This window comes from Muntiacus reevesi, chromosome 1 (genome assembly GCF_963930625.1).
Source record: "Muntiacus reevesi chromosome 1, mMunRee1.1, whole genome shotgun sequence".
NCBI classification, from domain to species: Eukaryota; Metazoa; Chordata; class Mammalia; order Artiodactyla; family Cervidae; genus Muntiacus; species Muntiacus reevesi.
The window spans coordinates 196,136,563-196,280,741 of NC_089249.1; the positions used below are offsets into that span (position 1 = coordinate 196,136,563).

At 44.0% G+C, this 144,179-nt stretch overlaps 4 protein-coding genes and 4 pseudogenes across 4 annotated transcripts; 5 read left to right on the forward strand and 3 right to left on the reverse strand.

The window, feature by feature from the left end:
- Positions 1-14,272: 14,272 nt before the first annotated feature.
- NFILZ (NFIL3 like basic leucine zipper) lies at positions 14,273-15,562 on the forward strand. Its single transcript, XM_065933264.1, has 2 exons — positions 14,273-14,362; positions 14,690-15,562. Exon 2 carries the CDS (start codon positions 14,705-14,707, stop codon positions 15,560-15,562), a length of 858 nt encoding a protein of 285 aa, XP_065789336.1. The 5' UTR covers positions 14,273-14,362; positions 14,690-14,704.
- Positions 15,563-37,930: 22,368 nt separating this feature from the next.
- Positions 37,931-39,181, reverse strand: ACTL9 (actin like 9). Its single transcript, XM_065933272.1, has one exon. The coding sequence runs from the start codon at positions 39,179-39,181 to the stop codon at positions 37,931-37,933; it is 1,251 nt and encodes a 416-aa protein (XP_065789344.1).
- A 12,317-nt stretch (positions 39,182-51,498) lies between these two features.
- Positions 51,499-52,440, forward strand: OR2Z1 (olfactory receptor family 2 subfamily Z member 1). Its single transcript, XM_065919115.1, has one exon. It carries the CDS (start codon positions 51,499-51,501, stop codon positions 52,438-52,440), a length of 942 nt encoding a protein of 313 aa, XP_065775187.1.
- An 11,375-nt stretch (positions 52,441-63,815) lies between these two features.
- Positions 63,816-64,841, forward strand: LOC136166684 (heterogeneous nuclear ribonucleoproteins A2/B1 pseudogene; annotated as a pseudogene).
- Positions 64,842-79,324: 14,483 nt separating this feature from the next.
- LOC136166688 (RNA-binding protein with serine-rich domain 1-like) lies at positions 79,325-81,631 on the reverse strand (annotated as a pseudogene).
- A 7,502-nt stretch (positions 81,632-89,133) lies between these two features.
- LOC136166678 (heterogeneous nuclear ribonucleoproteins A2/B1 pseudogene) lies at positions 89,134-90,159 on the forward strand (annotated as a pseudogene).
- A 15,806-nt stretch (positions 90,160-105,965) lies between these two features.
- LOC136156840 (putative adhesion G protein-coupled receptor E4P) lies at positions 105,966-121,437 on the reverse strand. The gene is made up of 8 exons (XM_065919116.1): positions 121,279-121,437; positions 119,167-119,361; positions 115,852-116,087; positions 114,219-114,285; positions 109,376-109,467; positions 107,929-108,109; positions 106,055-106,150; positions 105,966-105,989 (listed from the first exon to the last, which is right to left on the reverse strand). The coding sequence occupies exons 1-8, from the start codon at positions 121,435-121,437 to the stop codon at positions 105,966-105,968; spliced, it is 1,050 nt and encodes a 349-aa protein (XP_065775188.1).
- On the forward strand, positions 116,129-118,920 carry LOC136156177 (elongin-B-like; annotated as a pseudogene).
- Positions 121,438-144,179: the final 22,742 nt, after the last annotated feature.

A 144,179-nucleotide genomic window follows, 5' to 3' on the forward strand; every position in this document is an offset into this window, starting at 1 on the left:
AGTGCCTACTACGTGCCTGGCCCAGGGGTGGGAAAACACTGGGGAGAAGAAACCCAGGCCCTGGTCTCAAAGGAGAAAGAGAGATGTGAGCCAATGAATTATACAAGTGAATGTGATAAATGCTAAGCGGCAGAAACACCTTGTTTTAGTAGGTGCAGAGCAGGGGCACATGAACTATCCTGGGAGGTCAGCAAGGGCTTCTCAGAGAGGCTGTAATCCTAGGATGAGAGCAGGGCAAGCAGGGGAACCAAGGAAGAGTGGTCTAGGCATAGGGCCGCATGTGCAAAGACCCTGTGGTGGGTTGGAGAGGTCAGAAGGCCAGTGTGGTGGGAGCTTGGAGGGGACCAGCTCCATCTGGACTGCACAGGGTCCCCTGGGTGGGGCGTGGGAGCTTTGGTCTTGATCTGTTGAGGGTTTTTCACTGGAAAGTGGCATAATCTGATTTGTGTGATGAAAGAGATTGCTCCAACAGATAGTGACTGTAAGATGCTTAGCACAGGCAGGGTTGAGCACCCAAATAGGGCCCCCGATGATGCCAGTGAGGGTTTGGGGAACCCAGAGAAGTCACAGGGTCCAGTCACTGCTTGTGTCGAGGTCCCCAGGGACAGCTCCAGCCTGTCCCTGGGAACCACAGAGTATCCAGCTCTGGGTGAGGGCTGGGTAAGTGAGGTGTCTCTGCTTTGAGGGCACTTGCAGAGATGGCGGAGGAGCGGTACCCCTGACCTGGAGGGCAGGCCTCCCAGGGCCGGAAGCTGCTGCTCTCATTACACTCCTGGGCCTGGCTCAGTAGGGAGACCGAGGCCCTGGGGCTCCAGAGACACTGAATCCTGAGCCAGGAGCCGTGTAACAGCCTCAAGGTGTCTCGAGACTTCCCATGCCCCACCCCCAGCTGTCTCTTAGGCTCCAGAGAGTGGGCTCCAGGGTCCAGATCACCCATGACTTGCTGGGTGACTCTGGGCAAGACGCTGTACCTCTCTGAGCCTCTGTGGAAAAAACGGGAGAACCTGACTTCCAGGAAAGCTATGAGAAATGAAGCAAGATTGTTCACGTTGGTTCATTCACTCAATAAATAGTTATATGAATAGTTATTTGGCACATACTGCATGCCAGGTGCTGTGGTAGGCCCTGGGGACAGAGAAGGGTGCCCAGGGGCTGGCATTCTAGAAATCGAAAGACACTAAGCAAATCAGTCGGTAATGAAAAAGTAAGGGAGATACTTCCTGGGTGATCCAGTGGCTGAGACTCCATGCTTCCAAGGCAAGATGCAGGGGCCACAGGTTTGATCCCTGGTAGGGGAACTAAGATCTCACATGCTGCATGGCATGGCCAAAAAAAAAAAAAAGCTATAATAAGGGAGTGGTTAAAGACCCTGATGCTGGGAAAGATTGAAGGCAGTAGAAGGGGACGACAGAGGACGAGATGGTTGGAAGGCATCACCGACTCAGTGGACATGAGTTTGAGCAAGCTCTGGGAGATGAAGGACAGGGAACCCTGGTGTGCTGCAGTTCATGGGGTCGCAAAGAGTTGGACACGACTGAGTGACTGAACAACAACGAAAGGAGTGATAAGTTCATCCAATAAATGCAAAGCAAGAGAGAAAATGAATGGGGGTGTGGGTGGCAGTTTAACCTGGGGGGGGGGGTCAGGGCAGATCTTGCTGAGGAACTGAGGAGCTATTAGGAGGTGAGAGAGGGGCCACGTGTGTATCTGGAGGAACAGCATTTCAGACAGAGGGAACAGCCTGTGCAAAGGCCCTGAGGCAGGACCGGGCCTGGTGTGTTGGGGGAACAAGTGAGGAGGCCTGTGCGGCTAGAGCAGGGTGAGCCGGGGAGTCAGAGCTACTAGGCTTGGTGTAGGTGTGTGTAGGCCCGAGTGGGCCTGGATGGGGACTGGCCACCTGCAGAGTCATTTGCAGACTTGGCTGCCTGGAAGAGAGACCCTCCTGGCAGGAGGCTGAGTGGGACCAGCGGCTGGCTGGGTCCTGGCGTTGGCTGGACATGGTGTGAGTGGTGACTGAGGCCAGGTGCCTTCAGCCCCTCCCAGGGACACCACCTCCGGGCCGGGGAGGGAGCCTGGAGCTTCTTCCCGGCAGCCAGACCCCAGCCTGCCAGGCACCGGGATGCTGGGGTTCCTCTTGTTTTGGGGATTGCTCTGGTTTGGGCTGGACAGATGGGGAGGCAGAGCCTGAGGGATTTGTCTGGCCAGGGGCGGAAGGCTTTAGGTACCGGAGGTGGATTTTTTCCATGTGACTTGCAGGAGGTGAATTTCCATTGGGCCGTCACTCACAGGCAGCCAACCTGCCCTTGGATCAGACACCCTCCCTGCCCTCCTCACACCCCTCCGTGGGACCTGGGTGCCTCCCTGAAGCTCTTGGCGTTGACAAACAACACCCACTACCTTTTGGGACTAAGTGTGTACGTGGGTTATTTACCAACCCAGGCACCAACCTTGCACCCATTTGACAGGTGGAAAAGACAGGCTTGGCGAAGACCAGGAATTTGTGTCAAGTCAGGATATGTGCCTTGCCGCCTGAAGGATCGAACCCGTGGCCTGGCTCCTGACACCCCTCCCCCATCCTCCCCGCCCCTTTCCTGCCGGGTCCGGCTCCGGGGTCTCCAGCTGGGCTTGTGGGCTGGGCGCAGAGGTACCAACGGCTTCCGGCCACTCCCTGCGGCCCGGGAGGGGAGCGGGGACGGCCGCCCGCAGACCAGAGTGCCTTGCTTGTTTCGCCTTGAAATCTGAGTTCCCGCACAGGGTTCTCGGTTTTAGAGGTAGGTTTCGCTGGAGCTTCTGTGAAATAGGGTTCTCAGAGCGAGAGTGCGCGGCCCGGAGGCGCCATTCGCCGCCTTGAACCCTCTGAGGATGTAGCCTCTTGCGACTCTTTGGGTGGAATGGGTTGGGCTGCGCTAGGGCCGTGGGAACAGCCCCTGTGAATCCTCTCCTCCCTGGGTCACCTTCTGAGTCAGAGGAGAGCCGCATGAACAGCCTGGGGAGGAAGGCATCCCTGGGCCCTGAATCTGGCCTTCTTGATCCCCAGGCCCTGAATCTGGGAAGGGAAGGGTGGAGAAGTCAGAGAGAGGGACTGAGAGAAGCAGTTTCTGACCGCCCCCCCCTTGCATAGCTCTTGTGACAGGCAGCTCATTACCACTCGAGATAGTCTCTGCTGGAATTTTTAGAAAAATTTCTCCCTCTCTGTGGTCCTTTCTCTGCCTTCTGGGACTACACAGGGCACACCCCTTCTCCACATATTTCATCCTCCTGCATTTACTGAACATCTATTCTGGAGATTGGGTTTTCCCTGGTGGCTCAGTGATAAAGAATCCGCCTGCCAATGCAGGAGATACAGGTTCAATCCCTGGGTAGGGAAGATCCCTGGAGAAGGGAAATGGCAACCCACTCCAGTATTCTTGCCTGGGAAATCCCATGGACAGAGGAGCCTGGTGGGCTACAGTCCATGGGGTCACAAAAGAGTCAGACAGAACTTAGCAACTGAAGGGCGACAAGTTCTGGAGATCTGTGGACACGGGGAAGCAGACTCAAGAGTGATCCCTGTGGAGGTGATGGTGAAAGCCCCTGGGTACGGGGAGCCAGAAGATGCTCCTGGTCTAGATAGAGGGATCAGTCTGGTGGGCTTCCTGTATGAGGTAACAGCTAGGCTCAGTTCCGAAGGATGAATAAGATTTGGCCAGGGAATTGGTGAGGGAAGAGAAAGAATGCTTCAGGCAGAAGGAACAGCATGTAGAGATGAGAGAACATCTTTTCAGTAAATGAAAGAAGTTGTAACTGGCTGGAATGGTGTATTTGAGGAGGGATATTGGGGCTACTGAGGGCAAAATAGGGAGATGCTTGAAGCAGTGGTCCAGGTGGAAAGAAAGGGGCACTTTTACTCCTCAGATAGGGTTTAAGCCTAACTGTGTTTCATATTGCCTAACTGTTTTGCCAGGAAGCAATTGACACCTCCGCCTTCTAGATATAGAAGTGCCTATGTCACCGCATCCTTGCTAGCATCGGGTTTTATCGTTTTTTTAAATCTTTGCCAATTTCAGTTGGAAAAAAACAGTATCTCATTGTGTAAATGAAAACAAATGAGTATTCCTCTTATAAGGGATGGGGGCAAACCATTTTTCCGGAGATGCATCACCCACATGAATGCCACCTCTTGCCACTAAGTATTAAGAAGTATTACACCCACTGGAGAGTTTGTGGTCATTTGTAGCTCTCCACTTAGCACGGAACAAGGGAAAAGCTTGTGGGCTCCTTTTGGCCACATGGGTGGGGAATTTATGGGCTTACTCTCTCTTCTTTGATTAATCTTTTTTTTTTTTCTCACCTTTAAAATTTTCCTTTCAAACTTTTTTCTCTCTTCTGTCTTAGTGGTTGAAACCCCAAGTGACTGTAGTTTGTTCTTACCTGGGGTGTCTTTGGGCTCAAAGAAGGAGTTTGCTCAGCTTCAGGAAGGTGTTCTGTGTGAGACCATCTGGACATGCCAGGTGTCTTGTACACACAACTAACTATTTAATTCTCAAAACATCTGCATGTGATAGGGTCCCTTGAACCCATTTTTATTGTTGTTGTTAAGTTGCTAAGTCCTGGTCAACTCTTTGAGACCCCAAGGACCGCAGGATGCCAGCCTTCCCTGTCCTACATCATCCCCTGGAGTTTCCTCAAATTCATGTCCATCGAGTCAATGATACCATCCAACCATCTCATCCTCTGTCACCCTCTTCTCCTCCTGTGCTCAATTTTTCCCAGCATCAGAGTCTTTTCCAATGAGTCAGCTCATCGCATCAGGTGGCCAAAGTACTGGAGCTTTAGCTTCAGCATCAGTCCTTCCAATGAGTGTTCAGGGTTGATTTCCTTTAGGATTGGCTGGTTTGATCTCCTTGCAGTCCATGGGACTCTCAAGAGTCTTCTTCAGCACCACAATATGAAACAATCAATGCTTTGGTGATCAGCCTTCTTTGTGGTCCAACTCGCACATCCATACGTGACTACTGGAAAAATCATAGCTTTGATTAGACGGATCTTTGTCAGCAAAGTGAACCCATTTTATGGATGAAGAATCAGAGGCTCAGAGACCAGCATCCCATGGCCAATACTGGCTATTCCTCTTCTGACATTCAGATTCTGTTTAATTAAATTCTAATTTGGGAGGAGAGGGCTGTGCTTTGCTCCATACCTCTCGTTCCCACCCTGCCCAGTCAGAGAGTGGAAGCCCTGCTTCTCATCAGGAAGGAACTTTGAGTTCAGCTCAGCAGCAACCTTATAACACAAGGAAAGGAAAGAAAAACAGAAAAGAGAGAGGGGGGAGCCATAGAACACTCTTGGAGAGTCATAGATGGCCTCAGGGCTCATGTCCTGAGCTAGAGCGCAGTTCTGGGCTTTTCAAAGCTGAGCTCTGAGTACTAGTTCCATTTTGGCCACTAAAATTCCATCTGACCTTGGTAAGTCTGTTCCCAAATCTGGATCTCAGTTTCTGCTTCTACTAGGCAACCCATGTCTTGAGTTTTTTTTTTTTTCTTAGTAACTATATTTTTCATAGCTGAGCAATTCATTCTTTTAAAATATCTACTTCCTTTTGTTTTATAACCTCCTGTTCTGGTCTTATGGTTAGTATTCCGTCCTTTATCTTTTTGAATCGCTTTATCTATTCATTGTAAAACTCTTTGAAGATTGCCCTGATTATCTCTGTTTCTGCAGATGTAAATTATTCCAGTTGGGGAGTTTGTGGCAACTTCATGAAGTGGTTGTGAATTCCTCATCTCTTCAGGATCTCTTCCCCCGTCCTCTGTGTCTTCTGAGAATGTGTGTCCTTGACGTCATATATTAGGGGGCCCTACATGTCCGTGGGTGGGGGCATCCTTGTCACTGGGCATCTCTGCTTTGATCTCTGGTTCACATTGGCGCTTCTCTGTCCTAGTGTTTGGAGGAGGAACGGGGGAGGTCTCTGTGTGTACTTGGTCTGCCGTCTTGAATGGAAGTCCAATTTCATCATCTATAAATCGATACCATTGTGTTGGATGGACTGTAAGAGTTTATCCTTTCCATATATAATAGTTTGCATCTGCTAATCCCAAACTCTCAATCCTTCCTTCCCCCACTTCCTCCTCCTTGGCAACCAGAGTCTGTCTTCTAGGTCTGTGAATCTTTCCGTTTTGTGTGGGTATTTTCAACTCAGATAACCATTAGGGTCTGGCAGCAGAAGCTTAGTGGGAGAGGATTCTAACCCTACCACCACCATCAAATAAAAAACAGCTCTGTGACTCATTTTGTACTGTTATTATGTACTGACTGTTCACACATATGATTTCATTCTTTGTAGAACTAATGAAGTAGGTACCACTATTACCTTCATTTTAAATGAGGCATTGGAAGCTCAGAGGGGTGACAGGACTTGCCCCCACACACTCAGCTGGGAGGGAGAATCTGAACCCAGGGAGAACTGGCTGAAGCTCTTTCCTCTGTCCATCCTGTGCATCATTCTGACAGCCTGGATGTTCATCTCAGCCCTGCCCGTTGCCTGCTGTTTGGTACTTGGACCCCTTTTTCCTCCGTGGACACCGACCTCTATTCTTCAGAGGTGCTAAACAAACTCAAAACTCTGTCCTCAGTGGAAGAAGTAGGGGAAAAGCCAGAAAGACTCAGCTGATGTGTTCAAGGGTGGGCTTTAGTGTCTGTTGCACCTGGAGGCAGGTGACTGACTCAGGTAAGTCCCTGGGTCTCTCAGCTGTTTTCATCTTTCAAATGACGATAATAACTGAGTGTTTCTCTTTGAGTGGTGGTGAGTGCAGAGTAAGACATTGCATATGCCTGGCATGCAGTAGGTGCTCAGCAAACATTATCACTTTCCTTAGAGACTGGAATAGGGGTAGAGGAATGTGAATGTCAATTCATCAAATCCTTAGGGGCCGGAGAGAGAAGCTTCTCGAACACTCACACAGAGAACACATTCTAACAGGGAAAAAGTCTAGTGAAGGTGGATTTTGCTCTGTACCAGGAAGACCTCCCCCTCCTCCTTCTCATTCTCCCGCTTCTCCTTCCTCCCCTTCCTCCTCTTCTTCCCCTTCTCCTTCTTTATCTTCTTTTTTTTTAAACAAAATTGATTGAAGTATAATTGATTTACAGTGTTGTGTTTAATTTATGGTGCCGGTTTCGTCGCTCAGTCATGTCCAGCTCTTGTGAACCCATGCACTGTAGCCTGATAGGCTCTTTTGTCCATGGGATTCTCCAGGCAAGAACACTGGAGTGTGTTGCCATTTCCTTCTCCAGTGTTTAATTTATCCTCTACAGCAAAACGACTCAGTTATACACATATATTTTTCATATTCTTTTCCATTATGATTTTTTTACAGGATATTGAATATAGTTCCCTATGGTATGCAGTGAAAAGTGAAAGTGATAGTCACTCAGTCATATCTGACTCTATGCAACCCCATGGACTATAGTGCACCAGGCTCCTCTGTCCATGGAATTCTCCAGGCAAGAATACTGGAGTGGATTGCCTTGCCCTCCTCCAGGGGACCTTTCTGACTCAGGAATTGAACCCAGGTTTCCTGCACTGCAGGCAGGATAATAACTTTCCCATCTGAGCCACCAGGCAAGCATAGTAGGATCTTTAAAAATTATCTTTTTGTTAATCTATTTTTATTTTTGGCTGTGCTGGGTCTTTGTTGCTGCATGGGCTTTTATCCAGTTGAGGCAAGCAGGGGCTACTCTAGTTCTGTGTAAAGGCTTCTCGTTTGCCGTGGCTTCTCTTGTTGCAGAGCACATGCTCTAAGGTGAATGGGCTCAGTAGCTGTGGCTCCCAGACTCTAGAGACCTGGGATTGAACCCATATTTACCACTGAACCACCAGGGAAGCCCCTAGAGTAGGATCTTGTTTATCCATCCCGTATTTAATAATTTGCAACTGGCGATCCCAAACTCTCAATCCTTCCGTCCCCCACGCCCCTGCCTCGGCAGCCACAGTCTGTTCTCCATGTCTGTGAGTCTGTTTCCATTGCGCAGATAAGTTCATTGGGGTCGTATCTTAGATTCCACATGTAAGTGATACCCTGTGGTATTTGTCAGAAAGACCTTGACTATGAGACGTCACCCAGCCTCGCAGCGGCTGACTTTAGTGAATGAGTTCCTCGTCACTTCGGGGAACCGAGAAGAGCCTTGACTGCCACCAGTCAGGGAGTCAGTGGAGGGTGGTGGGGCTGGGGTGGAGTTGCGCTGGGCCATCTCCGAGGGAGATTTTCCGGTTTCCTCGTCCCCTCACTGGCCGATTCATGGGAAGTGTCCCCTGACTTGCCCGCCCCCACCAGCGCCTCCTCCACGACCACAGGAAGGCCCAACCCAGCGCTTGCTGTGTCTTCTCTAAATAAACTCAGGCAGCTGAGCTATCTACTGCCCCATCTCCCCCTGGGTTCCTGTGGAGGTGTCGGGGTGGTGGTTAGGGGGGCCTCTGGCCAAGCCACAGGGAGGAGGGGACTCCGCACAGTGAGGCTGAACCCTGTCGGCCTCACGGGCTTAGCGTGAGAGCCTCCGGTTCCTCCTCTAGCTGACCACCAGCCCACGCACCACCTTCTTCCCCGGGCATCTGCTGGCTTTGACTTGGGCTTAGATGGCCCTTAGGCTGTCCTCCTCCATTTCCAGTCCAGCTGGCCCCATCCTCTCTCCCAGAGCCAGAAGAGTGCCCTCCAGACGCTGGTCCCAGGGTTCTGGGATATGCCTTTGACACCCGTCATCTCCTGCCTTTGTGAGGGCAGGGAGACTGTTCAGTTTTCCTCTGCTGTCCCAGTAACCACCTTAGAACCTGGCACAGTGTTGTATGAGTGAATGAATATATATCCCAAGGTGTTCTGTGAAGTTAATATTTCATGGCCAAATACATTTGAGAACTTCCAAGTCAAACACAAGTTAAACTTTTTTGCAGGACTTGTCAGAGCCTTTAATGATTCTCATGTCTTTGTGATTTTCATATAAGAACAAAGAATGCAATATTTTTCAAATATATTTGTATTTTTTTTTTTTTTTTTGGCAGAACACTGTTGCCACTGGGGTTCTTTCTTTCTTTTTTTTTTTTTAAATAGTTTCATTTATTTATTTGTGGCTGTGCTGGATCTTGGTTGCTGCCCGGGGTTTGCTCTATTTGTGGTGAGTGGAGTCTGCTGTCTAGTTGCAGTGCTTGGTCTGCGCATTTCAGTGGCTTCTCTTGTTGCAGAGTATGGGCTCTAGGGCGAGTGGGCTTAGTAGTTGCATCTCGGCTCCCAGGCTCTATAGCACAGGCTCAATAGTTGTGATGCATGGGCTCAATTACTCTGTGACATGTGGGATCTTCTTGGACCAGGGGTTAAACCCATTGTCTCCTGCACTGGCAGGCTGATTCTTTACCCATGAGCCATCAGGGAAGCTGGGCCACTGGGATTCTTTTTTTTTAAACATTTATTTTTATTTATTGGCTGCATAGAGTCTTAGCTGTGGCATGTGGGATCTAGTTCCCTAACCAGGGATCGAACCCAGCCCCCCTGTATCAGGAGCGCAGAGTCTTAGCCACTGGACCACCAGGGAATTCCCATGGGCCACTGGGATTCTTGAGAATATACTTTTGCAAAATGTGGGTCTAGGATTATGGTCAGAATTCCTAGGACTGTTGTTATTTGACTGTTTTTGCCGCCATGCTTTTTCAAACACGGCCAAGAGCACAGAATAAAAGACTTAACTTCAAACAATAACATTAGAGGAGAAAAACTGCATTCCCAACTCAAGAAAGCCACTAGAGTTCATCTCAAAACCCAGTGCTGAGTTTCCTGGTGGCCAAAGCAAGGAGGCTGATGAAGTGGGTTTCACAGTTTTAGACTGGTGGTTCAGCAGGAGGGCCAAACATTCTCTATGTGTGAACAAGATTCTGTTTTTATTCATTTATGTGTCTATTCACTCATTCAACAAATATTTATTTACCCACTACTATCTATGAGCCCTAAAGGAGATCAGTCCTGGGTGTTCATCGGAAGGACTGATGCTGAGGCTGAAACTCCAATACTTTGGACACCTCATGCGAAGAATTGACTCATTTGAAAAGACCCTGATGCTGGGAGGGATTGGGGGCAGGAGGAGAAGGGGACGACAGAGGATGAGATGGCTGGATGGCATCACCGACTCGATGGACATGAGTTTGAGTCAACTCCGGGAGTTGGTGATGGACAGGGAGGCCTGGTGTGCTGTGATTCATGGTGTCGCAAAGAGTCGGACACGACTGAGCGACTGAACTGAATTATGAACCAAATGTCAGGCACAGGAATACAATGGTAAACCAAAAAAAAAAAAAAAAAAGTCACATGCTGTCCTCATGGAGGTTATTCAGTGGTTTTTTAGAACAAAATTGTCAGTCCTCAATGTCCACTTTTACCTTGAGCCCATTCTGAGTCAGAACGTTCATACCTTGCTCTGGTTTTCCTCTCATCCTGTTTTGCATCAGAATCATAGAAAGTGATGACATTCTAGGTGCAGGGAACCCAGGGGTTCAGTAGAGACCAGATCTTTGTATCAGAATTTTCAGGAAAACCAACATGGGAAAATGGGCTATGGTAAAGCAGGTGGTTCCCCATCCTTGGGGTGTCCCCGGGGCGTCTTTTCTGAGTTCCACTCTGGGGGTTGGGAATCTAACGACTTTGCTGCTTCTGTCTGCTCCTTGTGCTCAGTCCCTTAGTTGTGTCTGACACTCCATGGACTGTAGCCCGCCAGGCTCCTCCATCCATGGGATTCTCCAGGCAAGAATGCTGGAGGGGGTTGCCATTTCCTCCTCCAGGGGATCTTCCTGGCCCAGGGATCGAACTTGCACTGTAGGTGGATTCTTTACTGCTGAGCTACTGGGGAAGTCCCCATTTGCTCCTCTTCTTTAATTTTTTTTATTTGATTGCATCTGGCCTCTATTGTGACACTTGGGACCTTTGTTGAGTCATGCAGGATCTCCAGCTGTGGTGCGGGGCTCCAGAGCACGGAGGCTCTTGAGTTGTGGCACTCCGGCTTCAGAGCGTATGGGCTCAGTAGTTGCTCCAGGGGATGTGAGATCTTAGTTCCCTGACCAGGGATCCAACTTGCATTTCCTGCATTGCAAGGTGGATTCTAAACCACTGGACCACCAGGGAAGTCTCCTGCTCCTATTCTTAACATCCTAGTTCTTCAACACTGGTCATGTGGGAAGTTCTTATCAATTGCTTTCTTATTAGTTGGATGGATGGGTGGACTCATGGAGGGATATATAGATGAATACATGGATTTGTGGAAGGATGACTGGCACATAGGAAGGACGTGTTAGATGAATGAGAGAATGGAGGAACAGAAGGTGGGTGAGTGGGACCAGTAAATGGATATATGGATGGAAGGGCACCTGGCCCTTAGTAAAGGCACAAAATTATTATTATGAAAATATTCTTAGTGTGGTAAAATACACATATCATAAAATTTATCACCTTAACCATTTTTAAGCATACAATTCAGTGGTATTAAATACATTCACTTGACATGGATTGTGCAGCCATCACCACCATCCTTCTTCATAACTCTTCTCATCTTCTAAAACTGAAATTCTATATCCGTTAAACACTAACTCACTTCTTTCCCTCAGCCCCAGCAACCACAATTTTATCAATACTTTCTGTCTTTACGGCTTTGACTATTCAGGGCTTCCCTGGTGGCTCAGATGGTAAAGAATCTGCCTGCCGTGAGAGAGACCCAAGTTCAATCCCTAGGTTGGGAAAATCCCCTGGAGGAGGGCATGGCGCCCCACAGCAGTATTCTTGCCTGGAGAATCCCATGGACAGAGGAGCCTGGTGGGCTACAGTTCTTGACTACCTTAAGTCCCTCCAATAAGTGGAACCATACGAAAGGAGCATTTATTCTTTAGTCATTGGGTTATTTCAGTGAGCATAATGCCTTTAAGTTGCATCCACATTGAAGCATGTGTCAGAATTTTCTTCCTTTTTTTAAAAAAAAATTCTTTCTATTGTAGTATAGTTTATTTTCAATGTTGTGTCCGTTTCAGGTGTACAACTAAGTGAACTGGTTATACTTATGTGTGTGTATGTTACTGCAGCCGTGTCCTACTCTTTGTGACCTTGTGGACTGTAGCCCTCCAGGCTCCTCTGTCTATGGGATTCTCCAGGCAAGAATACTGGAGTGGGTTGCCAAGCCACTCCCAGGGACGGAAAATACATCTCTTATGTCTCCTGCGTTGGCAGACAGGGTCTTTACCACTGGCATCACTTGGGAAGCCTTATACACTGGATATATACCCAAAAGAATTGAAAGCAGGGTCTCCTTTTAAGAATTTCCTTCCTTTTAAAGGCTGGACAATATTCTGCAGTTTGGATGAACTGCCTATCCATTCATCTGTTGATGGACACTTGGGTTACTTCCACTGTTTGGCTATTATGAATAACGCTGTTACAAACATGGGTGTACAAATGTTTCTTTGAGACCCTGCTTTCAATTCTTTTAGGTATATATCCAGTGGGCTTCCCAGGTGGTGCTAGTGGTAAAGAACCCACCTGCCAATGTAGGAGATGTAAGAGATGAGGGTGGTTCGATACCTGGGATTGGGAAGATCCCCTGGAGAAGGGTATGGCAACCCACTTCAGTATTCTTGCCTGGAGAATCCCATGGACTGAGGAGCCTGGCAGGCTACAGTTCATGGGGTCACAAGAAGTCAGACACGACTGAAATGACTTAGCAGGTATAACCAGAAGTGGAATTGCTGGATCATGTGGTAATTCTATTTTTAATTTTTTTTTTTTGAGGAGTCATCATACTGTTTTCCACCATGGCTATACCATTTTACATTCCCACAAGCAGTTCATAAAAGTTCCCGTTTCTCCACATCCTGGCCAACCCTTGCTACTTTCTGCTGTTTTGATAGTAGTCATCTGAGGAGGTGTGAGGTGGTATCTCATTGTGGTTTTGATTTTCATTTCCCTAATGATTAGTGATACTGAGTATCTTTTCATGTGCCTTTTGGCCATTTATATAGCTTCTTTGGAGAAATGTCTACTCAAGTCCTTTGTTCATTTTTGAATCGAGTTGTTTGGTGTTTGTTGTTGTTGAGTTTTAAGAGTTTCCTATATATTCTGGATACAAATACCTATGTAATCTGCAAATTATATCAGCTTTATGATTTGCAAATATATTCTCCTATTCTGTGGGTAGCCTTTTTATTCTGCGGATGGTGTCCTTTGTTTTGCAAAATTTAAACATTCGTGAGGTCCAGTTTGTCTATTTTTTGTTTTTCCTGTAGGCACAATATTACTTTAAAAATAAAGCTAACAGTGAATGAATTGACAGGTGGATGAGTGAGTGGGCAGGAAATAGAGGATTGTACAGTCAAATGGGGGATGGATGGGTGTCCTTCACTATCTCCAGGAGTTTGCTCAAATTCATATCCATGAAGATGGAATTCATGTCCATGGTGTCAGTGATGCTATCTAACCATCTCATCCTCTACCACCTCCTTCTTCTTTTGCCTTCGATCTTTCCTAGCATAGGGTCTTTTTCAATGAATTGGCTCTTCTCATCAGGTGACCAAAGTATTGGAGCTCCAGCCTCAGTATCAGTCCTTCCAATGAATATTCAGGACTGATTTCCTTCAGGATTGACTGGTTTGATCTCCCTGCAGTCCAAGGGACTCTCATCTTCTCCAGCACCACAATTTGAAAGCATCAGTTCTTTGGCACTCAGTCTCCTTTATGGTCCAACTCTCACATCTGTACATGACTACTGGGAAAACCATAGCTCTGATTATACAGACTTTTGCTGGCAAAGTGATGTCTCTGCGTTTTAACACACTGTGAAGTTTTGTCCTAGCTTTCCTTCCAAGGAGCAAGCATTTTTTAATTTCATAACTGCAGTTACCATCCGCAGTGATTTTGGAGCCCAAGAAAATAAAAATCTGTCACTGTTTTCACTCCCTGCCCCCCACTTCTATTTGCCATGAGGTGATGGGACCGGGATGGATGGATAAATAGATGGTGGTTGGTGGATGAAGGGATGAATGGATGGAATAGGAGTTGGCTAGGTAGGTCGGTGAAGGGTGTATGACTGAGTGAGTGGGTGAATAGAAGACCTTATGAATATATATAAGCAGGGTGGATGGGCAGGTGGAAACCTCTGGCTGCAGATAGAGATCTTGGTGTACAACCTTAGCACTTTTCAGGTGAGTAGTGGCTTATCTTCTGACCCTACCTTGGCTCAGTTTAACTCCACGGACACACATTCTCTTTTTCTAGGTTTGGCTTTCCTCCTATGTCTCTCTGGGTCTCCAAGAATCCTACCCTGGAGCTCAGATTGAACTGAGCCCTCGGCTTGTGTGCTGACCTCCTCAGTGGTAAGAACTCCTGGGAAGGAGCCTCCGTCTTCCTGAGGATATGGGACCCAACCTACTCCCCCTGACTTCAGGGGCTTCCTTTTAAGCCTGAAATCTCTGCTCTCTGGCAGCCTCACCCACTTCTCCCTCAGACATCAAACCATCCCATCAGCTCCCCACTCTTTCTGTTAAACTCCTTTCTGCCTCCACCCAGCTCTCCAGCCCAATTTCCACTCTATCCTGGGCCCCTCCCCCGGGGGTGGTGGAGATACGGGATAAATTAGAGGAAGGAGTCATTCAGGGCAGGTTCCTGCTTCCAGTCCCAAGAATTCGTCTTTCCTCCCCCAGGGCTCCCAGGCGACCATGGATGTGGGTCTCTTGGTCCTCCCGGACGTACCCCAGGGTCACCGCAAAACTCTGCCGGGAGCGCGGGTCCGAGGTCCGGCAGTGCGCCGGCAGCGGGAGTTCATGCCGGAAGAGAAGAAGGACACGGTTTACTGGGAGAAGCGCCGGAAGAACAACGAGGCGGCCAAGAGATCCCGCGAGAAGCGCCGTCTCAATGACGCGGCCCTGGAGGGCCGGCTGGCCGCCCTGCTCGAGGAGAACGCTTTGCTCAGGGCTGAGCTGCGGGCGCTGAAGCATCGCTTTGGCCTCCTGCCCGCCACGGGTGGGACCCGGACCCTGCCTACTCTGCTATGGGACTCCCCCTGGCCTGGGGACCCCAGTCCTAGGGCTGATCAGACCCCGACTCTACCTGGCTCCCACGGCTGCCTCTTGAGACCGTGTTCCCTAGACGCCGGGGTTCCAGGATGCTGGCGCTGCCTAGTGGCTCACAGGTGGACTAGCCTGGCCACTGCCCCCAGGTCCTTCCAGGACCCTGCCTCCAAAAGAGTGGACATGGCCTTGCAGGCTGCCCTGCCAGCTGCGTTCTTCAGCTGTCACCTCCTGGATAGGCATGGGGGCCCCAGACCAGAGCTCAGGCCCTGCTGGGGGCTGTGGTCACCCATACCCACCGCGTGCCCGGCCTCAGGGTCCTCGGAGGTGTTGCTGACACCTGGTGTTGATCCCATGGGGTTGCCTCCCAGAGTGGCCTGCCCGGTCCCGGAGAACCATCCCCGGGAGGATCTGGCTCAGGCCTCCCTGCCCCACAAATTGCGAATCAAGTCCCGAGCTTCCAGCAGAGAACCTTGGGGCTGGGAGGGTGATGGGAGCCCCATCTGAAAGCTTCCCCTGGGCAAGGCCAGACCTGCAAAGGTGTAGTGGGGACTGATCATGGGTTTGTCTGGGAGTATGAGTGGCTTGGCTTTGACCCAGCTCCAAATACTGGGCAAGGCTGGGAGGAGAATCCACTTTTTAGTGTCCAGACCAGATTTTTAAGAGGCGAGTCTGTGGGACCTTGGGTCATACCATGATTCCTATTCTGCCTGAATTATGTTTTGGGTAGTCACTTTTTCTTCCTCTTTCCATTTATCCATCCATCCATCCATCCATCCATCCATCCATCCATCCATCCATCAATCCATCCACCCATCTATCTACTTGTCTACCCTCCCATCCATTTGCTGATCCTTGCGTGTGTCCATCTGTCCACTCATCCATCCACCCGTCTATGCATTTGTCCATCCATCCATCCACCCACCCATCCATCCTACCTTTCATTCATGCATCAATCTATCCATATACCCACCCACCCATTCATCTATCCACCCATCTATGCATTTGTCCATCCATCTATCCATCCATCCATCTTCCTGTCTATTCATTCATCTAAACACTCAGCCATCTAATCACATCAACTCACCCACCCATCCTCCCTTTCTCCCTCCCTTCCTCCCATCTATCCATCCTTAGATCTATTGATCCATCCACCCAACCACTTTGCTCTGAATCTACACACCTATCCATTCATCCATTCATCTACCTACCCAAATGTCTATCCATTCATCGATTCTTTTATACATTTAATCACTTGTTCATGTGCTCAGTTGATCATTCATTCATTCTCTCACTCATTTATTTATAATTCATAGTGCCCAGCTTAGTAACAAGCATGGGAACACCTTCCTGGCTTTGGGGTTCCTATTCTAGGGGGATGGTGGGTACTGGGAACAGACACACTGAGGGCCATACTGAAGGAGAAGGTAACATCTTAGGATGTCTGACCCCTCACTTCTTGCAGGGGCGGTTGTGTGTACTTACCACCTGGTGTGGATGTCAGACTTACCCAGTTCAGGTGGCTTCCTCTGTTCATTGAGTCACAGCCTGAGCCTCTGGAACAGACCCTCAGTGTCTAAGGGTGTGTATGTTAGTCTTCTCTCTCTCTTTGGCTACTTGTACCCTAGAAGACCTCTCAGCCCCAGTACACATCCAGGGCTTGGAGACTTACATCTCCCAAGAAGATCCTGAGGAGGCAGGAAGGAGGGCTGCCTGGAAGTGACAGCGCCAGCCTGTTCCCTTCTTAGCCAGAGCCCACTGTTAGAAAGGGGTAGACTGGGGGTGCAGAGAAGTTGGCTCTCAACACAAAGATGCCACATAGTTGTGGCTGATCATGCATAGAGGCCTTAAATGCAGGCTTGGCCCTAGAAATGTTAAAAAATGCTAACAAGCAGACAGAAGAAGGAAGTCAGGTCATAGCATACCACCTCTGGGAGATGTGGGTAGTTTGGAGCTTCCTCTTGGTGAGTCCACTCACCTGGTGTGTCTGAAGTGTCTGAGTCCAGCTCACTCACACCTCGTGTACTCAGGGGAATGGGGGTTGGCGGCCCTTGGATCATTCAAGTCCCTTTTAACCTTCCAGCTCCAGTTGGAAAAGCCCAGAGAAGGATCTGTCTAAAACAGGTCATAGAATTTCAACATCAGGAGGTGTTCCAAGAATCTAGTGATGAGTGGTTATCCAGTCTCTACCTGAATTCCTCTAGGGATGGAGAACTCACTCCCTTCAGACCCCATTACCATTCCTTCTCTAGAGCCAGAACCCACTGCTTGCAAACTTCTACCTCTGATCCTATTCTTACCCCAGGGGACCACTCAGACCTCCACCCCCACCCCTCCCTCTACTTGGAGGTGGCCTGTGGAGCCTCTGGTTCCTCTTCTCCAAAGTAGAGACCACCACACCTACCTCAGATGGTTTGAGAAGATTAAATCTCACTTACTGTGTGCATAGCACTTCATACACAAGTGTTTGACAGATGTTAACTCCTCTCTCTTCTTTTCCTTTTCAGAAAGCACTCATGCTCCCAACCCCAGAGTAGGGCTGTCTTAAGGGGAAATGTCCTCTCATTCTTCAAAATTGTTTCCCTTCACCCTAACCTGGCTCTTTACTATTTTTTTTTTGTCAATGCCATTTATATATGATGGCTGTTAGAACTGAATATGAATCATTTCTTCATTCATCAAATACATTTTTTTTTCAATAAATATTTTTTTGATCTACTGTGTGTCAAACAGGAACTGGATGAGGGAAGAAGTATTCCACACTGAAGTGTTTGCAAGTGGAAACTTGCACAAATGTCTAAACTGTTCACCCAAGACATGTCACTTACTCATTTGATGGGCTCTGGGTCCATAGGTGTGGCCTCTACCCTCTGACAGCCAGTGGGCAGCTGCGGCCTTCCGTGTGGCTGCCTGGGAGTTGCTGCTGTAGGAACTATCCAGTGCCATGTTCCACCCTGGGGCATCCATGGGCCCCTTGGGTCATGTCTGCAACAACGGGATCGAATTGAGGACCAGATTTTAGGACACTGTGCAGCCACATGTTATGTTTCCTCTTCCACCCATCCTTGTAGGCTGGGGAGATGTCTTCAGCTATCAATGCATGACATTCCCTTCCTGCTTCGGGTGTGCCTGGCTCATATTGAATGTGCAGCAGATATTGAATGAAAGTTTCTGCCCACCTGATTGGTGAATGCTGGGGGCAGAGATAAAATGAGTTGAAGATGTTGATGAGGCTGCATTTCTCTGCTTTGTCTGCAAGGGTTAACAGACACATCTTGACGGAACACTGTGCCACCTGGATCCTTGACACTCAAGTCATGATCCATGAGCCAGCATCATCAGGATCACTGGGAGCTTGTTAGAAATGCGGAGTCCCAGGCTCCTCCCTGAACTGCTGAGTCAGAAGCTGTGTTTTAACAAGATTCCCAGGAGACCCGTATGCACATTGAAGTTTGAGAAGCAGTGACCCAGAGCAGAGGTTGGCAAACTTCCTGTACGAAGCAGTCACAGAGTGAATATTTTTGACTTTGTGGGATGGCTGCTGTTGCATCTACTCCATCTTTTCATTGTAGCATGAAAGCAGCCATAGACAGTATGTAAATAAGTGGACATAGCTGTGTTCCAATAAAAGTTTATTTCCCTAAACAGGTGTAGCCAGAAGTGGCCCAAGGGCCATAGTTTATTGTTGGTATATACCCAGGAGAGAAATTGCAGACCTGCATGGTGTTTGCCTTCAACCTTGACATTGTCAAAGTGTTCCATTGAGTGGTATTACCAATCTATACTCCTTTGCATGCAGAGGATGTCCATGTTGTGCCGACATATGATGATTTTTCTGAACTGTTTGGTTTTTGCCAATCTGGTGAGTGTAAAATGAATTTAACCTGCATTCATATGCTGAACATCTTTGCCAAAATCTGTTGGCCACTTGGGTTTCCTCTTCTATGAATTGCCTGTTCTGCTGGGATATTTACCTTTTTCTTGTTGACTTCTCAGAGCTCTTTATATATTCCAGATATACATCCTCTGTTACATGTGAACATCGCAGCGTTCTTGCCTGATTTGTCTTTTCATCTTTTTTCTGGCAAATTTTGTTGAAGACAAGTTCTATGTTGCCAAATGTATCCTTCTTTTCTATTGCAGTTGTACATCTCTCTCTTGTTTAAGAATCCTTCCATACCTCAAAGTCTTGAAGATAGTCTCCTAAATGTTCCCATAAATGCTTACAAGTTTTGCTAAATCCATCTCTTTGTGTATGTGTGTGTGTGTCATCTTGTGGTGGGTTGTGGTTTAGTCCCTAAGTCATGTCCGACTCTTGCAACCTCATGGACCGTAACCTTCCAGGCTTCTCTGTCTATGGGATTTTCCAGGCAAGAATACTGGAGTGGCTTGCCATCTCCTTCTCCAGGAGATCTTCCCGACCCAGGGATCCAACCCCGGGTCTCCTGCATTTCAGGCAGATTCTTTACCTCTGAGCCACCAGGAAAGCCCTTCATCCTCACAGAGAATGTAACTGATCTTGTTTCCCTTTCTGCTTTGGCCAGCAGGGGGCTTGGGGCTAAACTTACAGCTCAGTCATCATAACTGTTCATTCATTCATTCACTTAGAAAATTCCTTTACTCATTTAGGAAATATTTATTGATTGGATACCATGTTCCAGGCGCTGAGGAAAGAGCAATGAACAATCTTGACTCTGTAGTGCCAGCAGCCTGGTGAGGGAGACATATAAAAGAAATAAACAAGAAAAAATATATAGTAGGGTCAGTGGTGATAAATGTCATGGAGAACAAAGAGGTAAGGGAATTGGGAGAGGTAGCATTGGGTGAGTTATAAAAATTGAAATTGAGGGATCAGGAAAGGCCCTACTGAGAAGGTGACATTTGAACAGACACTTGAGGGAGCTATATATGTACTGGGGGAAGACCCCCTCCTTCGGTGAAAAGAACTGTCTGCGCCAAGGTCTGGAGATGGGACCATGCCGGGAGAGTTGGTGAAACATAGAGGAAGCTCATGTGGCTGAGGCTGTGATGGAGGGGGAGAGTGGGAGGAGGTGGGGACAGGGAGGTGATGGGGGGCAGGTCATGCAGGGCCTGTGGGTCGAGGTGAGGACTCTGGTTTCCTCTCTGAGTGAGGTGGGGGTGCCGGGGGAGTTTCTGAGTGTATTTCTGCTATAACTGTCCTTCTTTCCCACCCCACTCCATCCTGTGGTGTGTGAGACTGAGTGAAAATAAATAAAGCCACCATACAAGCACAGGAGAGCTGGCTGGCTCATCATCTTGAGAAAGGGGGAGACTGACCACAGCCTTGCTGTGACTCATCTTCCCACGGGTGGCCACAGGCTGCCCCCCCTGGCCCCCCGCCAAGTTGCTCATCTATCCCTGTTTCCAACACTCTCTGAGCTGTGAGGGGGTGAAGCAGGTAAAGCTGCTCCATGAGGAGGATTCATGGAAGGGAAATGCACGTGGTTTTCTTTTCTGCTTTGTAAAACTGCCTTCCACAAAAACCCGTTGAGGTCAAGTGTGAGGTGTGTGTGTGTGTTGGCGTGGGTGGAGGGGTGCAATGCCAGAAAGCTGAAGGACCTGCTGAGGCTGGGGAAAGGTCAGCAAGGTGGTGAGCAGGAATAGCTGAGGTGGAGGGGGCTCAAGGGTTGGAAGGGTTGGAGATAAGCTGAAGATAATTGGCTCCAGCTAGCAACAGTGGGAGGCTGGCTCTGCAAGACCAAAGGGTGGAGCAGGCAGAGGTTTACACCTACCCTCCAACGGCTGTGACCTCCCTGGAGTGTGTCACCCAGGACAAGTAGGCTCATCTCTTGGCTGCCTGTTCTGAGCTGCTCCCGGTGCACTGGATTTTGTTTCATCTTCTGCAAAAGGCTTCATTGTTATATCCTCATGAACAGAGAGAGAAACTGAGGCTTGGGGCAGTTATCTGTATGCTGCCTAACCTCAAACAGCCAGCAGCAAATGGGCCATTTTGCCCCCTCATCAGTACAGTGGTGTCATAGACAACTTTCTCCTCCTTGAAATCCTCAGGTCCCTGTCCTTTCTATTACTTCTCCCTATAATGCTTTACTTATCTTCAATCTTTAAATGACTTTCTCTTGGTTCAAACACTACTTTTTTGAAAAAAATTTTATTTATCTGTTTACTTAGGCTTGTCCATATCTTGGTTGCAGCATGTGGGATCTTTAGTTGGAGCATGCAAACTCTTAGTTGTGGCATGAGAGATCTAGTTCCCTGACTAGGGATTGAACCTCCACCCCCTGCACTGGGAGTGCAGCATCTCAGACGCTAGGGAAGTCTACTAGACCACCAGGGAAGTCCCAAACACTGCCCTCTTAGGAAGGACTATCCCTCAACACCCACTGTAAAATACACGATATTAATATTTATGTCAATCCTACACACAGTAAGTTTTCCATAAATATCTGTTGAATGTATAAGCAAGTTGGATAGGAACAGTTGATCCTCCTAGTAACAACTTTGATTGCAGCTAAATCCTGTGTTGGCAGTGAGAAATGGAATATTTTATGCCATATCAGTAAACAAGGATGCCACAGTTCATTAGTGATTGCAGCCCTCCAAGGCGAGCCAGTGAGCCCTAACAGCACTCAGGAAGGAGAAGAATACTGCAATCTAGCAGCCATCCCTGAGTTGGGAAGATCCCCTGGAGAAGCAAATTGCTACCCACTCCAATATTCTTGCCTGGAGAATTCCATGGACAGAGGAGCGTGGTGGGCTACAGCCCATGGGGTCTCAGAGAGTTGGACGTGACTGAGCAACTAACATGTTCAGCAGCCATCAGTGACTGCAGCCACTCCCTACAGTGAGCACCAAGGAAGCTCAAGACCTGAAAACAAAGGATATGGCCCCGGAGAGCTGAGATACATAAGAAAGGAATGATTTCAGTGACCCCAGGCTCTTGCATCTTCCCATACATAGAGACGTGCTAAATTCCTTAGCTTGGGGTATCTGGTTTTCCTTAATTAACAATCATCTTTTGATGTTCAGACCACTTACCTTTTATTGTAAAACTTTTAAATAACCTGTCTCCTCCCCTGCCTCCTCAGAGGAGCAGTTCTCTCAGGGTCATTTGAGATGCTGTCTCCTGGATTTAAAGTCTTAAAAATTTCCACTGAATAAAACATAACTCTCAACTTTTAGGTTGTGAATAGTTTTTAAGGTGACACCAGGTGGACTGCCTCCACCTGGACGATGAAGGCGATGTGGGGAAGGGGACCCCATCTGTTTTTTCCCCTGTGGGAGCCCAGTATCTGGGACAGGAACTCTCAAGCAGTAGGTACATGATTAAATACTGTTGTACTGAATCTGAGGATTGAACGGGAAGCTGAGGCTATGTTACCGGGCAGAGAGAGACAGGAAAGGACACCGTCACACGGGTCATTCATTCAGTCACTGACAACTTTCCAGAGAGGATGAAACCCATCCTTGTCCTTTAGAGCCTGTGGCTTTGAGGAGAAGGACCACCACTGAGAGAACTAGAAGGTCAAGATTATGTCAGATGCTGCTGAGGGTTGTGGGCCGAGGTGTCTGGGGACAGGGGAGGGCAGGGAAGGTCCCTTGGAGGAGGTGACATTTGATCTGAGATCTAGAAAGCATAAGTGTAAGAAGCCAGTCCCTGAAGGCCAACTGTTGTATGACTCCATTATATGAAATATTCAAAATAGACCAATCCACAGAGGCAGATAGTGGTTGATGGTTGTCAGAGGCTGGGGGGTGGGGAGGGGGGAGTCAGGAGTGATGACTTCTTGAGCAGGGGGTTTCCATTGGAGGTGATGAAAATGTTTTGGACTGAGATAGAGGTGGTGGTGAATGCATTAAATTCCTCAGAATCATTCACTTTAAAATGTTAATTTTTCTTGTTTTGTGAATTGCACCTCAAGTTAAAAAAAAATGCCATGGAGTCTGCCCTGCACAGAGGACTGGTGGTCGGTTGAGGGATGGAAAGGAAGAGATTGGCCAGAGAACTGGGTTCAACCTGCAGGGGGGTTGTGGAAGGAAGGACATGGTCCTGGGTCTGGTCCCAGGGAGATGGGGGCGGGGGCGATCTCCGGTGACCTTATCCAGCAGCAGTTCGAAACAGGGTTTTGGTTCCCGGCTGGAGACTGAAGTCAGGCCAGGGCAGTGAGAGCACTGAATCCAAACCACTAAACCACCAGGAACCACTGGCCAGTGACCAGGCCCCTGGCCCGTCAGCTGTGCAGAAATGAATTTCCACACCAAGACAGAAAGTAGTGAAACAAGCAAAGTGTTTATTAGGAGGAAAAAGGGTGCGTGTTGATAGACACACGGGTGGGCGTGGAGAGAAGAGTCGCACCCTGCTGGTAGTCTGCATCACTTTTATGGGGCATGTCTTCCGGGTTTCCTCTGGCCTCCCACCTTGCTTTTCCTGGCTCTGAGCCCGTATTGGGTGATCTCAGGGTCCTCCTGTGCGCCTGCGCATCTCTTAGCCAAGGTGGATTCCAGCAAAGCGGCCTATGAGTAGGCTGACATCACTCCATTTCTGACCTCCAAGGCGCCTTTCTGCACTTGTGTGATCAGGAAGGTCTCCTTGACTTCCAGAATGAGAAATCTGTGGTCTCCGTCTCTTATCTGGGCAAGGCTCAACTCTGCTCTAGCTTCTGCTATTTTGGAGTTTCTGTCTGTAGGGGACGAACTCCAGCTGCGCAGCTTGGGAGCTTATCTATCTTGGGTTCTGTGGTGTGCCTGGGTGACTGGGGGTGAAACGCCTGGGTCTACCTGAGTTGACTCGCTGAGCAGGTGCGCGCTCGCGTGTGCGTGCGTGCAAACACACACACACCCACCTACATACTCTGACCTGGGTGTGCATGTGTGACATGACATGCGTGTATACCTGTGTACCGCGGCCACTGTGGAGACATGAACCATACATGCACACACAGGCTAATGCCTAGTGTAAAGGGGGCCCCACAAGTCTCCTCATTATGTGGGGGGTGAGGTGGAGGGATGGAGGCGAGAGGAGGCCCTTTTCATAAGGCCTGAGCTGGGCCTCCCCACCCCCATCACTCCTCTCTCCAGCACCCACTCTCCCTGTGGTTGCGCAGGCCCCGGGGGGGCAGCCCCAGCGTCCCCTCCCCCCATCCTACTGTAAATTCTGAGAAATCCTGTCCGCGGTTTGGCGCGGCCCCTCCCCCGCCCTCTAGCAGGGCTGCCCTGGCCACTGTCTTCCTGTCTTGGGGCCTGGGTGGGGGGCTCTAAAGGGGGGTCAGGGGGAACGGCCGGGAGCCACGCCCTCCTAGCCCCGGGGTCCCAGGCCGAGAGGAGGCGGCTCTCTGGACTGCTTCCGGAACCTTGGCATCCCCTCCTGGGGGCCCTAGTCTTCTCTTCTGTAGAACGGAGATAATATCAGTTAGTCCCAACCTCAGAGGGACAGGTGGAGGCGGTGACTCGCACTGGGTGGTAAGCGCAGCAGTCTGGCAGGTAGGAAGGGCTAGAGGCTATTATTATCCACTTCCTGCCCCTAGCTCCGCCCCCTTCCCCGCCACCTCCGGCTTCCACACCGAAGCTTGGTGGTCCCCTACCCAGAATGTCTCCTGGCTCCCTGGTGAAACCTAGGAATCATTCAAATTTCAGATTCTCCGGAAATAAGCGCGAGCTGTGGGACCAGCCGGATCCGGGAGACAGGAAGCCCGGGTTCGAATCCCGGCTCTAACAAGGGCGCTCTGGCAGCCTGTTTTCCTCGTGCGCTCTGATGCTCTGTGGTTCTAAGCCTCCTTGATGAACAGTCTTGGTGGGCACCCTTACCCTGTACTCTCCTGCCTCAGGGTTACTCTTATCTTCTGATGCTAAGCCACCTTCCTGGGCTGTTCTTGCCACAAATAGTGGAACTCCTGGAGTTCCACTTGCTGGAGGTTTGGGGACCTCCAGAGACTTGCCTCTAATTCTCTTAGTTCTGCCCACTCGCCCTCCAAAATGCAGCTTAAATCTGTCCACTCTCCAGCTAGACCTACAGCTTGAGCATTTTCATGGTTTCCCTGAATCCACTTGGTTGTCCCAAGGGCGCCACGTCTCTGCTCTCAAGCCTTCTGTGGGGCCCTATTGCTCCTAGAAGAAAAAATCTGAAGTCTTCCCTGCAGCTGTCAATAAAAAAAAAAAACAAGTCTGGACTCAGTAAGTTAGTTAGTGTTAGTTGCTCAGTTGTGTCCAACTCTTTACGACCCAATGGACCATAGCCCACAATGTTCCTCTGTCCATGGGATTCTTCAGGCAAGAATACTGTTGTGGATTGCCATTTCCTTCTCTTGGGGATCTTTTCGAACCAGGGATTGAACCCGGGTCTCCTGCATTGCAGACAGATTCTTTACTGTCTGAGCCACCAGGAAAGCCCAGACTTAGTAAGGAGAGCCTTCATTCAAAAGGATTATGGCAAGGGGAGAGGAGAAAGATGATGCCCTGGGGAGAAGGCTCTGACTGTGGAGTCTGCAAGCCTCCCAAGAGTGAGGCCAGAGGGTGCTCTTTTCATGAAGACAATGAACAAGGCAGAGAGAACCAGCTGTAGGGAGGGTGTCAGGATGAAATACCAGATGAGAGGATGCTTTGCGCTGGGACCAGCCTGTTCTCAGTGGGCTGTCTGCTGGTGGTTAAGTTCAGGGACCTGAAGGAAGGAGAGGAGTTAATCAAAGTTTGGTTGGCAAGCATTTTGTTCTAGTTGGTCAGTGGGGACACCCAGTCTAGCTACACACTTAGGAGGCAAAGAATGGGAATTTGGAGGGTTGGCATCTGGTCTTGTTACAGGCACACAAGAAAATCTGTATTGGGATTATTCATAGAACCGATAGAGTGGATCAGTCTATCTATCTGTCTATCAATCATCTGTCTATCATCTATTTATCATCTTTCTATCAATTTACAGTTTCATCTGTCTCTCTTTATCTGCTATATATATCTCTATCTATCTGTCTATTTCTACACCGCTAGAACAGTTTCTCTGGTGGCTCGGAGGGTGAAGAATCTGCCTGCAACGTGGGAGGCCCATGTTTGATTCTTGGGTTGGGAAGATCCCCTGGAGAAGGGAATGGTAACCCACTCCAGTATTCTTGCTTGGAGAATTCCATGAACAGAGGAGCCTGGCAGGCTACAGTCCATGGGGCCACAGAGAGTTGGACACAACTGAGTGACTAACACTTTCACTTCACTTTTCATATAGCTATAAATATATAGATAATTATATAATATAAACATCTATAGATCTTAGAGATATCTAGAGATCTGTCTAAATCTTAATATAGACATCTATATATACCTATACATTCTAGCCAGGCTCCTCTGTTCATGGGAATTCCCAGGCAAGAATACTGGATTGGGTTGCCATTTCCTTCTCCAGAGGATCTTCCTGACCCAGGAATCAAACTCAAGTCTCCTGCATTGCTGACATCTCCTGCATTGCAGGCAGATACTTTCCTGATGGAGCCCCCAGGGAAGCCCATATCCTTAATATATCCATATATTACATATCAGGCTTCCCTGAGGGCTCACAGTAAAGAATCTGCCTGCTGTGTGGGAGATCCAGGTTCAATCCTTGGGTCGAGAAGATCCCATGGAGAAGGGAATGGCTACCCACTCCAGTATTCTTGCCTGAAAAATCCCAGGGACAAAGGAGCCTGGTGGGTTAAAGTTCATGGGGTTGGAAAGAGTCAGACATGACTGAGTGACTAACACTTTCACTTTCACTTCATACTACATATATATGTCTGTATCTATTTAGGTATCTATCCACTTTGATAAAATATCTGTCTATAGATCTACCTATAGCTCTGGCTATATGTCTGTAGCCTGGAATATCTATTTATTATAAGGAGTTGGCTTGGGTGATTATGGAGATGAGCACATCTCAAGATCTACAGGCTCAAACTGAGATCAACAGGAGGAAGGGAGGTTTCGGATCAGGTCTCAAGGCCAGAAAACAGATGGTCTTTCAGGCAGGTGGAATTCTGTCTTAGTAGGAGGACCATCAGCTTTCTGGTCTTGTCAGCCTTCAACTGATTGGACAAGTCCCACCCTCACCAGGAAGGGCAATCTGCTTTACCCAGTCTACAGATTTAAATGTTAGTTCATGCACAAACACCCTCCCAGATGCACCCACAATAATGTTTGACCAAATATCTGGGCCCTGTGGCCCAGTCAAGTTGAGACATAAAATTAACCATCAGAGCATGTTATCTGTTGGGACTCCTCCAAGTCATATGGGAGGGTGGTTCCTTAGAGTAACCATGAAAGGTGGAACATGAGAAGTTGGGGAGGGGATTCTTAATCTTCAGCATTTCCCAAGATCACAAAGCTTTGGTAACATTTATTTTTTTAAAAATATTTTACATGTTTTGGAGTATGTTCTATTCCACATACAGCCAAGTATGTTTTTTAAGATTAATTATTTGTATTGCAGTATTGTTGACTTACAATGTGTGAATATTGTTTTAAAACATGTTTTTAATTTAACTTTGACTGTACTGAGTCTTTGTTGTGGTGCCTGGGCTTCTCTCTAGTTCTCTCCCACTGTGTGGGCTTACTTGCCCTGCAGCATGTGGGATCTTCGTTCCTTGACCAGGGGTCGAACCCATGTCCCCTGCGTTGGAAGGAAGATTGTCAACCACTGTACTGTCAGAGCAGTTTAATATTGTTAATATTGAAGCCTCAGTCAAGTTTAATATTGTTGTGCTTCATAAGGGCCTGCATGACCTGCCCTCACCCCTCCCTTACTCCCTCCCACCCACTCCACTGTGATCTCCAAACCCATCAAGCTGGTCCTTGTGGGTCCCTCAGTCTGGAATGCTCTTCCCTCATCTTCTTGGTTCTTCTCCTATCACCCATCCCATCACCCTGTTTAATTTCCTTTTTTTCTTATTTATTTATATGTATTTAGTTGGTTGTGGCGAGTCTTTGCTGCAGCATGTGGGATCTAGTTTCCTGACCAGGGATTGAACCTGGGCCCCCTGCATTGATAGTGAGGAGTCTTAACTGCTGGCCCACCAGGGAGGTCCTACATCACCTTGTTTAATTTTCTTCAGGGCATTTTCTACCATGCGTCTTATTTCTTTCCATGTTTATTATCTGTTCCTTCTACTGGGCAGAAAGCTCTCAAACTGTTAAGTAAGTGTTGGCTGAAGACCTACTATGTATCGGTGTCCAGACCTCCCAGAAGCCACAGTTCACTGGGGGAGGCTGAAGTGAGTTGTGTCACCTGTGCAGACAGACATAATGTATAATCCTGATACATGTTAGACTGGGCTGAAGCCTGGTGCTTGGTGGACCTGACCTGCCTGGGTGGTCACAAAGGACTTCCCAGAGCTGAGATCTGAAGCAGGGGCATAGCATTAACTTGGGAAAGACAGGAGAAAATAAAGTGCTCTGGATGGAGGGAACATCTTGTGCAAAGGTCCTGGGGTGGAGGGAAAGTCCCCCTGACCTTGAACCCTGTCACCTGGCCCAGTACCCCCCCACCTCCCCATCCCCACCTGGCAGCCGTGTCTGTCCATGCAAAGTTTCAAGAGACCCCAGGTAATTGGGGTGAGAATACATGTGTGATTGTGTGAACAGTCCTGCTAAAACCAGAATTTAATTACACTGTGCTTGGATGGGGTGGGTGTTGGCTGTGTCCCTCTAATCCTGGGACAGTGAGCTGAACGGGGGCCAAGAAGCAGCTGCAGGTGTCCCACCGTGGGTAGGGGCGGTGGTGTCGATGATTTCCTGGTTTCCATGGAAATCACATCCTGTGGCCAGCGTCTCCAAGCAGCCTGATCTTCCAGTCTCTCCTTCTTGGGCCAGCCTCATGCAAACTGTCTCAGTGCCTCACCGCCTCCCCTGTCTTCATCCACACAGCTGAGATTAGGGTGAGGTGAGTGAGGCGTTCTGCCTGACAGCTCAGTAGTCAAAGTGAATAAACCTTGAAATGCTTTTACATATAACACTGTGTAAATTTAAGGTGTACCACATGGTAATTGGACATATTGCTATATTGTAACGTGATAGGCATTGTAGTAATATGTATACCTCTATCATTATTACTGGGGCTTCCCAGTTAGCACTAGTGGTAAAGAACCTGTCTGCCAATGCAGGAGACTTAAGAGATGCAGGTTTGATCCCTGGGTGGGGAAGAGTCCCTGGAGGACGATATGGCAACCCACTCCAATATACTTGCCTGGAGAATTCCACGGACAGAGGAGCTTGGTGGGCTACAATCCATGGGGTCCAAAGAGTTGGACACGACTGAAGTGACTTAGCACGAACACACATCACTACCATTATCACCTCTGTTCCATTATTATCATTTCTCTTTAGTGATTAGAATAATAAAGTTCCAGTCTCAGCAAATTTAATGATTACAGTATTGTTGTCTATATGCTCTAGACTGTGCATTAAATCTCTAGAGCTTATCAAGTAAATAATATTTCAGTGCAATGTTTTTTGTTGTTTGTTTTGGGTTTTTTTTGGTCACATCATGTGGCAGGTGGGATCTTAGTTCTTTGACCAGGGATTGAACCCACTCCCCCTGCAGTGAAAGCAGGGTCCTAACTGTCAGGGAAGTCCCAGTGCAATGATTTTAATTAAGAGTGTTTTCTGTACCATACTATTCACCCTTTAGAAGTGTATAGTTCGGAGGCTGTTAGTATATTCATGAGGTTGTACAGCCATCACCCCTGTCTCCTGCAGAATTGTTTCATCATCCCAGAAAGAAACCCCATAGACATCACTCTGTATCCCTCGCTACCCTCAGCTCCTGGCATCAATGCATGTAAAAAAATCAACATTAATGCAAAAAATTCCATGATAGACCAGGTGTCAAATTTTAAGATGCGATTTTTCAGTTGTTCAGACTGTTGTTCAGTCAGTACGTTGGGTCTGACTCTTTGCAACCCCATGAACTTTAGCCTGCCAGGCTCCTCTCTCTGTGGGATTATCCTGGCAAGAAGAGTGAAGTGGGTTGCCATTTCCTCCTCTAGTGGATCTTCCAGACCCGGGGATCAAATCCAGGTGTCCTGTGGCTCCTTCTCTGGCCCGTGAAATGCTGAGTCACTTTAGTCGTGTCTGACTCTTTGGAACTCAGGGACTGGAGCCCGCCAGTCTCCTCTGTCCATGGGATTCTCCAGGCAAGAGTACTATAGTTGGTTGCCATACCCTCCTCCAGGGGATCTTCCTGACCCGGAGATCGAACCTGCATCTCTTATGTCTCCTGCATTGGCAGGTGGGTTCTCTACCACTGAGCCACCTGAGCAGCCTGATATTATCCTCAAAGGAATGAAAAGTGGTTTGGGGATATGTGCACAGACATACATAGACTGTTTATGTTTAGATCTAGTAGATACATACTGGTTCTGAGGCATTAAACTTTTATACAGGGAAATTAAAAAATGTCTAAAAAAGATTGCTCCTTAACGTGTAATAATGAAATAAAGTTTGAGCACCTCTGATCTAGTAGCAGCCACTACTCAGATTTTTTTCTGAGAACTTCCAGAGATATTCTAGGCATTTTCAAGCAAATACCTACATTTCCATTTATTCATTTTTTAAAAAAAGATTGATTGATTGATTGATGGCCACGCTGGGTCTTTGTTCTGCACACGGCCTTCCTCTAGTTGCGGCGAGTGGGGGCTCCTCTTCATTGGGGTGTGCAGGCTTCTCGTGGCAATCGCTGCTCTTGTATGGCGCAGGCTCTTGGTGCTCGGGCATCAGTAGTTGCGGCTCATGGAGGCATGTGGGAATCTTCCTGGACCCGGGATTGAACCTGTGACCCCTGCACCGGCAGGTGGATTCTTAACTACTGGACCACCAGGAAAGCCCCTTCTTTACTGATTTATTTTTCTAGCATAAATGGTCACAAACCATCCTGCAGCCTTCTTTTTTTTTTTCCACTTAGAGTATATCTTGGTGAACACTCCATGTCAGGGAACAGTGCTTGCTGGTCCCTTTCTTAGACTACTGTAGTATTCCTCCATGTTTGAAAGAAATTTATGTTCTCATGGATGTGTTCTCATGGATGCTCACATAATGTTGGCAACACATGATGTTGTTTCCAATGGTTTGCCACAATAAAGTGCTGCAGTGTATGATGGACAAGTGCATTTGCATCATTTCACATACAAGTGATTCTATCTGAAGGAGAAATTCCTAGAAACGTGATAACTGGCTTGGAAGGTGTGTGCATTTGTCATTTAGGTAGATATTACCAGTTGTTCTGCATAGAGTCTGTACCAGTTTCCTTCTTCATCATCAGAATAAGAGTGCCAGTTTCCTCAGAATTTCACCAACAGGAGGTGTTATCAAACCCCTTGATCTTTGCCAGTCTGATGGGTTAAGCATTGTATTGTGGTGTAGTTTTAATGTTCACTTCCCTTATGAAGTTGAGAATCTTCTCTTGTGACTGAGAACCATTTGTTTCTCTTCCTCTGTGAACTCAAAGTTCATATTCTTTGTTAACATTTTTGTGGACTGTTGTAATATTTTTCTTATTGTTTCTAAGAGTTCTTTATATATTAAGAACATTATCCCTTTGTGTTATGTCCCTTTGTTTATTGTTTGTCATTTGCCTTTTAAGATTTTATTATTTTTGAATTGTCCTTTGTCTTAACATTGTTCAGGGTGATTTTTACCAGATTTTTTTTTTTTGATGTTTACATGAGATAACTGTTTTAGTTATTCCTTTTATGGCATTGGAGCTTTGTGTTATACTGATAAGGGGGGCCTTCCTTTGATAAGATAGGAAGTGGAAAAGAGCATTCTGAGTAGAGGGAATGGCAGGTGCAAAGATCCTGAGGTATGTAAGTCAGGGTTCTCCAGAGAAGCAGAACCAATAGGATGTGTGCGTAGAGACGGAGCATCATTTTAAGGAATTGACCCATGTGGTTGTTCAGTTCAGTTGCTCAGCCATGTCTGACTCTTTGTGACCCCATGAACCATAGCACACCAGGCCTCCCTGTCCATCACAAACTCCCAGAGTTTACTCAAACTCATGTCCATCAAGTTGGTGATGCCATCCAACCATCTCATCCTCTGTCATCCCCTTCTCCTCTGCCCACCGTCCCTTTCAGCATCAGGGTCTTTTCCACTGAGTCAACTCTTCGCATCAGGTGGCCAAAGTATTGGAGTTTCAGCTTCAACATCAGTTCTTCCAGTGAACACCCAGGAATGATCTCCTTTAGGATGGACTGGTTCGATCTCCTTGCAGTCCAAGGGACTCTCAAGAGTCTTCTCCAACACCACAGTTCAAAAGCATCAATTTTTCAGTGCTCAGCTTTCCTCACAGGCCAACTCTCACATCCATACATGACCACTGGAAAAACCATAGCCTTGACTAGACAGACCTTTGTTGGCAAAGTGATGTCTCTGCTTTTTAATATGCTATCTAGGTTGGTCATAACTTTCCTTCCGAGAGTAAGTGTCTTTTAATTTCATGGCTGCAATCACCATCTGCAGTGATTTTGGAGCCCAAAAAAGTAAAGTCTGACACTGCTTCCACTGTTTCCCCATCTATTTGCCATGAAGTGATGGGACCAGATGCCATGATCTTAGTTTTCTGAATGTTGAGCTTTAAGCCAACTTTTTCACTCTCCCCTTTCATCATGTGGTTGTGGAGGCCGACAAATCCAAAATCTGCATGATGGGCCAGCAGACTAATGACCCTGGAAGAGCTGCAATTTGATCTGAAGGCAGTCTGCTGAAGAATTCCTCCTTTCTTGGGGGCAGTCAGTCTTTGTTTCCTTAGACCTTCAACTGATTAGATGAGACTCACCCACATTATTGGGGGGGATAATCTGTTTTACTCAAAGTCCGCTGATTTAAATGATAATCTTATCTAAAAAAACAACCTTCACAGCAACATTTTGACTGGTCTTTGAAAACCTCTGGGCATCATGGCCTCGCCAAGTTGACATAAAATAAGCTATCACAAATCTACCCAATGTCAACCTGATACACACAAACTCCTTAAACCATACTTAATCTGCAAAAAAAGGCAGTAACAAGATGATACTTCCACCTAGATTGATAAAACTGTCCCGCAAATGACTGAAAACACGCTAACCCTTGCCTCAGAAGAGGAGATAAAGTCCTTGAGTGATGTTTATCCTTCTCTTTGATTTCCTAATTTAAAACTATGATGTAGGGGCTTCCCTGGTGGCTCATTGGTAAAGGATTCACCAGCCAAGACAGGAGACATAGGTTCAATCCCTGGTTTGGAAATATCCCACATGACATGTAGAAAGTAAGCCCATGGACCACTACTACTGAGCCTGTGCTCTGGAGCCTGGAAGCTGCAATTACTGAAGCCCGCAGGCCCTGGAGCCCGTCTGCAGCGAGAGAAGCCGCCGCAATGAGAAGCCTGTATACCACCGCTAGAGCAGCCCCTGCTCTACACCACTGGAGAGAAGTTCGTGCGTAGCGACGAAGCCACAGCACAGCCAAAAATAAATGAATAAGTAAAAAATGCTACCATGTGAAATTAATGACACTTAAAACACTATGTTATAAAGTCAACACATCTACGTTGCATGATACGGAAATAAAAAAGGGAGGAAAACAAAGGTATTTGCTTGGTTTGTATACCCGTGTCCCCCACAGCTCCTGTATTGCAGTTGGATTCTTTGTCATCTGAGCCACCTGGGAAGCAATTATATGTGTAAATGTGTTCTATCCACACATATTCATACCAAAACAGGGGAGAAATTCTCATGACAATCATAGTCATTTCTTGTGTAACTCGTCATGTGGTTGTAGCTGATATTTATAGCTACCTTCCGAGCCACCCTTGGTACCGAATTTCTCTTAGTCACCTGGCGTTGCCGTAACAAAACACTTAACAGATTATGTGGCCTAAACCTCAGACCTTTATTTTCTCACAATTCCGGAGGCTAGGAATTCAAGATTGAGACGTTGGCAGGGCTGCTTTCTTCTGAGGCCTCTCCTTGGCTTATAAGACGGCTGTCTTCTCGTGTCCTCACAGGCTCATTTCTCCAAGTGGTATAATAATTTCTCCCTCTTTTTAAGGACTCTAGCCATATTGGACTAAGGCCCACCCTAATGGCTTTATCTTAATTATATCTTTAAAGGTCATATCTCCAAACACAGTCATATTCTGGGGTGCTGGGGTTAGGTCCAACATATGACTTTGCCGGGGGCGGGGGCGGTGTCACATTGCAGGCCACGAAAGTACCACCTTTGAAGAACAAAAATGTGACTGGTGTGGTAACGATGAAGATGTGCTCAGTCATGTATGACTCTTTGCAACCCCATGGACTGTAGCCCGCCAGGCTCCTCTGTCCATGGAATTCTCCAGGCAAGAATACTAGAGTGGGTTGCCTCCTCCAGGGGAGCATCCTGACCCAGGGATAGAACCCGTGTCTCTTGCATTGGCAGGCAGGTTCTTTACCACTAGTGCCAACTGGAAGCCCAGAAGGAGAAGTTGGTGGGAAAGAAAGCCAAGGAAAAGTTTGGAGAGGTTGGCAGAGGGTTCAGAGCTGTCGTGAGAACTTAGTTTTTTGTTTTCCACCAGAGTGTTTTAAGTTGCATTTTGCAAAATTCCTCTGCAAGGTCTTCTGGAAGGTGAGAGGGGTGAGCGAGGCACCAGTGAGAGGCTCCCCTGATCTTCCAAGTGAGCAATGAAGGGACCTGGGCTGGGGTGCGAAGGAAGGAAGTGGGTGGTTTTGAAGCCACAAGAAGGAAAGGACTGGAACTTTCCTGGTGGTCCAGTGGTTAGGAATCCACCCACTAATGCAGGGGGCAGGGGTTTGATCCCTGGTTGGGGAAGATCCCACATGCCTTGGAGCAACGAAGCCTGTGTGCTGCAACTACTGAGCCCTGCACTAGAGCCTGTGCTCCGTAGCAAGAGACGTCACTGTGGTGAGACGCCCATGTGCTGCAACCTGAGAGCAGCCTCAGCTCGCTGCAACTGGAGAAAGCCCACGCGGAGCAACGAAGACCCATAAATAAATAAATTACTTAAAAAAAAAAAAAGAAGGGAAGGATTTGTGGGACAGATATCAGCCAGTGGGAAACTGATGGACAGTGATCAACCCACCTTCTCTGGTAGGACCTTCCAAGGAGGGTTTGGTAGGCTGAGACTGCATTTGTTGTTCATTCACCACAGTGAAATTCTGCTTAGATTTGAGCAGAATGCCAGACATGTAGTGGGTGGCCACTGAATGTTTTTGGACTGGATGCATGAGTGACTTAAAACCAGAAGTGGGAAAATTTGATGATGTTGGGTTTGGGAGAGAGTAGGCTTCAGGGGTGCTCGTGCGCCTGAGGTGGAGGGAACTCAGAGTCTCTGTTGCCCTCAGTGCTCTGGATCGAGGGTGGCAAGCAGAGTGCAGAGGTTTACCTAAGACTCCTGGGAGGAATTGTGATTTCTAACAGATTTGAAGTAATGAGTTCCCCGTTCACAGGAGTATGCAAATGGGAGGGGCACATTTCCAGAGGGTTGTAGAGCAAATCTCTGTCCCAGGGAAGATTTGGAGCTGGGAGAAGCTTAGTCTGGTCTAAATCAAAGTCCTTTGGGTTTCCCAGCAGCCCAAGGGTCGTGGGGATTTCTGCATCATCACTTTCTGTGGTTTCTGAGACTCAGCCTGTCCCACACCCCTTCTCTCTCTGTGTGTGTGCCTGGCAGTGCTCTGATATTGTGGTGTGGGTGGATCTAAGGTGCCAGGTTTGCTGCAGTCATTGTGGTTCTAAATTCCGTGCAGCGCTCCCCAGCAGCCTTGTGTTTGGACGTGCTGCCCCCTGGTGGGAAGAATGAGCAGTTCCCCTCACCACTTCCTAACCTCTTGGGAGTTCCCCGGTGGTCAGGTGGCTAAGACTCTGCCTGTAGTCCCAAAGCAGAGGGCCACAGGTTCGATCCCTGGTCAGGGAATTAGGCCCCACACGCTGCAACTAAGACCAGGTGCAGCCAAATAAGTAAAAAAAAAATTTTTTTTAAGCTGTTAAAAAGAAAAGAAGTAGTGCTGGGCGGTGAGTCAGAGGGACACATCCAGTTTGCAAATAAAAATCCAAAACAAAGAGACTCATAGAAAGACTCAGGGAGAGACAAAGACAGGCAGTGATGCTCAGTAAGTAATGATTGGTTGAAGGAATGAATGAAGGATTGCTTGGAACCAAAGTAAACATGGACAAAGCTCTGGCAGCTCAGGCCTAATTCTGTTGATACACTGGGAGGGTGTGTCCAGGGGTCCTGATATTCACCAGGCTGGATGGCATAAAGGCAAAGGGTCTTGCCTCCAGCAGGGGCCCGGGTGTCTGAGGATGAGGGTGGCAGGGTGGAGTGAGGGAACTGGGGAGAATGTATGGCCCCTCCCCAGCAGCTGGGGTACGAGAGACCACCTAGGGTGTCCTCAGGTAGGCCCCTGGGAAAGTCCCTGGGATGGCATAATAGGAATGGGTTGAAAGAGGTTTGGCGAGATGGAGTTAATTTGGAATGAATTACTAGTGGAATGGAAGGAATGGGGAATGGACAGCCTAGGATGATAGGCCCCTGCAGACTTGTATGGGGGTGGCAGGAGGGAGCCAGGGTCCAGGGGGAGGCCCCCCTCCAAGCATCTGCCTCAGGGTTACATTGTCCTGGGAAGCTCTTGTGAATGTCAGTGGCCACTGGTATCTCAGTTAAAGGGATGGGACCTTGCGGGGGTGGTCCTGGGGGTGAGTTCTGGGGAGCCTGAGAACCCCAGGGTGGGTGTTCTGGGGCTCACCATGGGGCAGCTCTGGAAAAGTGTCTTTGGGGATGCAGTTGGAGAGTCAGAACACAGGGGTCAGCCTAGGGTGTTAGTGGGATCATCACAGGATGGTCCTGGAGACCGGAGTTTTTCTGGAATCATTCCAGGGGCTGAAGAATGGGGTCCGGAAGTACACTGGGAAACCATGTGGGAGGATTTCTGGGGGAGTTGCACAGCAAAGAGGAGGGCTGAGAGCAGAGGGCACCATCCTTGGGGGGGGATGGGGTGGTCTCAGAGCATGGTGTCCTTTGGGAGTACAGATGGGAGTGGGATGGTGGGAGCATCTGGATGGAAGAAGTTTGGGAAAACAGATCATGCAGATTGGGCAGAGGTGGATCTTAGGGGATGAGCTTTAAACATCCTTTAGTGAGTCACTGTAGGGAGAGACCCTGAGGGTCAGAATTGGGATCTTTGTAATGGGTGTGGGGGTTCAGCACTTGGGGGGATGTTCAGGATGTCAGGGTGTCAGAAAAAATTGGATAATGAGACTTAAGAGACCAATGAGAGGGTGAATTTGAGGTGTCCAGAACCAGATATGTCTTTGTGGGTGGGCCTGGGAAGCGGACCCCAATCTGAATGTTGTAGGAGACTAGGATCGTGGAAGCTGGGTTTGACAGAGTTAAGACATGATGGTATGTGTGTGTGCAGTGTGGATTGATTGTGGGGCAGGGGGGTTCTGGGAGTCAAAATTGGGGTGTCTCATGGGGCTTCCCTGGTGGCTGAGACCAGAATCTCAGCCTGCAATGCGGGAGACATGGGTTTGATCCCTGGGTCAGGAAGATCCCCTGGAGAAGGGAATGGTTATTCACTCCAGTATTCTTGCCCGGAGAATCCCACAGACAGAGAAGAGCCTGGAAAGATACAGTCCATAGGGTCGCAAAGAATTGGACACGACTGAACGATTAAAAACTTTCACTTTCATAGGAGGTGAGTGCAGGCAGGGCAGAACCAGAGACATCTTGGGAGGCAGACCACCCCGGGTAGGGGAAGGTGGGTCTGTGGGGTGGGAACCAGGTGCCTCGGGATGGGTCCAGCAGTGGACCTGGGCGAAGGCAGGACAGAACCAGCTTGGGTAGCAGAAACTTTACTGCTCAGGACTGCCTCCCCGCCACCCCACCTCGCCCACACCCACCCCCGCCCCGGGTCAGTAGCATTTGCGGTACACGATGTGGGGCCCCTGCTCCTCGTACTGCTCCCGCAGGACCCAGCAGGACTGGAAGGTGCGCAGGGAGGCCAGGATGGAGCCCCCGATCCACACGGAGAAATTCCTGCTGGGCTGGGCCATCACCATCACGTGTGCCTCTGGCGGCAGATTGCGGAGTAGTTCCGTTTGGAAGCGCGCCTGGAACCCGGTGAAGAGCGAAGAGCCCCCGCACAGGAGCACGTTCTGGGCCAAGTCGGTCCGCAGCTCCGCGGCCACCTTGCAGAGGCTCTGCTGGGCCATGGTGGGGACGCCCACGGGGGACAGCCCTGGGATCTCCGGGGGGCTGAAGAGCAACTCGGGGCACTGGAACAGCTCTTTGCCCAGCGTGACCGTCCGTCCGTCCGGCAGCTTCAGGGTCTGGCGGCATTCCAGCTCTGGCCGGGCCTGTTCCTTCGGGAAGTCCGGGGCCACGTAGCAGTATCTGTGCTTGATGTTCTCCACCGCGTCCAGGTCCTGCTGCCCCAGGGGTAGCCCGGAGCCGAGCAGCATCTCCGCCAGGAAGGCGGTCAGGTGGGTGCCCGCCAGGTCCAGGCGCTGTGTGGCGTGGGGCAGGTTGTAGCCTTGGAAGACGGGCACGGTGTAGGTGACTCCGTGGCCCGTGTCCACCACCAGCCCGCTGACCCGCCCGTGCGCGTAGACCGACAGTACGGACTGTGAAGCCACGTACATGGCCGGGGAGCTCAGCGACTCAAACACCACCTCCACCAGCTTCTCGCGGTTGGTGGGGGGGCTGAAGGGCGGGTCGGAGAACAGCAGCGGGTGGTCGCGGGTGGCCACGCGGAGGTCATGCTCCAGCAGGTGGCGCCAGATGAGCTCGGTCGCATCCCAGTCCACCACGATGCCGCTGTGCACGGGTTGCACCAGCGTCAGCTCCGGGCGTTTGCGGGCTGCTTCGCCGATGAAGGTTTCCATCGCCGGCTGCCCTGAGGGGGCCGGTTTCTGGGGCTGGCAGCCGACGATGGTGGCCACGGTATAGGTGGGCCGGGCCTGCCCGGCGAAGCCCACCTTACACGTGCCCGTGCCCATGTCGATGACCACCGCCCCGGTCTTTGGGGGCAGTCTGTCGCCCACCATGCTGGGGGGTTGCTGAGGGAGGGTGCTATTTGCCAGGGTTGAGGTGAGGTTCAGGCTAGGCTTGGGGATCTCCAGGGAGGCTTGGGGCTCCGAGCGGTTGCCTTGATTTGGATCCATGGCTGTGAGTAGTTGCCTGGGCTGCTTGGCAAAGCTGACTACTTTCCTCTGGGGCGTGGGTGGGGGTGGGGGTGGGAGTGGAGAGCCTGGGCCTGGGGCAGGCACAGGTGGAGAGAGGGAGGAGGGGCTGGGCGGGGGTCTGTGACATCATTCTGCTGCTCACAATGCAGAAGTGGGGGGTGGGGGTAGGGTGGACCCTTCCTTTCTGTGGAAAACCCCCAGAGTATTCATCTATTCTGAATTCTCCCCACCCTCACCCACCCACCCCAGTGCCAAATTTGGAGAATAGGCTAGAAGGCGTCCAAAGAGGGACCTCTGACCCAGCACCCTGATTCAGTAAGACCCAGGAATCCTTCTCTTGATGCCTTGTCTTGAAGTTATTATAGTGTGATCTCTAAGAGCTGGTCACAGTTCTCCTTAGAATATTAAAATATCAATCCTTAGAATATTAATCAGAAAGTGGTTGGTGATGGGGTGACTTTTTGATTTAAGTACTTTAAAATACATAGCTATTTATTTAGCTTTGTGGGGTCTTTTGTTGCAGCATGTGGGATCTAGTTCCCTGACCAGGGATTGAACCTGGGCCCTGGGCATTGGGAACTGGACCAATTCTTTAGCCACTGGACTACCAGGGAAGTCCCAGCTTTTTGTTTTCCCAGGGGAAACAGAAACCGGCCTGGGATAGGAGGCAAAGAGAGACACAGACACCCCTTATACTGGATTCTTTGACATTTCTGCTCTTCTTGCTGCCTGAAACAGCCTCCCTTTCCATTCCTGCAGGGCAGGAATTTGCTCTTCAAATCACAGCAGGAAAACACCTCCTCCTGTAAGTCTTCCTTGATTTCCTCTCCCTCTCTCTACTACCTAGTGATGGTAGGAGCTGTTTGCCTTCACTGCAGGGACTTTATCTGCTTTCTCTTGGTGGAAGGGAGTGTCTGGGGGATACAGAAGGGAGCTTTCAGAATAGATAGGGCTTCCCAGGTGGCACAATAGTAAAGAATCCACCTGCCAATGCAGGGCTGTTAGTTTGATTCCTGGGTCAGGAAGATCCCCTGGAGTAGGAAATGGCAACCCACTTTAGAATTCTTCCCTGGATAATCCTATGGACAGAGGAGCCTGGCAGGCTATAGTCCATGGGGTCACAAAGAGTTAGACACAGCTAAACAAGTGAAAAACATCAACAATAAAATAGATCCAGGTGGCTCAGTGGTAAAGAATTTGCCTATCAATGCAGGAGACACAGGAGAGGTACATTCAATCTCTGGGTTGAGAAGATTCCCTAGAGGAGGGCATGGCAACCCGCTACAGTATCCTTACCTGGAGAACCCCCGTGGACAGAGGAGCCTGGCTGGCTCAGTCCATAGGGTTGCATAGAGTCAAACACGACTGAAGTGACTTAGCACTCATGCTGGTGTTTCACCTCAAAAAAGAAATGATAATTATGCAAGATAGAGATGGTGATAAGCATTTTGTGATATGTAATTGTATCAAGTCAATATATACACTTAAACTGACAGTGTTATATGTCAATTATATCTCAATAAAGCTGGGGGGAAAAAGCACCTCCCATCTCCCCCCCCCCCACCTCCGATGTGGATCTCAAACCCATTGCTTCTTGGGGGAGAACCTCTCTGCAAGTGTATTTATTCTCCCGTTTGTGGGTCATCTATCCAGGGGTATGGGTCTTGACTATACCACATCTTTGCCCTTCCTACTCATTTCGTTCTGGTTCCTTCCTTTTAAAAAAAAAAAAATTATGATGATGATATCGGCTTCCGTTTTTTTTTGTTTTTTTTTTTTTTGCCACGCGGCGCATGGGATCTTAGTTCCCTGACCAGGGACGGAATCTGCCTCCCCTGTGTCAAAAGTGTGGAATCTTAACCACTGGACCACCAGGGAATTCCCCTGTGGTTCCTTCTTTATATCTTTAGATGTAGAGGATCTTCTCTGTTGGTCTTCAGGCCTTCCTCATTTATAGCTGCTCTGTAAATAGTTGCAATTTTAGTATGCCTTTGGGAAGAGGCAAACTCAGGTCTTCCTACTCTGTCATCTTGGTCATTCCCCCATCCATCCATCTTTGATGCAAATCAGCGTGATAGCTGTTGAGAATCCGAGACCCACCAGCCACTTCCCCATATCTCATTTTCTCTTTCCAAACTCCTGTCTGCATCAATAACTATTGATGTGTCCATGTGCTTGGGTATCAGCTACACAGAAATGGCTAATAGCAGGCACCTTGCCAGCATGTGTCTGTGGTCTATGACAGTTTTACTCAAATTGTGGTCCATGAACTGTTACCGTTTCTTGAGGAGAAAGGAACTTTGGAAGAAACCATAAATCAATATCACAAAGCTTTCATTCAACTGATATTTCTTCCACAGCAAGCATTTCTCAATGAATGAAGCAATGTATTATATAACTTTCTGGTGCAAGTTCTTTATCTCCATGTGGACTGTCACCACTACTTTGAGTACTGGTCTAGAGTTTGAAAAGATCGTTTCATGATGAATGTCAAATCCAGTTCGTAAAATTTTGTTGTACCTTGTGCTGAATTGTGAAGCTTTATCCAGACTTAGGTAGAAAGCAACGAGATCAATTGCTAAAGTATGCCATGGAATAAGGCGGTATGGGCTTCCCCGATGGCTCAGCAGTAAAGAAATATGCCTGCAGGAGTTGCAGGAGACCTGGGTTCGGTCCCTGGGTTGGGAAGATCCCCTGGAGGAGGGCATGGCAACCCACTCCAGTATTCTTGCTTGGAGAATCCTTACAGACAAAGCTTGGAAGGCTACAGTCCAGAGGGTTGCAAAGAGTCAGACACGACTGAAGCGATTTAGCATGCACGTATGTGAGGTGGTGCAGGGTACAAGAAATTTGCTGGTAGTTAACCAATTATGTATCAAGCTCTTAACACCTGCCACTTATTCTTACTTCCATTCTGGTTCCATCTTGGTTTTTTGTTTTGTTAAATGTATATTGGAGTATAGTTGCTATACAAGGTTGTATTTTTTGCTTTGTATCAACAAAGTGTATCAGCTACACATGTATGTATATCCCCTCTTTTTTGGATTTCCTTCCCATTTAGGTCACCGTGGTCTGGTTGCATCTTGTTGCCACTTGTCTGACACATGATTAAAAAAAATTACTTAATTATATTGAGGTATAATCAACATACATCATTATACTAACTTGTTAGGGAAATTAAATGAATAGTCTTGTTTTGGCTTCAGAGACAAAGCAGAGCAGGCCTCCAACCTTCCTTCTAACCTGCCCGGACACTACCCAGACTGGGAGTGACTGTGACTGCCTGCTCTGAGTACAAGGCTGGCAGCATCATAGATAAGATGCGGGAGGAATCTTGCGATTGTTGAGACCCTGGAGGGGGCCTGGCCAACCAAGAGTTTTACACAACAAAACAAACAGCATTGACAGGAAACCAGTCTCGAAGTTTGGTCACAGATTGATGATGCTATCAGCTTGCTTCCATGCTGGGATGATTAAGTGGGAACCCCGAACTACAATCTTTCAAGTCTCATCTGAGCAGATGCACTGCTTGGGATCCTTTCCCAACTGGGACTCCAGAGGTGCTGTGACACAGAATTTCCCAGCATTATTTAAGACTGGATGTTGGTCAAAACCCAATCTGGTGATGTATTCTCTGCTTTTTCTATTTATCTTTTCTTTTAATGTTAGTATGTTGAAAGTAAGCTAGATAATTCACTAATAAATACCTGTATTATTTATTTGTATATAATGAGTGACTTATTTTGTTAACAAATCCTTTGAACCTGAGACAAAAGTGAAAACTTTTGGTAAAACACTGCTTCAGGTGTTCAATATAATGATTCATTATTTGTATATATTGCAAAATGCTCACCACAATGAATCTAATTCACAACTGTCCCCATACATAGTTACAAATTTTTTTTCCCTCATGATGAGAACTTTTAAGATACACTCTCTTAGGGACTTCCCTGGTGGTCTAGTGGCTAAGACTGTGCTTCCAAGCAGGGCAGCTAGATCCCTCGTCAGGGAGCTAGATCCCACTTGCTGCAAGTAAGACCCAGCACAGCCAAATAAATAAAAAAAAAATGAAAAGATCTACTCTCTAAGCAACTTTCAAATATGCAATACAATATTATTAACCATAGTCACCACTCTGTACATTGCACCCCCCTGACGTGTTTATTTTGTTACTGGAAGAATGAACCTTCTGATCCCTTTCAACTTTGTTTCGAGCAGGACTCTTGGTAATGTTGCAGGAAGGGGACCACTTCCAGAGCCTGAAACTGGGCTCTTGTTTAACACTCAGAAATGAATTGTCCGAGGAGACACATGTGCTGACAAAGCAAGAGATTTTATTGGGAAAGAGCACCCAGGTGGAGAGCAGTAGGTAAGGGAACCCAGGAGAACTGTTCTGCCATGTGGCTCGCAGTCTTGGGTTTTATGGTGATGGAATTCGTTTCCAGGTTGTCTTCAGCCAATCATTCTGACTCAGGGTCCTTCCTGGTGGTGCACGCCTTGTTCAGCCAAGATGGATGCCAGAGAGAAGGATTCTGGGAGGTGGTTGGACATGTGGTGTCTCCTTTTGACATTTCCTGAACTCTTCCAATTGGTGGTGGCTTATTAGTTCTGTGTTCCTTACCAGGACCTCCTGTCGTAAAACAACTCATGCAAATGGTTACTACGGTGCCTGGCCAGGGAGGGCGGTTGCAGTCAGTGTGCATTCTGTCTTGGCCGCTCCTGTGAATTCTTGCAGTGAGCATCCGTGATTGTGGTAGCCTGGCTCTCTGATCTCTGTCCTTACCCTAAGCTCTGGCCATGGGCACACAATAAACTCTCAACACTAGAACCATCTGTCTCTAGACCATTGTATCTCCTGAGTCTTAAAGGCCCCTCAAGAATGGAGTTTAGAGTGGCTGGTGCACTGGGAAGACCCAGAGGGATCGGGTGGAGAGGGAGGTGGGAGGGGGGATCAGGATGGGGAATACATGTAAATCCATGGCTGATTCATGTCAGTGTATGGCAAAAACCACTACAATATTGTAAAGTAATTAGCCTCCAACTAATAAAAGTAAATGGAAAAAAAAAAAAAAGAAAAAGAATGGAGTTTAGAGGAAGGAATTTCCTGACCCAGGAAAACTGTCTCTTGACTATTCCCCTACTATCATTGTCTCATTATTTATTGCAGAGGAAATATCCTAGACTTCAGAATTTTTTTTTTCCTTTGAGCATGGGGTCCATTGGCAGTAATGCATTGCCACATCCCCTCCTCCTAATTAGATGCCCAAAGAAGGGCTTGGATATCTGTCACATGCAAAGATTCATGTCAGTGATGCCCATCCTGCCTTTGGTTGAGATGAATGAATGTTTTTCCATTATCCTCCAGGGACAATCCAAATAGCCAGGGTTCCTGGCTTCCACTGCAACTCATTTTCCCTCTAGCAGAAAGACCCAGAGGGATTGCTGATGCAACAGTGCTCTCTGGAGCCTCTGTTCCTAGATGATGACATCTAAGTCTACAGAGACAGAGGAAGCCCTGTGAAACCCATGGCACTGGAATCCAGAGAGGTTTTATCAGGGACAATCCTGGAATAAGGGTGTTGACATGCAAATGGGGTGTTGAGAAAGATTCTTCGGTCTACACACAGACCTTGGTAAGTGGGGCAGAGGACTTGGAACTCAGTCAGCCTTCTGGGATTCTTGGGGATGCAGGCTTGATTTAGAAGTTAGGCATCAGTGGTGGGATGGAGCCAAAGAACTGATGAAGTTTTTCATGGGTATGCTGGCTTGAGTCAATACAGGTATTTGAATGGAAAGATGGGTTCTTGTCTATTTCTTTGATATTCACCAACTGGAATGCAGCTATCTTAGTATATTGAATACTAATTAATTCCCTGTCTGTCTTTGTTGTTATGAACCCAATAAGGTCAGTCCTCCAGACAGCAGAAAGTCATCTTTCTTGATGTGCAACCCGTGTTGAATGCCTATCCATGTTGACCTTCTAGAGAAGCTCTTGGAAGCTGCCAAGCACTGGTACCTGACCGTGGTCTCGGAGCCAGTACCAGAACAACTTGTCTGGCATGGATTGGGGGCACATTTAGCACACTTTCTGAGGACTGGCCATCCACAGGGTGCTTCATCTGAGGAATTCTCAGTTCTGAGCTCCTGGGCAGAAGAGTAGAGACTTTTCTCTAAGAAAGAGGCAGCATGCAGTCGAGAGTGCTCAGAATTTGGACTCCTTTAGACAGATTCCAAATCCTAGCCTGCTTTCTTAACAGCTGTGTGACATTAGTTAAGTCACTCACCCTCTCTCAACCCATTTGTCAATAACATTAGTTCCGACACAATAGGTTTTCCCTCCCAGAATGTGTTCATTCACCTACTATTTATTGAACAAGATCTGCTGTGGATCGTTGAGCAGGGGTAATTGAATGTGGGGATTAAATCAACAATGTCAGTGACAGGGTTCTGATTATTAAGAGGATGAAGAGTCCAGATCTTATCTGGTCATGGTGGAGAGATATGAGTGTTTTAAGGGCAACCAGAAAGTGAATAATGCCAGCCCCTTTCCCCAGGTCACTCAGCATCAGCAGACGGCCCCCCAGATCCAAATTTTGGCATCATGCAGGAAAATGGGGAAAGGAAGAGGTAATATACAATTTGGAAATTTGCCAAAGGGGATCCTTTTCGCCCCAAATGAGAAGCAATGTTGTGAGTCACAGTGAGATAATCCAGCCCAGATTTGAATGAATCCTGGCTAGCTATGCCCAATTCTTGGAGGAGATTGGAAATATTTTTTTTCCAAGAGAGATTTTGCAGGAGAACAAGTTTATCAAAAGCTTAGGACACAAGGGAATCACAATCAGAGTCTCTAGCCACCAAAGAACTTCAGGCTAGAGATTCCAAAAACCCAGAGGTTTAGAACCCATCCCTTTAAAGATGCATCAACAGTGGGACCACCTGGGAATCCCGGAAGGAAAGATAAGTTTATAGGCACACAGGACTGAGTGTGTGAGTGTGTGTAACAAATCCAAAATGTATAACTACAGCGCTTGGGAGGAGTGTGTAGAATGCAAGGGGGAAAATGGGAACTTTGGAATATGATCCCTACTTTGTTCAAATCTTGATTCGGTTACTTCTTGCTGAACAAGTCACCAGACTTCTCTGAATATCTGCTTCTCATCCAAAAATACAGAAAAACAGCAAGAGCTATAGCCAGTGTTTCTTTTTTTATTGTTATAAAATATATATTGTTGTTCAGTTGCTCAGTTGTGTCTGATTCTTTGAGGCCCTGTGGACTGCAGCACACCAGGCTTCCTTCCTTGTCTTTCACAATCCTCTGGAGTTAGCTCCAATTCATACCTGTTGAGTCCGTGATGCCATCTAACCATCTCATCTGCTGTTGTCCCCTCCTCCTGCATTTAATCTTTCCCAGCATCAGGATTTTTCCAATACATAATTTTAATACATAAAAATTACTGTTTAGACCACTGTAGTGTACTGTTAATAGCGTTAAGTATATTCAAATTTTTGTGTACCCACCCACACTATCCCTCACCAGGACTTGAGGGTTGAAGTGTTGTTTTTGTTCAGTTGCTAAACCATGTCTATTGCTTTCCTCTATTTCTTTGCATTGATCTCTGAGGAAGGTTTTCTTATCTCTCCTGGCTATTCTTTGGAACTCTGCATTCAAATGGGTATATCTTTTCTTTTCTCCTTTACTTTTCACTTCTCTTCTTTTCACAGCTATTTGTAAGGCCTCCTCAGACAGCCATCTTGCTTTTTTGCATTTCTTTTTCTTGGGGATGGTCTTGATTCCTGTCTCCTGTACAATGTCACGAACTTCTGTCTATAGTTCATCAGGCACTCTGTCTATCAGATCTAGTCCCTTAAATCTATTTCTCACTTCCACTGTATAGTCAAAAGGGATTTGATTTCATACCTGAATGGTCTAGTGGTTTTCCCCACTTTCTTCAATTTCAGTCTGAATTTGGCAATAAGGAATTCATGATCTGAGCCACAGTCAGCTCCTGGTCTTGTTTTTGCTGACTGTGCAGAGCTTCTCCATCTTTGGCTGCAAAGAATGTAATCAATCTGATTTTGGTGTTGACGATCTAGATGGTCATGTCCATGTGTAGAGTCTCTTGGGTTGTTGGAAGAGGGTGTTTTCTATGACCGGTGCATTCTCTTGGCAGAACTCTATTAGCTTTTGCCCTGCTTTATTCTGTACTCCAAGGCCAGATTTACCTGTTACTCCAGGTGTTCCTTGACTTCCTACTCTTACATTCTAGTCCCCTATAATGAAAAGGAAATCTTTTTTGGGTGTTAGTTCTATAAGGTCTTGTAGGTCTTCATAGAACCACTCAACTTCAGCATCTTCAGCGTTACTGGTTGGGGCATAGACTTGGATTACCATGATAATGAATGGTTTGCCTTAGAAATAAACAGAGATCATTCTGTCATTTTTGAGATTGCATCCAAATACTGCATTTGGGACTCTTTTGTTGACTATGATGGCTACTCTATTTCTTCTAAGGGATTCCTGCTCACAATAGTAGATATAATGGTCATCTGAGTTAAATTCACCCTTTCCAGTTCATCTTAGTTTGATGATTCCTAGAATGTCTATGTTCACTCTTGCCATCTCCTGTTTGACCACTTCCAATTTATCTTGATTCATGGACCTAACATTTCAGGTTCCTATGCAATATTGCTCTTTACAGCATCAGACCTTGCTTCTATCACCAGTCCCATCCACAGCTGGGTGTTGTTTTTGCTTTGGCTCCATCCCTTCATTCTTTCTGGAGTTATTTCTCCACTGATCTCCAGTAGCATATTGGGCACCTACCAACCTGGGGAGTTCATCTTTCAGTGTCCTATCTTTTTGCCTTTTCATAATGTTCATGGGATTCTCAAAGCAAGAATATTGAAGTTGTTTGCCATTCCTTCTCCAGTGGACCACATTCTGTCAGACCTCTCCCCCATGACCCAACTCACATGGCATGGCTTAGTTTCATTGAGGTAGACAAGTCTGTGGTTTGTGTGATCAGATTGGCTAGCTGTCTGTGATTGTGGTTTCAGTCTGTCTGCCCTCTGATGCCCTCTCTCAGCGCCTACCATCTTACTTGGGTTTCTCTTACCTTGGACGTGGGCTATCTCTTCATGGCTGCTCCAGCAAAGCACAAGAAAATTAGAGATACCAAGGGAACATTTTATGCAAAGATGGGCTGAATAAAGGACAGAAATGGTATGGACCTAACATAAGTAGAAGATATTAAGAGATGGCAAGAATACACGGAAGAACTGTACAAGAAAGATCTTAATGACCCAAATAATCACGATGGGTGATCACTCACCTAGAGCCAGACATCCTGGGATGTGAAGTCAAGTGGGCCTTAGGAAGCATCACTATGAACAAAACTAGTGGAGGTGATGGAATTCCTGTTGAGCTATCTCAAATCCTGAAAGATGATGCTGTGAACGTGCTGCATTCAATATGTCAGCAAATTTGGAAAACTCAGCAGTGACCACAAGACTGGAAAATGTCAGTTTTCATTCCAATCCCAAAGAAAGGCAATGCCAAAGAATTCTCAAACTACTGCACAATTGTACTCATCTCACATGCTAGTAAAGTAATGATCAAAATTCTCCAAGCCAGGCTTCAGCAATATGTGAACTGTGAACTTCCAGATGTTCAAGCTGGTTTTAGAAAAGGCAGAGGAACCAGAGATCAAATTGCCAACATCTGCTGGATCATCGAAAAAGCAAGAGAGTTCCAGAAAAACATCTACTTCAGCTTTAATGACTATGCCAAAGTCCTTGACTGTGTGGAGTACAATAAACTGTGGAAAATTCTTAAAGAGATGGGAATACCAGACCACCTGACCTGCCTCTTGAGAAACCTGTATGCAGGTCAGGAAGCGACAGTTTGAACTGGACATGGAACAACAGACTGGTTCCAAATAGGAAAAGGAGTACATCAAAGCTGTATATTGTCACCCTGCTTATTTAACTTATATGCAGAGTACATCATGAGAAACCCTGGGCTGGAAGAAGCACAGGCTGGAATCAAGACTTCCAGGAGAAATATCAATAACCTCAGATATGCAGATGACACCACCCTTATGGCAGAAAGTGAAGAAGAACTAAAGAGGCTGTTGATGAAAGTGAAAGAGGAGAGTGAAAAAGTTGGCTTAAAGCTCAACATTTAGAAATCTAAGATCATGGCATCTGGTCCCATCACTTCATGGCAAATAGATGGGGAAACAGGGGAAACAGTGGCTGACTTTATTTTTCTGGCCTCCAAAATCACTGCAGATGGTGATTGCAGCCATGAAATTAAAAGATGCTTACTCCTTGGAAGGAAAGTTACAACCAACCTAGACAGCATATTAAAAAGCAGGGACATTATTTTGCCAGCAAAGGTCCATCTAGTCAAGGCTATGGTTTTTCCAGTGGTTATGTATGGATGTGAGAGTTGGACTGTGAAGAAAGCTGAGAGCTGAAGAATTGATGCTTTTGAATTGTGGTGTTGGAGAAGACTCTTGAGAGTCCCTTGGACTGCAAGGAGATCCAACCAGTCCATCCTAAAGGAGATCAGTCCTGCCTGGGTGTTCACTGGAAGGACGGATGCTGAAGCTGAAACTCCAGTACTTTGGCCACCTGATGTGAAGAGCTGACTCATTTGAAAAGACCCTGATGCTGGGAAAGATTGAGGGCAGGAGGAGAAGGGGACGACAGAGGATGAGATGGTTGGATGGCATCACCAACTCAATGGACATGGGTTTGGGTGGACTGTGGGAGTTGGTGATGGACATGGAGGCCTGGCGTGCTGCAGTTCATGGGGTCACAAAGAGTCGGACATGACTGAGTGGCTGAACCGAACTGAACTGAAGCCATGTCTGACTCTTTGAGACCCCATGGGCTGCAGCACGCCAGGCTCCCCTGTCCTTCACTGTCTCCTGGAGTTTGATCAGATTCACAACCATTGAGTCGGTAATGCTATCTAACCATCTCATCTCATCCTCTGCCACCCTCTTCTCCTTTTGCCTTTGATCTTTCCCAGCATCAGAGTCTTTTCCAATGAGTCAGCTCTTTGAATTAGCTGGCCAAAGTATTGGAGTATTGAAGTGTTAAGTGTGAAATAGCCAGATACCCACTATACTGTCAGTGCTCAGTTGGTGTCAGCTCCTCTCAAGATGAGCATAGTGAGTGAGCAGAGCAAGAGTAGGTTCCTTTTCACTCTTAAATAGCCCTTGACACGAGTGTGCACTAAAAGCTATTTTACCAGCTGGGAAATTTGGTAACTGAGGTAATTGATTGGTTCCAAATTGGCAGAAAATTGTTAAGAATTAGTGTTTAAGTTTTTCTTTATGAAGCCATGGAAATAGTGAGATATTCCCAGGATTTATTTAATACAATTTTAGACTGGACTACCAGGGAAGTCCCCAGACCATCAACCAGGGAAGTCCCCAGACCATCAATTTGATGCCAGTGCTTGCTCATCAGATTTCTCTTTGATCCAGAATCTCATCCAGGCTACTGGACCCAGATCTTTCTCTGTTTTCTTGCTTGGTTTGTTGATTCAACTCCATCTATTTACCAGTTCTTTTGGAATATCACTTCTGCTTTGGCCCCAGCACCCCTGGGATGAGGGGTATTGGAATGTTCTACTGGGGTTGTGTTTCTGTCTTTGACTTGGACCGTGAAACTGGGACTGCAAGAGTCAGTGGGAATACAACTTTGTAAAGCAACTATGTGTGTGTGTGTTAGTCACTCAGTCATGTTCAACTCTTTTTGATCCCATGGACCATAGCCCACCAGGCTCCTCAGTCCATGAATACTCCAGGCTAGAATACTGGAGAGGGTTTCCATTTCCTTCTCTAGGGAATCTTCCCAACCCAGGAGTTGAACCCAGGTCTTCTACATGTCTCCTGTGAGGCAGACTGCTGAAAGCAACTATAGTCCAGTAAAAATTAATGTTTAAAAAAGGGAAAAGCTAAATATTGCTATTATATATTAAAAAAACGAGTAGGTGGGTAGCTCTTGACTAGCGTGTGGCCAAGTATCTCATTCAGAGGTGCCAGTTACGGTTTTCCCATCCCATGCCTGTGACAGACATCACTAATCAATCATGGCTTTTTCCACCTATTAATCTTAGCTGTGACCTCATAGCTCTTCTCCAGATGGCACTCCAGGCAGCCATTACCAATCAGTAGCCGCTGGCACGTGGGATGAGACATATATACCAGTCCCCACTCAGGCTTTTTGCCATGGTTCTCCAGTTCTTCTTGCAGCAAAGGTATGTTGTGTAAACTATGACAGATGTGAATCAGTCAGTGGCCTCTGACTTCATTCTGGTGGGCCTCTTCAGCCGCTCAGGGTCACCTCAGCTACTGTTCTTCCTGGTGGCTGTCATGTTTATCATGGGGCTTCTGGGCAACACCACTCTGCTCTTCCTGATCTGCGTGGACTCCCGGCTGCACACACCGATGTATTTTCTGCTCGGTCAGCTCTCCCTGTTTGATGTTGGCTTCCCCCTGGTCACCATCCCCAAGATGGCCTCAGACTTTCTGCAGGGAGAAGGCTCCATCTCCTTTGGGGGTTGTGCAGCTCAGATATTCTTCCTCACGCTGATGGGTGTGGCTGAGGGCGTCCTGTTGGCCCTCATGTCCTATGACCGTTATGTGGCTGTGTGCCGCCCGCTGCAGTATTCTCTGCTCATGAGGCGCCGGGTGTGTCTGCTCATGGTGATCTCCTCCTGGCTGGCGGGTGTGCTCAATGCCTGCATCCAGACCTCCATCACTCTGCACTTCCCCTACTGTGCCTCGCACACCGTGGACCACTTCTTTTGTGAGGTGCCCGCGCTGCTGAAGCTCTCGTGTGCGGACACGGCCGCCTATGAACTGGCGCTGTCCACCTCGGGAGTGCTGATCCTGGTGCTTCCCCTTTCCCTCATTGCCACCTCCTATGGCCACGTGTTGGGGGCTGTTCTACGTATGCGCTCAGAGGAGGCCCGCCACAAGGCCTTCACCACCTGCTCCTCACACATCACAGCAGTGGGACTCTTCTATGGCTCAGCCGTGTTCATGTACATGGTCCCGGGTGCCTACCACAGCCCACGCCAGGACAACATGGTCTCCCTGTTCTACAGTCTTATCACCCCCACACTCAACCCCCTCATATACAGCCTGAGGAACCGGGAAGTGTGGGCGGCTTTGGTCAAAGTTCTCCGCAGAGCTGGGCGCAAGGCAAAGTGATAATCACAGAGGGAGCTGCGGGTGTGACCTTAGTGGTCCTCCATTCCACCCATCTCACCGAAGAACCAATTTATGGTGCAGCTGCTAAGGCCTTAGATCCAAGTCTAAGTGTCTGCCCAGCTTCCTCCCATCCCTTGAGGAGTTGGGTTCATGTTTTCTCCCATGGACTTGTGGAAAGCAATAGTAGCAGTCCTGTATTAAAAAGAAATATACTTTTAGTGTATTCTTGCCGTATTTTTAGCACTATTTACATGAATGGAAGGGGGTCTCCCCTGGTGGCTCAGATGGTAAAGAAATTGCCTGCAATGCAGGAGACTCAGGTCCCATCCCTGGGTCGGGAAGACCCCTTGGAGAAGAGAATGGTTACATACTCCAGTATTCTTGCCTGCAGACTTCCATGGACAGAGAAGCCTGGCAGGCTATAGTTCATGGGGTCACAAAGTGTCTGACATGACTGAGTGACTAACACACATGCATGAATGGAAGACCCTACTTTGTAAACTTGAGATTTCCTTGTTATTGAATTGATGATTATACTAGTAATAATTAACGCTTTTGACCAATTGATCTACTGAGTAAATGTTATTTTGTCCTCATGACAGCTTTTGAGATGTAGTGACTATCATGTGTTATGTGTAAGAAAAAAGACTGAAAAAGGGAAAATAAGTCATCAGTGGTCACACTTCCAGAAAGTGGCACAGCTGGGACTTGAACCCATGATGTTCTGATGCCAAACTATTGTGCTATTTGACTGCTAAGCAGTGATCTGTTACCTGCCATAGGTGTGTATGTGTGTGTGTTTGTATAAAGATGGGAAACCATGCATGTCTCCTTAAAAAATGAAATACAGAGGTCTCATTTGGAAGCTTAAAAAGAAACTCCATCTTTGCTTTTAAGCCCAGCCTTGAAAACAGTTGTAACCAAGAGCAACTGAAACAAAAAAAGCCAAAGTGTAAATATTGAACATAAATCATTAGTCTGCTTCATGTTCATTAGACATTCAAACTTTATTTTGTCCTTGGTTATATAACTAAAATAAGTGCTTGATTTTTAAAAATAGATTTAAAACTATATATTTCCTAAAGAAATAATATTTGCTTTTCTCTTTATTCCTTCCTGTTTTCCTTGATATTCTTTTGTTCTTTTAAAAAGTTTCTTCATTTTAAAAATTAAGTTAAATACTTTTCATGAGTTAAAAAATGTTTTTGGTGAAATATTCCTTCTCAATTATTGTATTATGTATTTTCCAGGGATTTCAATAAGATAATTCAATGTATTTGCTGGGCCATTTTTTTCAGAGTGTTTAAGAAGCATTAAAAGACTTGTTGGTGAAAACTGGTTTCTTGTTTTAATATCCTTTATTTATTTGTTTGATGTGGACCATCTTTAAAGTCTTTATTGAATTTGTTACAATACTGCTTCTGTTTTATGTTTTGCTTTTTCGGGCCATGCAGCATGCAGTATCTTAGCTTTCCAGCCAAGATATCTGGGCTGGATATCGATATCAGCCAAGATATCGAATCTGAGCCCTTGCATTGGAAAGCAAAGTCTTAACCACTGGACTGCCAGGGAAGTCCATTGATGTATTTTTTTTAAAAAATTACTTTCAATTGGAGGATAATTGCTTTATAATACCGTACTGGTTTCTGCCCTACATCAACATGAATCAGCCATAGGTATAAACATGTCCTCTCCCTCTGGAAGGTCCCTCCCATCTCCTACCCCATCCCACCCCTCTAGGTAGTCACAGAGCACTGGCTTGAACTCCCTGCAGCACATAGAAAATTCCCACTAGCTATCTATTTTACATATGGCAATGCATATGTTTCCATGCTCCTCTCTCAATTTTTCCCATCCTTTCCTTCCCCCACTGGGTCCATAAGCCTGTTCTCTATGTCTGTGTCTCCACTGCTGCCCTGAAAATGGAAAAATGGATTCAATACCATCTTTCTAGATTCCATATATATGCATACTCTTAAATTTGAACTATAGGTCATGTATAATATTATGTTAGCTTTAGGTGTACAATATAATGATCCGACAAATACACTGCAAAATGATCACTGTGAGAAGTTCAGTAAGTTATCTCAGTCTAAAAAGTTATTAGTGTTGTTGACTGTATCTCTTGTGCTACATATTATATCTTCATGACTTATTTGTTTTATAAACAGAAGTTTGTATTTCTTAATCCCCTTTACCTAGCTTGCCCAACCCCCAGCCCCCTCCCTCTGGCAACCACCAGTTTGCTCTGTTTCGTTTTGTTTTTAGATTCCTCATATCAGTCAGATTATACAGTATTTGTCTTTCTCTGTCTGACTTATTTCACTTAGCATAATACTCTCCTGATTCATCTGCATTGTTGCAAATGGCAAGATTTCATTTCTTTTTGTTGCTGAGTAATATTCCATTTTATGTACATACCACATTCTCTTTATCCATTCATCCATTTAAAAAATATTTTTAGACTTTTAATCGCTTTACAATGTTGTGTTGGTTTCTGCCATACAACAGCCATCAGTTCAGTTCTGTCGCTCAGTTGTGTCTGACTCTTTGTGACCCCATGTACCGCAGCACGCCAGGCCTCCATGTCCATCACCAACTCCCGCAGTCCACCCAAACCCATGTCCATTGAGTCAGTGATGTCATCCAACCATCTCATCCTCTGTCGTCCCCTTCTCCTCCTGCCCTTAACCTTTCCCAGCATCAGGGTCTTTTCAAATGAGTCAGCCCTTCGCATCAGGTGGCCAAAGTACTGAAGTTTCAGCTTCAGCATCAGTCCTTCCAGTGAACACCCAGGACTGATCTCCTTTAGGATGGACTGGTTGGATCTCCTTGCAGTCCAAGGGACTCTCAAGAGTCTTCTCCAACACCACAGTTCAAAAGCATCAATTCTTCAGCTCTCAGCTTTCTTTATAGTCCAACTCTAACATCCATACGTGACCACTGGAGAAACCATAGCCTTGACTAGACGGACCTTTGTCGACAAAGTAATGTCTCTGCTTTTTAATATGCTGTCTAGGTTGGTTGTAACTTTCCTTCCAAGGAGTAAGCGTCTTTTAATTTCAGGGCTGCAATCACCATCTGCAGTGATTTTGGAGCCCAGAAAAATAAAGTCAGCCACTGTTTCCACTGTTTCCCCATCTATTTGCCATGAAGTGATGGGACCAGATGCCATGATCTTAGTTTTCTAAATGTTGAGCTTTAAGCCAAATTTTTCACTCTCCTCTTTCACTTCCATCAAGAGGCTCTTTAGTTCTTCTTCACTTTCTGCCATAAGGGTGGTGTCATCTGCATATCTGAGGTTATTGATATTTCTCCCAGCAATCTTGATTCCAGCTTGTGCTTCCTCCAGTCCAACCTTTCTCATGATGTACTCTGCATATAAGTTAAATAAGCAGGGTGACAATATACAGCCTTGATGTACTCCTTTTCCTATTTGAAGCCAGTCTGTTGTTTCGTGTCCAGATCTAACTGTTGCTTCCTGACCTGCATACAGGTTTCTCAAGAGGCAGGTCAGGTGGTCTGGTATTCCCATCTCATTCAGAATTTCCCACAGTTTATTGTGATTCACACAGTCAAAGGCTTTGGCATAGTCAATAAAGCAGAAATAGATGTCTTTCTGGAACTGTCTTGCTTTTTTGATGATCCAGCAGATGTTGGCAATTTGATCTCTGGTTCCTCTGCCTTTTCTAAAACCAGCTTGAACAACAACCATAAGCATACATATATCCCCTCCCTCTTGAGCCTCCCTCCCATTCTCCCTCCATTTGCCTATTGATAAGACATTTAGAATGTAAGTTCAAAAAATCTAAGTAATTCCTGAATCTAATTATCCTGTAGACTTTAATATAAAATGAAGAAATATTATGGTAAATAAATATTGAGATTTACCATGAAAAGAAAGATCGTGATAGATGTTGTAAATAGATGTGGGTGAAAGTTAAGTCTGTCTTTCTCAAGTACCACCCACTCTCCTTTTCTTTGGCACCAGTGTAGCGTGTCTCACTGTGTTTTCAGGGCTCTTTCTTGGTTCCTCTCTTTGCCTCCCTGGCAATCCTATTGGCCCTCAGGGCCAGAGTCAGTCTCTCCTCTTACTTCTTCACCATATGTATCTGACTCTTGCTATCTCCAGAGGTTACCTGTTTCTTGCAGACAGGCTGTGAGAGATCCCAGCCGGTTCCTGGACTCCTCTATAGCTGATATGGACACCACCAGGGGTGTCAGGGCTAGTGTGCACACGCCTACCCATCCTTAGGTTGGTCCAGACTTTCAGCTGAACTTCTTGGTGGAATTGTTGTTAAGGCATTTGTAAAATCCAAAGGACTTTCACCTTCTTCATGGCTGCAAGTAGGAGTCCCTGTGTTCTCTTGTTTTCCAAGGTCTCCTCCCTTTAGCTGTCACCTGAATTGTCAGCCTGGAAAGCTATTCTAGTCACTGACCTTTGGAATATGCAGCTGATCAGTATTCTTCTTTTTTAAAAAATAATTTTACTTATTTACTTTTGGCTGTACTGGGTCTTTGTTGCTGCTCAGGCTTTTCTCCAGTTTGAAGAGCCGGGGCTACTCTCTAGCTGCAGTACTTGGATTTCTCATCGAGTTGGTCTCTCTTGTGGAGCACAGGCTCCAGAGCACAGGTTCAGTAGTTGTGGTGCATGGGCTTAGCTGCTCTAAGGTATGTGAGATCTTCCTGGACCAGGGATTGAACCCACGTCTTATGCATTGGCAGACGGATTCGCAACTACTGGACCACCAGGGAAGCTCCGGTCAGTCTTCTTGCTAGAGCTTCCTCCAGTTTTCTTCTTGGCCTGTTTCATGGTCTCGTTGCTTCCTCTGTGAAGTTGGTGTGGAGCCCTATACCACGGTCACAGGTGTGGAACTTTGTACCAAGGTCACAGCACGAAAATCTTTGCAATTAACCAAGCCCCATAGCAAATGTTGTCATGAACATCCTGATCTAAACCAGCCAGTTCTCTGACCTTCATATTGCAGGTTTCACAGATGGCGCTAGTGGTAAAGAATCTGCCTGCCAATGCAGGAGACATAAGAGACTCGGATTCCGTGCCTGGGTTGAGAACATCCTCTGGAGAAGGAAATGGCAACCCACTCCAGTATTCTTACCCAGAGAATCCCAAGGACAGAGGAGCCTGGGGGGCCATAGTCCATGAGGTCGCAGAGTCTGACACTGCTGAGCTTTTGAACACACCATTACCCACCTGCAGCATCCTAAAGCGAAAATGTTAGTCACTCAGTCATGTCTCTTTGTGACCATCTGGACTATAGTCCTTCAGGCTCCTCTGTCCATGGGATTCTCCAGGCAAGAATACTGGAGTGGGTTGCTATGCCCTCCTCCAGGGGATCTTCCCAACCCAGGGATGGAACCCACGTTTCCTGTGTCTCCTGCATTGGCAAGTGGATTCTTTACCAGCTGAGACATAATACAGCATACACTTAGGTAAAGATATCACATTTTGAATGATATACTGCAATAAACTAGGAATTACAGCTTAGATTTCAAATACTTTCTCTACATAATCCAATTTTGAGATTCTAATCACAGTGATCTATTTTAAATGCAAACCTGGTCATTTACTTGAACTTTTCGGTCCTTTTCATTTTTGTCTTTGGCAGATATTTATCCTGTTGTCCTGCCCTAATAACTGCCTTCTTTATTCCCCAATGTGTCTAAAGTTGGAGAAAAAAATTTGGTTACCCTTTTTGCAAAGCATCTACTATGTGCGAAGTGCTGGTATAGAACTTGTGATCCAGAATTAAACTGCACTGCTCCCATTTCCTTAGTGAGAGGGAATGATAAGTAGAGCAAAGAGTTCATAACCCATCATATAGAAATAAATGCTATGATCAACAGTAAGGCAGAGAGAGATAGAGGGAGGGAGGGAGATAGTTTGAGTATGAGCATTTATTCACATTTAAGTGTTTTTTCATGTATTCGTGTACATAAACTCTTGTGGGGGAGTGGATTGTCTCCTTCTGGGGTTTGAGGGAGGCTCCTATGCATTGTCAATTTCTTCCAGGTGCACTTTTTTGCACTTTATCTTGTTTTCTTAATTTATTTGGCTGTACTGGGTCTTAGTTGTGGCACAGGGGTTCTTGGTTGCAGCATGTGGGATCTAGTTCCCTGACCAGAGATTGAACCCAGGTCCCCTGCATTGGGAGCGTGGACTCTTAGCCACCGGACCACCGATAGGATATAAAGTATATTGAGATTTATTTAGGAACTCACTCACATAGTTATGAAAGTGAGAAACCTTGCAGTCTGATTTCTGAGTCTGATACTGAGCAGGGGTCTATGGGACTCCAGGGCACACAGACTTTCCATGTCCCCCATTTCTTCAGTTATAGGAAACGGCCTTCATTTAGCCCCCATGACCTTCCCTGAGCTCCAGTGGGCAGATTCAAGCAGTTGTTAATTAGAGAAGGGTGGGAATGCAAGACCAGGGAGAAATGGTCAAGAGCAACCTTGGAGCAAGGTCTTGTTGTTGTTGTTCAGTGGCTAAGTCATGTCCAACTCTTTGCCACACCATGGACTGTAGCATGCCAGTCTCTGTCCTCCATTACTTTCCAGAGTTTGCTCCAGTTCATACCCACTGAGTCTGTGATGCTATCTAACCATCTCATCCTCTGCTGCCCCCTTCTTTTGCCTTCAGCCTTTCCCAGCATCAGGGTCTTTTCCAATGAGTCAACTCTTTGCATCAGGTAGCCAAAGTATTGGAGCTTCAGCTTCAGCATCAGTCCTTCCACTGAATATTCATGGTTAATTTCCTTGAGGATTGACTGATTTGATCTTGCAGTCCAAAGGACTCTGAACAGTCTTCTCGAGCACCACAGACTCCTACTTACCTCACCACCAACCCATCAGAATGCAAGCCTGTCACTGCTTTGATCCTTATCACCTAACCCCAACCAAGAGCCCAGACTATAAGACCTCTCCCTATTCCCCATCGAGGAGGGCACAGTTTTTGAGGTGCTAGCCTACCTTGGTCCCTCTTTGCCTGGCAAAGGGATAAAGCCACTCTTTCTTTCTCCTTCACAACTGTCTTCATCTTTCCACTTGGCATCAGTGCATAGAAAGGCAAGGTTTTGGCAGCACTGTCTGCAAGCTGGAGAAGCAGAAAACCAGTGGTAAAATTCAGTTCAAGTCTGAAGGCCTGAGCTCTGAGTCCAAGGGAAGGAAAATGTGGACATCCCAGTTCAAGAGGAGAGAATGGATTCACCCTTCCTTCACTTTTTTGATCCATTTGGCCCTCAGCAGAACGGATGACACCCCCCCTCCCCCACTACCCTCTGCCACACTGGGGAGGGTGGGGTCTCTTAATTTAGTCTATGGAATCAAATGCTAATCTCTTCTAGAAACATCTTCAGGAACACACTCAGAGTTAATACACAGCCTGCTAACTGGGCATTCCTTAGCCCAGTCATGTTGCTCCCTACAATTAAACATCAGATGTTGTATTATACACCCAACACCAATAGAAACAGAACAAGGTAACCTAGGTGATTTTATTTTTTAAACTCTTTTGGGCTTCCCTGGTGGCTCAGATGGTAAAGAACCTGTCTGCAATGCAGAAGACCTGGGTTTCATCCCGGAGTTGGTAAGATCCCCTGGAGAAGAAAATGGCAATCTACTCTAGTTTTCTTCTCGGGAAATCCTAATGGACAGAGGAATCTGGCAGGCTACAGTCCATGGAGTGGCAGAAGAGCCGGACACAGCTTAGCAACAAAACAACAAAATACATGGTTTTGGAAGGACTGATACATGGCTGCAGCTTAATGTTCACTCATGATTACTTTCTGCCCATCATTGGGGGTATAACTGATTATATAATTTTAAATTACAAACATTTTATAGGTGTATAACTGCTTTACAATTTTGTATTAGTTTCTGCTGTACAACAGCATGAATCAGCCTTAAGCAGACATGTATCCCTTGCTTCTTGAGCCTCCCTCCCACTCCTTTCACCCCAGCCCTCTAGGCCAGCACGGAGCACCGGGCTGAGCTCCCTGTGCTATAGAGCAACTTCCCACTGGCTAGCTATCTTACACATGGTAGTGTACACAGGTCTGTAATGTTAAGTATTTAAAAGCACACATTAAAGAAAGTAAACACAGAGGAAATGGGTTTCTATAATATTTCTATTTACCAAAGAAATTGAAATTATTTCAAAATGTAGCCCACCTCAGAATGAAGAAAAAGTTAAATCACAATCAGCAAAATAAAGATAGTTAACAGACTATTTAGAGGGCTTCCCAGGTAGTGGGAAAGAACCTGCCTTTCAGGAAATGTAAGAGAGGTGGGTTCGATCCCTGGGTGGGGTAAATTCCCCAGAGGAGGGCATGGCAATCCACTCCAGTGTTCTTGTCTGGAGAATCCCATGGACGGAGGAGCCTGGCGGGCTGCAGTCCATAGGGTCCCAAAGAGTCAGACATGACTGATGCGACTTAACAAATGCACAAAACACTGATTTCTTTGGAATGGCTATTGGCATAGACTTTATAGATTTTTAATAAAGATTTGGACTTTTACTGATAAACATTTAAACAGCCTCTACTTCATTGTGTTAAAACATAAGCTTTATGGATACTTCTGTGTATAGAAATAATTTTTTTTGTAGAATGTATCCTGAGTGGCAGTAACCATTAAAATGTTGAAACTGCCAACACCACTCCCAGACACAAATGTATTAAATTTTTTCATTTACAAGAGTATCTGACAGTGTCAATAGCCTCAAATTCTCAACTTTGTGGATAAAGTTTCATAAATCTCTTCAAAGCCTTTGATCTGAGGGAGGGGTGTGTCCTCTGGATTGGGTTGTCCCCTGATTGGGTTGTCCACTCTCTTCCTCTATAAAAGGAGAATCAGAGGCAGAAGTTCCTGTACTTTCCAGCAAGTCACAGGCTGTCTGCATCTCCAGAGCGGTCAGAGGACAGCACTTGGAAGATAGGGAATCCTGCATAGACCAGAGTTCCAAGCAGGCCTCTTCTGGTGAGTGTGGAATCTCTCTTGATTGCAAGACAGTGTTCATTTATATGCTTTTTTTTTTTTGAAAGTCTTTTTAAGTTGGCAGATGATAGCTGTTAAAGAGGTCACCTTATTGAAAGTTATTTCCTTGGTGCTAGTATTAAGAAATACTGACGATTTTGTATATTTTGAGTCTGAAGCTTTCTTGGGATAGTAGCCCAGACTTTTTCTTGGCATGCGGGATCTTAGTTCCTAGACCAGGGATCAAACCCCACGCAGTGGAAGCTTGGAGTCTTAACCACTGGACCACCAGAGAAATCCCAGGTTCTACATATATATATATATATATATATATATATATATATATTTTTTTTTTTTTTTTTTTTTTAAAACAAAATCACTATGAAGTAGAAGTATTTGGAAGTGTTCTTTAAATAGTTCTCTCTGAGAAGTTGTTTTACACACTATGTGTTTGGTTTTCCTTCCTTTCTTTAAAAAATTCAATTCTTTGCTTCAAGAACTATTTGAACCTATTGCTTCAAATAGGTCATCAGTTTGGCCTTCTGCAATTTCTTCATCAACAATTGTCATTAATTTTTTCTCCCTCCTTATTTCTCTTCCTCCATATCTCCTTCTTTCTCTGTCTCTCTGTTGGCCTTATTGATGATCACAATACTTAATTATACCTGAAACTATAGCAGATATGGGCTTCTCAGTTAGCCCAGCTGGTAAAGAATCTGCCTGTAATGCGGGAGACCACTGTTCGACTCCTGGGTCAGGAGATTCCCCTGGTGAAGGGATAGGCTACCCACTCCAGTATTCTTGGGCTTCCTTGGTGGCTCAGACTATAAAGAGCCTGCCTGCAATGTGGGAGACCTGGTTCTGATCCCTGGTTTGGGAAGATGCCCTGGAGGAGAGCATGGCAACCCACTCCAGTATTCTTGCCTGGAGAACCCCCACGGACAGACTAAGCACAATAGTAGATATTCTTTAGTCTATAACCATTTTTACTCATTAGGATTCAAATAAACTGGGGCAGTGACTTTAAGTTAAACTCAAGGGTTTTTAGTACAATGTGGCACATAATTGTTGTTCAGTTGCTAAGTCGTGTCCGACTCTTTGCCACCCCATGGACTGCAGCATGCCAGGCTCCCCTGTCCCTCACTATCTTCCAGAGTTTGCTCTAATTCATGTCCACTGAGTTGGTGATGCCATCCAACCATCTCATGCTCTGTCACCCCCTTCCTCTCCTGCCTTCAATCTTTTCCAGCATCAGGGTCTTTTCAATCTTTACTTCAGATCAGGTGGCCAAAGGATTGGAGCTTCAGTTTCAGCATTAATCCTCCCAATAAGTGCTCTGTAAGTGGGATGATCAAGTAATTTTCCCTCCAAACTTGGACTTCTAGATCAATGTTCAGGGATAGTGTTAATAATTATGGCAGGACAACAGAAATAAAATAAAAATTTTAGTTTCTCCCTTTAAAAATATCTTCTGAAGACAGAAATGATAGATTTAAATGAAAGGATGTACTGATTAGGTTTACATGTTAACCAGATTATTGTGATTAGAGGTTAAATGGATTACATAGAGAAAGGATTTGAAGCCCTAGTGCCAATTAGACAGTCTACCACAAAAGAGATTTTTATCATTGTATATAACTGGAGTTGAGTGAATTTATTAGAAAAGTTTAGAAAGTATTTTTTTTGAGTTTGAACAGCCTTTAAAAAAATATATATATGAGCCCAGCATATGTATTCACTAAGGGCAAAGTGAATGAGTCTGTCAGTGTAAATCTCTAAAGTCCACATTACTCTTCCCTTCATTGGGCATCCAACTTAGTGAGAAAATCAAGATAAAAAGATGATGTGCCTGCGTGCTAAGTTGCTTCAGTCGTGTCTGACTATTTGTGAACCCATGGACTGCAGCCTGCCAGGTTCCTCTGCCCATGGGATTCTCCAGGCAAAAAAATGGATTGCCATTCCCTGCTCCAGGGGATCTTCCCGACCCAGGGATCGAACCTGTGTCTCTCACATCTAACCTGCACTGGCAGTCAGGTTCTTGACCACTAGCACCACCTGGGAAGTCTGGATAGCACATATACAATTCAAAATGGGAAACATTAATAGGGAAAGTGCAATATTAATCTTAATGACTGGATCAGGAAAAGTCACAGTGTTAAATGGTGTTTTGCAGGAACATTGCAGGCACATTGAAAGAGGCAGCGGCTCTGGAGGTCTGAGCCGCATCACCGACTCCCTGTTAAGGTTCCTAGACCGGCCGTTCCTGGGGCAGTAGAGGCCTCACCCCGCAGTAGAGACCTGCCGGGTCTCTGTTCATCCCGCGAGATCTCGCGTTAACCTCGGCTCCTGGAAATATGACTGCAGCAAGTGAACCCGCGATGGATAAAACTGTGACATCTGTTCCTGTGAAGAGGAAAAAGAAAGAAAATGAACAAATCCGTAAACTCTTCATTGGTGGCTTGAGCTCTGAAACCACAGAAGAAAGTCTGAAGAACTACTACCAGCAGTGGGGAGAACTCACAGACTGTGTGGTCATAAGGGGCCTTGCCAGTCAAAAATCAAGAGGGTTTGGTTTTGTTACTTTCTCCTCCGTGGCTGAGGTGGATGCAGCCATGGCGGCCAGACCTCATTCCATTGATGGGAGAGTGGTTGACCCCAAACGTGCTGTTGCGAGAGAGAAATCTGAAAAACAGGGGTCGCTTGTCACTGTGAAGAAGCTGTTCGTTGGTGGAATTAAGGAAGATACCGAGGAGCATCATCTTAGAGAGTACTTTGAGAAATATGGAAAAATCGATGCCATTGAGATCATTACTGATAGGCAGTCGGGCAAGAAAAGAGGCTTTGGATTTGTGACTTTTGATGACTATGATCCCGTGGATAAGATAGTGTTGCAGAAATACCATGCCATCAATGGTCATCGTGCAGAAGTCGGGAAGGCTTTGTCGAGACAGGAAATGAAGGAAACTCAAGGTCCTAGAAGTAGAAAAGGAGGCACCTTTGGTTTTAGTGTTTCTTCTAGTGGGGGTGAAAATTTTGGACGAGGGCCAGGAACTAAATTTAGAGGAGAAGCTGATGGATATGGAAATGGTCCTGGATCTAGGGGTGGCTACCATGGGTATGGAGGAGGACCTGGAGGTGGTAATTTTGGAGGTTACCCTTGTTATGGAGGAGGAGGTGGAGAATATGGTGGTCGAGGTCCTGGGTATGGCAACCAGTGGGAGTCCTCTGGAGGTGGTCATGGCAATAATTTTGGAAATTACAACCAGCAACCGTCTAATTACGGTCCAATGAGGAATGGTATCTTTGATGTTGGCAGGAACATAGCGGCCCCATACGGTGGAGAAAATTATGGCCCAGGAGGCAGTGGAGGAAGTTGGGGTTATGGAGGGGGAAGTGGATATTGAGCGTTTTCCTCTTTGCCCTGGGCTTCACTGTCTGAATAGCAGAGGATGAGAGCCCAGACATAACAGAACAGTTCCAGGTTATTGAAATAAGGACATTAAGAAAATTCTTATCTCAGCCATGAATAAATATTTAGCGATGTGTCAGAAGAACTCAGAGCAGGTTCAAAGAGTCATTTTTGTGAATGGACTGGATTATTTAAGAACATTACCTTCCTGTGGAGGAAAAATTGTGAAAAAAACTGACTTTGATACAGTTTCCTAGCTTCTTAATTGTTTCTTTCTAGTGAGAGTGTAGAAGTATTCCTTCTTTGATAATGTTAAATGTGTAAGTTTCAGGTGACATGTGAAACCTTTTAAATGGTTTTTCGCAAAGTTTTGAAGCTATTAGCCAGAATCAACACAATAGACAGAATGTTGTTCATTTAAAACTTTGTGTCTGTAGAGTTAATGTACTTTTATGATTTAATAAAATAATTCTAAAAGAAAAGCAGATCCATGTTCATTAAAAAGAAAATATTAAAAACATTAAAAAAAAGGAAATATAAAGATAGGAGCATAGATTAATGAAGCAAAAAGCAGAGAAACAAGTGGAAGGGTTTAAAAACGGTTTTTTGACAAATGTCTTAGAAACGTTTAGCAAAATTGTGGCAGAGACCACCAGCCGTCATTTAACCTCTGTCCTCTTTTCCTTCCATATCTGGTTCTTAGCAGGCTGGAAAAAGACAAGATTTCCTGATCGCTCTTGTCACTAGGAGCAGCCATGTGATTATATTCTGGTCCATAGCCTGTTAGGAGGGAGCCTTTTGGAAAATAGGAATTCTTTATTTTCTAGACTATAGCTACTAACGTCTGGCCAGTATGATGTACACTAAATATATTATTTGAGTTTGTATCTTAAAAAAAAAAAGAAAAGAAAAGCAATTGTAATTTGTCCTTTTTCATTTATAACTTTTTCACTTTAAAATTTTTATCTTTTAAGTAATTTTTTCTACTTTTATCAGGTATTATTGATATATACTATTTAATTTACTGTTTATTTTTAGCAGCTTCCCAGGTGACATTGTGGTAAAAAAATCCACCTGCCAATGCAGTAGATGTGGATTCAATCCCTGGCTGGGAAGGATCCCCTGCAGAGGGAAATGGCAACACACTCCAGTATTGTCAACTGGGAAATCCCATGGACAGAGGAGCCTGGGGGCTTTAGTCTGTGGGGTCCCAAGAGTTGGACATGACTTAGGGACTAAACCACCAGACCACTACCACCCATTTATTTAGGCTGCACTGGGTCTTCATTGCAGTGAGTGGATGCTTCTCTTGTTGTAAAGCACCGACTCTAAGGTGCATGGGCTTTTTACTTGAGGCACACAGGCGCAGTAGTTGCAACAGGTGGGCTTAGTTGTCCTGCAGTATATGGGACAAAAAACAAGTGTTAACTATAGTCATTATGTTGTGCATTACATCCCATGTTGTTCATTCGCTGAGTCATGTCTGACTCTTTGCAACCCTATAAACTGCAGCATGCCAGGTTTCTCTATCACTATCTCCCTGAGTTTCCTCAAATAACATGTCCATTGAGTCAGTGATACCATCCAACCATCTCATCCTCTGTTGCCCCCTCCTCCTCTTGCCCTCAATTTTCCCAGCATCATGGTCTTTTCCAATGAGTCAGCTCTTTGCATCAGGTAGCCGAAGTATTGGAGCTTCAGGTTTAGCATCTGTCCCTCCAATGAATATTTAGGGTTGATTTCCTTTAGGATTGACTGGTTTAATCTCCTTGCACTCTAAGGGACTCTCAAGAGTATTCTCCAGCAACACAGTTCAAAAGCATCAATTCTTCAGCATTCAGGCTTCTTTATGATCCAGCTCTTACATCCATACATGACTACTGGAAAAAGCATAACTTTGATTAGATGGACCTTTGTTGGCAAAGTCATGTCTCTGCTTCTAAAAACTGTCAAGGCTTGACACTGCTATTCTTCCAAGGAATAATTGTCTTTTAATTCTGTGGCTGCAGTCACCATCAGAAGTGATTTTGGAACCCCCCCCCCCCCCCCCGTAAATAAAGTCTCTCACTGTTTCCATTGTTTCCCTATCTATTTGCCATGAAGTGATGGGACCAGATACCATGATCTTTGTTTTTTGAGTGTTGAGTGTTAAGCCAGCTTTCCCCCTCTCCTCTTTCACCTTCTTCAAGAGGCTCTTTAGTTCCTCTTCACTTTCTGACATTAAAGTGGTATCATCTGCATATCTGAGGTCCTTGATATTTCTCCTGGCAATCTTGATTCTAACTTGTGCTTCATCCAGCTAGGCATTTCTCATGGCATTTCTCCATATACTCTGCATTGAAGTTAAATAAGCAGGGTGACAATATACAGCCTCGATGTACTTCTTTCTCAATTTTGAAACAGACCATTGTTCTGTGTCTGGTTCTAACTGTTGCTTCTTGTCCTGCATACAGGTTTCTCAGGAGGAAGGTAAGGTGGTCTGTTATTTCCATCTCTTTAAGAATATTACACAGTTTGTCATGATCCACACAGTCAAATGCTTTAGCATAGTCAATGAAGCAGAAGCAGATGTTTTTTGGGAATTCTCTTGCTTTTTTCTATGATCCAGGGTATGTTGGAAATCTGATCTCTGGTTCCTCTGCCTTTTCTAAATCCAATTTGACATCTCAAAGTTTTTGGTCCACATACTGCTGAAGGCTAGCTTGAAGGATTTTGAGCAAAATCTTGTTGGCATGTGAAATGAGTGTAATTGTACAGTAATTTGAACATCTTTTAGCACTGCTTTTCTTTGGGATTGGAATGAAAACTGACCTTCTCCTGTCCTGTGGCCACTGCTGAGTTTTCCAAATTTGCTGGCATAATGAGTGCAGCACTTTCACAGCATCACATTTTAGGATTTGAATTAGCTCATCTAGAATTCCATCACCTCCACTAGCTTTGTTCAGAGCAATGCTTTCTAATCCTTTGTTTAATGCAATGCTTTCTACTCCAGGATGTCTGGCTCTAGGTGAGTGATCACACCATCGTGGTTAATTGGGTCATTAAGATCTTTTTTGTATAGCTCTTCTGTGTACTCTTCTGTACTCTTGCCACATTTTCTTAATCTGTTCTGCTGCTGTTAGGTCCTTGCCATTTTTGTCCTTTATTGTGACCATCTTTGTATGAAATGTTCCCTTGGTATCTCCAATTTTCTTAGAGATCTCTAGTCTTTCCCATTCTATTGTTTTCATCTATTTCTTTGCATTGGTCATTTAAGAAGGTTTTCTTTTTTTTTTTCCCATTTATTTTTATTAGTTGGAGGCTAATTACTTTACAATATTGTAGTGGGTTTTGTCATACATTGACATGAATCAGCCATGAAACTACATGTATTCCCCATCCCAATCCCCCCTCCCACCTCACTCTCCACCCGATTCCCCTGGGTCGTCCCAGTGCACCAGGCCCGAGCACTTGTCTCATGCATCCCACCTGGGCTGGTGATCTGTTTCACTATAGATAATATACGTGCTGTTCTCTCGTAACATCCCACCCTTGCCTTCTCCCACAGAGTCCAAAAGTCTGTTCTGTACATCTGTGTCTCTTTTTCTGTTTTGCATATAGGGTTATCATTACCATCTTTCTAAATTCCATATATATGTGTTAGTATGTTGTAATGTTCTTTATCTTTCTGGCTTACTTCTCTCTGTATAATGGGCTCCAGTTTCATCCATCTCATTAGAACTGATTCAAATGAATTCTTTTTAACGGCTGAGTAATATTCCATGGTGTACATGTACCACAGCTTCCTTATTCATTCATCTGCTGATGGGCATCTAGGTTGCTTCCATGTCCTGGCTATTATAAACAGTGCTGCGATGAACATTGGGGTGCATGTGTCTCTTTCACATCTGGTTTCCTCGGTGTGTATGCCCAGAAGTGGGATTGCTGGGTCATATGGCAGTTCTATTTCCAGTTTTTAAAGAAATCTCCACACTGTTCTCCATAGTGGCTGTACTAGTTTGCATTCCCACCAACAGTGTAAGAGGGTTCCCTTTTCTCCACACCCTCTCCAGCATTTATTGCTTGTAGACTTTTGGATAGCAGCCATCCTGACTGGCGTGTAATGGTACCTCATTGTGGTTTTGATTTGCATTTCTCTGATAATGAGTGATGTTGAGCATCTTTTCATGTGTTTGTTAGCCATCTGTATGTTAAGAAGGCTTTCTTATCTCTCCTTGCTATTCTCTGGGACTCCGCATTCAGTTGAGTATATCTTTCCCTTTCTCCTTTGCCTTTTGCTTTTCTTCTTTTTTTTTTTTCCATTTATTTTTATTAGTTGGAGGCTAATTACTTTACAGTATTGTAGTAGTTTTTGCCATACATTGACATGAATCAGCCATGGATTTACATGTGTTCCCCATCCTGATCCCCCCTCCCACCTCCCTCCCCATTTATCCCTCTGGATCTTCCCAGTGCACCAGCCCTGAGCACTTGTCTCATGCATCCAACCTGGGCTGGTGATCTGTTTCACCCTTGATAGTATACTTGTTTCATGCTATTCTCTCAGAACATCCCACCCTCACCTTCTCCCACAGAGTCCCAAAGTCTGTTCTCTACATCTGTGTCTCTTTTTCTGTTTTGCATATAGGGTTATCATTACCATCTTTCTAAATTCCATATATATGTGTTAGTATACTGTATTGGTCTTTATCTTTCTGGCTTACTTCACTCTGTATAATGGGCTCCAGTTTCATCCATCTCATTAGAACTGATTCAAATGTATTATTTTTAATGGCTGAGTAATATTCCGCTGTGTATATGTACCATAGCTTCCTTATCGATTCGTCTGCTGATGGGCATCTAGGTTGCTTCCATGTCCTGGCTATTATAAACACTGCTGCAATGAACACTGAGGTGCACGTTTCTCTTTCAGATCTAGTTTCCTCGGTGTGTATGCCCAGGAGTGGGATTGCTGGGTCATATGGCAGTTCTATTTCCAGTTTTTAAAGAAATCTCCACACTGTTCTCCATAGTGGCTGTACTAGTTTGCATTCCCACCAACGGTGTAAGAGGGTTCCCTTTTCTTCACACCCTCTCCAGCATTTATTGCTTGTAGACTTTTGGATAGCAGCCATCCTGACTGGCGTGTAATGGTACCTCATTGTGGTTTTGATTTGCATTTCTCTGATAATGAGTGATATTGAGCATCTTTTCATGTGTTTGTTAGCCATCTGTATGTCTTCTTTGGAGAAATGTCTGTTTAGTTCTTTGGCCCATTTTTTGATTGGGTTATTTATTTTTCTGGCATTGATCTGCAGGAGTTGCTTGTATATTTTTGAGATTAATCCTTTGTCTGTTGCTTCATTTGCTATTATTTTCTCCCAATCTGAGGGCTGTCTTTTCACCTTGCTTATAGTCTCCTTTGTTGTGCAAAAGCTTTTAAGTTTCATTGTTTATTTTTGCTTTTATTTCCAATATTCTGGGAGGTGGGTCATAGAGGATCCTGCTGTGATTTATGTTGGAGAGTGTTTTGCCTATGTTCTGAGACTTTAATACCCCACTCACACCTATGGACAGATCAACTAAACAGAAAATTAACAAGGAAACATAAACTTTAAATGACACAATGGTCCAGCTAGACCTAACTGATATCTGTAGGACATTTCACCCCAAAACAATCAATTTCACCTTTTTCTCAAGTGCACACGGAACCTTCTCCAGAATAGGTCACATCCTAGGCCATAAATCTAGCCTTGGTAAATTCAAAAAAATTGAAATCATTCCAGTCATCTTTTCTGACCACAATGCAGTAAGATTAGATCTCAATTACAAGAAAAAAACTATTAGAAATTCCAACATATGGAGGCTAAATAACACACTTCTGAATAATCAACAAATCATAGAAGAAATCAAAAAAGAAATCAAAATATGCATAGAAACAAATGAAAATGAAAACACAACAACCCAAACCCTATGGGACACTGTAGAAGCAGTGCTAAGGGGAAGGTTTTTTAGCAAAACAGGCTTACCTCAAGAAACAAGAAAAAAGTCAAACAAATAACCTAACTCTACACCTAAAGCAACTAGAGAAGGAAGACATGAAGAACCCCAGGGTTAGTAGAAGGAAAGAAATCTTAAAAATTAGGGCAGAAATAAATGCAAAAGAAACTAAAGAGACCATAGCAAAAATCAACAAAGCCAAAGGCTGGTTTTTTGAAAAGGTAAATAAATTGACAAACTGTTAGCCAGACTCATCAAGAAACAAAGGGAGAAGAACCAAATCAACATAATTAGAAATGAAAATGGAGAGATCACAAGAGACAACTCTGAAATACAAAGGATCATAAGAGACTACTACCAGCAGCTCTATGCCAATAAAATGGACAACTTGGAAGAAATGGACAAATTCTTAGAAAAGTATAACTTTCCAAAACTGAACCAGGAAGAAATAGAAGATCTTAACAGACCCATCACAAGCACAGAAATCAAAACTGTAATCAGAAATCTTCCAGCAAACAAAAGCCCAGGACCAGATGGCTTCACAGTTGAATTCTACAAAAAATTTATAGAAGAGCTAACACCTATCTTACTCAAACTCTTCCAGAAAATTGCAGAAGAAGGCAAACTTCCAAACTCATTCTATGAGGCCACCATCACCCTAATACCAAAACCAGACAAAGATGCCACAAAAAAAGAAAACTACAGGCCAATATCACTGATGAACATAGATGCAAAAATCTTTAACAAAATTCTAGCCAGCAGAATCCAACAACATATTAAAAAGATCATACATCATGACCAAGTGGGCTTTATCCCAGGAATGCAAGGATTCTTTAATATCCACAAATCAATCAATGTAATACACCACATTAACAAATTGAAAGATAAAAACCATATGATTATGTCAATAGATGCAGAAAAAGCCTTTGACAAAATTCAACATCCATTTATGACAAAAACTCTCCAGAAAGCAGGCATAGAAGGAACATACCGCAACATAATAAAAGCTATATATGACAAACCCACTGCAAACATTATCCTCAACGGTGAAAAATTAAAAGCATTTCCCTTAAAGTCGGGAACATGTGCCCACTCTCACCAGTACTATTCAACATAGTTTTGGAAATGTTGGCCACAGCAATCAGAGCAGAAAAAGAAATAAAAGGAATCCAGATAGGAAAAGAAGAAGTAAAACTCTCACTGTTTGCAGATGACATGATCCTCTACATAGAAAACCCTAAAGACTCTACCAGAAAATTCCTAGAGCTAATCAATGAATACAGTAATGATGCAAGATATAAAATTAACACACAGAAATCCCTTGCATTCCTATACACTAACAATGAGAAAACAGAGAGAAAAATTAAGGAAACAATACCATTCACCATTGCAACAAAAAGAATAAAACACTTAGGAGTATATCTACCTAAAGAAATGAAAGACCTATACATAGAAAACTATAAAACACTGATGAAAGAAATCAAAGGGGACACAAATAGATGGAGAAATATACCGTGTTCATGGATTGGAAGAATCCACATTGTGAAAATGACTATACTACCCAAAGCAATCTATAGATTCAATGCAATCCCTATCAAGCTACCAACAGTATTTTTCACAGAACTAGAACAAATAACTTCACAATTTGTATGGAAATACAAAACACCTCGAATAGCCAAAGCAATCTTGAGAAAGAAGAACGGAACTGGAGGAATCAACCTGCCTGACTTCAGGCTCTACTACAAAGCCACAGTCATCAAGACAGTATGGTACTGGCACAAAGACAGAAATATAGATCAATGGAACAGAATAGAAAGCCCAGAGATAAATCCACGTACCCATGGACACCTTATCTTCGACAAAGGAGGCAAGAATATACAATGGAAAAAAGACAACCTCTTTAACAAGTGATGCTGGGAAAACTGGTCAACCACTTGTAAAAGAATGAAGCTAGAACACTTTCTAACACCATACACAAAAATAAGCTTTTCTTCTTTTCTCAGCTATTTGAAAGACCTCCTCAGACAACCATTTTGCCTAGCTGCATTTCTTTTTCTTGGGGATGGTTTTGGTCACCACCTCCTGTACAATGTTAGGAACCTCGTCCATAGCTTTTTAGGCACTCTATCAGATCTAATCCCTAGAATCTGTTCGTCACTTCCATTGTATAATCATAAGGGATTTGATTTAGGTCATAACAGAATGGCCTAGTGTTTTCCTCTACTTTCTTCAATTTAAGCCTGAATTTTGCAGTAAGGAGCTGATAATCTGAGCCACAGTCAGCTTCAGGTTTTGTTTTTGCTGACCGTATAGAGCCTCTTCATCTTTGGCTGCAAAAAATGTAATCAATATAATTTTGGTACTGACCATCTGGTGAGGTCCATGTTTAGCATCATCTCTTGTGTTGTTGGAAGAGGATGTTTGCTATGACCAGTGCATTCTCTTGGCAAAACTCTGTTAACATTTTCCCTGCTTCATTTTATACTCCTCTAAGGCCAAACTTGCCTGTTACTCCAGGTATCTCTTGACTTCCCACTTTTACATTCCACTCCCCTATGGTGAAGAGGACATCTGTTTTGGTTTTAGTTATAGGAGATCTTATAGGTCTTCATAGAATAGTTCAGCTTCTTCAGCATTAGAGGTTGGGGCATAGATTTGGATTACTGTGATGTTGAATGGTTTGCCTTGAAAAATAACAGAGATCATTCTGTTATTTTTGAGATTGCACCCAAGAACTGCATTTCAGACTCTTTTGTTGACTATGAGGGCTACTCCATTTCTTCTAAAGGATTCTTGCCCTTTAGTAGTAGATAGGTCATATATATTAAATTTGCCCATTCCCACCCATTTTAGTTCACTGATTTCTAAAATGTCAATATTCACTCTTGCCATCTCCTGTTTGACCACATCCAATTTACCTTGTTTCATGGACCTAACATTCCAGGTTCCCATGCAATATTGTTCTTTATGTCATTGGACTTTACTTTCACCAACAGACACAATCACATCTGGGTGTCATTTTCACTTTGACTCAGCCTCTTCATTCTTTCTGTAGCTATTTCTCCACTCTACCCCAGTGGAATATTGGGCACCTACTGACCTGGGGGGTTCATCTTTCAGTGTTATATCTTTTTGCCTTTTCAAACTGTTCATGGGGTTCTCAAGGCAAGAATGCTGAAGTGGTCTGCCTTCCCCTTCTACAGTGTACCACACTTTTAGCAGGGACATGCCCTTCAGTTGCTCAGCGTAGCTGGATGAAATGTCTGTGCTTTCGCTTTCCCACTGCTGGTGCTCAGTGAGCATTTAAACCTTTACTGGCCATCAGGAGTCAGTCAAGATGTGGCCAGGGTTTGAGGCAAAGGCCCTGTTGGAGTGGTTGAAAAGGGGGTCTGGGGATGGCTGGAACTGATGTTGGAGGATGCCCAGGAGTGGAGGGCACCGCACCTCACTGATGCTGCTGGTTATCCTGCAGTCATTCCGCCGCCTGGGAGTTGCTGTCCACCAGTGGAGCTGATAAGCTGCCCAGGAGCTGACTGTACCCTGGCTTTTCCACTGCTGCTGGTTGCCCTAGTACTTTATTTATCTTCTTAACCAGAAATTTGTACCTTTTGCCATCCTTCATTCTATTTCTCTGCTCACAAATTCCCCACCTCTGGTGGTATCTTTTCCTTTGAGATTATAAAGGAAATTTTAAGTTCATCATATAAATGAGATGCTATAGTCTTTGTCTTTCTCTGACTTATTTCACTTAGCATAGTGCCCTCAAGAGATTATCCATGTTGTTGGAAATGGCACGATTTCCTTAGTTTCTTATGGTTGAACAGTCTATCATTATATGTGTATATACATGTGTGTATGTATATATATATATGAACTTGTGTTGTATATGTGCATAAAATGTAAAATCACATTTTCTTCATTCATTCATCTTTTGATAGGTATTTAGGGTCATTTCCATGTTTTGGCTATTGTAAGTAATGCTGCAATGAACATGGACTATTCAAGATAATGACTTTTGTTTTGTTCAGATATATACCCAGAAGTGGAGTTGAAATAGAGCAAGTTCCTATAGTCCTTCCCACCCCCCTACCCCATGTCCTCAACCTGCCTATTATCTGTGGAAAAAAAAAAAAAACTTAGCCAGAAGAATAAGTTTAATCATAGAAGTGAGAAAATGCAGAAGCAAAGAAAAGCAGTCAAATAGGACAAAACAGTAATAGTTTAGTCGTTAAACATAGTCAAGAAACGTTAGTTTCTTCTCAAGGGCTATAGATTTTGAGCAATATCCTGATCTGTCTTGTAGATACTGAAATTCCCACCAAGTGGAATAGGTTAACTGCCTGATGACCAGACTGGAGCCATGACAGAAGCTGCCACAATTGTGAGCATTGGCCTTAAGGAAATGGGAAAAAACTGACCCTGGAACTTAAAATTAACTGCACTTAAAACAATCAAGATGATGCTGGTCAGACCACTGGTGACCAATTTCAAGATTACTGTCAGAGCTGACTGCTGTTTCCACATATAGTCCCATTGTTCTGCCTATACACTCTCTTGCCCCATGATTGTCAAGGGGGGAGTTGCCCTTTGGACAGGAATCTGCCCTCCCCTCTGGCCCCAGTCACTGGCATCCAAAATAAAGCAAACTTTCCTTTCCATCAACCTTGCCTCTTTATTGGCTTTTGAGCAGTGGGCATCTGGACCCCACTTTCAGTTTCAGTTTGATGAATTCTGACTCCAATTATATCTTAATATGATCCAAATTACAATGTTCTCCTATCTATTTGACTTTTATTGTATCAGAAGGAATAAACTCTCCTCATCACAAAACTTTTTTAAATTAAACCTGTTGAAGGCATTTAAATTATAACTGATATTAAGGAATTAAGTAACTAAGAAGGTTTTGATTCCAAGAAAAGGCTGATATAGTAAGCTGCAAGACAGTTCAAGAGCAAATATTCAAACAAAAGCACAGAGTGAAAAATAGACAAGACAGAGTTAAAACATAAGTGGGAAGTGATGAAGAGTGGAGCAGAGAGAAGGTGGGGAGGAATTGATATCACAGGTGAAAATATACACAAGCATGTTCCAAATGGACGAAAGACATCAACCCACAGATGTAAGTAACTCAACGTTCTTTGAGCAAAAAACAAAACAAAACAAAAACAAAAACACAGATGCAAGAATGAGATACACTATGGGCTCAATGCCAAAGTTAATGTAAAAAGATTTTAGAGATTTTAGAGAATACAGAGGCTAATTGGTGATGCCTAGACATAAATAAAAACTAAGATAGATAGCAACATGAATCTTTTATTTTAGAAAATATTTTAATCTCTCTCTCTTTTTTCATTTTTGGCTGTGCTGGGTCTCCACACGGGCTTACCTCCAGGGGAAGCACGTGGGCTTCTCTTGCTGCAGTCCATTGGCTTTTTGTTGAAGTGCAATGGGCTTCTCTTGTTACAGATCATGGGCTCTAGACTGCAAGAGCAGTAGTTGCAGCCCAAAGGCTTAGTTGACCTGTGGCATAGGGGATCTTAGTTCCCTGACCAGGGATCTAACCTGTGTTGGAGGGTGGATTCTTTTTCTTACATAATTTTATTTACTTATCTTTGGTTATGCTGGGTCTTCATTGCTGTGTAGGCTTTTCTCTAGATGCAATGAATGGGGGCTACCCTCTAGCTGTGGTGCTTGGGCTTCTCACTGCGGTAGCTTCTCGTTTCGGAGCATAGGCTCTAGAGCACAGGCTCAATAGATGTGGTGCACCAGCTTAGTTCCTCTGAGGCATGTAGCATCTTCCTAGATCATGGATCAAACTCATGTCTCTTGCATTGGCAGGAGGATTCTTTACTGCTGAGCCACCAGGGAAGTCCCTGGAAAATGGATACTTAACCAGTGGACCACCAGGGAAGTCCCGAGAGCTTTTTAAAGTGCTAAAATAAATCTCATGTCAAGACAAAATTCTATACCCAGCATCAAAATGGTCCCAAATAAAGATGTCTGAAAAACTCAAAGTGAAGCATTTCATTGTTAGTAGCCTTGAATTAGACAAAATACTAGATAATGTTATTAAGTCCAAAGGACAATATTTCCAAATTGAAAACAAGCGATGCAGGAAAGAATAGAGTTAATAAAAGAGAATTTAAAATAAATATCAATGAATTTTGCTTTATAAACAGTTCAAGAAATATGTCATGGAGATTAAAATATATGTAGAATTAAAATGCATGACAGCACTAAGAGAAAAGCCAGGAAAGTTAAAATGAAATTGAAAGTATTCTAAGATTTTAGCTTTGAGAAAAGTGGTAAAAATGATTATCTGTATTTGTTGTTTAGTCACTAAATTTTGTCCAACTCTTTTGTGACCTCAGGGACTGTAACCCACCAGGCTCCTCTGTTTATGGGATTTCCCAGGCAAGAATACTGGAGTGGGTTGCCATTTCTTTCTCTGGGGGATCTTCCCCATCCAGGAACCAAACCTGCTTGACAGGCGGATTCTTTACCACTGAGCCAGCAGGGAAGCTCAATTATCTGTATCAGGCTACATTAAATGAAGGAATCATAATTTAATCATAATTCACAATACTCATTAATTCATAATTTAATGTAACCACAAATATTTGTATATGAAAATAAGTTTATACAGGGAACAGTGTGATAATGAAAGAGTTAAGTCATAGTCAGTGAAGTAAAGAGAGTTTAGGGCAAAGGGCCGGGAAAGAGTCAGATGGTTGAAGTAATTTCGTATTTATTAGTAATTTTCCCAGGTGGTGCTAGTAAGGAACCAGCCTGCTAATGCATGAGACATAAGAGACTCAGGTTTGATTTGGGTCGGGAAGATCCCCTGGAGGAGGGCATGGCAACCCACTCCAGTATTCTTGACTGGAGAATCCCGTGGACAGAGGAACCTGTCAGGCTACAGTCCATGGGGTCGCTAAGAGTCAGACATGACTGAACCGACTGAGCATGCATGCATGCAGGTGAAACACAAATGAACAAAACTAATTTCTCTGGCGTGACTGTGGGATTCAGACATTCCAGGTTTGTTAATACAATTTGGGCATTAATTACTGATAATCATGTGAACAGTCTCTATTTTATTGTGTTAATACATGAGTTTACAGATAGTTAAAAAAAATAAAGCTTTTAACACTTAAACTTTAAACATATATAGTACTGTACCTCAATGAGATAATGGATGTCAAAGCTATTGTGGTGATCATTTCCTGATATAGATGTCATAACATTATTCTATTATATCCCCTTTAAACATCTATACTGTGTGCGTGTGTGCTAAGTTGCTTCAGACTCTTTGTGGCCCTATGGACTGTAGCTCGTCAGGCTCCTCTGTCCATGGGATTCTCCAGGCAAGAATACTGGAGTGGGTTGCCCTGCCCTCCTCCAGGGGATCTTCCTGATTTAGGATGGAACCAGCGTCTCCTGCAACTCCTGCATTGCAGGCACATTCTTTACTGCTGAGCCATGGGGGAAGCCCAAACATATATAGTACTGTATGTCAATTGTGGTCAATGATATCTCATGAAATCAGAAAAAAAATTGTTACAAAATATTAAAAGTACAAAAAAGTATAAATCAAAGACGACAAACAACTGTGTTTTTCTTCAGAACTGTTGTATTGAATCATAAATGTACACCTGCTTCATAACTACACTCTAAAATTTAAGGAACAATGTTATGCCTCATTACAACATACTCTTGGCTAACAGCTTTTCCATATCTGAGAAAAATCTTGCAAAAGTTTTCACATGATCAAAATAAGGATGCTTCTACACTCTGACAAAGACCACTAGAAAAAAATAATTAAGTTAAGAAAGTGTCTCAAAGGCATTTTCTATATAGTTTTTCCTCTGCAGGCAGGGCAGGTAATGTTTTTAAAAAATCCACTCCATTCACCAATGGCTCTCTGCAGCTGCTCTGGTGTCTTCTGCCACATCACTGCATGTTTACTCATGACTGAGATGAGTTTCCATCACCTGAAGCTGTCCTGTTGCCTCTGGGCTCTCATCCTCTGCTATTTAGACAGTGAGTGAAAGTTGCTCAGTCATGTCTGACTCTTTTTGACCCCATGGACTATACCGTCCATGGAATTCTCCAGGCCAGAATACTGGAGTGGGTAGCCTTTCCCTTCTCCAGGGGATCTTCCCAACCCAGGGATTGAACCCAGGTCTCCCAAATTGCAGGCAGATTCTTTACCAGATGAGCCACAAGGGAAGCCCAAGGCAAATAGGAAGAAGTTCAATATCAGCTTTGCCCTCCTGACCCCCACTTCCTCCACTGCCTCCTGGGTCAGAGTTTCAGTCTGTAAATTTTCCCCACTGCTGGAAGTAGTTCCTCAGACTTTCTTCTGTGGTTTCAGACTCAGTTGCTTCAGCTTGATTCCCCATAGCTGAAGGAGAAGAGAGAGGTCTCAGCGAAGAATGTGGGTCTGAACTGTCCTGGCTCTGTGGTGAGAACCTAAGGTGCTCCAGAAAAATACCTCTAGGAGCATCTCCACGAAGACCCAGTGATGCTGCTATGGCCTCCCAGCTCCTGTCTCCCTTGAATCAATCCTGAGCAATTTTTCATCTTCTTGCAAAACATACCAGTTGAAGAGAGTGACCTTTCCAGACTCAGTCATCAAAATTAATATTCCATTTTCTCTATTAGTTTTCAAATTGTGAATTGCATATGTATTATCATCTCTTCCTTTTATGTTGATTTTCTCACCTAGTTGAATACCCAATGAAGGGAAGAGTAATGTGGACTTTAATGGTTCACACTGACATACTTCATACTTACTTATTCACTTTGCCTTTAGAAGGGGATCAGATATATTTTGTTGAAAGAAAGTATTCAATCTCCAGAAACATATTCTAAAGTTTTCTCTGAAAGTCACTCAACCTCAGTTGTACCATGATACCACCTCTTTGGTGGGAGACTGCAGTCAACTCTCACTATGATTTTAACATCCTTTGTCTCTTAATCCATTTAAGACTCTAATCATAATAATCTACTTAAAATGTAAACCTAATCAGTGCACCCTTTCTTTTACAACCCATCACTTCTGTCTTCAGAGGATGTTTGTAGAGGGAGAAAATAAAAATATTTTAATCCTGTTGTCCTGCCATAATTATTAACAAAATCCCTTTCAACACCCAGTATTTCCCAGCTTGGAAAGAAAATCACGTGATCCTCATGTTTACAGAATTTACACCTATTACATGCCAAGTTGTGGACTAAGATCCACGATTCAAAATTTCACTGAATGAAGTCGTTGCCCCAATTTATTTGAATCTTCATGACAGAAAATATTTTTTTTCCCCTCTAATCCTGGGTTTATTTAACTCTACACAACAAAGAACCACCACAACATCATCTAAAATGCCACAAAGTTACAAAACTCAAAACAGAACATAAATAGTACTGACTGTACAATAAAAACCAAAAAAGCAATGTACACATTGCCAAGGTAGCCTGCAGGACCATGAATAGCAACACAACTGCCCCCGATAGGGGTGCTTCTGTGATGACCTGGCAGATCTGGCTCGCAACTTGCCAATTTCAGAGAAAGGGAGGGGAGTGTGTGTGTGTGTGTGCGTGTGTGTGTGTGTGTGTGTGTGTGTGTACACATGTGCAAAGAACTATTTGGGGCAGATAACATGGGGCATTTGACCCTAGAGGTCAGAAGAGGACCCTAGCAGGGGAGCAGGGCTAGGATAGCAGGAATGGCATCACGGCAGGACCAGGTCACCAGATAAGCCCAGCTCATTTGGGATATGGGAAAACGTGTTCTCAGGCTGGGGATGTCCCTCCACCTGGAGCCCCCTGGCTCATCCCTGCTGGCTTTGCTAGCTACATGACTCCCAGGAACTATAGAAACTGGGAAGTTTTCCAGCCAGAACACTGGAGGGCATCTTCATAAGCACAACCCCAAACCAGCAACACCCCTGCAGGCGGAGCTCTGCTGCTCAGGGGCACCTGTCGACTGCTGCCCTCACCTTCGGAAGGAACTGGAGCGGGAGCCGCTCCAGTGGTAGGGGTGGCAGAGGAAGCAGGTTCACCGGCCCTCCGGGGATCTGCCCCAAGGGGAACGCGACCTGCTCCTCCTCAGCCTGCGCCACGTGGAGGGGGCGGTGGCAGCATTCTCCGGGGAGGGCTCAGTCGCCTGGGGGTAGCTGGGGCCAGCACAGCTCTGGCTATGATCTGCTGGGCATCGATTGCTCTCGGTCCATGTGCTTGAGCGCCTTCGCCGCCTCTTCCGAATTCTTGAACTCCACGTAGGCGTGGCCTTGAGACGGATGCGCGCGCATCCTTTATCTGGGCAGGTCGATCTCTGTAACTCTCCTGAAGGTGGAGTGCTCCCTGATGTGCTCCCGGATGTGCTCCCTGGTCACCTTCAGGGTGAGCCTCCCGACGTGCACTTTGGTGGGCTTAGGGGCGGGGCTGCTCCTTCTCCTTTCCTTCTCGTCTCGTCCAGGTGGTTTGGGTTTGGAACTGGACCGCGGCCTGTGGTCTTGGGGGCACCAAAAGCCTCGGAAAGCCAGAGGAGCTGCTGGAGCTGTAGCTGCGGGACCCAAAGGAGCGTCCTGAGCGGCCGGATGCTGAGGGCGAGCTGGAGCCGCGGCTGGAGCCCGCGCGGGACCGCCCTGGCTAGCTGCTGCTACCGCCCGAGGCCCTGCGCCGCTTCCGAGCTTTATCCCTGCCGCGGTCCTTCTCGCCGGACTGCTGGGTAGCGCCTGTATCTTTACAGCGATCCGCGGACTGCTCCTCAGAGCGCTGTGTGTCTGGGATGGGAGACGGAGTCATCTCGTCTCCGCGCTCCTCAGCCTCAGGAGAGAAAGGGATTAATAGATTAAAAGATGTTTCCTACAGTGTTAGGTACGATAGAGTGCTGTGACCAACAATAAGGCCATCACAGAGGCAGAGAAAGAGGGAGATATGGAGGAAGAGAAGCAAGAAGAAAGAAAAAATATTAATGACAATTATCGATGATAAAGAGATTGGAGAAGGGCAAGCTGATGACACATATGGATCAGAGAGCTGAATTTTTAAAAACATTCTATTGTTTGCTAAATGTTCCCAGATATACAAGAGCCAGTGATATACTAGATTATTTTAGACCAACATCGAATCCGGTTCCAGGTTATTTTGCTGCTGCTGCTGCTAAGTCGCTTCAGTCATGTCCGACTCTGTGCGACCCCGTAGACAGCAGCCCAACAGGCTCCTCTGTCCCTGGGATTCTCCAAGCAAGAACACTGGAGTGGGTTGCCATTTCCTTCTCCAATGCATGAAAGTGAAAAGTGAAAGTGAAGTCGCTCAGTTGTGTCCGACTCTTAGCGACCCCATGGACTGTAGCCTACCAGGCTCTTCCGTCCATGGGATTCTCCAGGCAAGAGTACTGGAGTGGGTTGCCATTGCCTTCTCCCTAGGTTGTTTTAGACAACGTTAAATGTACAGAGAGGGCTTCCCTGGTGTCTCAGATACTAAAAAATCTGCTTGCAATGCAGTAGACATTGCGTGTGTGCTAAGCTCCTTCAGTTGTGTCTGACTCTTTGCGACCCTATGGACTGTAACCCTCCAGGCTCCTCTGTGCATGGGATTCTCCAGGGAAGAACGCTGGAGAGGTTTACTATTCCGCCCCTTCAGGGGATCTTCCAGATGCAGGGATTGAACCGGAGTCTCTTACATCTCCTGCACTGGCAAACAGGTTCTTTCCCCCATGGGAACAGGTTCTAGCACCACCTGGGAAGCAGTAGACATTAAACAAAGCTTCATAGAAACATCAAAATACACAAAGGTACTGGATTAATTTGGAAGAGAAATGAGGTAAAGTTCGACATAGCCTCAGAGGATATCTCAGGTAGAGAAATCAAAGAGTGAGAAAAAAGAAAAGACGCTGTAAAATAACTTAAAAGTCACCTTGACCCTGGTGTGAGTGATATAGGCAAGTCACAGACAAAACCCTTACCACAAGTCCTAGCACCTCACCGCCTTGTCACCCCCAGGGCCCATGGACGTCCAATCTGTACTGTCTTCATTGCAGCTCAGGGCCACCAGAGGGGAACTAAACCATGAGAGGCAGACCCTGTGCTGATGTAGCAGGCAGATGGCTGGAACATTCTTTCTTCTTCCAGCTTAAAAATGGGATAATCTGGGCTTTGTAGTGTCATTTAGTTCAGAACTGCCTTTCATGGGAGCACGGCCTCCTCAGCCCACATTGTAAGTACTATTAATAGGAAGAGAAAGAAATTTGAAACCCAGTTTGGCATAGTCTGGGGTGGTGTCTATGCATTTCTGCTACAGGGTCAACCCAGGCCTCTATCTGTAATAAAGACGCTAAAGTCTCAGAAAGCTTTCTCACTTCACCAGGCTAGATCAGTGGTTTTCTGAGTGAGAAAATGAATCCTTGGACCATAAGCAGCAGCAACACCTGGGGAATTACTACTAGAAATGCAGAGTCTCAGGCCTTGCTCCCAGATGTGATGAATCAGACACTCTGGGATGGAGCAGCAGAGAGCTGAATTAAAAAGAAAGAAAGAAAAAAAGAAAGAAAATACCAGAAAAATAAATGACCCAATCAAAAAAATGGGCCAAAGAACTAAACAGACATTTCTCCAAAGAAGACATACAGATGGCTAGCAAACACATGAAAAGATGGTCAACATCACTTATTATCAGAAAAATGCAAATCAAAACCACAATGAGGTACCATGTCACGCTGGTCAGAATGACTGCCATCAAAATTTTACAAACAAATGCTGGAGAGGGTGTGGGGAAAAGGGAACCCTTTACACTGTTGGTGGGAATGCAAACTAGTACAGCCACTGTGGAGAACAGTGGAGATTTCTTAAAAAAACTGGAAATAGAACTGCCATATGACCCAGAAATCCCACTGCTGGGCATACTCACTGAGGAAACCGGAGTCAAAAGAGACACATATACCCCAATGTTCATTGCAGCACTGTTTACAATAGCTTGGACATGGAAGCAACCTAGATATCCATCAGCAGACAAATGGATAAGGAAGTTATGGTACATACACACAATGGACTATTACTCAGCTATAAAAAAGAATGCATTTGAGTCAGTTCTAACAAGTGGATGAAACTGGAGCCTACTGTACAGAGTGAAGTAAGTCAGAAAGAAAAACACCAACACAGTATATTAACACATATATATGAAATTTAGAAAGATGGTAACGACAGTGCTATGTGCATGACAGCAAAAGAGACAAAGATATAAAGAACAGACTTCTGGACTCTGTGGGAGAAGGTGAGGGTGGGATGATTTGAGAGAATAACATTGAAACGTGTATTACCACGTGTGAAATAGATGACCAGTCCAAGTTTGATGCATGAAACAGGGCACTCAAAACCAGTGCACTGAGACGACCCAGAGGGATGGGATGTGGAGGGCGGTGGGAGGGGGTTTGGGACAGGGGGGACACATGGAAAGGGGAACACCATGGCTGATTCATGTCAATGTATGGCAAAACCCACAATATTGTAAAGTAATTAGCTCCAATTAAAATAAATTGCGGGAAAAAAGCCAAGAAACTTGTGGGTAAAGCATTTTTCAGAGAGAAATATTTAAACAGAGACCGGGCAAATACTACTTCTACTTCATAGTGATTTTGTTTAAAAAAATCTGGCTTCTTACCCTAAGGAAATTTCATACATACAGATATAGGAACCCTTGAATCTTTGGAATACTAACACCACAGAAAAAAACTTTCAACAAGGTAACTTTTTGTCTTAAGGGCAACCGTTTGCTAAATTAAAGCGATTTTACATAGGACAAGGGTAGATAAATGGGCACTCTTTTGCCATCAATATGGATTCCAAGCTCATCAGAAGAGGCCAGCTTGGAAATAGGTCTATGCAGTTTTCCCCAGTTCCAAGAACTGTCCTCTGTCCTCTGCCTGAGTTGCAGACAGCCTGTGACTCCCTGGAAAGTCTACTGACTTCTGCTTCTGCCTCTCCTTTTATAGGGGGAAAGAGTGGACAACACAATCTAGAGGACGCACTCTCTCAGATCCAAGGCATTGGAGAGATTCCTAAATCTATACCCATAAACACAAGATTCTGAGGCCGTTAACACCATAAGATACTGTTGTAGATGAAAAAAAAAAATACATTTGTGCCTGGGTAGGCATTTGCAATGTCTACCAATATTGTAATGTTTTCTTTCCCTTGGCTGGGATACATTCTACAAAAATAAGAATGGAAGCTGCTTTCTGCACTTCATAATAGCTTTAGAAGGACCAGGGCTCCAGGTCTGCTTTACAACTCACAAGCTGCCTTAATAACAGGGTGGACCTTCCTTTCCCTGAAAGAACACTGTGCCTGAAATTTCCTTACCATACCTTGTAACAAACACCTATCTTCCTAATTCACCAGAGCAGGGGCAGAGAGTCATTTTGTGAATCCATCAACTTATTTAAGAACATTACCTTACTGTGGGGGCTTCCCAGGTGACTTTGATGAATGAGGTGACTCATTCATCTACCAGTACAGAGACTCGAGTTTGATCCTTGGTTCAGGGAGATCCCTTGGTGTAGGAAATGGCAACTCACTCCAGTATTTTGCATGGGAAATCCCATGGACAGAGGCGCATGGTAGGCTATGGTCCATTGTTGTTGTTTAGTTGCTCAATCATGTCTGACTCTTTGTGACCCCATGGACTGCAGCATGCCAGGCTTCGCTGTCCATCACCATCTCCCAGAACTTGCTCAAACTCATGTCCACTGAGTCAGTGATGCCATCCAACCACCTTGTTCTCTGTTGTCCCCTTCTCCTCCTGCCTTAAATCTTTCCCAGCATCAGAGTCTTTTCTAAGGATTCGGCTCTTCACATCAGGTGGCCAAAGTACTGGAGCTTCAGCTTCAGCATCAGTCCTTCCAATGAATAGTCAGGATTGATTTCCTTTAGGGTTGACTGATTTGATCTCTTTGCAGCCCAAGGGACTCTCAAGAGTCTTCTCCAACACCGCAGTTCAAAAGCATCAATTCTTCAGCATTCAACCTTCTTTATGGTCCAGCTTTTACATCCATACATGACTACTGGAAAAAAACCATAGCTTTGACTATATGGACCTTTGTTGGCAAAGTAATGTCTCTGCCTTTTAATATGCTGTCTAGGTTGGTCATAGCTTTTCTTCCAAGGAGCAAGTGTCTTTTAATTTCATGGCTGCAGTCACCATCTGCAGTGATTTTGGAGCCCAAGAAAATAAAGTCTGTCACTGGTCCATAGGGTTGCAAAGAGTTGAACATGACTGAGCAACTGAACACACACACACACACACACACCTTATTGTGAAGGAAATATGGTATAAAAATGCCTTTTAAAAGGTTATTCACATAAAATATTGGTTACCGAGTGAAAGAAAAACATTTCATGTTGGTAGAGACTGCAAATACCACCCCTCCAAATGTATTGAGTTTTTTCATCTACAATAGTATCTGACGGTGTCAGTAACCTTGAATTCTTGTGTTTGTGAGTACAGATTTAGGAATCTCTCCAGTGCCTGCCTTCTGAGAGAGAGTGTGTCCTCTGGATTGGGTTGTCCACTCATTGGGTTGTCCACTCTCTTCCCCTGTAAAAGGAGAATCGGAGGCAGAAGTCAGTGGACATTCCAGCAAGTCACAAGATGTCTGCATCTCAGGAGTGGTCAGAGGACAGCTCTTAGAAGATAAGGATCTTGTACTGACCAGATTTCCAAGCTAGCCTCTTCTGGTGAGTGTGGAATCCATATTGAAGGCAAGAGAGTGTTTGTGTATCTAATTTTGCCTTTTGTAAAATCTCTTTTTAATTTAGCAAACAGTAGCCCTTAAGACAAGATGTCACCTAATTGAAAGTTATACTCTTTGGTGTTAATATTAAGAAAGATTACAAGTTTTGTGTATTTATGTGTATGAAGTTTTCTTGGGGATAATAAGCTAATTTTTAAAAAATAAGATCGTTGGTGGGAATGCAAACTAGTACAGCCACTATGGAAAACAGTGTGGAGATTTCTTAAAAAACTGGAAATAGAACTGCCATATGACCCAGCAATCCCACTTCTGGGCATACACACCAAGGAAACCAGATCTGAAAGAGACACCTGCACCCCAATGTTCATCGCAGCCCTGTTTATAATAGCCAGGACATGGAAGCAGCCTAGATGTCCATCAGCAGACGAATGGATAAGGAAGCTGTGGTACATATACACCATGGAATATTACTCAGCCATTAAAAAGAATTCATTGGAATCAGTTCTAATGAGATGGATGAAACTGGAGCCCATTATACAGAGTGAAGAAAGCCAGAAAGATAAAGAACATTACAGCATACTAACACATATATATGGAATTTAGAAAGATGGTAATGATAATCCTATATGCAAAACAGAAAAAGAGACGCAGAAGTACAGAACAGACTTTTGAACTCTGTGGGAGAAGGTGAGGGTGAGATGTTTCGAAAGAACAGCATGTATTTTATCTATGGTGAAACAGATCACTAGCCCAGGTGAGATGCATGAGACAAGTGCTTGGGCCTGGTGCACTGGGAGGACCCAGAGGAATCGGGTGGAGAGGGAGGTGGGAGGGGGGATCGGGATGGGGAATACGTGTAACTCCATGGCTGATTCATGTCAATGTATGACAAAACCCACTGAAATGTTGTGAAGTAATTAGCCTCCAACTAATAAAATAAAATTAAAAAAAAATCTTGCTCTGCTTATTCATAGCAAAATTTGAAAAAAAAAAAAAAAAGATCGATATGAAGTGGCATTGGTATTTGTCTGGGCCCTGAGGTTTTCCATTTACAATAGTATCTGATGGTGTCAGTAGCCTCAAATTCTTGTGCTTGTGAGTATAAATTTAGGAATCTCTCGAATACCTTGGATTTGAGAGACCTGTCCTCTGGATTGGGTTGTCTACTGATTGGGTTGTCTACTGATTGGGTTATTCACTCTCTTCCTCTATAAAAGGAGAGTCAGAGGCAGAAGTCAGTGGACTTTCCAGGGAGCCACAGCCTGACTGCATCTCAAGAGTGGTCAGAGAACAACTCCTGGAACTGGAGGAACCTGCATTGACCAGATTTTCAAGTTGGCCTCTTCTGGTGAGTGATGGAAAGAGAGTGTCTGTCTGTCTACTTTTGTCTTTTGTAAAATCTTTCTGTATGAGGTAGATGTAGTGTTTACCTAGATTCTGTTTAAATAGTTCTCTCTGAAACAATGTTTTACCCACAAGGTATTTGGTCTTTTTCTCTTCAAAACTTCACTTCTCTGCTTCACATGTCATCAGTTTGACCTTTCCCAATCTCTTCATCATTAATAATTTCATTAATATTTTTTCTTTCTTATTTCTTTTCCTCCATATCTCCCTCTTTCTCTCTCTGTTACTGTGTTGCCCTTATTATCACAGCACTTTACTATACCTAACACTGTAGTAAACATTCTTTAGTCTATGATCCCTTTTCTCTCATCAAGATTCAAATAAACTGGGGCAATGACTTTGTTAAGTGAAATTCTGAATCGTGAATTTTAGTCCACAACTTGGCATATAGTAGATGCTCTGTAAATGGGAGGATCAAGTGCTTTTTTCCTCCAAACTGTGGCATCTAAGATGTTGAGAGGGGTAATATTAATAATTATGGTGGGCCTACAGAAATGAAATATTTGTATTTTCTCCTTTAAAAATATCTTCTGAGGAAAGAAGTGTTAGGTGTAAAAGAAAGGATACCCTGATTAGGTTTACATTTTAAGTAGATTATGGTGATCAGATTCTTACATGGATTAAAAGAGAAAGGAGTTGAAATCCTACTGAAAGTTGATTGATAACAATAGAGATGATATCATTGTACAACTGAAGTTGATTTTCTGAGAAAACTTCAGAGGCTGTTTTTGGGAGTTTGAATAGTTTCTTTCAAAAAAATATATTCGAGCTCATTCTAAGAGCAAAGTGACTAAGTGAGTATGCCACTGTAAACCATTGAGTATCCAACTTAGTGAGAAAATCAACACAAAATGAAGAGCTGGTAAAATATGCATTTCAAAATTGGGAAACTAATAGAGAAAATGCATTGTTAATTTGATGACTGTGTCTAGAAAGGTTACTCTTGGAAATAGTGTTTTGCAGGAAGACGGAAACGTGCCTAGAGGCCATAGCAGCATCGCTGGGTCCCCGTGGAGGTGTTCCTAGAGGCTTTTTCCTGGGGTAGCAGAAGTTCTCACCGCAGAGCCAGGACATATCTGGTCTGCATTCATCCCTGAGATCTCTCTCATCTCCCTCTGCTATGGGAAATCAGGCTGAAGCAACCGAGTCCGTGATGGAGCAAACCTGGAAATCTGTTCCTACGAAAAGGCAAAAGAAAGAGGTGGAACAAATCCGTAAACTCTTCATTGGTGGCTTGAGCTTTCAAACCACAGAAGAAAGTCTGAGGAAGTACTACCAGCAGTGGGGAGAACTCACAGACTGTGTGGTCCTGAGGGACTTTGCCAGTCAAAGATCAAGAGGATGTGGTTTTGTCACCTTTTCATCCATGACCGAGGTGGATGCTGCCATGGCGGCCAGACCCCATTCCATTGACGGCAGAGTTCTTGAACCCAGACGTGCTGTCCCAAGAGAGGCATCTGGACAGCGGGGGGCCCACTGGACCGTGAAGAAGCTGTTCGTTGGTGGAATTAAGGAAGATACTGAGGAGCATCATCTTAGAGAGTACTTTGAGAAATATGGAAAAATCGATGCCCTTGAGATCATTACTGATAGGCAGTCAGGCAAGAAAAGAGGCTTTGGATTTGTGACTTTTGATGACTATGATCCCGTGGATAAGATAGTGTTGCAGAAATACCATGCCATCAATGGTCATCATGCAGAAGTCAGGAAAGCTTTGTCAGTATGGGAAATGCAGCAAGTCAATGGTTCTAGTAGTAGAAAAGGAGACCCTTTTGATTTTAGTGTTTCTTCTAGTGGGGGTGGAAATTTTGGACGAGGACCAGGAACTAAATTTAGAGTAGAAGCTGATGGATATGGAAATGGTCCTGGATCTAGAGGTGGCTACCATAGGTATGGAGGAGGACCGGGAGGTGGCAATTTTGGAGGTTACCCTTGTTATGGAGGAGGAGGTGGAGAATATGGTGGTCGAGGTCCTGGGTATGGCAACCAGTGGGAGTCCTCTGGAGGTGGTCATGGCAATAATTTTAGAAATTATGACCAGCAACCTCCTAACTATGGTCCAATGAGAAATGGAAGCTTTGGAGTTGGCAGGAACAAGTTCGCCCCATATGGTGGAGGAAACGATGGCCCAGGAGGCAGTGGAAGATGTGGGAGTTATGGAGGGAGAAGTGGATATTGAGCTACTTCCTGTTTGCCCTGGGCTTCACTGTCTGAATAGTAGAGAATGAGAGCCCAGACATAACAGAACAGCTTCAGGTTTTGAAATAAGGACGTTAAGGAAACTCTTATCTCAGTCATGAATAAATAGGTAGTGATGTGGCAGAAGACTGTAGAACAGGTCCAGAGAGCCATTCTGTTGGTGGATTGGAAGGCTGTATAAAAAGACACTTGTGAAGAATTTTATGCAAGTGAATTTGAAAACTTTGATGAAATAGAATTTTTTTTTTTTTTTTTTTTTTTTTTTTTTTAGTAAAAGACAAGTTACTTGTCCTTTTCGTGGAGGGGTAAAAGAAGATAATTCTATATCATATAATGAAATTATATTTAAACTTAGAAGGTTTTCTACCAAGAAAAAAATGTCTTGGAGACAGTTTCTCAGCTTCTTCCTGTTTCTTTGTTGTAGTGGTCTTTGTGAGATTGTAGAAGCATTCTTTCTTTGATAACGTTAAATTTGCAAGTTTCAGGTGACTTGTGAAAACTTTTTAAAGATTTTACTCAAGTTTTGAAAAGCTGTTAGCCAGGAGTATGTTATAATAAGAAATAATGTTATTCATTAAATTTTAGAGTATAGAGGTATGAAGCAATTGTAGATCTTTTTAAAATAAAATAATTCTAAAAGAAAAATAATTGTAGTTTGTTTTCATTTATAGCTTTTTGTACTTTAAATTTTTATCTTTGTGATATTTTTTCTACTTTCAAGAGATATTGATGTACAGTACTATATATTTTGCAAGTGTGTAGCATAATGATAAGACATCTATATCATGCAGTGATTACCACAATAATATTTAACATCTATCATCTCAAATAGCTTTAAAAAGATAAAGAAAAAAAGATTTTTGTGTGTGCGATGAGAATTCTTAAGATTACTCTCTGAACATCCTTCCTAGATATCAACAGCAGTGCTAACTGTACTGACCACAAGTCCATGTGCTCTAAGCACAATGAGGCCAAATAATACCAAAATGTGGGAGTTTGTAGCAGAGAAAGATTGATTGCAGGGGCATGCCAGGAGATGAGTGGCTCATGCCTTAAAACCCCCCAAACTTCCTGAAAGCTTTCAGCAAAGCCCTTTTCTAGGAAAGGTGAGGGAGGGACATGGTAAGTTGTTGCAAACTTCTTGGTGTCAGATCGTAACATCAGGGTCACATTAAAGGTAATGATGTTCTTGCAAAGTGAAAGTCACTCAGTTGTGTCTGCCTCTTTGCGACCCCATGCAGTGTAGCCTACCAGGCTCCTCTATCTACCTGGAATTCTCCAGGTAAGAATACTGGAGTGGGTAGCTATTCCCTTCTCCAGGGTTTCTTGTAAATCGCCACCAAACAAATATTCTCTGTTCTGACAAGAAAGTATAAGTACCCAAGTCACAGCTTTCACCCTCCGAGGTTCACGTCCTGGCTAAGAGGAGGGGTTCCCTTCAGGGGCCAGTTACCCCGCCCAAGAACCTTTGTCCAGCACCCAGTCCGGGTCCTCCCGCCAGTACCCAGGCCAGACTGAAGAGAGAGATCTCTGCTGGCAGCTTCCTCAGGGCCAAGTCCCCAGACGCTGTTCAGCCGTCATACTCAAGGAGCCAGTCACCCAGGACCCAGCTGGCCCTCGGGTTCCTTGGTCCTCCCACACAGAGGGGGCCATGTCCCCTGGCCTACAACCCATGCAGACTGCTGCCGCCAGTAGGTCACAGAGGCCATGGGGATGGGGAGAGGTCCCCTTCCATCTCCAGACTGTGTTAGAGCCCGCTGAGTGCAGCCCTTAGCCTGGAGCTGCGGCTCACTGCCATTACTTGCCCCACCCTGTTACCAAGCAACGGTTAAGGAGGGACCATTAGTAGTCCTGCTCAGTCATTGGTTGGCGCCGCAGTGGGCCCCTCCCCCGAGCAAACGGAAGTCAGTGGGTGACTCTTACTTGGTCCATTCAGTCAAGGGCTGTTGGAGTGGTGGTCATGAGGTGGAGAGTGAGGTAATAGGCAGAGCTTGGCCTTCTCCCAGGGGCCCTCCAGCTCACCCAGCCTTTCGAGCTGGGGGTGGGGGTGCCCAGGGATCAGGCTGGGGGCTGTGTCCTGCAGGGCTCCAGAGCCCTCAGCAAGGCCTCCCACTGACCTTGGCCCAGGCCCGGAGGCAGTGGTGAACCTCTCCCCCATGCTTGTCTCTGTGACCCGCACCATTTGGGTGGCCTGAGGAGCCTGAGGGTTTGTTCTGCCTTAGATATACAGATATTTCTTACAAGGTACCTGAAAGAAATTTTGGGCACTGTGTTCTTCTGGAAAAAGGAAGTAATAGGAGGAGATACAACAAAGAGTGCTCTGAAAAGTTCTTAGTTATAAGATACCTTTTACTAGGATAGAGGAGAAGCTGGAAAAGCAGAGGCTGTGCATATTTAATGATGGAAGAAATGGTTAGATTCAACAGCTTTTGCTATTAGTCTGAGACAGAAAACCTATGTGTGAGTCTTAATGACAGTGCAATTAAATACAAACACTCTGAGAAAGAGAGAGTAGAATCACTGATAAATAGAGGTAAAGCAATTTTGGTTGTTTTTTGATATCTGAATGAACATTTGATATAATAGTAAATTTGATGTAATGCACTCAGGTATTATAAATTATATATAATATTTAAACATTTTGTTGTTCAAGATCCTAAAAATGTGATAGAAACTCATGAGAGAAAACCTAAAAATGTTTATTTCCCTTGGAACTCAACTTATTCTTTAAACTTTTCAAAGAGTTTTTATCAGTTCTTATAAGAACAATGTAGCACTTTGGGGCAAAGATGCAGCCTAGGAGCCCAGCACCGGAGGCCAAGATGGAGACGGTCTCCACGGCCACCATGACCTTGCCCTTGATGCTGTGGTGGATGGGGAGAAGGGTGACCCAGACACTGAGGAGCACCAGCATGCTGAAGGTCGGGAACTTGGCTTCACTGAAGGTGTCAGGCAGGTTCCTGGCCAGGAAAGCCAAGGAGAAGGTCCCCAGGGCTAAGGAGCCCGGGTGGCCCAGGACACAGTAGAAGGCAGTGATCGAGCCCTTGTTGCATATGATCAGGAGCTCCTTGGGCTCAGAGTGTGTCCATCTCAAGGAAAGGGGGAGAGGTTCCCAGCCAGACTCCACAGATGATCACCTGGATCATGGAGCACATGGGAAAGACACAGCAGCTCCTGTTACCAGCGGTCGCCTCATGGTTCTTCCTGGTTTCCCGGCCTTGAACGCCAGGATCACAGCCAGGGTTTTGGCCAAAGCAGTGGCCACAGCCACAGTGAACACAGTTCCAAATGTGATCTGTCGGAGAGCGCAGGTGGCTATGTGGGGATGACTGATGAAGAGTAAGGAGCAGAGGACGCACAGGAGGAGGGAGATGAACAAGTTAGTGACATCCCCAGACAATCATCAAAGCTCAGGAAGGTCAAGTCCTTGGGGAAGGAGGCAGTGATTTCTCTCACTGTTTGGATGCTCTTAGGCTGGGCGCTGGATACAGAGCATTAGGCTGCTCTGCATCTGGGGAAAAAGCAAAGACTCGGTGTTTCAGTTTCAGAAATTCTTCATTTTTGGCCTGTTTTTAACATGATCACCTCTGCTGTCACTGTGTAGACAGACTGCCTATGATGTAATACTCAGGTACACGATTAAGATTCTGTACTCAAAATATACGAAGAATGCTTTCAGCTACAGGTAAGACAACATACAGTCAGCCTGGAGCCTGAATCTTTAGCATATGGTAGGTCTAGACTGGCTCAGTGATGTCACCAAGGATGTGGATTCTTAATCCTGTGAAATTATTTCCCCAGGTATCCATTCTCTCTTCTTGGAGCCAAAAACTGCTCCTGGACTCTCTCTCCCTCTGTCCTTTTAGAGACAAGCTTGGTACCCACAACACATGTATGTTTTATTGTGGGTTCTCAAGTCCCATGTTCTGTATTTCTCTCTTGTTTTAAACACTACTTTGATGTTGCAAATCCTTCAGTATGTTCATGAGCAAGAGAAGTCTTTTTTAAAGTTAGCTTATTCATACCTACTTATTTATCTGCCAAATGATGGAAAGCTAATGAATCCTACTGTTAAGATGATTGGAATTGTGCAGTGTTGATGGAAGAATTCAAGTCATTAAATATTGTTTATATTTTAGCAAATAAAAGCACTATAACCCTTCTATACTTTATATTTTATGTTTTGTTGTGATACAGAAGTCTTCAAGTTTCTATCTCATGTAACAGCTACTTTTAAGGTCTCTAGGTTGTGATTTAGATTAGAATGTTGTGTCTTTTTCTTTTTTACATGTTTCTTTCCAGGGTGGAGAAGATCCTCTGGAGAGGAGGGGATCTCTGTCCCATGGACAGAGAAGGCTGGCAGGCTACAGTCCATGGGGTTGAAAACAATCGGACACAACTGAAGTGGCTTAGCATGCAGGCACTCAGCCTGATGTTCTGTGCTCTGTTTGTTTATAATTCCAGTGTCAAGCACTCAACATTAAACATTTTTTAATGTGTCACAATGAAAAAGAACTTTGTTCTTTATCCCACATTTCCCTTCTGTTGTCATATCTTTTTTTCCCCCTACCATGTTTCATCAAAAATGTTCTCAAAATATTTTTTTTAAAGACATACTTTCTTTTTTTTTTGTTATCTTTCTTTACAAGGTCTTCCCAGATAGCGCTAGTGGTAAAGAACCTACCAACCAATGTGGGGACATAAGAGACTCAGGTTCGATTCCTGGGTAGGGAAGATCCCCTGGAGAAGGGGATGGCGACCCACTCCAGTATTCTTGCCTTGGGAAATCCCATGCACAGGGAAGCCTGGTTCACTGCAGTCCATGGGGTCACAAAGAGTTGGACACGACTGAGCCTGCATGCACATCTTTCTTTACAAACTTAAAAAAAACACTGGAGTATAATTGCTTTACAATGTTGACTTAATGTCTTCTGTACAATGAAGTGAATCAGCTATATACATACATATCTCCTCGCCCTCTTGCGCGTCCCTCCCTCCCTCTTAAGTCATCACAGAGCACCAGGCTGAGCTCCCCGTGCTCCACAGCAGCTTCCTCTGCCGAGCTTAATCACTCAGTGTTGTCCGACCCTTTGCGACCCCATGCTCTGCAGCCCGCCAGGCTCCTCTGTCCACAGGGATTCTCCAGGCAAGAATACTGGAGTGGGTTGTCATGCACTCCTCCAGGGGATCTTCCAAACCCAGGGATTGAACCCAGGTCTGCTGCATTGTAGCCTTATTCTTTACCAGCTGAGCCACCAGGGAAGCCCAAGAATACTGGAGTGGGTAGCCTATTCCTTCTCCAGGGATCTTTTCCAACCCAGGAATCGAACCAGGGTCTACCGCGTTGCAGGCGGATTCTTTACCAGCTGAGTTACCAGGGAAGCCACAGCAGCTTCCTCCTAGCTATCTATTTGACACACGATAGTGTATATGTGTCATTTCTACTATCCCAGCTTCTCACTCTCCCCTTCATCCTTCCCCCACTGTGTTCACATGTCCATTCTCTCTGTCTGCATGTCTATTCCTGCTCTGCAAGTCAGACAACACTGAGTGACTGAGCACGGCAAATCAGTGACGTTTTTCTAGATCCCACATATATTCATTAGTATATATTTGTTTTTCTCTTTCTTACACATTTGTCTTTCTCTTTCTTCACTCAGTATGACAGACTCTAGGTCCATCTCAGTTCAGCTCAGTTCAGTCGCTCAGTCGTGTCCGACTCTTTGCGACCCCATGGACTGCAGCATGCCAGGCCTCCCTGTCCATCACCAACTCCTGGAGTTTACTCAAACTCGTGTCCGTTGAGTCGGTGATGCCATCCAAGCATCTCATCCTCTGTCGTCCCCATCTACATTGCTACAAGTGACCCAGTTTTGTTCCCTTTTATGTCTCAGTAATATTCCATTGTGCCACATCATCTTTATCCACTCATCTCTTGATGGACATTTAGGCTACTTCCATGTCCTGGCTATTGTAAATAATGATGCAATGAGCATTGGGGTACATGTGTCTTTTTGAATTATGATTTTCTCAGGGTATACACCCAGGAGTGGGATTGCTAGGTCATGTGGTGGCTCTATGCTTAGATTTTTTAAGGAGCTGGTATAATGGTCTCTATGGGTGTTAAATTTCATCAAATACTTTTCTGCATCTATTGAGATTTTTATCTGATTTTTATCATTTGTTTTGATAATGTGGTGGACCACATTGAATGATTTGTGAATGGTTTGCATTTTCAGAATAAGTCTCAGTTTATAATGGTGTATGATCTTTTTAGTGTATTGTTGACTGTGATTTAAAAATCTTTCCAATCCCAATGATGTGAGATAGGATATCTTCTTTGGGTTATCCACTGATTGTATTACTCACTCACTCCATAAAAGGAGGATCAGAAGCTTAAGTTTTCCAGCAAATCACAGACTGCCTGCATCTGAGTAGTGGGTCAGAAGACAACTTCCGAAGACGGGAGAAGCCACACCAATGAGTGATCCAAGCCAGCCTCTTCTGTTGACTAAGAAGTCCATATTTATGTCAAAAGTGGCCAATTGTATCTTTCTTTTCCTTTTGTAAAATCACTTTAAGTTAGCAAATAGTAATTGCTAACACAAGAAGATTTTTTCCCCATTTATTTTTATTAGTTGGAGGCTAATTACTTTACAATATTGTAGTGGTTTTTGCCATACATTGACATGAATCAGCCATGGGTTTACATGTATTCCCCATCCCGATCCCCCCTCCCACCTCACTCTCCACCTGATTCCTCTGGGTCTTCCAAGTGCACCAGCCCCGAGCACTTGTCTCATGCATCCAATCTGGGCTGGTGATCTGTTTCACCCTTGATAATATACATGTTTCGATGCTGTTCTCTCTAAACATCCCACCCTTGCCTTCTCCCACAGAGTCCAAAAGTCTGTTCTGTACATCTGTGTCTCTTTTTCTGTTTTGCATATAGGGTTATCGTTACCATCTTTCTAAATTCCATATACAGGCGTTCGTATACTGTATTGGTCTTTATCTTTCTGGCTTACTTCACTCTGTATAATGGGCTCCAGTTTCATCCATCTCATTAGAACTGATTCAAATGAATTCTTTTTAATGGCTGAGTAATATTCCATGGTGTATATATACCATAGCTTCCTTATCCATACGTCTGCTGATGGGCATCTAGGTTGCTTCCATGTTCTGGCTATTATAATAGCCAAGAATATATTTTTTGAAGGCTATTTCCCAGGGGTTAATGTCTGTTAAGACATATTTAAGATTTTGTATATTTTTGTATATAAGGTTTTTGTAGAATAATAGACAAAATGTGTTTTCCTTTTTGACCAAAGTCACTAGGAAGTGTAAATGCCTTTTGACTTTAGAGTGTTTAAACTGTTCTCTCCTCTGGAAAATTCTTTATGCATAATGTATTAGGTCTTTTCTTCTTTTTTAAAAATTCAATTCTTTGCTCAAATATGTCCTTAATTCTCTAATCTCATCATTCATCACTACAGTTAATTTCTTTCTCTATTTATTCCTTCTGATCTCTCTTCCTCCATCCCATCTGCTTTTTCTCTCTGTCTCTTGAGTTGGTCTTATTGTTGATCACAGCACCAAATTATACCCAACACTGCATTAAACACTCATTACTCTATTAATTTTTTCCTCTTATCAAGATTAAAATAAACTAGAGAAGTGAAATTGTTTGAAATTCTGAGTCAGGAGTTTGAATACACAGCTCGATATATAGTAAGTGCTCTATAAATCAGAGGATCTAGTAATTTCCCCGGGCTTTCCAGTGGCTCAGTAGCTAAGATTCCGCCTGCCAAGCAGCAGACATGGGTTCAATCCCTGGGTCAGGAAAATCTTCTGGCATAAGAAATGGCAACCTATTCCAGTATTCTTGCTTGGAAGACCCCATGGACAGAGGAGCGTGGCAGGTCACAGTCTATGGGTCACGAAGAGTCAGACATGACTTAGTGACTAAACAGCAACAGAGGCAGCAGCAGTAATCTCCCCACCAAACTGGGACATTTTGACTCATGAAAGGGGTAGTATTAATAATTATGGCATGACAAAAAGAATGAAATGAGACTTGTTTTTCCTTAAAAAAACTTCTGAGGACAGAAATGAGAGATTTGTAAGGAACTGTGCACTTATTAGGTTTACAGTTTAAAAAGATTATTGTGAATAGAGTCTTAAAATGGATTACAGGCATAAACAGTTTAAAATCTTAGTGACAATTTATTGCAGTTTACCACAAAAGAGATTATGTCATCTTATGCTTGTAGTTGGGTAAATTTATTTGAAAACTTTAGAAATTTTTTTTTTAGTTGAGTTTGCAGAATTTCTTTCAAAAAAGATATCTGAGGACCTTCAAAGAGCAAAGCAAATAAGTATTAAACATTAAAGTTGCCATTATGCATCTCATTATCGAGTATCCAACTTAATAAGAAAAATTACACATGCACAAAATAATAGTACATAAGATTTAAAAATGGAAAAACTCACTCTGTGGAAATGGTATTATGATGGAAATTGAAAGATACTCAAGAATTGTTTCAAAAGCTGAAATTTTAGGTGGATTCAGAAAGGAAAAGTGAGTCACTCAATCACGTCTGACTCCTTGTGAACCCTTGGACTGTAGCTGCCAGGCTCCTCTGTCCATGAAATTCTCCAGGCATGAATACTGAAGTGGTTAGCTGTTCCCTTCTCTGGGATCTTCCCTGCCCAGGGATTGAATCTGGGTCTCCCACATTGCAGGCAAATTCTTTACCTACTGAGCCACACCAACAAGTGTTCCAAGCCAGCCTCTTCTAGTGAGTGAGGAATCCATATTGATGTCAAGAGTGATCCTTTGTATCTTTTTTTTCCTTTTGTAAAATCACTTTAAGTTATCCAGGGAAGCCCTCAAAAAGGAAAATGGAGGGTTAACTGATAGAAGCATGGAGTGGCAGGGTGTCCAGAATGACACTCAGTGGCATAGGGTATTAATACCAAAAAGTGAGTTTAGGGGACACTGAGATACAGGTGATGTATTTGGAAAACTAATTGGTTCAGCTAGGAACCTACTCAGTGACAGTTGAGTAACAAATATTGTCACTGATGTGGTGGGTGGGCAGATGGATATTCGGTTCTGAAGGCTGATGCCAGATGGGTGAATATGTGAGGATTTCTAATTCATGAATGGTATCTGAAGCCAGGGAAATGGATGGGATTGCCTGGAAGAAGCTGAAGATGTAGAACAGATGTGAGAACAGAACTAGCTTCTAAGAAGCATCGATCATTAAGTGAGATAGGGGATAGGGGATTAGGAGGAGGGGAGGAAGAGAGTCAGGGAGTTAAAATGGTTATTTACAGTGGGAAAAAGGAACTTGGTGATGAGATTATGCTTCAGGGGAATACTTGAGTGAAGAAGGGAGTTGGGGGTAAAAGTGAAGGTGTAATGTCTTGGGATTCAAAGAACCCTGTGATCTCTTTGTCTGAATGTTGGTGGATTCGGGGATATCAGCATGTGTGTGGTTGACAGTGACAGAGATGGGAAGGTGAAAACATCCTCTAAGAGGATGGTGGAGGGGCAAGTCTGGAATTGGTACTGGGTGATGACCTGGAGCTTTCTGTCCTTGAGTTCCATCTGGCTGATGACCCAGAATTCAGTTCTCTGTGTCTGGTGCCTGTACTAGCAGGATTGGCATCAATTGGGAAGCCAGAAATCACGCTGTGGGTCTCTTCCTGGATTCACTTGGGTTTGGATCCAGAAATCAGAGTTGTAACAACCCTCTGAATGCCTGTGATGCATGCACCATTTAATTTGAGACTCATTTCTGCAGGGAGAGAAGAGGGTGGTTATTCAAATGCTCTGAGAACGTTCTCCATGACTGGCAGTCATTTCATTCCCCCCTCCCATTTTTAATCATCTTCTCTTTTTATTCAAGGTAAAATTTCATCTTGCTTTCAGAGGAGAAGCTCAAAAGTAATACGATATCTCAGACATTGGAGAAGAAAAGGCAATACTATTTAGACAAATCAGAGCAGAGCCACTGTGATGAAACTGCACTTCCTATAAGGCTGACCAACTGCATTTTCCAGAGACCAGTCACAAGGATAACCTCACATCCTGGCAATGTGGTCAGACACCGTCAATGTGAGGGGACCTTGGAGAAGCCCCCAGCAAGTCTGTGCGTTCAGGAGACTGCAGGGTCCTCAGGCCTACAGCCCAGTAGGAGACCCTTTCAGGACCATGGACAGCGCAAATGCTTCCAGGATCTTTGCCCAGCTTGGTGTGGGTGAATCCCTGGGCCGTGTTGGTGCCTGATCTCTGCACACCAGCCCTGAGCCCATCCTTGCCCAGTCTTCAGATGGGGCAGAGCTTGACACAGGATTGGGACTCTTCCTCCCACACACCCTCTGCAGACAACCAGTAACAGATCGAGGTATTCATCGGCAGTCTCGGAAAGTGAAGAGAGCAAGGAAGAGATTGGCTATGGCCTGGAGGGCAGACAGGCTTGCCAGGGAGGCAGAGAGAGCCAGGAGTCCTGAGAACTAGATTGAAAAATAGGAGAAAATCATCCTGAAGAAGCTGAATGATGTGTGGCCCTTGGGAAGTAGTTTATGGGCGGGGAGTGGGGGGCAGCCCTCCATGATACTTGCATCCTTGAATGTCAGCCCTGTTTCTTGATCTGGACTGAGATGCTTTGTTATATTAACACTGTACTCTGTTAAACCCTTTGTTTGACAAATATGGGATGAGAAAATGTTTCTGTGGGTAAGAGGTTAGGTTTCACATGACAAGAAAAAAGATGTTTGCTTGTCCTTGTGCACCTCAGTTTCTATTTACTGTGATTTTTAAAACTGACTTTTATATTAAATTCTACAGAGCTTATCTAGCCTGAAGGATTATTTAGTGTTTTATATGTTTTCTTACATTGCTTACACTCAAGGAAGAAATGCCTACTCTAAAGAGATTATATATATATATATATGAATTTCATTGAAATATAGTTGATCCACAATGTTGTGCTAATTTCTGATGTATAATAAAGTGATTCACCTACACATATATACATTAATATTCTTTTTCATTATGGTTTATTACAGGCTATCGAATATAATTCCCTGTGCTATACAGTAAGACCTTTTTAATCCATCCTATATGTACTAGTTTGCATCTGTGCTGTGCTGAGTCGCTCAGTCCTGTTTGATTTTCTGTGATCCCATGCACTGTAGCCTGCCAGGCCTTCTGTCTATGGGGATTCCCCAGGCAAGAATACTGGAGTGGGTTGCCATGCCTTCTTCCAGGGCATCTTCTCAAACTGGGGATCTAACCTGGGTCCCCCACATTGCAGGCAGATTCTTTACTGTGTGAGCCGCCAGAGATGCCCAAGCTCCCAATCCATCCCTCCCCCTCTCCATCCCCCTTGATGACCACATATCTCTTCTCTATGTTTGTGGCTGTGTTTCTGTTGCCCAAATAAGTTCATCTGTGTAATTTTTTCACATCCACATATAAGTGATATTATGTGGTATTTGTGTTTTTAAAGAGATTATATTTTTAATGTCAATTAACTCTGTAGAAATCTCCTTTTATTCAGCTTGCTTTTACATCTCATTCTAATGTAAGTTACATCATCTTTTTTCATTTTGTGCTAAATCAAACGTTAAGACATTCTAATGTAAATTTAATTAGCACTTATGCTTCCTGTTACATCCTTATCTGTTGCCTAAAAATTTGTGGCTATTTATTAAAATTAGATTTAACCTTAGATTATTAAGAAGGAACATGTTCTCTAAAAGCATTTGATGTGGAAAATGACTTGCCAGCAAACTTATTGTTTTTCCCTGAAATAGGTCTGGAGTCATTGTAATTTTTCCACCTCACAGTGTGGGACACATCATAATTTTGTAATTATTTAACAAACAATTATTCAATAAACAATTCATTTTACTTAGAAATAACTTATTCAATAAAACAAGCACTAAAAGAAATTGAGACTCCATTCTTTTTTAAAAATTTATTTTATTTTTTATTTTTGCCTGTGCTGGGTCTTCATTACTGGGTGTGGGCTTCCTCTAGTTGTGGCGAGCAGGAGCTACTTTCTAGTTGTGGTTCAAGGGCTTCTCATTGCAGTGCCTTCTCTTGTTGGGGAGAACAAGTTTGAGGGTGTGCAGGTTTCAGTAGTTGCAGCACTTGGTCTTAGTAGATGTGGGTTGTGGGTTTGGGCTCTCGAGTGCCAGCTCAGTTGTGGTACACCAGTTCAGATGCCCCACAGCATTGTGGGATCTTCCCAGACCAGGAATTGAACCAGTGTCCCATGCATTGCAAGGCAGATTCTTAACCACTGCACCACCAGGGAGGCCCTAGACTCCATTCTTGAAGAGCAGATGCACAGACTTTCTTGCTCTCTCATCCAGCACAGAGGCAGCAAGCTGAAAACAACCTGGTGCTCTGGAAAGCTGGCCTGGATGACCCCAGTGCACATTCCATCCTCCTCTGGGCTCCTGCATCAAGACCTCCTGCTCTGGTGATGCTTCCTGCTAATGCAGCAGCTGCCTTTACAGCAATCACACAGACACTTGGAGGGGATGAAGCTACCTTAGGTACCAGTCCTGCCTCTGGCCAGGGCAGAAACTGCCATTGTGGGCATGTGTGTGAGTTTGTGCACTTGGAAAGGAGAACAACCAGCTTACATGGTGTTGGTCCAACCGCTATGGCCCTGACCCAGATGCCCTCTAGGGGAAGAGTGGTATCAGTTCAGATTTGCAGCCCCAAGCTCTTGAGTTCCAGCCATGCTCTCAACCAAAGCAGTGATGGCCATTACACCTGGGAGAAGCCCAACTTCCTTAGGTTTCCTGTTGCAGCCCCAGGTGTCCTGACTCTGAAACTGTTGTTCATTGTTGCTGTTCAATCACTCAATTGGGTCTGACTCTCTGAGACCCCATGGCCTGCAATACTCCAGGACCCAATCCTGGTCAAGCTCTGCCCCATCTGAAGACTGGGCAAGGATGGGCTCAGGGCTGGTGTGCAGAGACCAGGCACCAACACGGCCCAGGGATTCACCCACACCAAGCTGGGCAAAGATCCTGGAAGCATTTGCGCTGTCCATGGTCCTGAAAGGGTCTCCTACTGGGCTGTTGGCCTGAAGACCCTGCAGTCTCCTGAACGCACAGACTTGCTGGGGGCTTCTCCAAGGTCCCCTCACATTGACGGTGTCTGACCACATTGCCAGGATGTGAGGTTATGCTTGTGACTGGTCTCTGGAAAATGCAGCTGGTCAGCCTTATAGGAAGTGCAGTTTCATCACAGTGGCTCTGCTCTGACTTGCCTAAATAGTATTGCCTTTTCTTCTCCAATGTCTGAGGCATTGTATTACTTTTGAGCTTCACCTTTGAAAGCAAAATGAAATTTTACTTTGAATAAAAAGAGAAGATGATTAAAAAAGGGGGAGGGGGGAATGAAATGACTGCCAGTCATGGAGAATGTTCTCAGAGCATTTGGACCACCCTCTTCTCTCCCTGCAGAAATGAGTCTCAAATTACATGGTGCATCACAGGCATTCAGAGGGTTGTTACAACTCTGATTTCTGGATCCAAACCCAAGTGAATCCAGGAAGAGACCCATAATGTGATTTCTGGCTTCCCAATTGATGCCAATCCTGCTAGTACAGGCACCACACACTAAGAACTGAATCCTGGCACATCAATCAGATAGGATTCAAAGACAGAAAGCTCCAGGTATTTACCCGAGAGATGTGAGAACACGTGGCCACACACACGCACACACAAATATTATATTTATATTAGAATAGATCTTTATTTATAGTGGAAAAATGGAAGTAACTCAAATATACATCAACATGGGGCATGGATAAACAGATTGTGATATACAATAGTGTGAAATGCTACTCAGCAATAAAAGGAACAGACTAACAACATATGCATGAAATGGATGAATTCCAAAATCATCATCAAGATGAGTGAAACATGGCAGACACCAAGAGGTCATACTGTATGCTTCCATGTGTATGGACTTAAAGAATTGACAGAATTAATCTGTTGCTATAGAAATCAGAATAATTGTTTCCAGGGTGGAAGACTGGGGATAGATGATTGAAAGGATTATGTGGGGACTTTCAGGAGTAATGCAAACACTCTATATCTTGATTTGACTGATGTAGTTAATAGATACACATGCAGGAGTAAGAGAGTTCAATTTCTGGGTTGGGAAGATTCCTGGGGAAGAAAATAGCAACCGACTCCAGTATTCTTGACTGGGAAATTCCATAGACAGAGGATCCTGTTGGATTAAGTCCATGGGGTCACAATGAGTTAGAGATAACAGAGTGACTAGACAAAAACAGCATATACATGTATATATATTTTCAAACTTACCAAGTCTAAGATCTACATATCTCTGTGTAAGATATCTTAATTGAAAACATACAGTGCTGTAACACTACACAAAATATTCAACCAAAGCATACATTCTGTGAGCAATTCTACTGTAGGATGAAGCAGTTCTCCTGGGTACTTGAGTCACATGGCTGATTCTTTCTCCAGGGTGATTGGGAGGATGACATGGAACTGTTCGTCGTTTTCAGACTGAAGTATTGCTTCTTGTTTTCCCCCATAAATTAGATGATTTTTCCATCTCCATGTGCGAATTTATGGGAGAAACAGAAAGAGAAATAATGCTGAAATATTCCTGAAAGTAATTATTGACATCATTTGTTGGGAATTTCCTGACAAAAAGGTGAGGTTCATATTGAGGCATGGATCCCAGGCAAAGTCTGAGTGTTTTTCTTCCAGGCTTAATGTTCTTAATTTTGTTTTTTGCATCTCAGAAAGTTGAAGATATGAAAGTAATCATGATGATATGAAAGTAAGATGATGAAGTCTGGCCTACTTATCTCAGCCATGAGGAGACTGATGTCAATATCACACCCAAATTAATTTCAGAAGTAGGACTGAAACCAAGGTCTCATATTCCTACATCTCACCTGAATCCATCCTATTTATCCCTTCATTCATTTTCCTTCATCATTATCAAGTAAAAGAAGAAAGGTGTTTTGTAATGTCTATCACTTTCTTCAAGTACTATTTTGCCTATACTGTTGTCCTTAAATTACATCTTTTTTTTTTTTTTTTTTAAACACCGGTGTTCTACAAAATGTAAAGATGTTTTCCACAGGAAAAAAAAATCCTGGCTAAAGATGTTTGGCAAGTCCCGAGTTCTGTGGCCTCTTTGAAGGTTTATAAAGCATAGGCCTGGTTAAGGCTCAGAGCATACCAGCAGTGAAACAGCTGTCTGGCAACTTTGTGGAACTCATGAACTAGTATAACTTAGTAATGACATAACGTATCTAAGAAAAAGTTTCATTCGTGTTTCTGTAACTCCAAGGTTTGGACTTAGCTTGCTCCTGTTGTTTTTTAGTCGCTAAGTTGTGTCCTACTCTTTGTGACCCCATGGACTATACAGTCCTCCAGGCTCCTCTGTCCATGGGATTTCCCAGGCAAGAATACTGGAGTGGGTTGCCATTACCTTTCCAGGGGATCTTCCTGACCCTGGATCAAACTCGTGTCTCCTACATTGTTAGATGGGTTCTTTACCACTGAGCCACCGGGGACGCTCTTGGACTCAGAAACCAATAATTCCAGAAAAGTAAAATCATTCACTGTGCAGATCATATGTGGTAAGTATGCTATTATCCTACCCTAGAGATGCTCAGAGTCAGACACTGCACAGTAAGCTGAGACAGAGACGCTAACAGGTTCCTGTACCAAGAGGCAACGTGTGGTCTCATCACACTACTGGGTGAGGGGCAGACCCAACTGCCGGCAGAAGAGAGCATTTCAAATTAGGAAACAGCATGGGCTAGAGGAGGAAATCATCTTACCACATGGGTTTGGGTGGTAGAGCTGGAAAGGGTGTAGCTGTCAGACTCTGTCTTTTTACTCATACGCCTAAGCCACTTCACATATTCCTCTCTCACCTGAAAAAGATGGTAAATGAAAATCTTGCGTTTAAATACATTCCAGATATATGCATGAATGCTACCAAAATAGTGTTTATTTTTCCATTTATATTTGCAGATAACCCATAGAGGCTATATCAAACAGATTGAACTATGAGTGATTGTGTGTTAGTGGCTCAGTCATGTCTGACTCTTTGAGACCCCATGGACTGTAGACTGCCAGGTGCCTTTGTCCATGGGATTCTTAGGCAAGAATAGTGGAGTGGGTAGTCATTCCCTTCTCCAGGGGGTATTCCTGGCCCAGAAATCATACCCAGGTCTCCTGCACTGCAGGTAGATTCTTTAGTGTCTGAGCCACCAGAGAGGCCCCTATGAGTGATTACAGAGATATTATTTGTGGATCAGCCCATTCATATTCATGTTAATGATAACATAGCATTTATATCATCCCTAAGAACATGAGCAGTTTTCCGTAACTACTGAGAATTGCTTCCTCCTCTCAATAATGTTGTTCAGTTGCTAAGTCTTGTCCTACACTTTGCAACCCCGTGGACTGCAGCACGCCAGGCTTCCCTGTCCTTCAGTATCTCCTGGAATTTGCTCAAACTCATGTCCATTGAGTCGATGATGCCATCCAACAATCTCATTCTCTGTTCCCCATTCTCCTCCTGCCCTCCCTCAATCTTTCCCAGTATCAGGGTCTTCTCCAAAGATTTGACTCATCCCATCAGGTGGCCAAAGGATTGGAGCTTCAGCTCTAGCATAAGTCCTTCCAATGACTATTCAGGGCTGATTTCCTTTAGGATTGACAGTTTTTATCTCCTTGCTATCCTTAGGACTCTCAAGAGTCTTCTCCAGCACCACAGTTTGAAAGCATCAATTCTTCAATGTCAGCGTTCTTTATGATACCACTCTCACATTCATACTTGACAACATGTCTCTCTGAGATCCATACAACCTCACTGGAGTGAAACCCAGAGATATCTGCCTATTTACTGAGTCAGAGTGCAATGTAAAATCACTGCTTAAAAAGCTTATATGGTCCAGTCAATGCTGGCACCTGGATTGTAACTATCACTGCACTCTCCTACACTCAGAGCACTGCCCTCACTACACGTCTTTGGGTTCTGGGACTGGCAAGGGTTTCCACATCAACCTTACTTCCTTTCTTTGGCTGGTTGTCTCCTACCCACCTTAAGCCCCTCACTGTCAAGCCTAAGGAAGCCCTACGTGGTAGTTTAATATCCCCCTAACAATTTTCCCCACAGCACAAATCACAGTTGGTTATTCAATGTCTAATTATGTTGTTTCCCATTTCTGATTTCTTCACTGTTCGGAAAGCAGCCCCTGGATCCCCCAAAGCCAGGCATTTAATAATCGTTAAAATCCAATTTGAATATTAAAAAATGGAAAACATTGTCCCCCAAACTTTAGTTTTGTTGGTGTCAGACCCCATATTCATGACCTGAGAAGATGAATGGGGAAGTTACCATCCATTCCTTATTGCAGATTCATCTATTGGGAAATTGGAAAACGGAGACTTGAACTCCCAAAGGTGAATCAAGATGGTGGAGTGGTAGGATATGGAACTTACCTTGTCCCACAAATACATAAATAACGCATCTACAAACAGGGGCTTGAACTCCTGGACTTAGTGGAGAATGGTAGGCTTGGGGAAAATGGGAACACACCATCAGGCAGGAGGGCACTCATGTGGGAGAGAAGGGCTAGCCAGGTAAATGACATGAGAGGACTCAAGTTGGGAGCTGGGAAGAAGACAGGATGTGTCCTATTACCTGCTGGTTGAGGAGGCAGTGGACCAGGAAGATGTAGACTCCCTGAAGGACATTGGTGATGGTGAAAGCATAGGCGGTGATGGATCTGATGGGTTCCTTTATCAGTTCAGCGAGAAAGAAGCCAAGGCACCAGGAACAGCCCAAGAGGAAGAGCTGAGCAATGGCTTTAAATGTCAGCATCCTGTTAACACCAAGAAGGAGAGTCACCAACTCACCACCTTCTCTCTTGAGTAGCATGTTGTCCTGTCTTCAGACCCCATCTGCCTTCCTCTCCAATGGTAGTAGTTTAGTCCCTAAGTTGTGTCTGACTCTTTGCGACCCCATGAACTGTAGCCTGCCAGGCTTCTCTGTCCATGGAATTATTCAGGCAAGAATACTGTAGTAGGTTGCCATTTCCTTCTCCAGGGGATCTTCCCAACCCAGGGATCAAGCCTGTGTCTCCTGCATTGGCAGGCAGATTCTTTACCACTGAGCCACCTGGGAAGCCCATTCTCTCTAGTTACTGGTGAAATTTTCTCAAGCCAGGATGGACTTGGAGAAAATGGGGTTTTGAGTGCAATATTTGGAAGTAATGGCTATCATTTCCATTGTAAAAACTCTAATAGATGAACATGAGTTTATTCCATGGGTGTTTTCCTCTAATATGAATATTTATAATTGGAATGATATTTTGTGGTGGTGGTGGTTAGTCACTAAGTCATGTCCAACTCTTGTGACCCAATGGACTGTAGCCTGCTAGGCTCCTCTGTCCATGGGATTTCCCAGGCAAGAATACTGAAGTGGGTTGCCATTTCCTCTTCAAGGAAAGGTATTTTACTATTATTTTTTTTAATGTGGCAAAAACACATAACACAAAATTTACTACAACTATATTTGAACACACAGTTCAGAGGCATTCAATATATTCACATTGTTGTGTCACTAGCACAACACTATCTTTCTACTGAGCTTTTTTTTCACCCTGAAGAACTGAAACTCTGTATCCATAAAACAATAAATACACATTCCTTCCTACCCCACCCCTTGGCAACATCAATTCTACTTTCTGGTTCTATGAATCTTCTCATTAATTTCAAGGTTTCAATATATATGATTTTAAGGGTGATTCTCATTTGACAGTGGCTCCTAACACGGTAGGCAACTCTCTACAGATGACTGTTCAGGGGCTTCTCAGGCGCCTCAGTAGGTAAACCATTTGCCGGCCAATGCAGGTGACATGGGTTTGATTGTTGTGTCAGAAAGATGCCATGGAGGAGGAAACAGCAACTCACTCCAGTATTCTTGTCTGGGAAATCCCCTGGATAGAGGAGCCCGGTGGGCTACTGTCCATGAGGTCACAAAGCGCTGAGCACTGCTTAGTAACTGAGCATGCATGCATGCTTGAGAAAGCAATCCTTTAGAACTACAACTCATGCTAAGCCCACTAAACTGTCTAAACCCATTTTACCTTGTGTTTTGTATCTTGGACACATCTTTATTGAGGGAAGAAAGTCGGTCTCTCAAAATCCACAGGGTTATCGAGTAAAAGATTAAGTTTATCTGAAAGAAAAAAAAAGATACTAACTGTGGACCAACATACTGAGTCAATATTTTTTTGTTTTAATTTTTTTAATTGTATTTTTTCCATTTATTTTTATTAGTTGGAGGCTAATTACTTTACAATATTGTAGTGGTTTTTGTCATACATTGACGTGAATCAGCCATGGGTTTACATGTATTCCCCATCCCGATCCCCCCTCAGAGTCAATTTTTTTTATCATGGCCATTCTGACCCGTGTGAGGTGAACTACTCGTTGTAGTCTGATCTGCATTTCTCTAATAGCTCATGACATTGAGCATTTTTTCATGTGTCTCTTGGCCATCTGTGTGTCTTCTTTGGAGAAATGTCTATGTAGGTCTTCTGCCCATTTTTTGATTGGGTGTATTTTTTCTTATATTGAGTTTCATGAGCTGTTTGTATATTTTGGAGATTCATTCCTTGTAGGTTGCTTTGCTTGCCATTATTTTCTCCCATTCTGAGGGCTGCTGTTTCGTCTTTTTATGGTTTTCTCTGACGTATGTATACTGCCATGTGTAAAGACACCATGTGTAGAGAGCTGCAGATAGCTCGTGGGAACCCGCCGAAGAGCACAGGGGGCCTAGCTGGGTGTTCTATGGTGACCTAGAGGGTGAGACGGGGGTGGGTGAGAAGGAGGCCCATGAGAGAGGGGATATGTGTGGTGGCTCAGATAGTAAAGAATCTGCCTGCAATGTGGGAAACCAGGGTTCGATCCCTGAGTCAGGAAGATCCTTGGAGAAGGGAATGCCAACTCACTCCAGTAATCTTGCTTGGAGAATTCCATGGACATCAGAGCCTAGTGGGCTATGGTCCATGGAGTTGCAAAGAGTTGGACATGACTGAGTGACTAACATGCTACATGCTATAGCTAATGCACTTTGCTGTGCAACATTGCAAGGCAACTATACCCTAAGAAAAAACATAGAGAGTCAAAATAGAAAGCACTGAAGATCATGGGAAAAGGTATGAGATTTTATGGTTAGAATATGTTGAAACTTGGGGACTTCCCTGGTGGTCCAGTGGTTAAGACTCCATGCTTCCAATGCAGGGGATGCAGGTTCCATCCCTGGTCAGGAACTAGGATCCCACATGCCTCATAACACAGCCAAATAGTTAAAAAAAGAATATATTGAAATTCCTTTGGAGCAGATTGGGGATACTTGTACAGTACCACCAAGGAGCTCCTGAAAGCCCACAAAAGAACGTGCACATGCAAAGGCGGCACAAACAGTGCAGTGTGCTGTCTCCACCAATGCCTTTCCTTGCACACACGGGCCATGGGCAGATATTTTCCAGGCTCACTTCAGATAGTCTGGGGCATGTGGCTGAATTCCAGTGGATGAGATGTTGGTCACAGTGACATATGCCTGAATCTTACAGTTTTCAACTCTTCCCCTCCAGCAACAACCAATGAGGTCATGTGTCAAAATAATAGAAAAGCTGAGGACTTCCCTGGTGCCAGAGGCGCTAACAATCTGCCTGCCAATGCAGGGGATATGAGTTCAATCCGTGGTCTGGGAAGATCCCACATGCCTTGGAGCAACAAGGTTCATGTGCCAGAACTATTGAGTCCACATGCTGTGACTTCTGAAGCCCGCACGCCTACAGTCTGTGCTCCACAAGAGAAGCCACCTCAGTGAGAAACCTGAGCACCCAAGAAAGAGGAGCCCCCGCTCAGCCAACTAGAGAGAGCCTGCACAAAGCAATGAAGAGCCTGCACAGTCATAAAGAAAGTAAGGCTGAATCCCACATGGGGAGGAGCCTCTTGATCCACTCTGGGCTTTGCAAAAACAGCACACAAAAACGTATTTGCTCTGTCAAGTCATTGAGATGTTGGGACTTCTTTGTCACTGTAACACACTTTAGCCTAAACTGACTAATCATCAGACTATATCCTAAGAGTTGAACAAACTGAAGAAGATTTAAGAACACTTGGTGAAATAACTTTCAAATTACATAATCCTGTCATATTCACAATTACATTTTTATGCATCCACCAATTTGTTTATTCAACAAATATATACTAAGTATGTATTGTATGCTATATATTAGAGATACAAGGATGACTTCTTCTCTATTCCTCAGCATTTAAATATGCTCAAAAATTTTTTCCCTTTTTTAGACTTTTATTTTTATCATTAAAAAATGTATTTATTTTAATTGGAGGCTAATTACTTTGCAATATTGTGGTGGTTTTTGCCATACATTGACATGAATTAGCCATGGGTGCACGCGCATGTGTCCCCCCATCCTGAAGCCCGCTCCCAGCTCCCTCCCCATACCATCCCTCTGAGTTTTTCTAGAGCTTCAGCTTTGAGGGCCCTGCTTCATGCATCACACTTGCACTGGTCATCTGTTTTACATTTGGTAATATACAAGTTTCAGTGCTATTCTCTCAAATGATCCCACCCGTGCCTTCTCCCACATAGTCCAAACGTCTGTTCTTTACATCTGTGTCTCTTTTCTTTTTTTAATTTTTTTATTAGTTGGAGGCTCATTACTTCACAACATTGCAGTGGATTTTGTCACACATTGACATGTATCAGCCATAGAGTTACACGTATTCCCCATCCCGATCCCCCCTCCCACCTCCCTCTCCACCTGACTCCTCTGGGTCCTCCCAGTGCACCAGGCCCGAGCACTTGACTCATGCATCCCACCTGGGCTGATGATCTATTTCACCATAGATAATATACATGCTGTTCTTTCGAAACATCCCACCCTCACCTTCTCCCACAGAGTTCAAAAGTCTGTTCTGTACATCTGTATCTCTTTTTCTGTTTTGCATATAGGGCCATCGTTACCATCTTTCTAAATTCCATATATATGTGTTAGTATGCTGTAATGTTCTTTATCTTTCTGGCTTACTTCACTCTGTATAATGGGCTCCAGTTTCATCCATCTCATTAGAACTGATTCAAATGAATTCTTTTTAACGACTGAGTAATATTCCATGGTGCATATGTACCACAGCTTCCTTATCCATTCATCTGCTAATGGGCATCTAGGTTGCTTCCATGTCCTGGCTATTATAAACAGTGCTGCGATGAACATTTGGGGTGCACGTGTCTCTTTCAGATCTGGTTTCCTCGGTGTGTATGCCCAGAAGTGGGATTGCTGGGTCATATGGCAGTTCTATTTCCAGTTTTTTAAGAAATCTCCACACTGTTTTCCATAGTGGCTGTACTAGTTTGTATTTCCACCAACAGTGTAAGAGGGTTCCCGTGTCTCTTTTATTGTCTTGCCTGTAGGTTTGTCATTACTGTCTTTCTAAATTCCATATATATGTGTTAATATACTGTATTGGTGCTTTTCTGACTTACTTCACTATGTATAATAGGCTCCAGTTTCATCCACTTGTTAGAACTGACTCAAATGCATTCTTTTCTATAGCTGAGTAATATTTCATTGTGTATATATACCACAACTTCCTTATCCATTTGTCTGCCAATGGATATCTAGGTTGCTTCCATGTCCGAGCAATTGTAAACAGTGCTGCAATGAACACTGGAGTATATGTGTCTCTTTTGACTCTGGTTTCCTCAGTGTGTATGCTCAGCAGTGGGATTACTGGGTTGTATGGCAGCTTTATTTCCAATTTTTTAAGGTACCTCCACACTGTTCTCCACAGTGGCTGTACTAGTTTGAATTCCCACCAACAATGTAAGACGGTTTCCTTTCCTCCACACCCTCTTCAGCATTTATTGTTTGTAGACTTTTTGATGGCAAAAATATGCTCAAAAAATTTAAATAAAGACATATGCTCAAACATCTATTAAAAGGAAACGAATGAATGTTAAAATCGTACCTATTTTGCCCTCCTACAATGTTGGTAGGGATGTAAATTGGTAAAACCAGGATGGAGATCAGTATGGAGATTCTTTTAAAAACTAAAACTAGAACTACTATACGACTCAGCAATCCCACTCCTGAGCATGTATCCAGAGATAGCCATACTTTGAAAAGATACAAGTTCCCCAATGTTCACTGCAGCTCTGTTTATACTATCCAAGACATGGAAGCAACCTAAATGTTCATCAACAGAGGAATGGATAAAGCAGATGTAAATATATACAACGGAATATCATTCAGTCATAAAAAGAATGAAATCATGCCGTATGCAGCAACATGGTTACAACTTGAGATTATCCTACTAAGTGAAGTTAAGTCAGAGAAAGACAAATATCATATGCTCTTGCTTATAGGTGAAAACTAAAAACAATATACAAATGAATTTAAATACAAAAGAGAAATAGATCGACAAACAGAAAACAAACTATGGTTACCAAAGGGGAAGTGGGGAGAAGGATAAATTAGGAGGTTGGAATTAACATATGCACATTACTATATATGAACAGGTAAACAATAATGACCTACTGTATAGCATAGGGAACTATATTCAATTCTTTGACATAATTATAATGAAAAAAAATCTGAAAAATATATTCTTTTATATATATGAGACTTTTATATGTATGTAAAACTTATATATATATATAAAGTATCCATATATATATACTTTTCCAGATTCTTTTCTATTATATATATATATGGCTGAATCTCTTTACTGTATAGTTGAAACTAACACAACACTATAAATCAGCTATACTGCAATAAAAAATAAAAAATAGTACCTCTTTTGATCTTCAAATTAAGCTGAACACTACATACCACACACACATACTCTCTATATATACATGGCACCTGAGACAGACAGACACTGCAAACCTACCAAGATGACTGCTGATACGGGTCCTAAGAAACTCAAGATAAATCCTTTCTCTATGTTGATCCAGCAACTGAAAAACAGAAAGCAACAGTAGCAGCATTTAAAAAAGTAATGGAATGCAATAAATGATGTGCAATAGATAATATTTACATAGGATTTTTTGGGCTTCCCAGTGGCTCACTGGTAAAGAATCCATCCTCTATGCAGGAGATGCAGGAGACGTGGGTCCAATCCCTGCGTGGGGAAGAGCCTCTGGAGAAGGGTATGACCCACTTCAGTATTCTAGAGAAACCCATGGACAGAGGAGCCTGGTGGGCTACAGTCCATAGGGTCACAAAGAGTCGGATACAACTGAAGCGACTGAGCAAGCATATAGCATTTACATGTGTCAGGTACCATTCTAATACTTGGAAGTAGATAGTATTACTGTCTTTATTTTACAAGTGAGAAGACCTAGGAAAGAATTTAACTGTCCCCAGAGTCACCAGGCTAGTAAGTGAGGAACCTTGAATTTGGAACCAGGTAATCAAGTCTAGAATTCATGCTCCTTCAAGTTTATGGAAGCATTTGGTTATGACAGCAAATATTTGTAAAGAATTTCAAATGTCTATCACTTAGAGGTTAATTTTAAAAAGATTGTAAGAATACACAATGTAACATATTAAATGATGACATATATCTGTATTATTAATGTAGAAAAAGTCCACTACATATTATTAAGGGAATAAACAAACTACATGCAGTACCTTTATCATGATCCCATTTTTATAAAAATATATGTTTACATGTATATTATATATATTGGGCTTCCCTGATAGCTCAATTGGTAAAGAATCTGCCTGCAATGCAGGAGACCCCGGCTCAACTCCTGAGTCAGGAGGATCCCCTGGAGAAGGGATAGGCAACCCAGTATCTTTATCGTGATCCCATTTTTATATATTTATATGTGTATTTACATATATTTAAGGAGCTTCCCAAGTGGTGCAGTTGGTAAAGAAACCACCTGCCAAAGCAGGAGACACTGGAGACATGGGTTCAAACTCTAGGTCAAGAAGATCCCCTGGAGTAGCGAAGGGCAATCCACTCCAGTATTCTTGCCTGGAAAATTCCATGGACAGAAGAGCCTAGTGAGTCCACGGGGTTGCAGATTTGGATATGACTGAGTGACTAACACATACTGGGCTTAGTGGTATTACAGAGGTTCTTTATTAGAATATTATTTTTTATAAAACCAGTTATTACTTTCAGTAATAGTAGTAGCAAAGATCTATAAACATGTGACATTTATAAATATAGACATTTATATAAACAATAAAAATTCATGCTCCTTCCAGTTTACTGTCTGTGTTACTTTACACTAGTCGTTCATCTTTTCTCTCTTAACCTGTTTGCTTAGTATACAAAATGGGAACAATTGGAGCACTTTCCTCTAGGGATGTTTTGATAGAGTTGAGAAATGGTACATATGAAACAGGGGGCTGTTTTTATTTCTCCAGGGGCTGGAGAAATAAATGTTCAGCATCTTTATTCTCACCCTGAGTCATGATCTACTCAACCCTTCCTTCCTCCCTCAGTTTCCCACGGAGACAGGTGTGTACCCACATCCCCGACAGCACATTTTCAGTCCCGTACTCACTGCTTAGCGGTGCCGTATCCTTGGGGGTTGATCGCGGCAGACACAGCCACAATCACCGCCGGGACCCCGTAGCCTACAGGGTACATGAACCTCTTCTTGAATCTGCCTGCGCTGGTGTAGTTGGCCACCTTGAGGTTCCTGACAGTGAGGAAGAGGTGCAGCCCTTCGAGGAACATCCAGGTGAAGGCAGCCAGGTAGAGGTAATGCAGTACACCTGCGATGACCTTGCACAGCGCCTGGAGGGGAGAGGGGGGCCATTGGAGCGTTTCTGGGGGCAATGACCTCACCATCTGCTCTTCACCAGGGTTGTCTCTGGGAGACTTTGGTGAGAGATGCTCCTTAGCCTTCTTCACATGTCCTTCTTCTCTTTAGAGTCATGTCTCCAAACGGATGGATGGTCCCCCTTGTCTATTCCCATGCATTGGCCGGATGTCACTTGGGCCACCCAAGAAAAACTGAAAATATATCATGTTTAAAGCTGAATGGGGGACTTCCCTGGTGGTCCAGGGCTTAAAATCCATCTGCCAATGCAGAGGACACAGGTTTGATCTCTTGTCTGGCAAGATTCCACAGGCCATGGGGCAATTAAGCCCAAACACCACAACTACTGAAGACTGAGCCCTAAAGCCCATGCTCTGAAACAAGAGAAGCCATTGCAGTGAGAAGTCCATGTACTGCAAGGAGGAGTAGCCCCTACTCGCTGCAACTAGAGAAAGCTCGCAGCAGTGAAGACCCAGCACAGCCAAAAATAGCTAACTAGCTAACTAAAGTTCAAAGAGATCTTTGTCCATCTTAAAATGGAAGAAGAAAATATTCAAAGTGTGTTAAGGACTGCAGAAATCAGATAGCCCTTTGCCTGTTGGCTAATGGATGCTAGACTTCTCTGAGTCGGATGAAGCTGGTGCTGGCCAGGGCTGTCTCCATTCCAAGAACCCTTAACCACCTCCTTGCCCCCTTTCCCCTTCTGAGGATGAGATTAATCCTCATAGAAAGCTTAATGGCCAGCTTGTCCTGCCATGATCACCATGTCTTCCATCTTGATCACTGCCCAGAACTGAAGTCACTCTGGTCTGTGTGGCATATATTTTGGGTACATGAATTAATGAATGAGTGACACCTCCAATATTCTTATCCCCATAAAGCCCCATAGTTTTCTCTTTTGAGCCAACGGCTCATGGTTTCCTCCACTATGAAAGCATCTGCTCTGAATGACATTTTCTGTAGTAAGCAAGCCCTCCCCCATCTTTCTTCAGGTTCACTGAATGTTCCCTCCATGTCTTTAGACCACTGGAACTTGAAAAAGTCAATTTTCCCCTCTCTTTAGGTTGCACAGCATGCCGTATGGAATCTTAGTTACTTACTTGACCAGGGATTGAACTCACGCTCCCTGCACTGGAATTGTGGAGTTTAACCACTGGACCACCAGGAAAATGATGCCCCCGCCTCCCACCTCCACGCCTTTGATAAAAGTATCACCTGACTTTTGTTTGAGGACACTGCTTTCCACACATTTCAAGAGAACGGTGGCCAATCTCCATTGTTTGAGGGAAATGGGTTTCTTCTACACCTCTCATGCTCTCTTCTGGACCATTGACTCTCTTTTCAAGATGGATAAAACCCTCCTCTCTTTGGAATCATGTCCTGAGTCTTTCCAGCAACCTCTCATTCCTTGCAGAACTCCACTCACTTTCTGGTTTCTCCCCCGCACTCCTTGAAGATGTTGCTGCGTGAAACAATGCTTGATATCAAACCTGCTAGCTTGGAGTCATAAGTCAGTGACTCTCAGGACCCATCTCCACTGTGCATTGTTCATTCAGTCTGTACAAGTTTTTAAACTGACAATTAACTGGTGAAAGGACATGAAGAAAACTGTGAGTTCTGGGCATGTTCTATATCTTGATCAGGGTGACCGTTTTATATCTCTGTCTCTATATCTGGGCTTCCCTGGTGGCTCAGGTGGGTAAATAACCCGACCGCCAGCCAATGCAGGAGATGTGGGTTTGATCCCTGGGTCAGGAAGATCCCCTGGAGCAGGAAATAGCAACCCACTTCGGTATTCTTGCCTGGGATATCCCAAGGAGGGAGGAGCCTGGCAGGCTGTGATCCATGGGGTTGCAAAAGAGTCGGACACAACTTAGCGACTAAACAACAATATATCTATGCCTACAGACATAGATAATGCCAAGTTCCTCTGTCTATGGAATTTTCCAGCAACATATTTAATATACAAGTTAGCCATGAGAAAGGAGGATTCCTGCCTTCTGCAACAACACAGATGAACCTTGAGTGCTTTATGCTCAGGAGATTGTCAAAGACAAATACTGTATAATCTCTTATCTAAAAAGAAAAATGGAATCTAAAAATCTCAGACTTGTTGAAAGAAAAAATGAGTAAAAACCTTATTGTCAGGAGACAGACGTTGGGAGGATAAGATTGATGTAATTTGAGGGTATGAACATGTAAGGAGTGTTAAGTAACCCATGGGAATGAATACACAGTTCCATAAATATACTGAAAGCCACTGAGGTGTACATTTAAAAAGGGCAAATTACAGATGTATGAATTATACTGTTGACACTATGTATAAAATAGTCCAATAAAAATTAAAGAAAAAGCTGTTTTTAAAAAAAAGAAGAGGAGCGCGGGGGCAGGGTAGTCAGACCCAGGCGGGGCTGGGGGCGGTGGGGGCGCCGCGGTCACGTCGCCCCGCCGCCCCCAGGGCGTGTTCCCCACGATCCGGCGCCAGAAGACCGCCGTCTTCACGGACGCCAAGGAGTCGAGCATGTTCGAGCTGAAGCGCATCGTCGAAGGTATCCTCAAGCGGTCGCCGGATGAGCAGCGGCTGTACAAAGACGACCGGCTTCTGGACGACGGCAATACGCTGGGCCAGTACGGCTTCACCAGCCAGCCAGCACGGCCTCAGCCCCGGCCACTGTGGGGCTGGCCTTCGGGGCAGATGAGGCATTCGAGGCCCTGCGCATCGAGCCCTTCTCCAGACCACCTGAGCTGCTGGACGTGATGAAGCCGCAGGACTCAGGAAGCAGCGCCAATGAACAGGCTGTGCAGTGAGAGGCCTCCCCCTCCCCCACCCCAACTGTCCCCCCTCAATAGAAGATTTGGGTGTCCAAAAAATAAAAATGAAAAAAAAAATTTTTAAAAGAAGAAGGGAATTCCCTGGCAGTCCAGTTTAGGAATTGGCACTTTCACTGTTGTGGGCTTAGGTTCAATCTTTTGTTGGGAGCTAACATCCTCCAAGTCATGTAGCATGGCCAAAATAAAAAATAAGTAAGAAAGGGTTTTGGCTAATTCTCCTACCTCGGGCTCTGTCCGTGTGATGCCTGTGAGGAAGAGGAGGTAGGCCAGGAAGAGGCAGATGGAGAGCTGCAGGTGGAGGGAGGTGCTGGTGTTCCGGATGGATCGACACAGGAGGAAGGTGAGGGCCGCCAGGAGGAGGCAGAGCAGAGACAGGCTCAGCCCCGCGTGGGTGATCATGGTCAGCACGGGGTCCTCCTAGATGCGGCAGGAGAAAAGAGACTCCAGCTCATTTTTGTTTTGGATGCTGTGGTGCTCAATAGGCCAATAAGCCAATTGTGGTTCCCAATAAGAACTCTCAATGGATGGTGTTAATTTCCTCGTGAGAAACTGAGCAGATCAATGGTGGCCAGACTGGACTTCCCTCTCAGTCCACTGGTGAAGAATCGACCTGTCATTGCAGGGGACACGGGTTCCATCCCTGGCGTGGATGGGGCAGCTAAGCCCGTGTGCCACAACTCCTGAGCCCACCTGCTGCGATTACTGAGCCTGTGTGCTGCAACTAGTGAAGCCCATGTGCCCTAGAGCCCACATTTGGGCTCCTCTGCAACAAGAGAAGCCATCACAATGAGCAGCCTGGGCTCCACAACTAGAGAGAGCACATGTGCAGCAATGAAGATCCAGGCAGCCAAAAATAAATAATTTTTTAAAAAAGATGTAGAATATTGAAATGAAACATGACTCTCATCCAAACAATAAAAAAATGATAGCCAACAAAATCGTCACTTTTCTCTGTCTCAATGGAGAGATGAGTTTGCACAGCAAAAAGGAGACATTAACTCAAATTCTTCCCAAGAGAGATGAGACATGGGAACTATTTCAATTTTAACAGAGCACAGAAGGAACAGGTGGTTGTTACAGGAGTGGGTGTGAAGAAATCCACCAGAAGTTCACCAAATTCCTGAAGGCTGAATGCAGTGGTTTTGGACGACTAGGTTTCCCAGATAGAAGGGATGTTTCACTCACAAGTTCTATCCCATGAGAACATAGGAAAAGAGGCTCCACACCATTAGTCATCAGGGTCATATAAATTAAAACCACAATGAGATGAAACTGGAGCCCATTATATAGAGGGAAGTAAGCCAGAAAGATAAAGACCAATACAGTATACTGATGCATATATATGGAATTTTAAAAGATGGTAATGATAACCCTATATACAAAACAGAAAAAGAGACACAGATGTACAGAACAGACTTTGAGACTCTGTGGGAGAAGGCGAGGGTGGGATGTTCAGAGAGAACAGCATTGGAACAAGTATACTATCAAGGGTGAAACAGATCACCAGCCCAGGTTGGATGCATGAGACAAGTGCTCAGGGCTGGTGCACTGGGAAGACCCAGAGGGATGGGATGGGGAGGGAGGCGGGAGGGGGGATCAGGATGGGGAACACATGTAAATCCATGGCTGATTCATGTCAATGTATGGCAAAAACCACTACAATATTGTAAAGTAATTACAACTAATAAAAATAAATGAAAAAAATAAATTAAAACAACAACGAAATGCCACTACATACCTCCTAAAAGGGTGGTATTTTTTTAACAAGAAAAAAGAGAAATTTATGTTAATGCATACATATGGAATCTAGAAAAATGGTGTTGATGAATGAATGTACTTGCAGAGCAGGAATAGAGACTCAGACATAGAGAATAGACTTGTGTTCACAGTGGGGGAAGGAGAGGGTGGGACCAGTTGAGACAGTGGCACTGGAACATATACACTGTGGCTTCCCAGGTAGCATTGAAACAAATACATTACCATGTGTAAAATAAATAGCTAGCTGGAAGATGCAATATAGCACAGGGAGTTCAGCTTGGTACTCTGTGATGACCTAATAGGGTGGGATGGGGTTTCAGTAAGAGGGAGACTCAAAAGGGAAGGGAATGTTGGTATACAAATTCATGTTGGTGTACAGCAGAAGCTAACATAGCATTGTAAAGCATTATCTTTCAATTTAAAAAAATGAAAAAGAGGAAGAAGAGAGGAAGCTACATAGCTATTACTCTGTGAATATTTTTTCATCTTCTTTTTGAAGATCCCTGCCTTCCATCCCAGCACTGTCCTACAGCAGAGCTGTGTGTGTGTTTATGTCATGTGTGTTTATATACATACCTTCAGCTCGACCGAGGCCACGAGGATGGCAAAGGTGGACAGATGGCTGCAACTGCACACAGTTTGAGTTCCGTTGTAAAAGATCACATGGCACCCTTCATTAGACCAGACCAGCTCATCCCAGTAGACACAAAGAGACTTTTTGCTTTCCCCTATCATCTGGAAAGAAAATTGCTGGTTTATGAGACACTATCATTTAAAATCTGAAGCTTCCCACATATACATGCACACACATGCATGCACACAACATGCAACGAAATACTATTCAACCATAACAAAGAAGGACATAATGCCATTTGCAACAACACAGATAGGCCTAAAGGATATTATGCTTAGTAAAATGTCAGGCAGATAAAGACAAATACTCTATATTATCTCCTATATGTGGAATCTAAAAAATAAAACAAATGAATGGAACATAAAAAACAGAAACAAGCTCACAGATATAGAAAACAAACTTGTGCTTATCAAGGGTGGGGAGAGACAAATTAGGACTATGGGATTAACAGATACAAACTACTATCTATTAAAAAGATAAGCAACAATGATTTACTATATAGCACAGGAAACTCTACCCACTATTTTGTAATAACCTTTAATGAAATATAATCTGCAAAAATACTGGGTTACCATATTGTATGCATGCGTGCGTGCTTAGTCATGTCTGACCAGAATCCTCTGTCCATGAAATTTTCCAGGCAAGAATATTGGAGTGAATTACCATTTCCTCCTCCCGGGTGTCTTCCCAACCCAGGGATCAAACCCATATCTCCTTCCTCTCCTGCAGTTTCAGGAGGATTCTTACCACTGAACCACCTGGGAAGCCCACTATATTGTATACTTGAAACCAATATGACATTCTAAATCAGTTCAGTTCAGTCACTTAGTCATGTTTGACTCTTTGCGACCCCATGGACTGCAGCTTGCCAGGCCTCCCTGTCCATCACCAACTCCTGGAGTTTACTCAAACTCATGTCTATTGAGTCAGCGATGCCATCCAACATTTGTCCTCTTTTCCTCCTGCCTTCAATCTTTTCCAGCATCGGGGTCTTTTCTAAGGATTCGGATCTTCACATCAGGTGGCCAAAGTATTGGAGTTTCAACTTCAGCATCAGTCCTTCCAATGAATATTCAGGACTGATTTCCTTTAGGATTGACTGGATTGATCTTCTTGCAGTCCAAGGGACTCTCAAGAGTCTTCTCCAACACCAGAGTTCAAAAGCATTAATTCTTCAGCGCTCAGCTTTCTTTATAGTCCAGCTCTCACATCCATACATGACTACTGTAAAAACCATAGCTTTGACTAGACAGACTTTTGTTGGCAAAGTAATGTCTCTGCTTTTTAATATGCTGTTTAGGTTGGTCATAACTTTCCTCCCAAGGGGCAAGTGTCGTTTAATTTCATGGCTGCTGTCACCATCTGCTGTGATTTAGGAGCCCCCCAAAATAAAGTCTGTCACTGTTTCCGTTGTTTCCCCATTTATTTGCCATGAAGTGATGGGACCAGATGCCATGATCTTAGTTTTCTGAATGTTGAGCCTTAAGTCAACTTTTTCACTCTCCTCTTTCACTTTCATCAAGAGGCTCTTTAGTTCTTTGCTTTCTGCCATAAGGGTGGTGTCATCTGCATATTCTGAGGTTATTGATATTTCTCCCAACAATCTTGATATCAGTTTGTGCTTCATCCAGCCCAGCGTTTCTCATGATGTACTCTGCATAGAAGTTAAATAAGCAGGGTGATAATATACAGCCTTGACATACTCCTTTCCATATTTGGAACCAGTCCGTTGTTCCATGTCCAGTTCTAACTGTTGCTTCTTAACCTGCATACAAATTTCTCAGGAGGCAGGTAAGGTGGTCTGGTATTTCCATCTCTTTAAGAATTTTCCACAGTTTATTGTGATCCACATAGTCAAAGGCTTTGACATAGTCATTAAAGCTGAAGTTTTTCCGGAACTCTGCCTTTTTGATGATTCAACAGATGTTGGCAATTTGATCTCTGATCCCTCTGCCTTTTCTAAATCTAGCTTGAGCATATGGAAGTTCACCGTTCACAAACTGTTGAACCCTGGCTTGGAGAATTTTGAGCATTACTTTGCCAGGTATGAGATGAGTGCAATTGTGCAGTAGTTTGAGCATTTTTTGGCACTGCCTTTCTTTGGGATTGGAATGAAAACTGACCTTTTCCAGTGCTGTGGCCACTGCTGAGTTTTTCAAATTTGCTGGCATATTGACTGCAGCACTTTCACAGCATCATCTTTTAGAATTTGAAATAGCTCAGCTGGAATTCCATCACCTCCACTAGCTTTGTTCGTACTGATGCTTCCTAAAGCCCACTTGAATTCACATTCCAGGATGTCTGGCTCAAGGTGAGTGATCACACCATGTTGATTATCTGGGTAGTGAAGATCTTTTTTGTATAGTTCTTCTGTGTATTCTTGCCACCTCTTCTTAATATCTTCTGCTTCTGTTAGGTCCATACCATTTCTTTCTTTTATTGTGCCCATCTTTGCATGAAATATTCCATGTTCCCTTGGTATCTATAATTTTCTTGAAGAGATCTCTAGACTTTCCCATTCTATTGTTTTCCTCTATTTCTTTGCATTGATCACTGAGGAAGGTTTCCTTATCTCTTCTTGCTATTCTTTGGAACTCTGCATTCATATGGGTATATCTTTCCTTTTCTCCTTTTCCTTTCTCTTCTTTTCACAGTTATTTGTAAGGCCTCCTCAGACAACCATTTTGCCTTATTGCATTTCTTTTTCTTGGGGATGGTCTTGATCACTGCCTCCTGTACAATGTCATGAACCTGTGTTCATAGTTCTTCAGGCTCTCTGTCTATCAGATCTAATCCTTTGAATCTATTTGTCACTTCCACTGTACAATTGTAAGGGATTTGATTTAGGTCATACCTGAATGGTCTAGCGGTTTTCCCTACTTTCTTCAATTTATGTCTGAATTTGGCAACAAGGAGTTCATGATCTGAGCCACAGTCAGCTCCTGGTTTGTTTTTGCTGACTGTATAGAGCTTCTCCATCTTTGGCTGCAAAGAATATAATCAATCTGATTTCAGTGTTGACCATCTGGTGATGTCCATGTGTAGAGTCTTCTCTCGTGTTGTTGGAAGAGGGTGTTTGCTATGATCAGTGTGTTCTCTTGGCAAAACTCTATTAGCCTTTGCCCTGCTTCATTCTGTACATCAATGCCAAATTTGCCTGTTACTCCAGGTGTTTCTTGACTTCCTACTTTTGCATTCCAGTCCCCTATAATGAAAAGGACATCTTTTTCGGGTGTTAGTTCTAGAAGGTCTTGTAGGTCTTCATAGAATTGTTCAGCTTCTTCAGCATTACTGGTCGGGGCATAAACTTGGATTACTGTGATACTGAATGGTTTGCACTAGAAATGAACAGAGATCATTCTGTCGTTTTTGAGACTGCATCCAAGTACTGCATTTGTGACTCTTGTTGACCATGATGGCTACTCCATTTCTTCTAAGGTATTCTTGCCCACAGTAGTAGATATAATGGTCATCTGAGTTAAATTCACTGATTCCAAATCAACTGTACTCCAATAGATTTTTTTATACTAAAGTTTTTGTTTTTAAATTTTTTATGCAATTTAGATGTTACTTTCCATTTATAATTATTGCAAAATTTTGTTTACAGAGAAACAGACTCATAGACATAGAGAACAGACTGTGGTTGCCAAGGGGAAGGGGGAAGGGAGAGGGGTGGACTGGGGGTTTGGCGTTCATAGATGCAAACTATTACATTTAGAATGGATAAACAGCAAGGTCCTAATATACAGCACAGGGGCTATATTAAATGCCTTGTGAGGACAATTTTTAATGTGTTTTAAAAGTCATTGGATTCAGCTTTTTTATGGTTATACTGAGGTATAATTAATGTACAAAGGTAAAGAATCTGCCTGCCAATGAGGGAGACACAAGAAACGTGAATTCAATCCTTAGGTTGGGAAGATCCCCTGGGGTAGAAGATGGCAACCCACTGCAGTATTCTTGTCTGGAGAATCCCATGGACAGAGGAGCCCAGTGGGTTATAGTCGTAAAAGTCAGACATGATTGAGCACACAGCACACACTACGTAAAACGTGATGAATTTGAACATATGCAAGTACCTGTGATGCCATGACCACCATCAAAGTAACAAAACATACCCAACACTTCCCGAAGTTTCCTGTGTCCCTTTGTTTTGGCTTTTTGTTTGTTTTTGTGGTGAGAACACTAAGAGGTCTGTACTCAACAAATTTTGAAGTGCAAGATACCATATTCAATATAGGCTTTGTTATATAAAGTATCTTCTACTTAGAACTGGAAGACCAGATAATGTATTTTCAAATTCTTCTTCAATTAATTAGAGGCTCAAGTTTCAATTCTTGGGTCAGAAATGAAATCCTTCCACATGTTAAAAAAAAGAAAACCCTTTATCTGACTTCAAAATTTGTTTATTTACTTTTGGCTGTGCTGGGTCTTCATTTTGGTCAGGCTTTTCTCTAGTTTCAGAGAGCAGGGCCTGCTCTCGAGTTGCAGTGTGTGGGCTTCTCACTGTGATGGCTGGCTTCTCTTGTTGCTGAGCATGGGCTCTAGGGTGCGTGGGCTTCAGTAGTTGTGACACGTGGGCTCAATAGTTGCAGCCCGAGGGCTCTAGAGCTCAGACTTAGTAGCTGTGACACGTGGGCTTAGTTGCCCTGAGACATTTGGGGTCTTCCTGGACCAGGGATCGAACCCATGTGTGCTGCGTTGGCAGGTGGATTCTTCACCATTGAGCTACCAGGGAAGCTCTCATCTGACTTTTAATTTTTTAAGTTGAGTCTTTTATTTTTTCCAGCTTTATTGAGGAATACTTGACAAATATAACTGTACATACTTAAAGGATGTGACTTGATGTTCACTTTAAGAGACCTTACTGTGAACATCTTGAGCTTCCCAGGTGGCTCAGTGCTAAAGAATCTGCCTGCCAGTGCAGGAGACACAGGTTCGATCCCTGGGTCGGGAGGATCCCCTGGAGGAGAAAATGCCAACCCACTCCAGTATTCTTACCTGGAAAATTCCATGGACAGAGGAACCTGGCAGGCTACAGTCTATGGGATTACAAAGAGTCATCTTTATCTGTTCATTTCCCAACAGTATATAAGGCTACAGTTTTTATCACTTCTAAGTCTGTTGAGGGAGTAATTCCCATCACATAATCTTTGGAGTAGCTGTTAACCCAGCACTGGGTTGAATTTCCAATCTCCATTGGCAATTCCTGATAAACCAGCTTGGGGAGAAATAAATGACTACAAAAGCCATACTTTTTCACTACTGGGTTTGCAGGTGTGATGGGGAGAAATCTCTAGGTGCTCAAACAAGTGGATACTTTGCCCACCTGTATATGGTGAAACGTGAAGTTCACGGGTTTGGCCAGGGAACAATTCTTCTTGCATCCTGTGGTACCACTTATCACCTTGGAATTCAGTTGAAAGTGATCCAGCTTTTGCTCAAGAGTTAGGTTTTCCTTAGACACGAAGGAGCCATTTAAGATGGACCCTAAAGACTTGTAAGAAATAAAGACCACAGCACCTGAAAGGAAGCAAGGATACGATCAACCTGAGGAGGAGATAGGGAGTGTGTAGCCAAAGTTAAGAATTTATCTGGCAAGTCTCTAAGAAGTCAAATACGGAATGTAGAATCCTAAATCCTACTTTGTTAGATCACACATCCTTGAAAAAGAGATGGGGGATATTTCAAAGCCTTTCCCCTTGCAGGATGATAAGGCTATGTCTGGATTCTAGAAAAGATACTCTCGGTGTCCCTTGCAGCAGTTTACAATAGTCAAGATATGGAAGCAACCTAAATGTACCCCATAGATGAATGGATAAAGATGTGGTATATATACACAATGGAATATTCAGTTCAGTTCAGTTCAGTCGCTCAGTTGTGTCTGACTCTTTGCGACCCCATGAATCGCAGCACGCCAGGCCTCCCTGTCCATCACCAACTCCCGGAGTTTACTCAAACTCATGTCCATTGAGTCAGTGATGCCATCCAACCATCTCATCCTCTGTCGTCCCTTTCTCCTTTCGCCTTCAATCTTTCCCAGCATCACGGTCTTTTCCAGTGAGTCAGCTCTTCGCATGAGGTGGCCAAAGTATTGGAGTTTCAGCTTCAGCATCGATCCTTCCAATGAACACCCAGGACTGATCTCCTTTAGGAGGGACTGGTTGGATTTCCTTGCTGTCCAAGGGGCTCTCAACACCACAGTTCAAAAGCATCAATTCTTTAGCACCCAGCTTTCTTTATAGTCCAGCCCTCACATCCATACATGACTACTGGAAAAACCATAGCCTTGTCTAGATGGACCCACAAAAAAGAATGAAGTCTTGCCATTTGCTGCAACATGGATGGACCTGAAGGGTATGATGTTATGTTGAGTGAAATGAGTCAGACAGAGAAAGACAAATCCCACATAATTTCACATCTATGCAGAATCTAAAACACAGGACAAAAGAGAAACAGACCCATGGACACAGAGAACAAAGTGGTGGTTTCCAGAGGAGAGAATATGCAGGGGGCATGGGGGGATGACGCTTGATTGGGATTAAGAGGTACCAACCTTCAGCTGCAAAATATATATCACAAAAATGTAATTACAGACAGAGAATATAGTCAGTAATATTGCAACAAATTTGCACAGTGAGTTGATCATTCATAATGTATAAAAGTATCAAATCAGCCTGTCGTACAGCTGAAATTAGTATAGTATTGTGTATTAATTATTAATATAATTCAATAAAAAATAAAAGTAAATTTCCCCTCCCCCCAATTCTCGAGACGTTGAGATAATCTAGGTAATTTCTGTTACCTCCAGTTCCTCCTCCAGTGACAACAGTGCAATCGATGTCCATTGATGCCTCTTTAGTCTGTAATTTAACTGTCTCATTTTCTGTTTTGCAGCTGTTCTTGATAGTCAGAGCTTCAATAACTAAAAAACAAAAAATCTGTGTGAATATTGGAAATCTTTATAAACACTTATTTTAAAATGTAATCTCCTTGTCCATCTCATTTAAAAAAATGACAAGGACTTCCCTGGTGGCCCAGTGTTTAAGACTTCATGCTCCCAGTGCAAGGTGCACAGGTTCGATCCCTGGTCAGGGAATTAAGATTCCACATGCAGCATGGTGTGGCAAAAAAATAAATAAAAATTAAATTTAAAAAAAAAGACAACTGTAGGAATGTCTGACACTTTGTGACCCCATGGACTATACAGTGTATGGAATTCTTCAGGTAAGAATACTGGAGTGGGTAGACTTTCCCTGGAGTGGGTAGAAATTTCTGTAGGAATTCCCCTATAGGATCTTCCCAACCCAGGGATTGAACCCAGGTCTCCCACATTACAAGCAGATTCTTTACCAGCTGAGCCACAAGGGAAGCCCAAGAATATTGGAGTGGGAAGCCTATCTTTTTTCCAGCGGATCTTCCTGACTCAGGAATCGAATCAGGGTCTCCTGCATTGCAGGTGGATTCTTTACCAACTGAGCTATCAGGGAAGCCCTTGACAACTGTAGGGGCTTCAGATGAAAACTGGAGCTTGGGTGATGGAGTTGGAGTGGACACATAGAAGCTGTTGGCTTTATTTGGGCACCCAGTCTCTTATTGGAGGGAACAGATTCAATACAGTAGAGCTGAGTGAGGCTGGCATGAGATTGTCTCACCTCTTCTAATCATGAGACTGATATCTTTTCTTTTGACCACACTATCATTCAAGAGGAAGTCTCAATTAAAGAGTTTAAGAGGTCATTATCTACTAATCATACACTTTTTCACTTAGTTTGATACATGCTAAAGAATCACAAGGCACATAAGTCAGTTACTATTGATACTATGGGCTTCCCAGGTGGCTCAGTGGTAAAGAATTCACCTGCCAATGCAAGAGATGCCAGAGATGCAAGTTCAATCTCTGGGTCAGGAAGATCCCTTGGTGAGGAAATGGCAACCCATCTAGTGTTCTTGCCTGGGAAATCCCATGGATAGAGGAGCCTAGCAGGCTACGGTCCATGGGGTCTCAAAAGAGTTGGACATGACTTAGTGACTAAACAATGACAACAAATAAAGTAGATAACTAACGAGAATCTACTGTCGAGTGCATGGAGCTCTGCTCAGTGCTCTGTGGTGACTAAATGGGAAGGAAATACAAAAAAAGAGGATGTGTAGCTGATTCATCTTGGTGTATGGTAGAGACTAACACAGCACTGTAAAGTACCATACACCAATAAAAATTAATTAAAAAAAGAATCTCAAGGCATCTTATTCCTTCCCTCCATCTCTCCATACTCGCTCTTTTGTCTCTTTTGTTTTGAACAAGGCAAATCTTTTAATCACCCAGGCCAAATATTTTAATCACCTACACATTAATCAAGTTTAGCACCAACCTTTCTCTTTCTCTCAAACTCTGCTTCAAACCTGGCAGCAAATTCTCACTTTTTGCTGAAAAGACACTAATCTTGGTGTGAATCGGACTGGGGACACTGACTTCATCTAGACCAACAGTAGATCTCTCCTGGCTCATCCCAATCACATAACTGCATTCACTGTTCCTCCAGAGCAGCCAGTCGGATCCTTTCAAAATGTGAATCAGATAGTGTCTCCCTGAATAAAAGCTGTTACAATTCCCAGGAAGACCCTGTCTGATCTTGCCTTACATCAGTTCCTTGATCAGTCACTTTCAGACACTCTGCAAGTATCTCCAGCACACCAGGAATGATCACCCCAAGCCCTCTGCCCAGGATCATTCTCTGTGAGATACGCATGTAGCTCACTCCTTTTTTTTCCTTCCAGTCTCCTTACAAATCTCACCTCCTCTCCAAGCCTACTCTAATCAGTCTAATTAGCATCACAAACTGCTTCCCTGGCATTTGCTATCTCCCTCCCCACATCTCTAAGACAGAAAAATGTGATTACATCAAAAGTGGAAACATCTTCACCCAAAAGTCCTTTCAAGAAGCCACAGATTGGCAGAAGATATTTAGAAACATAAATGAGGTCCATCATATGTAAAGAGCTCCTAAAATTCATTAAGATAAAAACCAAAAATAATGGACAAAGAACAACTTGATAAGGGAAAATGAACAAAGAATATAGATCAGAATAGTTACAGAAATGAAATCCAATGGCCAGCATAAAATAAAGACCTCTAGACTGTGTGGATCACAATAAACTGTGGAAAATTCTAAACGAGATGGAAATACCAGACCACCTGACCTGCCTCTTGAGAAACCTGTATGCAGGTCAGGAAGCAACAGTTAGAACTGGACATGGAACAACAGACTGGTTCCCAATAGGAAAAGGAGTACATCAAGGCTGTATATTGTCACCCTGCTTATTTAACTTATATGCAGAGTACATCATGAGAAATGCTGGGCTGGAAGAAGCACAAGCTGGAATCAAGATTGCCAGGAGAAATATCAATAACCTCAGATATGCAGATGATACCACCCTTATGGCAGAAAGTGGAGAGGAGCTAAAGAGCCTCTTGATGAAAGTGAAAGAGGAGAGTGAAAAGTTGGTTTAAAGCTCAACATTCAGAAAACTAAGATCATGGCATCTGGTCCCATCACTTCATGACAAATAGATGGGGAAACAGGGGAAACAGTCTCAGACTTCATTTTTTTGAGCTCCAGAATCACTGTAGATGGTGATTCCAGTCATGAAATAAAATGACACTTACTTCTTGGAAGGAAAGTTATGACCAACCTAGACAGCATATTAAAAAGCAGAGACATTACTTTGCCAACAAAGGTCCGTCTAGTCAAGGCTATGGTTTTTCCAGTGGTCATGTATGGATGTGAGAGTTGGACTGCGAAGAAAACTGAGCACCGAAGAATTGATGCTTTTGAACTGTGGTGTTGGAGAAGACTCTTGAGAGTCCCTTGGACTGCAAGGAGATCCAACCAGTTCATCCTGAAGGAGATCAGTCCTGGGTGTTCATTGGATGGACTGATGCTGAAGCTGAAACTCCAACACTTTGGCCATCTCATGCGAAGAGTTGACTCATTGGAAAAGCCCCTGATGCTGGGTGGGATTAGGGGCAGGAGGAGAAGGGGATGACAGAGGTTGAGATGGCTGGATGGCATCACCGACTCTATGGACTTGAGTTTGAGTAAACTCCGGGAGTTTGTGATGGACAGGGAGGCCTGGCGTGCTGCGATTCATGGGGTTGCAAAGAGTCGGACACGACTGAGCGACTGAACTGAACTGAACTGAATTGAACTGAGTCCATTAGTAATCAGTGAAATGCACATAAAACTATAACAAGAAACTATTGCTCACTCATAATGTCATCAGGGGAAAAAAAGTCTGAAAACTTAAGGATAATGGAGGTGGGGGGGACTATATTTCAATAAAATAATTTTTTCCAAAAAAGTGGAATCTTATCCTCTAACTGATGATAGCACCACAGTTTTTTCTGTCCATATATTCAGTCATTCATTTGATGATTAGTAAATACTTTGAAGTACCAGACACTTTACTAGGTGCTTGTTTATGCCCCCAACTCTTATTGATTCTAAGACTAAAGGCTGCTTTATCCTTCAGTGTATCCTTAATAAAGATTTGTACATAACTCTAGAGTGGCTCTTGGATTGAAAGTGACAGTACACACAGCCATAAAAGATTCACTTTGAAAATAGGTTAGATTTGAGTGATGAATGGATGGTCCAGTCAAATGAACTTTCAAGCCTCATCCAATGCAAACTTAGGGTTCTGAAGAGAAATAAGATATTTCATGTCAAGTACATACACAGATTTTGCCCATGTAAAGAAAGAGAAGGCTGTTTTCTGCCAATGGAATTGTAGCTCAACCAACATTTCCTGAACCCAAATTAAGTTCAAAAGTCTTCCTGAGTATCCATGACCACAGCTTACCCATAAACTGTGACTCTCTCCTCAGCCTTCCTCCTGTGGGTCGATTGAGGGCAGCTTCATAGGCTTCCGACTGCGCTCTGTGAAGATAATGTGTCGCTAAACGGGCAATTTCTTCCTTGCGTCTCTGAGATGACTCGCTGATGTTGTTGCTGAAGTCGTCAAAAAAATCTGCTATTTTCTGCCATACAAAGAGTGAGTGTGCAGATGTAGAGAACAGACGTGTGGTTGCCAAGGAAGAGAGGGGTAGGAGAGAGATGGGCTGGGAGTTTGGGATTAGCAGATGCAAACTATAATACAAAGCATGGGTGAAAACAAGGTCCTACTGTATAGCACAAGGAGCTACATTCACTACCCTGTGATAAACCATAGCGGAAAAAAATAAATTTACAAGCTGTGAGTGCGCTTACAAAATAGACTCACAGATTTCTAAAACAAGCTAATGATGACCAAGGGGGAAACACAGGATGCAGGGAGGGGCAAATTAGGACACTGGGATTAGCATAGTGAGTAAAGTTGCTCAGTCGTGTCCGACTCTTTGCAACCCCATGGACTGTAGCCCACCAGGCTCCTCAGTCCATGGAATTTTCCAGGCAAGAGTACTGGAGTGGGTTGCCATTTCCTTCTCCATACACAGGGTAAAAAACATGGCCTACTGTTTAGCACAGGGAACTATACTCAACATCCTACAATAGCTATATGGTAAAAGAAGCTGTAAAAGAATGAATATATACATATATAACTGAATGTCTTTGCAGCACATATGAAACTAGCACAACACTGTCAATCAACTGTACATCAATAACATTTTTAAAAAAGGATAAAATATCTAGGAATAAACAAAAATAGTAAAATAGTGTGATATGCCACTAAAATGTTTTTTAAAAGAATGAAATATTGAGGAATAAACAAAAAATAATGGATGTGAAAATTACTATTGTCTAGTAGGAAATCACAAAAGGAAACTAAGACTACAGATTCTATTTTCCAGACCTTTCTTGAAACTTCCACAACTATGAACTTTCTCTGGGATTATTCCCATTGTTCAATAGCAGAAGAAGGGAACATTTTGTAGGGAAAAGACGCGAATGTTTAAACAAAGCTGGAAGAAACTCAGACCTTACACTGTCACTTCATTCCATTGTGAAGTAATTGAATAGTTTTAATTCACTGGTCCTAGATTTTGCATCACCTTCTACCTGGTTTCCTGGGTGGAGACGATCCCCTGAAGGAGAAAACGGCAACCCACTCCAATATTCCTGCCTAGAAATTCCCATGGACAGAGGAGCCTGGTGGGCTATAGTCCACGGGGTTGCCAAGAGTCGGACACGACTGAGTGACTGACGATGTGCTCTTGTTACCTGGTTTCACCTTTGCTTTTCTTCTTAATTCCCCTGCATTTGTGCCTTCTCTTACAGCTTTTTAGTGTACCCCTACAGAAATGATCAATTGTCATCTAATATGGGAAAATGTTTATTTTCAGAAAAGTAGGAAGGGAGAGACCTCTGTAGCCTGTAGAATTAAGGTAAAAACCTATTGTGGGGTTTGCATTCCTCCTGTGAGGTGGAGACCCAGAAAGGAAAAAGAGCTTGTCCCACCTAACTTATAATTAACTCCTTCAGGCATATTGGAAGAAGAAAAAGATGGAGAATTATCTACTGTGAGAAAACATTCACAGAAACTGGGAATGATCTCAAACCTGTAACACAAGTGTCACATTGTTATCTTTTGGTACTCCTTCTGTCACCATGGTAACAGAGCTCATCCTCTTGTTGTCATTTGGGTCCTTGGTGGTATCCTAAAGGTAAGAATAGAAACATATAATTAGCTTTCATTCAGTTAAAAGCATCCAGAGGTTGTTATTAAGTTCTCAGAAGCTTTATTAAAACAATTGGTCCTGGCAGAGAAATACTCTGACATATCTGTGAATGCAAGACTGCAAAATTAAACACACTTGTTGGAGTTTAACACATACACCCAATGTAAATAAAGTTCAATACATTGCTTTGGGACTAGTGGGTATCCATTTGAAAAGAGTGAATTAGTTCAACACCCACCTCATTATCCTCAAAAATAATTTCTAGAGAACCAAAGTGTTAAAAGTGCCTAAATATAATAAAATCTAAACTCTCAAGCTAATCCCTTTTTTCCTACTGACAAAATCAAAATAAATTAAAATTGGAGGAGAGGCAATTCAAATATATTAACTTTAGGGGATGGAGACAAAATAATAACCAAGAACCATTCATAATAGTCAAACTATTAAAATTTATTTCTCTTTTTATATATTTTATATAAAATATTTGTATTCCTATATAACATGTTATTTACACATAACCTTTGTATATAACATATAATAATGTAGATAGGTTCTTCCACTCTCTCTTTTAGTAAAAACAATCTTCATAGCATATTTACCTTAATTCTCGACTGTGATTAGAGACAGTCTATTTTCCAAAAGTGTACTTTGACCTAAATGGTCTAGAAGTCAGGATTTTTAATTCCTATAAGGTCTATATGACATTGGACAACTTAGACCAAACTACAAATAACTTTTAATGAAACAAAGGATTGGATTTTGAAAATTCATCTTACGGGTGTACATACTGGTTTCCTTATTGTTAATGTAACATATATTTGTTTTGTAGGTTACCTTTAAAAGATTTATTTATAATAACACACAGTACTTGCAGCAATGAAATTATATCAATCATAATAATGATTAAATTGAGGGGGTTAGGGGTACCTCTTTTTAAAAAAATAATTTGGTCGTGCCATTTGGCCAGGGATCTTAGTTCCCTGACCAGCGATGGACCCCATGCCCCCTACATTAGAAGCATGAAGTCTTAACCACTGGACCTCCAGGGAAGTCCCAGGGTGCTTCTTTTTTTTATAATTAACTCTGTACAAAGCTAGTGTTGACTGAGAATGCTTCATGGCTGCCATATTTTCCCCCAAGCAATACTTTGTTGTTCAAAATGAAAGCAATCAATAAAGCATAAAATATGGAAGAAATAGGAGAGGATCTAAAAATATTAATATCAAGAAACACCTTTTTATCCCCAGATAGCATTATGTGTGTATGCGCTGGTGGGGTTGGGGTGGGTTGATTTGAACCCTTGTTTTATATTTTATATTTAAGCATATTCCCTTTAGAGAGAATTTTGTTTGTAATTATTGTTTATTTCCACATACTGGTGGTGGGCACCAAACAGATTTACAAAGATGGGAACATACCTGTTGTTTATAGTCTTCTGAATATGTAACTTGGGTTGGGGTAGGGGAACTAGCGTTGATTCCTAGAAATAGAATGAGAGTTCAAAAAAAAAAGAAAAGAAATGTTTGTTCACAGTCTGAAGTTGGAGAAATTTCCCTTCCAACTTTCCTCCCAGCTTTCTTTCCAAATGGGATTTCTGCTTCTCAGTCATACCTGCGCGTTGTCATGCCTGCTGGCCAACTGAAGTATGTGAGTATGTGTGTTAGTCACTCATTAGTGTCCAAGTCTGTGTGACCCCATGGGTTGTAGCCCGCCAGGCTCCTCTGTCCCTAGAACCCTCCAGGCAAGAATATTGGAGTGGGTTGCCATTCCCTTCTCCAGGGCATCTTCCCAACCCAGGGACTGAACCTGTGTTTCCAGCATTGCAGACAGATTCTTTACCATCTGAGTCACCAGGGAAGCCCAGAATTGAAGTATAGCTTATTTATAATATTGTATTAGTTTCAGGTGTATAATATAGTGAGTCTATATTTTTAAAGATTATGTCTCATTTAAAGTTATCACAAAGTAATGGGTATATTCCCCTGTGCTGGGCATTATATCCTTGTTGCTTGTTTATTTTATACACACTTGTTTGTGCCTCTTAATTCTATACCCCTATCTACCTAAAAAATAAATACACAAACAACTCTTTTTATATGAGTTGATTTCTTCATGTGAAAAACTCAGGAGCAACATCTGAAAACTCACTAGTGTGTTTCAGGAGTTGAGTTCACATTTCCTAAAAACTACATTCTAAACCTCTGAAATAACATGTTAGAATATACAATGAAAAAAAATTCCCATGCACAAATCTTTGTTATTCTTTTTGCTATAAATACAAATGCAAGTGATAAAAGAGTTTTTTTAAATCCTAAAACGCAAAATGATAGGAATAGGATTTTGTGTGAGCTATATATTTTTAATGTATTAGGAAACATTCTCCTTGGAAGGAAGGCTATGGCAAACCTAAACATTGTATTAAAAAGCAGAAACACCACTTTGCTGAGAAAGGTCAAAACTGTGGTTTTTCCAGTAGTCAAATACAGATGTAGAGTTGGACCACAAAAAGGCTGAGTACTGAAGAATTGATGCCTTCAAATTGTGGTGTTGGCGAAGACTCTTGAGAGTCCCATGGACAACAAGGAGATCAAACCAGTCAATCCTAAAGGAAATCAACCCTGACTATTCATTGGAAGGACTGATGATGAAGCTGAAACTCCAATCCTTTGGGCAGAGCTGACTCATGGGAAAAGACCCTGATGCTGGGGAAAATGGAAGGCAAAAGGAGAAGAGGGGTGCAGAGGATGAGATGGTTAGAGAGCATCACCAACTCAATGGACATGAGTCTGAGCAAACTCTAGGAGATAGTGAAGGACAGGGAAGCCTGGCATGCTTCAGCCCATGGGGTTGCAAAGGGTCAGACACCACTGAGTGACTGAAAAACAACATTTCCAAATGAGAAAAAATTAGTATGCTACATGTGCCTGCCAACCCCTTATTAATATGAACTTAAGAATATTCCAGATTGAGGACAAACCCCTTTTAAACATCCCTGGCTCGCATCCTTCTTACTTAATGCTGCACTGTGCTTAGATGCTCAGTCGTGTCTGACTCTTTTTGACCTCAGGGACTGTAGCCCGCCCGGCTCCTCCATCCATGGGGATTCTCCAGGCAAGAATACTGGAGTGAGTTGTCATGCCCACCTCCAGCTGATCTTCCCTACCCAGGGATCGAACTCAGGTCTGCCACATTGCAGGCTTATTCTTTACCAGCTGAGTCACCAGGGAAGCCCAAGAATACTGGAGTGGATAGCCTATCCCTTCTCCAGAGGAACTTCCCGACCCAGGAATTGAACCGGAGTCTCCTGCATTGTATGCAGATTCTTTACCCGCTGAGCTACCAGGGAAGACCCTTTTATTTAGTATTTAGATCCCAAAACTATGCAATCTAAACAAAACGACCCTTGAGCTACAGAATTTAATGGCTCTTTATGATATTCAACGAAAAATGCTTTCCATGCCTAACACGTAGGTCTCTACTATCAAAGCCGTTGACTTGATCAGTTATTCTCCAAATTTAGGTCCAATATCTCAATATGAGGGATAAATAGACCTACTTTTTTCTAGAATGTTCTTACCTAAATAACACTCACCTCTGCACGTCACTCCGGGACCATGAAAACGTATATGCCCGTTGCTTGATTCATATCCAGGTTTACAGGTGCAGAAGTAGCTTTTCTCAGTGTCAGTGCAGGTGGCTTTCGAAGGGCAGATCTGGGTATCCAGGCATTCATTCACATCTGTGATTGAGGATCCATAAAGGTCAAATGAGGGAGTTCAGGCCATGTCACTATCCTATCATGCAGGCATTCAGTCCACCACAGAGTACTCCTTAGATTCCCAGCACCTGGCTTACCCTTCTCTTACCCACCTGTTAATGAAGCACTCCAGGTCCTGGTTCCACAGAGCTTATATTTTTATGAGGGGACAAGGGAGCAACTTATCCCATATGGAAAGGATTGCAAATAGATATAAGAAGCCAGATTGAGGGCAAGAGGAGAAGGCGATGACAGAAAAGGGGGTGACAGAGAATGAGATGGTTGGATGACATCACCAACTCAATGAACATGAGTTTGAGCAACCCAGTGTTCTGTGACAACCTAAAGGGGCGGGATGGGGTGGGAGGGAGGTTCAGGAAGGAGGGGGCATATGTACACCCATGAGTGTGAGCAAGCTCTGGGAGTTGGTGATGAACAGGGAAACCTGGTGTGTTGCAGTCCGTGGGGTCGCAAACAGCTGGACACTGAGCGACTGAACTGAACTGATAGCTGATTCATGTTGATGTATGGCAGAAACTAACACAATACCATAAGGCAATTATTCTCCAATTAAAAATAAATAAATTTAAAAAAAGAAGCCAGAGACTAAGGGGGAGTCAGGAAGAGAAATTCTGTTGGATGACCAGGGCAACTGTGGCTGAGATGACTTAGTGCTAAGTACGAGAAAATTTAGCAGAAGATGGGATTGTTTTCTTTTCTGGCCCTGCCACATGGCATGTGGGATCTTAATTCCCCAACCAGGGAGCAAACCTAGGTCCTTTGGGTTGGAGGCATGGAGTCTTAACCACTGGACAGCCAGGGAAGTCTCCAGCAGAAGGTTTTCTTGAGCAGTGGGACAAGTCATGAGATGGAGACCATCTTGGTGTGGAAGGGTAGACAGGAGTGAACAGGGAGATAGAATTATCATCCCTGAGTTCAGAATGTAATTTCAACGCTCCCCTGTTGACTCAGTGGTAAAGAATCCACCTGCCAATGCGAGAGACGTAGGTTTGATCCCTGGTCCAGGAAGATTGAACATGCCTCGGAGCAACTGAGCCCCTTTGCCACATGTGTTGCAACTGCTGAAGCCTGAGAGCCCTAGAGCCTGCACTCCACAAGAGAAGGCGCAGCGGTGAGAAGCCCCCACTCATTGCAACTAGAGAAAAGCCTGCGCAGCAGTGAAGACCCAGGACATCCAAAAATAAAATAAATAAATAATAAAAATGTAATCTTCTACGGTTAACGTCTCAGGGCAATCTCCTACTAAATATGAATAAGGTAATACTTCCTTACTATTCTTTTTAATGGCCACAAGGCACAGTGTTTGGGATCTTAGTTCCGAGAACAGGGATTGAACCTGTGCTCCATGCAGAGGAAGTGGGAAGTCCTAACCACTTTATCCATGGAGATGCTGTACTATTTTACCCTTGAGTAACAATCTATGTGCTGGAGAAGACCCTTGAGAGTCTCTTGGACAGCAAGGAGATCAAATCAGTTAATCCTAAAGAAAGAATATTCATTGGAAGGACTGATGCTGAAGCTGAAGCTCCAGTCCTTTGGCCACTTGATGCCAAGAGCTGACTCACTGGAAAGACCCTGATGCTGGGAAAGATTGAGGGCAGGGGAGAAGGGGGCAACAGACGATGAGATGGTTGGATGGCACCACTGACTCAATGGACATGAGTTTGAGCAAACTCTGGGAGACAGTGAAGGACAGGAAGCCTGACGTGCTGCAGTCTGTGAGGTCACAAAGAGTCAGACTTGACTGAGCGGCTGAATACCAACAACAATCTTTGAGACTTCTGGTTGTTATACCTCCCTGCCAACATTTGGCACTGTCTGCTTCTTAAATTTTAGCCATCCTGGCAGGTTAATAGCAATTATCTCATTGTGATTTATTGCATTTATTTTTTGGCCACACCTCAAGGTATGTGGGATCCTGTAACTCCTTCAGTGGAAGCATAGAGTTTTAACCATTGAACCAAGAGGCAAATCTCATTGTGATGTTTAACTTGCAGTTCTCCAGGCTGGATTGCTTTTTTTGCTTTCATTTTATCATTTGCAGGATGAAGAAAATAATTCTACATATTTGGTCATCCTATGACCCAGTGATTCCTCTTAGAGGAATTTCCACAAGAAAATCTCCTCCCCAAATGAAAACATACATCCACAGAAAGACTTGGACAAGAATGTTCACAGAAGCCCTATTCATCACAGTCAACCATTGGAGAGTCAGGTGTCCACCAACAGGATAATGGACCAATAAATTGTGGTATATTAACAAAACGAAATGCTATGTCACATTGACACAAAGAGATATTCAGGATATACTAGGTGAAATAAAAGCATACTGTAAAACACTATAAACTGTGACCATATTTGGTAAAATAATATATATGAAATCACACCTATATTTATTAAATCTCAGTCTATATCTGTATCTATTTATGTGTGTAAGCACATATTCATATTTATGTACATACTATTTAACATACACAGGCTGTCTACACAAAGAACCCACAAAAGTTATATGGAAATAATAGAAGATGATGACTCTTTTTACTGTGGCTCTTATGTCTTGAGGGCTTTCAAGGTGGCTCAGTGGTAAAGAATCTGCCTGCCATGCAGGGGACCTAGGTGTCTGTGTGTGTATATATATATATTCATCATATATGCATCATACATATATATATGTAGGTAAAAGTGCATATATATAAGTACCATAATAAAAGAGATAATAATAATAAAAAGAGATGCTTTCTCTTTATTATTTCTATACAATTGTTCTCCCGATTTTTGTGGATTCTTTGTGTAAATAGCCTCAGTTAAACAGTAAGAATAAGACAATAAACCTATTTCTTTTTACCATCTGAACCACCAGGGAAGCCCCAAGCTATTTCTTTTTAAGTGTCATAAGTTTAGTGTGATAGGAAAAACTGTGAAGTCTGGAATTACTTGGAGAGTTACATGAATTTGAGCAAATGCTTACCATTTACATATTTCTCTTTTTAAGTCTGAGAGTAAAACTTGTTCTGCTTATCCTCACACTGCTTTGTAAAGAAACATCTATGGGGACTCCCCTTGGCGGTCCAGTGGTTAAGATTCCATCTCCCAGTGCAGCAGCTGTGGGTTCAATCCCTGGTCAGGGAACTTGGGTCCCACATGCCTTGGGGTGTGGTCCAAACAACAACAACAACAACAACAACAACAAAATAGAAGCATCTGTAGAAACACAGGCTACACGAACTATTCCAGATTCATTCTGCCCATCACCCACATACCTTTAAATGATGAGTTAGGAATATTCAGGAAGAAAATTAAGCAGGGAAGTCCTGGGAGAGAAGACAAAAGGGGAGTTAAATTTTTAAAAACTCCAGTAGGCTGAATCTATTGAGGCTGACTTTGCTTTTTTTCCCCCAAAAAGCTCTTGTATACTTAGTTTCCCCAAACACATTGGGCACACCCAACATAATTTTGGCCCACTAATGATCACTGAGAGTTAAAAGTATGCTGATCAGGGTAAACAAATGTTCCCTGATCCATGAAAATATTTTTGAGACTTCAGGGGAAAAAATGGATAAAACAGGGAAAAACTTAAAAAGCTGAATAATATTGATGAATAAATGTTCACTTGAATGCCTTTTTGCAGGTATATATAGATATAATTATATGACTTCATCACTTCTTGAATTTGATATTCATTAGCAGTCTACTCTATTTGAAAATAATACATAAGTTAGGTTTTCTCACTCAACAAGTGTTTCATAAAAGTCATAGGAGTTGGGGAATTCTCTGGCAGTACGGTGGTTAGGATTCCACGCTTTCACTGCCAAGCGGCTGAGTTCGAACCCTGATCCAGAAACTAAGATCCTGTAAGCTGCCCACTATCCTGGGCAATAATTCTAGAAATCCTCTTGGTATTTTTAGCAAAAAAACCCCATAAAACAAAACCAAACCCACATAGCATGGAATGAGGAACAATTTTAATATGTTTTATATAATACAGGTTGGGGCTTCCAAAATTGGGAGTAGGAAGCAAATGTGATCTCTCCGGAACAGACGAAGAATCCTTATCAATTTTCAGTTCCTGTCATGGGACCTCCAGATCGCAAGAGAAGCCTTGCAGTGTTGACGAGCCCTTTGCAGGCTCTGTCCCACCCATATGTGACCACCAGGGGGCGCCGTCCGCACGCAGCCCAGCTGTCTGTTCTGAGCCAATAAACACCAACAAGGTGAGACCCCAGCGGAAATTCTGACCCGCCAAGCAAGTGGATCCGGAAGAATCCAACTCAGTTTCAGGAAGAAAAATGAGCACGGGACAGCTTTCCATGTCAAAAGTCTGACCCGGACACGAAAGAATCCCTTCTTAGATGAGATTCGTGTTTTGCAAGCATTTCCCAGTTGGCTCAGGGGTAAAGAATCCGCCTGCCAATGCAGGAGCCGCAGGAGACGAGGTGGCAAAGATCTCCTGCAGAAGGAAACGGCAGCCCGCGCCAGTGCTCGTGCCTGAAAAATCCGGTGGACTGCAGCTCGCCAGGCTCCTCTCTCCATGGAGTCGCTAAGAGTAGGACTCGACGGAGCACAGTACAACCACCACCCCCAGAAGCTCAGTTTGATCCTATCCTTGTACGCCGGAATAGAAGAGGTTGCAAGCTCTGAAGAGCCCCATTGCCTGATGAAACCATGCTGAAGGTGCCCCATCTTAATTCCTCCAGGTATTTCCATAGGAGGCATACCTCAGCCATGGTCTAAAAGAGCAAACCAAGTGGGTGCCCCCTGCCCAAGCCACAACGTTGAGAACAAGATAGAGTATGAGAGTTGAAGCGTCCTTGCTATTTCTACTTAAAGAGAATGAAATATTTAAAAATTTTTTATTATTTATTTTAAAATTTATTTTTAATTGGAGGATAATTGCTTTTTTTAAAAAATAAAATACTTTTTAAAATGGAAGGATAATTGCTTTACTGAATTTTGTTGTTTTCTGTCAAACCTCAACATGAATCAGTTACAGGTATACATATATCCCCTCCCTTCTGAAACCCCCTCCCAATCCTGCCCCTGTAGGTTGATACAGAGCCCCTGTTCGAGTTTCCTGAGCCAGACAGCAAATTCCTGTTGACGATCTACTTTACCTATGGTAATATAAGTTTCCATGTTACTGTTTCCATACATCTCACCCTCTCCTCCCCTCTCCCCATGTCCGTATGTCTGTTCTCTGTGTCTGTTTAGGATAATTGCTCTACGATGTTGGGTTGGCTTCTGCCATACAACAACGTGAGCCAGCCGTAAGTATACACATGTCACCTGTCTCTTGAACCTCACCCCCACTACCCCCCACCCAGTCTACCCTCAAAGTTGTCACAGAGCGCTGGGTTGCACTCCCCGTGTTATATAGCAACTCCACACTAGCTGTCTATTTTACACATGGTAATGTGTATGTTTCAATGCTACTCTCTCAATTCATCACACCTCCTTCTTGCCCCCACCTCCCTCTGCTGTGTCCACAAATTCATTCTCTATGTGTGTGTCTCTATTCCTGCCCTGCAAATAGGTTCATCAGTACCTTTTTTCTAGATTCTATATATATATATATTAATACACAATATTTGCTTTTGTTAGAGGAGAATAAAATATTTTAAAGACTTACCACTCCAAGGCAAAAAGAGACTTCGAGCCATCACGACAAAATGAAAGCAAAAATAGGAACTTACATTGTGCTTTATCTTTCTCTGGCGTTTCTCAGGGAGGACAGGGGGTTTTGTAACAGCGACTATGGGACGGTCTTCTAGTTTTGCAAAGTGCAAATGAAGAGAATAGCAATTTAAAAAAAAATACAGAAAAAGAGACAGTTAACTGAAGCCTTCAACTTACTCTGAAATGCATTAAAAAAAAAATAAGATGAACTAATGAATGTGAATGTGTTAGTGGTTCAGCCATGTCCAACTGTTTGTGACCCCGTGGAGGGAGAGAGCAATGCAGACGTGAGGATACAGTGTAAACACAAGTAAAACATTCGCTGAAGATTGCAGGTCCGTGTGCAGGACCCTCAGCTTGCTCCCACACCAGAAATGACAGTTGGTTTATAATTTGCCCCCAGCTGTGAAAGTGTGAAGTTATTTTTAGTCCCCTCTAGTTTCTTTGCATTTTGTTGTTCAGGGAGATGTTTGTCCAGGTGGAACCACTGCAACAAATGGTCCCAGGTCCCAGTCTCTCTCAGGTACATGGGCGTTCACTGTAAAATTCTTGCAGCTTGGCAAGTTTTCATAATAAAATGATGTTTAAAAATCTTAAAGTACATTTCTTATAGATATCTTAGAAAACATGAATTTAAAAAAGAAGAAAATAAAAGCTACATCTAATCTCTATGCTCACAGCTCCTACTAATGTTAGAGAATGTTAATTAAACT

Bases quoted from the DNA above. Each gene is read 5' to 3' on its own strand.
- NFILZ (XM_065933264.1), top strand. From the start codon at position 14,705: ATGGATGTGGGTCTCTTGGTCCTCCCGGACGTACCCCAGGGTCACCGC.
- ACTL9 (XM_065933272.1), bottom strand. From the start codon at position 39,181: ATGGATCCAAATCAAGGCAACCGCTCGGAGCCCCAAGCCTCCCTGGAG.
- OR2Z1 (XM_065919115.1), top strand. From the start codon at position 51,499: ATGACAGATGTGAATCAGTCAGTGGCCTCTGACTTCATTCTGGTGGGC.
- LOC136156840 (XM_065919116.1), bottom strand. From the start codon at position 121,437: ATGATAGGGGAAAGCAAAAAGTCTCTTTGTGTCTACTGGGATGAGCTG. The intron at 106,151-107,928 runs GTAATAGGACAC...CATCTTTTTCAG, and splicing joins ACTGCCTCCTCAACCAGCAG to GTGAGAGAGGAATATGTGAA. The intron at 105,990-106,054 runs GTAAGATGATTT...TTCTGCCGGCAG, and splicing joins CTACCACCCAAACCCATGTG to TTGGGTCTGCCCCTCACCCA.